At 44.3% G+C, this 144,179-nt stretch overlaps 1 protein-coding gene across 1 annotated transcript; it reads left to right on the forward strand.

Annotated features, from left to right (window-relative positions):
• Positions 1–19,781: 19,781 nt before the first annotated feature.
• Positions 19,782–81,874, forward strand: TAB1 (TGF-beta activated kinase 1 (MAP3K7) binding protein 1). Its single transcript, XM_066596392.1, has 11 exons — positions 19,782–19,845; positions 23,495–23,628; positions 26,147–26,300; positions 27,062–27,148; positions 37,315–37,453; positions 55,944–56,057; positions 70,374–70,485; positions 72,854–72,998; positions 75,802–76,024; positions 76,103–76,253; positions 77,618–81,874. The coding sequence occupies exons 1-11, from the start codon at positions 19,813–19,815 to the stop codon at positions 77,826–77,828; spliced, it is 1,503 nt and encodes a 500-aa protein (XP_066452489.1). The 5' UTR covers positions 19,782–19,812; the 3' UTR covers positions 77,829–81,874.
• The last annotated feature ends 62,305 nt before the right edge of the window (positions 81,875–144,179 follow it).

Consider the following 144,179-nt stretch of genomic DNA (forward strand, 5'->3'; position numbering starts at 1 on the left):
GTGCAGTGACCGGCACAGGGCAAAGGCATTCGAGTAGGGGTTGAACAGGAAGATGAGCCTGGCTTCTGCATTCAGGATGGATTCGAGAGGGTAGAGTCTGGTGCAGAGGAGGCTGATCAGCAACGAGTTGCAATAATCGAGCCGGGAGTGGATGAGGGCAACAATAAGCGTTTTAGCGTGTCTACAGTGAGAAAAGAGCGGATTCTTGCGATGTTCTTGAGGTGCAGCTGACCTGTTCAGGCAAGAGATTGGATGTAGGGGGTAAATGAGAGATCAGAGTCGAATATGACCCCAAGGCAGCGGGCATGTTGTCTAGGAGTTATGGTGGCGCCACACACTGAGATAAAGATGTCAGGATGAGGTCGGTTAGTGGAGGGTGGAAATACCAGTAAGTCAGTTTTAGAGAGGTTTTAGGTAGAGAGAGGACATAGTGTTAGAGACAGCGGACAGACAGTTGGTGATGTTTTGGAGGAAAGGTGCAGAGATGTCACGGGAAAAGGTGTATAGCTGGGTGTCGTCAGCATACAGGTGGTATTGGAGGCCAAATCTCCTGATGGTTTGTCCAATAGGGGCTGTGTAGATAGACAGAGAAAAGGGGGGAGCCGAGGACCGAGCATTGGGGGACCCCAACAGCAAGGGGAAGAGAAGGAGAGGTAGAGCCAGCAAAGGAAACTCTGAAAGAGCGGTCAGATAGTTAGGAGGAGAACCAGGAGAGAGCAATGGCCTTTAGGCCGATGGAGCGAAGCATACTGAGGAGGAGTTTGTAGTCGACAGTGTCAAATGCTGCGGAGAGGTCGAGGAGGATCAGTAGGGAGTAATCGCCCCTCGATTTGGCTGTCAGTAGGTCGTTGGATACCCTTGTAAGGGCAGTTTCTGTCGAGTGTTGGGGTCGGAAGCCAGACTGTAGGGGATCGAGGAGAGAGTTCTCTGATAGATAGCTTACAAGGCGGGAGTAAACCAGACCTTCTAGTAGTTTGGAGATGAAGGGGAGGTTTGAGATGGGTCGGTAGTTAGCAGCATCAGTCGCGTCAAGAGTCGGCTTCTTTAGCAGTTGGGATATGATGGCATGTTTGAAAGAAGAGGGAAAGATGCCAGAGGTCAGGGAGAGGTTGAATATAGTGGTGAGATGGGAGAGGACCACTGGGAAGAGGTGTGAGGGGAGAGGGTCGCTAGCGCAGGTGGTGGGGCGAGCAGAGAAGAGAAATTTGGAGACTTCTTCCTCTCTCATTGCTCTGTACAGACAGTGAGCAGAAGCTAGATGCAGTGCTGACAAGACTAGGATCAGGGCTAGTCTGGGATTGGGAAGTTATATTAGTTAGGGCATATTTACACAAGCGTATATTGACCGGTGTTTTCACGTCCGGCCAATATATGCTTCAATCTAAGTAGTTCCCCCTTTCCCTCCCACTCACCGGTTCTCTGTCTCTCTCCTCCCCTCCTAGCAGTTTACAATGGCAGTGGGCATGACAGGGGCGGAGCTCAGCTTTCACCCCTTGTCAATAGCTAGCAATGGGAGTGGGTGGGCTAGAGCGGAAATTAGCTCCGCCCCCTTCCTGCCCCCTCCCATTGCAAATGCCGGACTGCATGAGAGAGGCAGAGAGCTGGAGATGGAAGGAGGGAACTGCTTAGATGGAAGCGTATATCGGCCGGGCGTGAAAAGCCGACTGATATACGCTCGTGTAAATAAGCCCTTATCCTGCATGTCAAAGGTTCTAAAAAAGGAACTGTGGAAGAATTACTGGTTTTTTTATTTTTTTATTTTGCATTTCTTCCCCCTAAAAAAAAAAAAAAAAGTATACAGTGCGTTTTATGTTCAATCCGTTTAAAAAAAGGTAAAATACAATATCAAGAAGGTCTCACAAGACCTATAGAACAGCTGGAATAGGAAAGCATAACTTTTAGTAGAACATTTTGAACTAAAATATACAGGCGTCTCATTTTGATAATTCAAATTTTATAAAACTATTAAAAGTATATAAAGAATAGTGCCTAGTATAACTAGTGGTTCTCAACAATGAGGCAGCTAACCGAGGCTATATACACCAGCAGCTACGAAAGAGAAAGGGGGAGGAGGAAGAAAAAAAAGTGAGTAGAGGGGTGGTGGGGGGAGGTAAAGGTGATGTGTGAGAGAAGAGGAAGGGGTAGACTAATATGGCCAATAGTGGCATGGAAGGGTCATCATTTTGTGCCCATGTGGGAGTAACTAGGAAAATAGGGTTCTGGACTCTGAAGAAGATTCAAATTCAATCCATAATTGCCACACTGATAGGAATTTGTCAGATTCTCCAGTGTTCTGCGCTTAATTCCTCCATGCGGCACAATTAAGACATCTATTGCCACTCAGTCATGGAAGGGACATGTGTGGCACACCAGTGGTGTGGGATTACAGCATTCACTTCTACTAGGCAAAATTGAAGTAAGTGAACCAATCGAGCCTGGCACTATGAAGGGTGATATTGGGATTGTCTATTTTTCCTGACTGATTAGGTTATATGTGGGAAAATACCTTGTCCCAGAAAGGTCTCAACAATGTGCAACTCCACCAAACGTTAATCATGGTGCCCCTATCAGTTCCACAGTGCCAACACACCTCAGGCATGGATGGGAATATACAGGAAGGTGAACAGGATTTTTGTAGCATCTTGTAAAAATGTTACCTTTTTTTTTCCCTGTGCAGAAAAGGCTATAGAGATAGTTTATATGTACAGATAAATCCATTGTCTGTGGGCAGAGTGGTAATGCTAATCTAATACGAGGGGCTGCTGATAAGTCTTTGGCTTTATCCAGAAAGAAACGAGATCGGAAGATAAAACATTTATTCCACATACTCTCCACTGATGTCAACACACTTTACCTCGGTATTCCAAGTTCTGTAAGCCTTGCAAAAAGAAGGATTTCGGTTGTGCCTCAAACCAGTCATCTGTAGCAGGCATGGCATCAGAAATGGTGTGAAATTTGGTACCCTTGAGGTGTTTCTTCAGGTTTGGAAACAGATGATAGTTGGAGGGAGCTAGATCTGGTGAATAAGGTGGGTGGCCAACCAGCTGGAAACCTAGCTCCACCAGTTTTGCCGTGGTCGCTTGTGCAGTGTGAGCGGAGGCGTTGTCTTGCAGGAACAAGATTCCTTTGGACAGCTTGCTGCGCTTTTTGGCCTTCAGAGCTGCCTTCAATTGGTCCAAAAGTTCAATGTAATACCTTGCATTGATGGTGGAACCATTTTGAAGGTAGTCCACTAGCAGCATGCCCTCCTTATTCCAGAACACAGACGCCATCACCTTAGTGGCTCATTTTTGCACCCTGAACATTTTTGGGGAGGAGAACCACTGGGCCTCCACTCTTTTGAATGCTCCTTGGTTTCAGGGTCATACAAATAAATCCAGGTCTCATTCATAGTGACCAGTCGATCCAGGAAGTTCTTATCAGTCCGTAAACGCTGACAAAGGGATCGGGAAGTTTTCACTTGCATGCTTTTCTGATCTGTTGTCAAACATTTGGGGACCCACTTTGCAGATCGCTTCTTCATGTTCAAATGTTCATGGATAGTGACACAAACACGTTCACGAGAAATCCCCATGATGTCTGCTATTCCTTTAGCTGAAATTGGCCGATTCTCCAAGTATGAAGTTGTGCACAGCATCGACGATCTCCGGAACAACAACCTCTCTCGGTCGTCCAGGACGTTCCTCATCATTGGTGCTGAAGTGGCCCAATTTAAATTTGGCAACCCAGTTCTTAACTGTAGTATATGAAGGGCATTGATCCCCCAATGTCTGCGACATATCACCATGAATATCCTTCGCGGATTTTCCTTGCAGAAACAAGAATTTTATCACTCCTCTGCTCTCATTTGCTGTGAATATCGCCTTAGACTCCGCCATTTTGTTTTCCTATGTGCCTAGATCACTGTTGCCATAAGCTACAAACACAAAATTTTGAAAACATATATTAGACACATAAAGCTTTCATGTGATGTAACATTCGTTACCATAGAAACAAAAAAAGAACACAAAGCCAAAGACTTATCAGCACCCACTCGTATGTGCGTTAAAACCGCTACTGCTTGGTGTAGTCTGAGATTTGACAGTCCAACTTCTCCATCACTTGTCTTAGGGCGACCTCTAGTCCCCGTAAGCCAAAGAGAGGGAGACCTGAAGTATCCACAATCTGGGAGAATGTCTGGGGGAGTCCGAAACCCAAAGAAAAGGTTTGGTACAATAAAGAAATAAATATAACATTTAAAAAAAAACTCCTGCGCTCAGCTCTGTGCTGTATATACAATAAAGATGGAAACTACACTTACTGGACGGAGGTGTCTGATGTAACTACAGTGCCCCTCCCCACTACCCCCTGCTGGTCATTCTGCTGACTACACTGTTACAACACACTTATTACACATGTCAGACTCATGTTACACATGTTCATCGAATCTAAACAAGATTTTCAATTTTCTGTTGTTCCATCATAGGAGCAGAAAGATAAAAATAACAGAGTGCCGGATCCGTCAAATAACGAACCCCACTGACTTATAATGGGTTCCTTTGAGATTCTGTCATGATGTCTGACATTTTAGTGGAAGACTAGCTTACCCGTCGCGCGTTGCTGCGAAGATAGACAGACATACATACATTCGTTTTTATATATCTATATAACAACCAATCACAGCACATCTTTCATGTTACCTCAGTGGTATAATATATAACAACCAATCGCAGCGCAGCTTACATGTTACCTCAGCTTTATAATATATAACACCCAATCACAGCGGAGCTTTCATGTTACCTCAGCAGTATAATATATAACAACCAATCACAGCGCAGCTTTCATGTTACCTCAGCAGTAAGTGAAATAACAACCAATCACAGCGCAACTTTTATTCTGCCTTAGCGATATAAAAAATAGCAACCAATCACAGCGCAGCATTCATTTTACCTCAGTGGTATAATATATAGCAACCAATCACAGCACAGCTTTCATGTAGCCTCAGTAGTGTAAGAAGTAACAACCAATCACAGCACAGCTTTCATGTTGCCTCAGCAGTATAATATATAGTAACCAATCACAGAGCAGCTTTCATGTTACCTCAGCAGTATAAGAAATAGCAACCAATCACAGCACTGCTTTCATTTTACCTCAGCATTCTCAATATCCAGCAATTGTCTTGCGAAACATTCGGAGGATGCATCATTTTGTAGTTGAACACGCTTGCTCGTAATGCCTTTTGCTTTTGTGCTTGAGATGGAAATCAAATGATCTTTGTCTGGGGGCATAACTGTCGACGATGCTCGCACGCGCGCCACCTATCGTAGGATAGTTGTACTATGCCAGTAATATTCCCAGGGACGTACCTATCAACTTCCCAAAGTTTCATGGCGATTATATGAAAGGTGTAGTAATGCATAAAGGACTGACAGACAGACATACATTCATTTTTATATATATAGAGGACATCAGGAAGTGAGAGAATTAGATTCCGTATGTAAAGTTTGGGTGCCAAATTTCAAGTTTTTATGACATCGGGAAGTAAGAGAATTAGATTCTGTACGTAAAATTTGCACGCTAATTCTTTTGCACTTAGAATTGAATAATCGAGTTGCGACCCATTAACTTTTCCTATTTATGACATAATCAATACTCGTGCCAAATTTCAAGTTTCTATGACATTGGGAAGTGAGAGAATTAGATTCCGTACGTAGAATTTGCACACTAATTCTTTTGCGCTTAGAATTGAATAATCAAGTTGGAACCCATTAACGTTTCCTATTTATGACATAATCAATGCTCGTGCCAAATTACATCGGGAAGTGAGAGAATTAGATTCCGTACGTAAAATTTGGACGCTAATTCTTTTGCGCTTAGAATTGAATAATCGAGTTGGGACCCATTAGCTTTTCCTATTTTTGACATAATCAATGCTTGTGCCAAATTTCAAGTTTCTATGACATTGGGAAGTGAGAGAATTAGATTCCGTACGTAAAATTTGGATGCTAATTCTTTGGCGCTTAGAATTGAATAATCGAGTTGGGACCCATTAACGTTTCCTATTTATGACATAATCAATGCTTGTGCCAAATTTCAAGTTTTTATGACATTGGGAAGTGAGAGAATTAGATTCCGTACGTAAAATTTGGACGCTAATTCTTTTGCGCTTAGAATTGAATAATCGAGTTGGGATCCATTAACTTTTCCTATTTATGACATAATCAATGCTCGTGCCAAATTTCAAGTATCTATGACATTGGGAAGTGAGAGAATTAGATTCCGTACGTAAAATTTGGACTGTATTTTTTTGCGCTTAGAATTAAATAATCGAGTTGGGATCCATTGGCTTTTCCCATTTATGACATAATCAATGCTCGTGCAAAATTTCAATTTTCTATTACATTCGGAAGTGAGAGAATTAGATTCCGTACGTAAAATTTGGACGCTAATTCTTTTGCGCTTATAATACAATAATCGAGTTGGGACCCATTAGCTTTTCCTATTTATGACATAATCAATGCTCGTGCCAAATTTCATGTTTCTACAACATCGGGAAGTGAGAGAATTAGTGGCAATGATGGAAATCGAATGATCTACGTGGGGGGGGGCGTAACTGTCGATGACGCTCGCACGCGTGCCATTTATCATAGGATAGTTGTGCTATGCCAGTAATCTTCCCAGGAGTGTACTCAACAACTTCCCAAAGTTTCATGACGATCGGATGAATGGTGTAGTAGCGCATAAAGGACAAACAGACACACAGACATACATTCAATTTTATATATATAGATTCAGAGCAGCATGTTGGACTTTTTTTTCCCAGCAAAATTAGTGGACTCTCCTGACAGAAGAGGTGTGAACAAAGCCGTAGGAGCCATTCACACTGGAGTATGCAAGTTGCGCCTGAGATTCTCAGGCACAATTCACATTTGACAGCACATGGACGCCCTCATGCTGACCGATATCTGCAGACAGTGGACACTGCATGTCCGATTCTAGTCCGTGATATGAACCAAAGTAGAACACACTGCAATTTTTTTTCAAACAAACATTGGTCCGTGGAAAAAAAACGCCCACTTGAATAGCCTAACTGGCTGTAATGCGTCCATGTGCTGACCATGAAATACACGGACAGCACTCGGATGGGAAATATACCTGTGTGAATGTATGTAAACATAGATATATACACTAATTTTACTCAGACACACATATATACTCCCCTGTTGTGCAGACGCAAATGATGATACAATGCAGAAAGGCTTTAGAGGAGTCCAGTAGGAGGAGATGACTACACAAGAGGCCACATGGCAGGACTTCTCCTCGGTCTGGCAGTACTGTGTAGGAGCGGTTTCTCATCCCTCCTGAATGCTCCGAGTAGGGAAGGGGGCTAAATGCCGAGGCGAAAGGGGTGGTGGTAAGGAATTGTTAAGATGGTACAGCAAAGATCACTTAAAGTGGTTTTACCACAATTTATTCCCTTTCCACAGAATCGGTGACAACTTGCTGATCGGTGTGAGTCTCACTGCTGAGATCCCTGCGGTGATATCACTGTGAATGGAGCGATGGCCATGAATGTGCAGTAAGTACTCTATTTATTTCAATGGGGCTGATGAAAATAGCCAAACAGCACACACTTGGGTAACTCCGCAGTCCCATTGAAAGTGAATGGTGCACTAGTGCTCTTGGGGTACCAGCGCTCCATACAGTCTCCTCCTCACTGCAGGGGTCCAACAACCCTGCAGTGAGGAGAGCGAGTTACACATTCTCAGGGTCAGTGGGGATCTTGGCAGTGAGACCTCCACAGCAAGTTATCCTCTATCCAATGAATAGGGAATACCTTGCAATTTTGGTAAAACCCCTTTAAGGAAGCAGCATGCTACAAATGCTCATAAGATAGGAGACCAGCAGCACTCTATTGTTGGCCTGCGACTAAAAGCGCAGTTCTCAAGTAGACTCATAGTAGTGAGTAAAGAGCTCCGGATTGCCACAGCTCAGCAGTTCATGATAAGGAAGTAGCCACAGGACCCAGACACAAGAGTCTGTTTTTCACAAAGCAGCTTTGTCGTCAGCAGCAATCACCTAATTACTTCAGACTTCAGTCAATGACAAAGGAGAGGCGCTCCCATCTCCCTGTCCCACTAGCATGGCTCCTGCTTTGTCAGAAATGCTAAGTCATGATAATCAGCTGGTCTGATATGGTCTGGAAGTTCAGAGACAAAGAGCTGCTCTCTTTGTGTGGGGCTGCTGCCACCAGCTGCTTGCTGGGGGTTAAGGTGCATTTAGACACAAAGATGATCTCTCAAAAGATGGCTTTTGAGTGATTGTTTTGCATACTCTACTAATTAGTACTAATGCCTATTAGTACCAATGAGCATGTGAGCCACTTGGAGCTGAATTTATTCAGAGGACCACCCACTATTTTCTGAATAAATTCTCTTTGTTCTGCCAGGCTGATTACAGCTGAGGCAATGTAATCAGATCTCCATGGGCAGAGCACAGCGTGCGGTCTGTTTTATCAGCTGTTCTGCTGAACGACAGATTTCAAGCCAAACTGAAATCCATCGTTTGGCAGAAAACTGAAAAATGGGCAAATTTACATGCAACGATTATTGCTCAAAAGATGTTTTTGAACGATAATCGTTGTGCCTAAATGGGCCTTTAGCTTTCAGAGTCTTGACAATCAGATCTGCTCTTCAGTCGAAGATAGTGGTGGCACAGCAACTGTCTGGCATTGCGCCAGCTCTTTTTAGATTTTAGTATTGCTATGGAGACAGTGTGCAGCCAAACGTCCTCTGCCTCCCCTACTAGTTGCACCCAGGGCACATGCCCCACCTTATCTCCACTTTATCAGTGCCATAGCATGTAACCATGGGCGACATTACAAAGCTGGGACCCCTGTTCACCATGTCCACATTCAACAGTAATGGAGTTTGGGAAATGAGAAGCTTACTTTTACTCCATTCTGCCCATGTGCTTTATAATTATTTTCCTTGTCCTCCCAAAGCTGTGTTTGTGTTAGGTTTTGTGGCTGGCACCTGTAGTTCTACAGGTTTCTATGATCACAGCTTCACAGGTGTGGGATAATTGAGCTGGCTGGGTGTGGTGTTCGCCAGCCAATCCCCTTGGTCTGCTGCACATAAATACCAGCTTGTCTTGTCAGAGAATGCTGGTCATTTTATCATGTTTATGCATTCTGTGGTAATCCCACTCTGTGCTTGGTTTTATGCATGTCTAGTCTGTAGTGTGTCTCTCACCTTCCCTGCGAATGGTCTGGACACCTGTAGTCCTTGTCTGCATCATATGCAGACCTCCTCTACTCTTCTCCTTGACAGGTGCAGCCTCCAGACATCTGATGTCTTATGTGTATGTTTGGTGTGATGCCTGACACTGTTCCCTGTATGTCAGTACAGTGTCTGACTCTTTTCCCTTGGTATGAGGACAATTGTGGGTTATCTGTATGCATGTGAGCTCCGAGTGGGGTTTCTTTGTCACTCTAGGCTTTTGCATTTATGCATGATGTGTGGTGCGTGTCTGTGCAGGTTTCTGGACATGTGTGAGAACAGTGTTATGTTCATTGGGCCTGTGAAGGTACTAGACAAGGTGTATGAACAGTCCTGTTCTATCCTGCGTGCAAGTCCCTGGGGTGTTTGTGTGAACAGTGACATGTTCAGTGTCTGTGTATGTTTCCAGATGCCAGGTGTAAACAGTCCTGTTCTGTGAACTGGTGTGAGCTGTCCTGCTGTGGATTGTTTGCCATCCAGGGATAGGTAGGTCCCTAGGTCCCAGTGCAGGGTCATCCTTATCAGGACAATCACCCTGCTTGCAGGCAGGTTTTCATGTGGTGGATGTCCTGTTAGACTAGGGATATGTTATATCTGCCCATGAGACCAGTTCACAGTCCTACCTGAGTGTGCAGTATGCATTTTGTGTGTGCTTATGTTGTTTGTGTGAACACTGTCTTGCGTCTGTGCTGAGGCTTGGTGCCCTGGTGTTGCGTGGACATAGGTGATACTTCAGTTGAGCCTCACTCACACTGAGCTGAGCTGCAGTACTAGACACAGCCCATGGACAAGAGCACTGCTGCTTCTAAAAAAAACAGCTATGGTTTTTCTAACCACAGAATAGTGTAATTGTTCTCAGTGAGAGAAACCAAGTAATCTTGTAGATATGATACATCTAACCACAGACAATCCCTTTGAATATTGCTCTAGAGGTTAGGACCCCATACCACCATAAACAGCAATGTTTTCTTACTGAAATTGACAGATATTGTAGCTTTAATCAATCTGTAACATTATTTAGAAATAATGATCCAGAGTGAGGCCATAAAAACTTGTACCCCACAGCAACACAGATTAGAGCCAAATGAACATGCATCAATTTGCAGACATATAGGCCGTTATATAATGCCCAGCAACTCTGTTTCCTTAAATGAAATCGGATGCCACCACCTCCAGCCCAGTTCCAAGCATTCGGCAGTACTCTACTTTTGAGTGCATACAGGACTAGAAAGTCTGGTATTTTTAGAACTTCTGAGCGAACGTTCTGACGCGGATGTGAAACCAACCTAATCTTGTTACACATAAAGTTTACAGATGTTTGTTTACTCCAGGCTGATATAAATATATTGTTGTGGTAACTGCAATAGGTCGTCAAGAAAAATCAAACGTTGGTTTATTGCACCATGGTGGCATCTAGTGAATATGTCGAATGTCAACAGACCAATGAGAACCCAACCAATTCCCTCCCTTTCTATAGGACAAATCAAAATGATGAGGGCAAATTGGGAATGTTTTTTATCTCTCCTGTAAAGTTTGATAGATTTAACATACAACCTATTGCAGTTACTACAATGCTATAATAACAATCTATCACTGTGTCGTCATACCCTTAACCTGATAGTGACTTTCAATTTTTCCTTTTAAGGCAGACATTAATGGATTTGTTACTATGCATGCGCACAAATTAGCACAATGCATTCAGAGTTTTACCTTCTCGCTTCCGAGAAAATCATAACTTCTTTATTTTCCCGGTGACATAGACATCTGAAGGCTTGTTTTCTGTGGGACGAGTTGACTTTTAAGAATTTCTAAGTTTTTAAAAAATCTCACACGTTTCCCTTTTTATCGCATCGCAAAGCACGAACTTGCGATTTTCATGCGATACGATTTCAACGGTTCTATTGACTTTCGTGCTAAAAAAAATCACGCAAGAAAATAGTTAGTGACATAGTATGTTAGACTGAATGAAGGCAATGTCCATCTAGTTCAGCCTGTTTCAACCTCCCTCCTTGTTGGTCCAGAGGAAGGTAATTCTTTCCTGAATCCATAATGGCAGCCAGAGTAATCGCCGGATCAACATTTGAGATCAACAACCCCGCTGGTCACCTAATGTATATATCCTGTAATATCATAGTGCTCTAGGAAGACATCTAGTCCCCTCTTAAACTCCTCTATGGATTTTGCCATCACCATGTCCTCAGGCAGAGAGTTCCATAGTCTCACCTCTCTTACAGTAAAGAACCCCCTTCTGTGTTGATGATGGGTATTCCAGTCCCCTCATTCCATTTATTAATTTAGTTGCCCATCTTTGAACACCCTCAAGCACTGCTACATCTTTCCTGAGCACCGGAAAAATGTAGCACCACCAGAACTGTACACAGTATTCCATGTGAGGCCTGACAAGTGCCTTATATAGGGGAAGAATAATGTTCTTGTCCCTCGCCCCCATGCCTCTTTTAATGCACCCCAAGACTTTATTTGCTTTTGCAGCAGCTGACTGGCATTGATTGCTCCAGTTAAGTCTACAATCCACTAGTACCCCCCAGGTCTTTTTCCATATCACTTTTCCCTAGCAGTACCCCATTTAGTGTATATTGGTGACATTCGTTTCTCCTTCCCATGTGCATAACCTTCCATTTATCAAAATTAAATTTCATTTGACGTTTTTCTACCCAAGCCCCCAGCTTATCTAGATCCTTTTGTAGCCGTACCTTATCCTCCGTTGTATTAATTGTCTTATATAATTTTGTGTCATCTGCAAATATTGATATTTTACTGTGCAGTCCCTCTATCAGTTCGTTGATAAGTATATTGAACAGAATGGGGCCTAATACTGAACCCTGTAGCACCCCACTAGCAACGGGGCCCATTCAGAATACGTGGCAGCAAGTTGCGATTTCCTTGCGGCGATATCGCGATCGCCAGTGTGAAGGTCCCTAAGTCTGGTAAAGTGGTAGCAGGGGTAGTGGTAGAAGTAGCTGCATTGTTGATCTGTGCTTGTGTATGTCTGGTAGTAAAGGATGGCTGCAGATGAGGTGCTACCAGTAGTAGTAGTAACTGTACAGCAGCAATAGTAGTTCTAACCAGTGACATCAGGCACACAGGTTTTAAAATCCTCAGCGATCCACAACTGGCAGAGGTGGTGGAGCGTTGACTAAGCAGGAAGCGGAGTGTCCCCCCCCCCCCCCCCCTCCACCCAGACTTGAAAGCTGTGGTAAGCTAGCTACATATTTTGCCTCCCTTCATACTGAGGGTCTAAAAGTGTGGCTGTCCAGTAGTCATCTCTTTGCTTCAAGCTAACAATAGGGTTCTCAGCGTGCAAGCAACAAAGCATACAGCTCGCTCTCCCCGCCAGTGTTTCTAAGAGCCCAGATGGTTTCAACTCCTCCTCATATTTCCATAGTTGTTCATTATCATGGTCGTCGTTGTCATCATCACTCTCATGTGAGGTCATGTGATCCTTCTTTCTGCCAAATGGCCGACACAGTTTTAGTGGGTTCAGCCTAGATGAACCACCCAAGGTTTGGGTTCAAGCTGAACTTTTAGCAGTTTGACCCAAAACAGGTTTCCACTGTTTCTGTTCACGCAACACTAGTAATCAATAGTTGATCAGTGGAAGAACGCCATTTGGGACAGCCACCAAGCTGCTGTATGCTAGACCGTTGATCACTGTATACAGAATTGGAAGCAGGTAGTTCTGTACACTTTGCAGTGTCTGGGATTGGTATAAATTCAATGGAAACACCTCCTACAAAGCGTCTCCTTCTGGCTCAGTACATTGGCCTGCTGCACAGTTGATTGGCAGGGTTCCCAAATGGTGGACCTCTGCCACTCAGCCATCGATGACCTATCCTGATGATAGGCCATCAATAGGTCAGCCCTTTTAATAAATGCAACACTTGTTTTTATTTCCAAGTTAATCTCCCTCATAGACCTTGCACAAGCTTTTTACATATCCTTGTTCTATTGCTTAAAAATTGTGCCATTTTTGCAAGCAGAACACTAAACCCTGATGCAAGGATGGAAATAGGAGTTTAAAAGGTAGTGAACATATCTGATCGGGGAATATAAAAGCCAACTCTGCCTTCTAGTGTCCAGTGATGAGAATTACATGTACAGGGTTTCCTAAACTCTGTAATGTAACATACAATTAATATCTACACTGTTTGTCAAAAAAAAAATCAATCACTGAGAAGGTGTTGTTGGTTTGCTGCAAAACTTGGCATGCAGTTACATCTCAGGGTGCATTCATACAGGTCACTGCTATAACGGTCCAAGAAACCTGGACCGATATTGCGCTTCTAAACATGCGATGTTCACTCTGAGTGTGTTGCATTTTGTGAGAAAATCGCATTACATTACTGAACATACAATTTTCATGAAAATCCCATGTATTTTAATAGGAAAAGTCAAAAGTCGCACCCCACTCACATGAAACATGGGAAACAATTGGCGAGATTTCTGTGGACTCGCAGAAAAATAGAACATGCTGCGATTTTTCTATTTAGAAGCATCAATGGGGTCTATTTCAGTGCAAATTCTATGCATCTCGTAGCAGGAGATACTCTTCCATGTGAATGCCCCCATAAGTCAGATATGTAAATGATTAGAGTTGTATCATTATTACATGGCCTATAAAAGGCTCTCAGTGGCTCCTTGTGTGTAGTGTAGAGATGAGCGAATCTACTCGGTTCGGGTGTTTTTGAACTCGAGCACCGCTTTTTCCAAGTAACTCACTACGCAGACGAAAAGATTCGGAGGGCGCTGAGGGTGAGCGGGGAGTTGCAGAGGGGAGGTGGGGAGAGCTTCCCCCTGTTCCCCACTGCTACCCCCGCTCCACCACGCCACCCGGCGCCCCCCGAATCTTTTTGTCCGAGTAGTGAGTTACTCGGAAAACGCGGTGCTCGACTTCAAAAACACTCGAACCGAGTAGATTCGCTCATCTCTAGTGTAGTGACCTCTTCTTCCGCTTGTGTGGAGCTTGTTGACCACTAGATGCCTCTACGACGCAGAGAAAAGATTACACCCCGTTACCAGAGTCTGAGAGGGGCGCATTATTGGGATGTGAGAAGCTGGATGGTCATATTGACAAATTGTCCCCCACCGGGCCGTTCTGTCCAAACTGTTAGGGGGGACATTTGGAGTCCTGGTGCCCATTACGTGTACGGCCTTTGACACCCACCCATTGTCTCCTCTGTTTGCAGTGATGTTGTAAATGACAAAACTAGACTGCTACGGAGTGGAACCAGGTTGTCTTCAGTGAGGAATCCAGGTTTAGTTTGGGTACTGACAACGGCCGTGTTCGTGTCTGGAGACCTTGAGGTGAGCGCCTCAATCCGACCTTTTCTGTGAAGTGGCACACTGCCTTCACTGCTGGTGTGATGGTCTGGGGGTCACTGCATACGACAGTCGGTCACCCCTAGTAGTGATACGAGGGACAATGACAGCTCAGCGATATGTTCAGGATATCCTGCAGCCACAGGTGTGCCTCCCATGGCGGCTTCCAAGAGGCATTTTCCAGCAGGATAATGCCCGGCCGCAAACACAAGGGGGTCACAGGAATGTCCCCACAACAGTTCCACACTTCTGTGGCTGCCCGGTCACCAGATTTATCATCAATAGAACATGTATGGGACCATCTGAGATGCCAACTTCCACAGCATACGAGTTTGCATGATCTAGAGGCTCAGTTACAGCAAATGTGGACCAATATGCCAAAGGATACTATACAAAACACATGAAATCTGTATCCACTTTGGCATGATGGGAAGCTTGTCACATATTAGAATTAAGTTCCTCTAGTTCTGTCTTTATCCCACATGATCACATCCCCTCCAAATCTAAATGTCTCAAATTTCTGTGAAAAATGGTAAATTTCATAACAAATTTCACTCCGAAATATTCCCTGTAACTTACTTTGTATTCTGGACAGTGTTTGATGTGGCAGTTTTTCTCCACACATTATGGTAGTTTTCTGAAAGAAGTATGGAATAAAAGCAAGCAATGCATGGGTGTAAGATTAATAGATAGGGTACTGGTCCATCTTGTCTCCACCAGAAGTAAGAGTGGAGACATGGGTTGGCTGGGTACAATAGTAGGGAAGGGCCAGGCTGACAGCTATACATGCTCCTCTGGCATATACGCTTTTGGCCAGACTGCAATCTGCGATACTAGCGCCTGTTTCATGGCTGCGGCATGCCATGTTAGCTCCTGCCGACCCTGTGAATCTCCTTCCGCCGGGGTGCCATCTCCATTCACCATCTCCCTTTCCCATTTCCAGAGGTCTCCTATGCCGTCCTCTTCTCACATACACCCATGCTGTCCTCCATCTCCCATGCCACCCTCTATCCCCACTGAAGCCAGCCCCCCTCTCCCATGCTCCCATGTAATTCTCCATCTCCCATGCCGTCCTCTATCACCACTGAAGCCGGTCCCCCCTCTCCCATGCTCTCATGCCATCCTCCGTCTCGCCTGCTGTCCCCTGTCCCAATTGAAGCTGGCCCCCCTCTCACATGCTCCCATGCCGTCCTCCATCTCCCAGTGCAACATTTTCCATTCCAAAGTCCTGTTGGCTTTTTAATGACAGCTCAGACTTGATGTACATCACAATCCCCCATGTCAAACTCATAGATTTCAAGGAAGCTGATATATTTGGAACTGTCTGGTGAACCCTCAGGGCTTATTCACACGAGCGTATATCAGCCAGTGTTTTCATGGCCGGCCGATATACGCTACCATCTGATACATTGGATTCCAATGTACCAGATCACACAGGCGTATTTCCGCGACTTAAAAACACCCAGCGAGGCGCTTTTACGCCTGGCAGGAAGGATAGTCCTGGAACTATTTTTCTTGCCTGATTATGGCCGCTGCCATAGACTCCTATGGAAGTCAATGACAGCGGCCAAAGAAGGGAAGTGGGAGGGAGTTTAGCAGCGTGACTGCTAAACTCCTTCCCCATTCTCCCCTCCGCCCCCTCCCATTGCTGGTTGCGGACAATGGGCGAGGAGGGGGCAGGAGCTTAGCTACCCCCCCCCCCCCCATTGCAAACAGCCGGAGGGGAGGAGAGAGGAGGTGAGCCAGTGAGGGAGAGGAAAGGTGGAGACAGCTGATAGAGTATATCGGCCGGCTATAAAAATACCGTCCGATATACGCTTGTGTAAATAAGCCCTCACACTATAAAGTTCCTTTTGCTGACCCTGTGCTGACTATGGCATTGAAGATACCAGCACAGTGACATTCATTGCCATGTCCTAATTCCTGTCCGTGATATGGACAGGAATATGACATGCCATGAGTTTTTCATATGGACCGTTGGTTGGTGTGAAAAACCACCAATATGCATAGTCTCATAGGCCTGAAATGAGGCTGCGTGGGCCATGGATTAACACAGATGGCACATGGCCCCAAATGCACCAGTGTGTGGGGGCCTAAGGTAGGTTTACATGGGACAACTATCGTTGGGATAGTCATTGGAAACAGTTGCAATGGCAAGTAGTTAGCATACGAACGACTGTAGTTTGTGTGCTTTTACACAGAGCGAATGTTTTTGATGTTTGCAGTCACTGTCCTGCAAAGCTTATTGGCCAGTTGTTAAAAGATAGGCCGAATGCACACGACCGGGTCAGATTGTGCATGTGGGATCCCACAGCGGAATCCGACGCAGTGCCCGGCTGGTGAACCCTGCGTACCTGTCCGCATGCTTTTTCTTCTGTACTGCGGATGTGCCTAGCCTTCGTTAGGTCAATGATGCGGATCCCACGGCCTTTCGACCATGATGATTGCTGAAGGGACGCGGGATGGATGGCTTCCATTGACCTCAAAATAGAGCATCCTGCAATTTTCCCCCTGCGAGCGGAAAATCGCAATTGATTTCTGCTCGTGGGCATGAAAAATTCACTTTTACATTGCATGCTATGGCAGGTATTTGCTGCGGAATCTGGAGGCGGACACCGCTCTGGATTCCGCAATGCAAATCTGGCCATGTGCATTGGGCCATAAATGGTTGCATTTTTACACCAGGCAATAATGTATTAACCATTTACTAGTTTTACATAAACGGAAGCAAAGCGACTAGGAACTAGTCCGTGAATTACAGCTCCTCACCCATTGGTTGATGTGTTTTTCACAACTAGCCATTGGTAACATTTGCTCAATTGAGCAATTATTCGGACAATAGTTGTTCCACATAAACCCCTCTCAGCTTTCCTGACCCCACTGAATGTGACAGGGGTAGGGGGTGTTATATTAGGGCCCAATGCAGTAATCCATAACATGTCAGGTTGAAGTGCAGCTAAGCTTTAAGAACTCTTAAAGGCCATTTAGATTTAGGCTAGTCTGATGATCATTCTGGCAACCTCCATTCTTTACACTGCGAACTGCATTCGCAGAACTCAAAGGGTTGCAAATTAGAAGTTTGTAAGGAAACTAGATTTTTTAAATAGTGGCCATTTCTCTATCAAAAATAGGGAAGGAGTCCTTGGCTCAGGAAATGTAGCGTTACATGGTGGCCATGCCGTTAAATATCTGTATTTATTAGAGATGAGCAAGCACCCAAATGCTCGGGTCTTCGTTATTCGAGTCGAGCTTTTCGTGAAATTCGAGAGATCTACTCGAGTAACGAACCCCATTGGCTACAATGGGAGACTCGAGCATTTTTGTATGGGGCCCGCCGGGTGCCAAGCTTTTTTTTTTGATTTGTGTGTGTTCTCTCTCTCTCCAAAAAATTTGCCGTTGATGGGGAGGGGCCAAAACTGACACGTCACAGCGGGTAGGGGCAAAAAACTGGGACAGGGTCATACACAGCGTGATGCTCGATGGAGTAGCGAGCACCATCAAGTATGCTAATACTCGAACGAGCATCAAGCTCGGCAGAGTACGTTTGCTCAACTCTAGTATTTATCCCTAGTGGAGAGCAGTAGTCTATGATACCTATATGTCCTAATAAAGAGAGGGTTTGTCCACCCCTTCAAACTAAACATTCATTGCTGCCGACAGCCACCATAGGGAGGGTTCACTGCATATACGGTATATTTCTGCAGCGCTCACTAGTAGCAGTATTACTATATATGCAGCAAGTGTTCCCTAAAGGGGGCTGTGAAGAACATTTGCGGTAGACTTGCTCATTCTTTCTGGAGTCTTAGAGATGTTAGGAGACTACTCTATAATCCAGGAGAAGAAGCAAGTTTGAGTTCTATCATGTTTTATAGTCCGGTCACACCCAGTGCTGCGCTCAGAATTCTGCCAATTGCCCGTGGGAATTAATCAGCCCCTATAACAGTCTGATGACACTTGTTTGCAGGCTCAGACTTGCCCACCGTGGAGCCGGTGAATTCACCATTGGGCCCCTGTACAAAGAAGTGAAGCAACCTCTCCCTGTAGCCTTGAAGTGCTACCAGTAGGTCCACCGACAGCACACCAGGAGAGTGCAGCACGTGGGAAGACAATATGACACCTTGCCACTCGCAACTATCAGCACCGCAGCGGGGCCCCTGGACTCGCCTCATCACTGCAATGTCCTCATCCTATTAGCCCCCCTCCAGAAGATGCATCCCTATGGCCTGTTTCTTGCTGCAGCCGGAGCACGGTGGCGGGACTTCACAGTCAGTGACAGTGATATTGAGCTCATCTGTGTGAAGGTAGCCTAAGGCCTTGTTCACACTGTGGAAATCTGATGTGCATCAGCCTCATGCTCTGCAGCAGGATTGGCGCGTGCGATGGCTGTAGATCTACATCCTGATTAGCCCTTTTTATTGGGGGCTACACCATGTGCAGATGTTCCAAGGTGAAATCCACTTCAAGAAATGGCGTGTCAATTATTTTTTTCCCGCACGTGAATTTTGTTCTGTGCTGTAGAGGCTTTGGCGCGGTTTCCCATTAAAGTGAATTTTTTTCACAGATCTGATGAAAAATCTATGTGAATTCCACAACAAATCAACTGCAAAATCATTGGATGAACAAGGCCTGAGGCCGCTTTCACATGTGAACGCCATTCTTTTGATGGGGTCATATACATGAGCGATTTTTTTTTCCACATCACAGTGTGGGGAAAAATGCGGTATGTTCTATTTTTGGGCGCTCCCTCGGAACCTCGCCCATTGTTTTCAATGGGACCTGCAAAGCATGGCACGGCGTGTAAGGTGCACGCGAATGCGATGCAAGGTTTCCCATTGAAAACAATCAGATCGCTACAATCAGCGGCGGATACGCAGTTTTTGCCTGTCAAATTCCGCACTGATGATGTAGATTTTGGCGCGGTTCTTTATGTGTAAATTCTGCAGCGTTGCTGTAACGTGTAGACCGACCCCAGCGGCTGCCATTGTGTACTGGCGGTTTCCTGAGCCCCCCTGTTTGATGTGAGGGTGCCCGGCATGTTGTGGGACTGTGGACCTATAGCTAGTTCTGCAGACACTGCCGTCAGCATTAGCATACAGACCAGGCAAGCTCTGCACGCTGCATTATCCCTTTCATCCCATAGAGGTCGCACTAGCACCACGTACAGAGGCCTTGGTCACATGAGCGCTGTCAGCTGGTTCGTCACTTCTGGTCCAAGATGGCCGCCCTGAGAAGGAACCTGATGCAGAATGTAAGAAGGGTTATGAGGGGCGGCAGAGAAATGCCGGGGGGTAGTGAGGCTGCAGTGCCGTGTGTGTCCTCACCTCCGTGGGGGCAGCAGACCTCGTACAAGGCTCAGCTCACACTTGTACAACTTCTGCTGCAGCAGGGACTGACACTGCGGACACTTACCGCCGGCGGGCAGTCCGGGGAATGGCTTAACCCCTCCTTGACTGGACTGTTTTTTCCCCCCTCCTCCCATTCCAAGCCGTAAGGTTCTTGTATCCCCAGTGAGCTGCCCGGGGGGTTTGGTGTCTGCAGGACTAGTTGGATTTTCTTTGGCACAACTTCTTGGGAGTGGGGGATGGGAAACACCGAAAATGTAGCCTTTTTGAATGTAATTATTTTGAATGCGATAACAGCGATCCTAAACTACAGTTTATATGTTGCTCCTCTGCCACATGGAGACCGCATCATAATGCTATTCCCAGGAGCCCAGCGTTTCTATGGCAACAGAGCTGTGGAGGTCTTGCGTGCTGCAGGTCCGCTGGAGCCATTCGGTGGCACTTGTCACTTTTGGATCCCACTTTGGGCGTCCTCACGGGCGGCCTTGAATGGCGGATTCTGTGATTGTTGTCTTCGCGGACTTTCCACGGCATTGGAAGGCATGTAGTCTCGACTTGTTTCTCCTCGCTCACAGACATTAATCGCGGATTCTGCGAGTGGAAGAAAAATCGCAGCGTACTCTATTTTACCGCAGAATCCACGCGGACGGCCTCCATTGATGTCATTGGAGGCGTCCGACCCGCAGCCTGTACACAACTAACATTACGTATGTGCCGCAGTAAGGTTGGCACATCGACACACAAATATCGATACTATCGCTGAACAAACTATCGATTATTGTGAAATATCAGTGGAAAACTATCGATATTTCGATAAATCGACTTTTTTAAATGCTTTATAAAAATAAAACAGGTCTGGGGTTAATAAAGCAACAATCAGCAAAAAAATTATAGCTGTCTTTTAAAACGTTAAACTGTTGAATTTATTATTAACTTCTAACTATTAACATCATGATAATATATTAAAGTACAAATGAAGAAAAAATTACAGATGAAACATATAATATAAATTGGGTATATGAAAAGAAGGTTTTTATCATTGGCACCAATAATCGTTATCTAATGAGCCAAGAAACACACTGAAACAAGATCCTGCCAGCTACAAGGAAGCAAGAAGCTGGCCGCTGGACCTGACGGGATGTGAGCATGATCTCTGTGTGTGTGTGTGGGCCTGCGTATCCTGCATTTTTTCAAGTTGCCCCTGAGGGACCAACGGTCTCCATGGCAACTTGTAAACAACACAGGGCCTGGTAACGCGAACGCACTGCCTCGAATACAATTGTAATTGCGTTAGATGGGTCTCCTATCTTTTCTATGGGCACTGCTTTTCCGGACGCGACCTTCGTGCGTTCAGCTCAGCCCTCCATCTGTCATTTTGCCTGGGGCAAACCGTATTGGTGACAAAGAGTCGCCTCACACTTTCTAAAAGTTTCTAGAACTTGTTTATAAGTTCATTAGTGCCTAAAGCAAAACTACATCCTGTACAACACAAAGGAAAGAAATCTGGTCACTAGACCACAAGACACGTTTCTTTACAAAAATTGATATTATATCTCCTTAAAGTATCGATGTTACCGATATATCGGACATAACAATATCGATGAACAGTATCGCCAAAGCATAAGCGATATATTTTTCGATGTCCCAACCTTAGCTGCAGGTACCTGTGTCATTGCTAAGCAATGGTGCCAAAATACAAACAAAAACCTGGGCATGACTGCCTGCGAGCCTCCGTGCGCGGTCATCCGCAATACAGGTAAGTGCCGTACGCAGGGTCACCGGCTGGGCTCATTGACGGCTCATCTGCTGCAGACCTCCCACGTGCAGAATCCGACCCGCCTGTGTGAGCCCCACCTCTTTTTTGTTTTGTTTTTTTTGGGAGGCTGATGAACACAAAACTGCTATTCTAGCATTTTCCTTTTTTTATGTTCACTCTGCGTTACAAATAATAACTTTATTTTTTGGGCCGACACGATCACATCAATAAATTCACGTCGTTTTTATTTTCTACCACTTTTGCACAATATAAACCCTTCGTTTTAAAAATAAAGCTGTATGCACATCTGCGCTGGAACTTACATTCGCAGGTTCCGTCGCAGATCCAGTACAAAATACCGCAAGAAGTAAAATGCCGGGCAGCTGAGCGGACACCGAAGGACCGCGTTACAGTCACTAGGTTCTGTCTTTGGTTTTATCAAAAGTCGGATCCGTTCGGCCGGGGATTCCCTGAACAGAGCAGGAAAACGGAACCGCCGTCGCAGGTGTAAAAGCTGTATAATAATTGTATTTCCACATGGGTTTTATGCGGTTTTTCAAAATCTCTTCCATTTTGCTGCTACTGTTTAACCAAGGCATCTAAGAAGTGAAACGATCGGGATCTGAGTTATCGCTGATAGTTTCTACCTGATCCTCGCCCATTCCTGTGGGATCCCTGCTGTCCGTTGGTGCCAGGCGCCTGGGCTGATCACATGATCACTGTGATGATGGTATTTATCATGGAGGCTTACACCGTTGTGCACTGATGTATCATGCTGGTGGGATGGGCAGTCACTGCAATGACGTGTCAAGCACATTGATGTCACTACGAACCGCCATGACCTCAGGCCCTGCTTACGTGTCGCACGCAAGAGTCTATGCCGAGAAGCATTGGGTGCCCTAAACAGCTGCAATGTGGGATAGTTGCCTTTAGATCATAATATGGTAGGTGAAGATTAGTGTTGAGCTCTCCTGCCCCTTCATTCCCACAATCCGTGTGGTGACAGATCACCTAGCTTCTGAGATACCTAACAAGCCACTGCTGTTTGTGGCGTCTTGGAGTAAGTCGTACAATGCCGAGCCAGTCCTGGGTTCATGCTTCCTGTAGTTCACACGGCATAAACATGTGACAGGTTCCCATTAATTGCAACCACAGACAGTAAGAATACATGTCATCTATATAAAAGGAGAAGATGAGTGTTACCGTAGCCAATTACGGGTACGGAGAGAGTTTATGTGATGCCCCTTCCAGCTACATAGACATCTGGGCATATAGCTATATTATCACTCTACAGGATGACATCCTATTGGAAGAGCCAAGCAGGCCGGGTTAAGCAGCCATCTCCGGATTCTCCAAGCTGGTACGTTAGGACGTTAGAGGGGTTGTTCCAAAATGTAAACTTGGCTCAGTGGGAGTCCGACCGCTTTGACCCGGCCGCCTCCCCATTCATAACTGTGGGACTGCCGAAGAGAAACTTTATTCCTAGGCAGACACAAGAGACCCCCCGCTCTTGGGGTCCCAGCAGTGGGTCCTCCACCGATTAGACACTTATTCCCCATCCTATGGATAGTTTAAATCTTGGGACAACACCTTGTGAATCTTCCTTGTCACAATCCTGTTGGCACCCTTTGTGGCATAGCTGGGGTCTCTACTAACCTACAGTGAAGGAGATCACACATTGTAGCCTCACAAAATTAGGTTTCTTGTCACTTCAAAAAGTAAATTGTATTATTTTGGTACATTGTTTTATATTGTGCTTTTTTCGTTGCTTGAGATGATCAGTGGTGGAATTTTTACAGGAGCAGTTGAGTTGGACGGATGACCTTCCCCTCTGCCATCTATCCGGCATAGGATCAGCGACAAACCGGGCCTATAACTCTGAAGGTGTCCCAAAGGAAGAGCATCCTTGTGAAGACAACTGGCTCAAGTTCAGGTGGGTTTTGTGGATATTACTAATGAGCTACATGCATGACCCCAAATGTAAGGCTTTGAACAAACTGCCAAAGCAGTGATTGCATCGCGGACCTGTAGATCTTCAGTCCGGCGCGCTCCCAACTCAGCTGTTACCTTTTATTTCTTAAAGCACCACTTATTGGAAGGCAGCACTCCTGCAAGTCAATGTCAGACACTTTAGACAAATCTTATAACAATGATTGGGAATTGGAAGCCAAGCCAGAATACCATACACAGACAGCTGGGAGTTTTCCCATTGATAATCTCTCCCCGATGATCAGAATAATACAGATGTGTCCACCCTAACCTGTTAAAGGACTGGAACGAGTTTTATTTTTTCAGTTAAACCCTGTTCCTCATGCTATAACATAACTAACCAGCATATGCTCACCTCTCCCCGCTGTGTCCCACGTCACCGCCCCAGATCTCCCCTCTGATGTCACACAGGCTGCCCCAGCATGTTTACGGGACGTTACAAGCGCTGCAGCGAGTGACAGAGTTAAGCACTCGATCACTGAGCTCTGTCATTGGCTGCACTGCCTGTGACAACTCATAAACTGGGCGGGACTGCAGTCTGTAAACAAACAGGAGCGGAGGACCAAGCAGGGAGAGATGAGTATATGCTGGTTAGTTACATTATAGCATGGGGAACAGGCTATAACTGGAAAAGTACAACTCGGACATCTCCTGTAACATCGATGTTCGCACTGCTTTTGTCATTAGTCATCAGTAGTCTGAGGCATTATACTCTGACTTGCTTGAGCAGTACTGGCCACTCGGATCAGCGAGTAGAGTCTTAGATCACTGATGCATACAGATGCACAGCGTACACCAGGTAGTGAGATTAGCGGTGCCAACATCTTTGTTTGTCCAGGCCTAGAGGGTCACTTTAAGGCCTCCATTTACCCATAATACAAAAATGATACATTTGCTCATCGTTCAGTACAATAAAGTAACCCTTTTTTTCTAACATGGGTGATGGATGGATTGCCGATTCATGGCATCTGTCAGAACCATTTGCTAAAAAAAAAATGGCATGCTGTGGTGATGGAAAGCCAAATGATGGCATCCTTTGAAGAAATACTTTTTTAAAAATGTTGTACCATATCTTGGGCTATTTCAAGTTAAAGGGGTTATTCGGTTACTGGCAACCCCTTTTCAATAGGACCCCTTGTGTGAAAATAAACAAAAGTGCACCACAACCCGTTGCAATCCTAGTGATTCCTGTGATAGATGTCACAAGAAATCAGGTGACTACTGCGTCACGCTAGCTCTCCTGGCATCGGCGCTCACATCCTGAGCACCATGTTTCAGGAGTTTAGAAATGTGACTGTAGCCTCTCATTAGTTACAGCAGTCACGTGATTTCCTGTGACATCTGTCACAGGAATCACCAGGGCTGCACCGCTGGATCCCGGTGGCCGTGGAGCAGTATGTGTGTTTCTGTTTACTATTTTTACATAAGGGACCCTATTGAAAAGGGGTTGACCAGTTATCGGACAACCCCTTTAAGGCCCAAAATAATGGGTGACACATCTGTATATTATCACTTTTCTACTTACAGACTTTAAAGTAAATCTGCTATGCTGTACTTGGTTAAAGTTATAGAGCAGGAGGAGCTGAGCGCATTAATAGTTAGTTTTGTGTGGAAATGTTCAGTTTTATTTGAAATTTCTTGCAATAAAGCCTTGCTCTGTCTGAGTCTCAGCCCTGCGGATGGTCTTGCTCAGCGGCTACGTCTTCTCTGAGTGATTCCAGCCTTGAAATCATAAACTCTGTTATAATCCATCAAACTACTAACGGCCACTTGTCTGTGAGTATGTATGTGTGTGTGTGTGTGTGTGTGTGTGTATATATATATATATATATATATATATATATATATATATATATATATAAATATGTGTGTGTGTGTGCGCGCTTCTTATGCTCCACCCCTGGTGATGTCATCGCTCTGTTCCCTGGTGATGTCATTGAAGGTCCTACAGCATATATAAAACACAGAGGCTGACTTACAGAAGAACAACACAGTTTTGGCTCTTGAAAAGGGGAGGACAAAAATAACAATATGAGAATATAACTAAACCGCTATTATGTCAGACACAACTCAGCAGTCCTGACAGAGCACACTGACCTACTACCACCACAGAGATCCAGTGGGCTTAAGGAGCTGTGGTGATGTCACTGCTGTGGGAGGAGCCAAGCTGTGTTTATCTTGTGTGGTAATCAAGCTACTGTGAGTGTGATGTGCCACCAGAAACTGTGGTACTATAATGTCCTAATAATTACTAGTATTATACTAAATCTCTTCCCACAAACCTGCACATCAATCTGCTGAATTCCTTATGCTGTCTTACAAGCGCTCTGCCATCTCACAGTTTCTTCAACATGACTGGTTCACAATAATTGGTCTCTCTTTTAGTAGAAGGGGACTCAAATTCAAGATCACTACTACTACTACCATAATGCACATCATAACCATTCGCTGTCTTTCTGCAGAGGGGAGAACAATATTTATCTTTATGGAGTCTTCAATGGCTACGATGGCACCAGAGCCACAAACTTTGTCGGCCAGAGGTTGGCTGCGGAGCTTCTCTTGGGGCAGCTGCATTCGGATGTCACCGACGGAGAAGTTCAGAGAGTGTTGTTGCAGGTTAGTTGAATTAAGGGGGTTTTTCTGGCTTTTAGTTTCTTGAGCTAAGCGAGGAATATGCTGCAGTTTGTAACAAATGTCTCATGGATAGAGCTTTTCTTTGAATTCATGACGAGGAATGTGTAAAGACAGAATTATCATATGGGAACGGCATAACTCAGTGCGCTGCGCCCATAACTCCTGTGTGAAATGAAACATTTTTAAAAAAGAGAAAAATTTTTTTTTTTCACCCCCTTTTCTCTTATTTATAATGCATAAAAATTAAGCATCATTGGTATCACCACTTCACTGCAAAATTCCTATAAAACGTAACAGTTATTGATGAACTAAATAGTAAAGCTAAAAGACGAGTACACACATACAAAGATTTCCCATCTCTATCGAGACTCCTGGAGGATTAATGCAGCTATTTTGTTCCACCACTAATAGTAATAAGAGCTCTAGTTCACACTGCAGGGGGTTAGAGCACCATGAACATACTTGCAAGTTCCCTTTAAGAAAAAATAAAATGGGAGGTACACCTGTAACATAATGCAGCAGTGGGATGTAATCCGTTTTTTTCTTTCTCTTAGTTTCTGCAGTAAACCTTCTGAAGTTAATATAGGGTGTAATATCCAACTTAAACATCCAGAAGGCGAAGTTTATCTGAATTACCCTTTTATGTGCTAGTTGTATAATCTGTTTACCATTATCACAACTTTCTTGAGAGATGCTATCTCACCAATCTTATGTGTTCTCTTCATTAATTCCATGTCATTTAGGCATTTGATGTGGTTGAAAGAAGTTTCCTCGAGTCTATAGATGATTCCTTGGCAGAAAAAGCAAGTCTCCTATCTCAGCTACCAGAGGTAAGTCTCTCATTGTGAATATAGTCAGTGTTGAAATTTAGGATTTAGAATTAGGCTGTTCACATCTATGATAACATCAGCTTTTATGTTTGTCTTTTGCCATGTACAATCACTGGCAGTTAGAGATGAGCGAATATACTCGTTTCGAGTAATTACTCGATCGAGCACCGCGATTTTCGAGTACTTCCGTACTCGGGTGAAAAGATTCGGGGGGCGCCAAGGGGCGGGGGGAGGCGTGGCGGAGCGGGGGTAGCAGCGGGGAACAGGGGGGAGCCCTCTCTCTCTCCCTCTTCCCCCTCACTCCCGCTGCAACCCCCCACTCACCCACGGCGCCCCCCGAATCTTTTCACCCGAGTACGGAAGTACTCGAAAATCGCGGCTCTCGGGTGAAAAAGGGGCGTGGCCGTGCCGGTTCGCTCATCTCTACTGGCAGTGTTTTGGTTTTTTTTTCAGCAGTTTTGCCGATACAGAACTGCTGACAGCACAGCGGAATGTAATGATACCCTTTGTAAAGTTTCTTACAGTCTACAGCACCAATAAAATCAACTTTTATTCCTTGACACACACCTCCACAAGTGCTCTTGAGGTCAGCTTCTCACTGAAGTGCGCTCTCCCTCTCTTTTAATTGAGCTTCTCCATAACTCTTGACAGTTGTGGCAGCTTTCTGGTTGGATTGACAACTGTCAATCAGAGTTGTGGAGCAGTTCAATATATAGAGCGCTTCAGGGTATTCGCAGTGATGCATGCCAAGGAATAAAAGTTGATTTTATCCGTAACATAACTATCACAAATAGTATACAATGTAATATCTATACAGACACCATACACAAAGTTTACCCTGTAAGCCGCACACTAACGCACGTTTCGCCCAAATGTTTTGTCCGGGGCTAATGACAAGTTATCATGGGCAAGTATATGTAGAAACATAACACCAATCAAAGTAAACAAACACACCTGTAAATAATCAAATATAAGATTCCTAATCCCCCAAATACCTCTGGCCTCATCGTTTCAGCGTCTCCATAAACTGGGAACGCCCATCAGTAAATCACCAGCAGCCAGACAATGCTTGCTAGTTTTCATATCTCGCGAAGATTCTATAGTCACAATTCTCGTGCAACTGTGAATGGAACATACGCATATACTAGTACCTAGAAAGTTGATAGTTACATTAACCAATGCAGCCATCATTGCCACAAGTAACTAGACGGAATAGTAAAAAGTGCTTCCTACTGAAGTGACACACGTGAACATAGGACATTTTAAAACTTGGTTGATGATTAAATAAAGTGCATACTAGTATGATGTACCAAAGCAAAAGGTACAATGAAGTGCTTATATAGAGGAGCTAAGCAAATTGATACAGTGCATTATTCGCGCAAGACCTTGCTGCCGGAGGTGCTACACAGGACTATTGAGTTCCAAGGGCTACATGGCGAACAGTCTATACAAATGGTACAGAACTAATTGCCTCATTAAGGCCGTTATTAGAGACCGTATCTAACATTTACTCTTTTATTTGCAAGAAACTCTTTCCATGTGCCACCTCGAAAATTAACCAAAACCCTAACCCTTTAATTCAAAAGCCAGAACCATCGTTATTATGAAAAAGCTTAAAATGTCTAGATATGGTTTTGAGTTTATCTACATCAGTCTCCTCCATAGCTACATTGATATCCAAAATATGTTCCCTCCTCTAACCTCCTGGATGGTCAAACCCACATAAATCATGCCATAGGGGCAAGTAACGCAATAGATGACCCCAATTGTGCTGCAGGATATTGAGCTGGTGATTTTATATTTGTAAATACCTGAAGAGTTGTCGATTTGTATTTCCATCATCAATATTGCAACACGCAGCACATCTCCTACAGCTCTATGTCGGGTCCTTGCTCCCACAGAGTCTGTGAGGTGTAGCCCCCACATTACAACTCCTCACCAGTTTAACCTGCAGATTTTCAGATCCAGGATCCATTTTCAAAATTTTTCAATACTTCTCCAAAAATTCCTCTAATTTCCTTGCATCTTGAATTATATATGGTTACTAGAGATGAGCGAGCGTACTCGGAAAAGCACTACTCGCTCGAGTAATGTGCTTTATCCGAGTATCGCTGTGCTCGTCCCTGAAGATTCGGGTGCCGCTGCGGCTGACAGGTGAGTCGCAGCGGGGAGCAGGGGAGAGCGGGCGGGAGAGAGGGAGAGAAAGATCTTACCTCCGTTCCTCCCCGCTCTCCCCTGCAGCTCCCCGCTCCGTGCCGGCACCCGAATCTTCAGGGACGAGCACAGCGATACTCGGATAAAGCAAATTACTCGAGCGAGTAGTGCTTTTCCGAGTACGCTCGCTCATCTCTAATGGTTACATATCTCACAATATCAGACTTATACAAGATCAACTTTGTGTACGGTGTCTGTATAGGTATTTCATTTTATACTACTTATGATATATATTAAACTAATTGAGGTTTTGGATACCTATGTATAGTAGACTCCCTTTAATAGCAAAGCTGACACATAATCCCAACCACAAATATTGCCTTCCCAATTTGGTGAAGGTTATCTTCATATAAAACCATGTCCTAGCCCATCTTCATTCTCGGGCATTCTCATGGCATCATGTCTAATTGCATTGAGTATTTGTGTCACAACATGTCAAGCAAACTGCTGTACAAGCATTTACAGGGGCGATTTTCCTGTATAATTTCTATTTGTTGCGAGATGCACCAAAATTGCACAGCAAAATACCCCATTCCTTTTAATAGGTGCGCTTACATGTGTAATTTTTCTCTCGCAGCGCTGTGAGAAGGAGCAATGCAAGAGAAAATTGCAGTATGTACTATTTGTAGGCAATTCTGTGAGTTTCCTATTCTACCCTATGGGAGCCAAGCAAAGCCCTTCATGCATGTGCGGTGCCGTTTTGCTCCCATAAGCAATAATGGGCGATTTTACACATGCATGAAAATTGCAAGTGTGATGCAATAAATTCTTATATTCCACATCATCCAGTCATGAGAGCACACATGGAGCAGTACCAATATTAGCCTCTCTAGTAGGGGGGGACTACAGCTTGAAGGACTTTTTGCCCAAAACTTGAACTCTACTGGAATAGAAGTCCAGTCGGTAATGTTTTGTGAAGGTGCGAATGTTAGACCAGGCAGCTGCCCTGCAGATTTGTTCCACTGAATCCTCTGCTCATTCGGCCCAAGAAGACAAGAGAGCCCTCCTAGAATGATCCCTGGAGGGGGTATTCAGCCTCTTGGATTGTCACTCTAATCCATCTAGTGAAGGAGTCCTTTGAGGACGCTTTTCCTTTATTTGGACACTGAAACTGAACCTTCCTAGTAGATTCTACAGCCTGTAAGTAGGTAAGCACTGCTTGTCCTACATCTAATTTATGGAAGTAATCTTCTCTGGCATTTTTAGAGTTCTGGCAAAATGAAGGTAGAATTATTTCTTGTTCCACGTGGAATGTGGAAACCACCTCGGAAGGAAGGATCGAGTCTGAGAATTATTCTATCATCTTATATTGAGAGGTTAACCCTTTGGCAGAAAAGAGCTTAGCTCTCACTAACCCTTCTAGCAGTTGTAATTGCTACCAAGAATATAACTTTCGGGGCTCAGTCACACGGGGACCGATGCGCCCGTGTTTCTGCAGGATAAGACCGCTGCACTGCCGGTGTGGACAACTCTCTGCACCGGCCGGCAGATAGAACACATGGCCGGCAATGGAGCCGGCCATGCAGAGAGACGTCCGCACCCGGTGCGGCCGCCTTATCGTGCGGTAACATGGGTGCATCGCCGCCTGTGTGAATGAGCCCTCGGGGTGAATAATTTTATGGACAGCGTCTCTATAGGCTCAAAGAGAGGCGTGCGCAGAGACTATTTAGAACAAGGTTGAGATCCAGGAGGGAACTGATTCTCTAATAATAGGGCCGTAACCTTTTTGTTCTTTTATGAATCTCCGGATCCATCTATGTTCTGCTAGACTGACATCAAAAAGGGCGCTAAGAGCCGAAATCTGTACTTTGAGGGTTCTAGGACCCAGCCCTTTATCTAGACCGGCTTGCAGTAAGTCTAGTATCCTAGGCAGGTTAGGGTCATGCAGATCGGACTGATCTGAGCCACTCCGGGACAAACATTTCTTCCATACTTTAGTGTATATAGTGGAAGTAATGAACTTGCGACTCTCGAAGAGGGTGGTTATATTATCTTGCTATCAAAATCCTGATCTAGGAATCTTTATTTCTCAGCATCCAGGCTGTTAGTTTTAAGATCTCAGATTGGTACTAGGGATCCGAGATATAGCTCTATGTACCCCTAAGGACATCTGGCATGTTGGGGGAGCTTTAGCGCTATGTTTTAGCTTTAGATCCATGCTGTACGCATTTATCTCCTCACTACTGATTGTGGTGCTTTCAGTATATTAGTACTACTGATACCAGTCAGTGACTAGTGTTATATATGTACTAGTCCAGATGGTTATATTGGTTTCTATGACTCGGTGTGCATAAGCCATTGTGCTGGAGTTGGAGTGAGCGCAGCTCCACAGATCCTGATACAGTTTATATACACTTAATGTATTTAGTAAGGCAGGTAATATATATGTTCAGACTCTTTGAGTCGGTATATTTATTTTCTTCTGCTGCTACAGCATATCATTTTTTTTTACTTTTTTTGGGGTGAAATTTTGTGTGATTAATAAAAGTTTAAGGGGATCTACTCAGGGTTGTTGCTCTTGGCAAATATATTGGTTTTGGTATTGATTATACTGGGACACTGCTGGACCCTGAGCCTTTTCTTTTTCTCTGTCTGGGAGGTTTGGGCATAGGATTAGAGATGAGCGAGCGTACTCGGTAAGGACAAATACTCAAGTGAGTATCGTCCTTACTGAGTACCTGCCTGCTTGCCCGCAAAGATTCAGGTGCCGGCGGGGGTGAGCGCTGTGTTGCGGGAGGGAGCGAAGGGGATAGAGAGGGAGATCTCCCCCTTCCCCACGGCATCCGAATCTTTGCGGGTGAGCAGGCAGGTACTCGGTAGGGACGATACTCCCTCGAGTATCTGTCCCTACCGAGTATTCTCGCTCATCTCTACATAGGGTCTCTGATAGAGCGTGATTCCAGTAGAGGGAACTGTTTGTCCTTAATGCTGTAATCAATATTATGGTTGCGTTGTCCTCCTGTATTTTCCACAAGACTCTGACAAGATGAGGCAACTGGGTGAAGGCATATGCTAAGTCCATGACCCACTCTTGTGAGAGGGCATCCAGACCTGCCGGATTGTCTCTGGGATTTAACGAAAAAAATCTTTGGCGATTTTGTATTGTTTGTTGCAAACAGATCTATCTGCAGTTTTCCCCATTGGTCTATGATGGAGTTGAAGACCTTGTGGTTTAGTCTCCTCTGCTGGGTCCAACTTCTGTTGGCTCAAGTAGTCCACTATTATGTTCTGGGATCCTTTCAGATGGACAGCTGAGAGGGATAACAGTTTTGTTTATAGTGCTGCGGAATAAGTTGGTGCTATACAAATAAAGATTATTATTTCTGCCCAGGAGCTTTGTAGCTGTAGATGTCTGGTGCCCCCCTAGTGGTGAGTAAGGACATTGCAGTTATATTGTCCAAGAAGAGTTTGACATGTCTTCCTTTAACTCAAATAAGGGAGATGGAATAAATCCTCCCTTATTTGCATATTACCCAGAGGAGCGTGCGTGGCCATTTGAGTCTCCTCACTTAGTTTATAGTTTATAGTTGCTCTCCTTAAGGAGAAAAGAGCGTTTCTGATTCCTTTAACTCCTCATCCGAGAATGCTTCCTGTAGTGCCATTAATTTTCTGAAATTTGAGAATTGGGAACTAACATTAGATCCCCAGAAGCCCTGAAAAATCTGACCTGCTGCTTGCACACCCCAGCCTGACCGGCTTGCATCTGTTGTTACTGATACAAAGCGGAAAGGGACCGCTGTAACTCCTTATTAAGATTAGAAGAGGACACCCACTAGATTAGGAATCTCTTTATGTAATGAGGATGGATTTCTAATTTATGGAGGATGGATTTCTATTCCATATTGACAAAATACATTTCTGTAACAGTCTGAAATGGAACTGGGCCCAGGGAACGATTGAGATACATGATGTCATCTCCCCCAAGATCCTCATTTCAGCTCTCAGTGACACCTTTTATCTATGTCTGAAGTTGGATATAGACTGGATAATACCCTCCTCCCTAGACTGAGGGAAGAAAGAAAAACCTGACTCTGAATCATGGAGGACACCCTAGAACACTTCCTGGGTGCCTGCAATGAGGCTGGACTTCTGAGAGCTAATCCATCTCAAATTAGAGAGAAGGCTTATTGTCTGATTCTGTCCGTGATCCCCAGAGTGTTAGCTATGACCAGGAAATCATCAAGATATGGGATTACGATAAACACCCTGGAAGCCGTGGAAATGCCAAAGGGTAAACAAACAAATTAAAATCTGAGTTATTTCTGATATTTTTGGTCTATGGGGATGTGCTAGTATGCATCCTTAAGATCAGTGGTACACAGGGCATAATTTTTATTGATTAATGGAAATGTCTCTGTCTGTAAATGTACGGTAGGTGATATATTTCTTGAGCACTTTCATATTGATGATAGTTCTTAACTAGAGTTGAGCGAACGTACTCTGCCGAGCTTGATGCTCGTTCGAGTATTAGCGTAATCGATGGTGCTCGTTACTCGAACGAGCATCAAGGTGTGTTCGACCCCGCCCCAGTTTTTGGCTCCTCCCTGCTGTGACATGCCTGTTTTGACCCCTCCCCTCAGCGACACAGCGTGCGTCATTGGCAAATTTTTGGTCGCGCAAGAAGGGGAGAGAGAGAGAAAGAAAAAAAGCTCGGGACCCGGCGTCCCACATACAAAAATACTTGAGTCTCCCATTGTACTCAATGGGGTTCGTTACTCGAGTAGAGCCCTCGAATTTTACGAAAAGCTGGACTCGAATAACACGGATCCGAGCATTTGAGTGTTCGCTAATCTCTATTCTTAACCCCTTAAGGACATGGCCTATTTTGGGCTTAAGAACGCAACGATTTTTGGCGGATTTTCATCTCCATTTTTCAAAAGTCATAACTTTTTTACTTTTCTGTCGACGCGGCCATATAAGGGTTTGTTTTTTGCATGGTGAACTGTAGTTTTTGATGGTGTCATTATTGGGTACATAGACTATATTGTAAACTTTTATTATTTTTTTTTTTATGATAACGGAGAGAAAACGCATCAATTCTGCCATAGATTTTTTTTTTTTTTTTTACAGCGTTAGTCATGCAGCATAAATTATACAATACATTTTTTCTGCTGGCCGGTACAGTTACAATGATACCAAAACTCTTCTTTTTTTTTTTTTCACTTTTCTGCAATAAAAACCCTTTTTTTGGAAATCTTTTTTTTTTTTCTAAATCACTGCATTCAAAGTCCTGTAACCTTTTTATTTTTCTATGTACGGAGCTCTGTGAGGGCTTATTTTTTGCGAGACGAGCTGTAGTTTTTATTGGTACCGTTTTAGGGAATATATGGCTTTTTTGATCACTTTTATTGCAATTTTTGGGAGGCAAAATGCTAAAAATTAGCATTTTTCCTCTGTTTTTTAGTGTTTTGTTTTTTTAAGCTTCTTGCTGTGCAGAATAAAAAGCTTATTCAACTTATTGTACACGTCACTCCGGACGCGTCGATACCAAATATGTGCCATTTTAAATTTTTTTACCTTTTTTTATGCTAATATGAGAAAAAGCATAAAGTGTTTTCTTTTACATTTTCTTTTTAAATTTTTTTTTTTGTACATTTTTATTATCTTTTTCTTTACACCATCTATGCCCCTCTGGGGGACTTAAAGCACAGCACTGATGATCGCTGTGATAAGGCATGGCAGGACTTCTGTCCTGCCATGCCTTATCGCTTATACAGCGATCACAGGCTCTGGCAACACAGGACGCCGGTATATGGCATCCTGTTGCCATGGCAACCAGCCAGGCTCTCTGCGATTATATCGCAAGAGCCCGGCAACTTCACAGAGGGAGCGTGCTTGCACTTCCTTCTCAACCAAACTCCTACTATCATTTATGAAGGCAGCCTTTTCTTCTTTTACTATTTTAGCTGTGCACTCTGTCTTTGTAATTGTCCCCCAACATTTTTTTTTACACATAAAGCACATTTTCTTGCCTTCCTCTTGACCTTAGGCTTAGTCCTCTGAGATTCATTATCACCCTGTAAATGACAATAAACTCTTATATTACCATATGACATGTTTGTCCAGAAGTATCACTCACGGTTTGCTGGGTTTCCACCTCTCCTTTACGACCTACTGTGGCACTGCTGAAGTAAGTTAAGCCCTTACTGGTAATCCTTTTCAGGCTAAGAGGAGTTCACCACCAACTCCCCAGCACTAGGGGTTTTTAAAACTGGCACTGTAGCTGAAAATGCTACTTCTGAGGAAGCGTAATGACATCAGTACCTGGTGAATCTCCTTGCTCTGAAGCGCACACTACGCCATAGTGTATGCCCACGCTGGAGCGTACACTCACTTTGGCCTTCGTGCGTGGTAATATCTGCTTATATGAGTGCCCATAGCCATTCTTCTCCGGTCGCCTACCACTTGGACATCTACAGGAGCGGGCAAAGGCTAAGGGACCGCAGAGGGTTTTAGCCTACATAGTCTGGGGAGGAAGGAGAGCCATAAGCCTGATCAAGCCCGGTGTACCTTGTCCACACCGATAGAAGTTTCCTGTCTCTATTCGGTGTAGGGAGAGGAAGAACACTGGTGGTAGGTCGGGGTGCTTTTAAACTCCCTTTTCCTGTCCCTAGAAAGGTTAGAGGGCAACCTCCATTCTTGCTGTCATAACTGAACAATGTGGAAATAAAAGATTATGACCTTCATAAGTTCTTTTCTGCTTGTTCTGAGGAACATGATGGATATTAGATTTCCATTACATTATTTTAGATCTTTTTCGTTACAAGTTTTTAAAAATGTGGTTTAGCACCAATCCATCATATCCAGCTCTATTTAGAAATCTAGGTGCAAGGAAAGAAGAAGCTATTGTATTTATTCTGATTTTGAGCTCAGTCTCACGAAGATAGTCCCTGTCTATATGACCTTCAGGTCTGTCTTGTGATCCTCTTGCAAGACTTAAGCCCCACACAAGACTTTTGCCCGACACTCGTCCCCACATACTAGCTCCTATCCGTTGCACAGGAGCGAGTATCGTTGGCTTCAAGCGGGGCATCTGGAGGAGATTTCTCCCCCCGCTCCTCTCTATGCACTTAACACAGCGGCTTTTCAGTACTGAATGGCTGCTAATTACACTGAACGATGATCGTTCAGGATTTTATGCAGCCTATACGTTGAGCGACGATCCTGAACGATGATCGTTCAGTGTAAACAGCAGCCATTCAGTACTGAACGGCCGCTATGTTAAGTGAATAGAGGGGGGGGGGGGGAGTTAGGAGAGAAATCTCCAGCCGTTCCGGCCCCCTGCTGGCCACTCTGTCAGAGAGTCAATGATACTCGCTCCTGTGCAACAGCACGGGAGCAAGTATGTGCGGGGACAAGTGTTGCGCATCGTTTGCCCAACATTCGTCCCGTGTAAATGGGACTTTAATGTCCATTTTACCAGATTTCTCCTCTGACTTCCTGCCTTTTAGATTGTAGCTACATTCTGAGCTGCTTTTGACATTTCTCCACTCTTAAAGAGTGTTACTGACAATAAAATGAGATTAGGGACTTGGTATTTATACAGTTTTATTTTAGATTCTATACAGTGGCTCCAACACTTCGCTACAGTCATGACTTTATGAAATATTAGAGCCGAGTCTCTGAAATGGTGAATCCCCCATAAAGTGTAAGTCACTACATTATACGGTAATCGCTGACTACACTCAAACTATGTGGTGCCAACGAGCAGCATTATCCAGAATCTTGCTTCTGTGCTGAGATAGGACTACTTAAAGTTACAGATCTGAAGAGACAATCTGATGACGTTTGCCGTTCTCATTTTTGCCAGATGTAAGTCATGATATCTCATCGTAGGTATGTAGAGTATTAATATTTATAATATAAAGGAAACTGCTTTATCCGATAAGAAAGCTCCTGCACCGCATCCGTTTCATCATCTCATCCTGCTTTTCCTTTTGTGTTTGCTGTAGGGTGCAGTGCTTCAGCAGCTCCCCAGCCAATACCAGAAGATCGTAGAGCGACTCAACACCCTCGAGAAGGAGATTTATGGAGGCGCGATGGTTATTGTAGTTCTAATAGTCAACAACAAACTTTACGTTGCTAATGTTGGTATGTACAGAAACTCCATTATTAAAGTATTGCAGTTTTTTAGAAAAGGGCAGGCACACTTCTGTAAATGTTGTTTAGGCTGCCTGTCCACGGCTGAGGCGGAATATCGCTTGTGATATTCTGCCGAGGGGGAGCAGGCGGAGAATTGATAGGTCTCTGCGGTGAGCCTATCTAATAGATAGGCTCACCGTGGAAAATTGCGGCATGCTGCGATTTGAATCCCACGACCAGAGAATCACTATGATTCTCCGCTCGTGGATGTCGGGCTGCGCTTTCCATAGTTCTCCTATGGAAAGCATTCACTGTGTTACCTGCAGCCAGATTATCGCCATGGATAACGCAATGACAGCTCACCCGTGGACAGGAGGCCTTAGGCACTCAGAATGGAAACTAAAGTTTGTACGGCACTGTGATTGCTGTATCGTGTTTGCTTGCTTGTTTGTTAGTTTTTTTTGAAGTTCTTAAAACTTCAATTTCTTCACTTTTTGGTTATGGATTTTTTTCCATTACCACCTTAATTTACATTGGAAACGAGGACTACATAGTATTTTAACACCTTTACCCCTTAACGACCAGCCCATAGTGTTTTTACGTCCTGCCCAAGTGGGCTTTATTCTCTGAGGACGTAAAAACGTGTCCTGCAGAGAATAAAGCCCCTCAGGCTCTGGACGTGACAGCTCCATGCTGTCGGTGCCCGCAGGTAGCCGACAGCGTGGAGCTGTCATCCCGGGCTGCAGGGACACCCCCCCCCCCCCCCCCCCGATCGGCTATCCAATAGCGCCGATCGCATAAAAGTTTTTAAAAAGTTGAAAAGAAAGTTAAAGATTCAGCTGCCCTGATGGATTGGATCCATCAGGGCATCTGAAATTACTCACCCCTGTCCGCCGCACTGCTCCCTGCTCTCCTGATGCTCCGGGACCCGAAGCCAGCCTTCTGCGCATGCGCACCAGTGGCATTACGTCAGCCACATGCACAGAAGGCCCGGAGCCGCGGGAGATTTAAAATCTCCTGGCTCCCGGCTCCTGTAGGTAGCCGGGAGGCAGGAGATGTCAGCGAGGACCGCGGTGAGCGGTCCCCGGTACCGTGATCGCCGTTATCCAATGGAAAACGGTGATCGCGGAAAAGTGAAAAAAAGTTTTCAAAAAGCAAAGTTTCACCTCCCCTCATGGATCAGATCCATGAGGGGAGGTGAAAATACTCACCTCGGTCCTCCCCGATGTCCCGCTGTCTCGGGACCCGAAGTCCCCTTCTGCGCATGCGCGCCCGATAATTGACGTCGGGCGCGTGCACAGAGGGGCTCGAGCCCCGGGAAATTCAAAATCCCTCTGCTCCTGGCTGCCATGTGTAGCCAGAAGCAGAGGGATGTCACCCAGCATGTGATCATTGTTATCCAATGGATAACAGTGATCATGTAAAGTAAAAAAGTAAAAAAAAAAAAAAAAAAAGTTAAAAAAGCTTACGTTTCATCTCCCCTCATGGATCATATCCGTGAGGGAGGATGAAAGTACGTACATAAGGCCCCCGGATTTATCCGCGGACCTTACCCCAGCTTCTGCGCACACGCCTGTTGCCAAAATGGCGGACGCATGCGCAAAAGCTGTGGATTGCCAGGATAATTTAAATTCTCCCTGCTCCTGGCTACAAAATGTAGCCAAGAGCCTGGAGATTTCACGAAGGGCTGCGGTGAGCGGTTCCTGATCACGTGTTCGGCGTTATCCAATAATGGCGATCACGTAAAAGTTTTTAAAAAAAATTGAAGTTTCATCTCCCCTCACTGATGCGATCGGTGAGAGGAGACGAAACTTTTTACCGGAGGCCTCCGTATTTGAACCCCGACGCGATCCTCCTTCGTGAACCTTCTCGAATTCTGCACATGCGATTGCCGGCAAAAAGCCGGACAAATGCTCAGGAATCGGGGATCCCAGGAAACTTAAAATCTCCTTGCTCTCAGCGACCAACGGTCGCCGAGAGCCTGGAGCAGTGACGGGTGGCCTCGTTGAGCGGTCCCCGGTCATGTAATAAAAAGGTAGCGCTCTAACATAGGTCGGTCTCACATGACTGGATAGGAATTACGGATTCTGCATGCGTCTGATCCGCGCTAATACGCAGATCAATCGCATTGGATTACACAATTCCGCTCACATTAGTGGGTTGGAATTGCGTAATCCACTCGCAGAAAAGAGAACGAAGCAGGTTCTGTTTTACTGCGGATATCCGCAGCATAGAGCCTATTGTGCTCCGTGGTCGCGGATATACCCGCTGGCCATACACAACTACGTTGTGTACGGGCTGCGGGTACCCGCGTCATCGGTAAGTGACGGTGCGGGAAATACAAACAAAAAAAGGTGTACTGCGAATGACCGCAGTTATGCGCAGTACATTACGCGGCCGTACGCAGGGTCACAGCCGGGCTCACAGATGGGATCCGCTGCAGGCCTCCACAAGCGGATTCCACCTACGGGTGTGTGAGCCCGGCGTTATTCAGACCGCTACCTGTAATACGTATTTTACAAGGAGCCACGGGAACGCTCGCCTTCCTGCAGTTCCAGGAGCAGCTTGTTGAGCGCCTTCTGTGTAAGACCGCCGCACCTCCGCAAGCTTACAAAGACTCATGGAACGCCACTTTTTACACCCCATACCCGCCACTGAGGTCAAGAAATGACCCCCAAAAAGCATGATGGGGGGATACCCGGTTTTATGGCCTCATGGGCCCATTCCAACCAGCCTCCGTAATTACCCCTGTCTTCGGAAATACCACACACTTCACATTATTACTTTTATCTAAGATTTGCGAACGCCGAAAAGGGCGCGGAGTGTGTGTGCGGGGGGGGGGGGGGGGGGGTTTAGGGAGTCAATTTTTATTCCGTACAAATAAGCAATGGGGCCTGGAATTTATTCAGTTGTGCCCTGAAATCCAACGGGTGTTCCCTCCTTTATAGGCCTTGCCATGGGTCCTGTAAGTAAATAAGGGCCACAATGGGTATGTTTCTGAACACGGGACAAACGGGGGTATCCATTTTGGGGTGAACGTCTTCATTCCTATGTACACTGTCCAAAAAAACGTTTTTTAAATTTAAAAAATTGCCCAAAAAATTAAAAATCTTAACTTTCTCGTCCGTATCATTGGGGGACCCAGCCAGACCATGGGATATAGCCACTGCCACTAGGAGGCGACACTAAGCAAAAGTGTTAGCTCCTCCCACCAGGCTATATCACCCCTGCAGGCACTCAGCTAATTAGTTTTTAGCTTAGTGTATAGCAAGTAGGCAGGCATGTCAGGTCCAGGAGGACTTTATGGCGGGCATACGGGGAGTCGGGGCTTTTCCCTGGCTTTCCTGTACTCCCGGGGAGGGCGCAGGCAGATGGTGTCTCCACCACTCTGCGGCGCCCTACCCAGCGAAGAAAAGGTGGCACGACCCTGCCTATGTGCATTGGCGTCGTTGGCCCGCCAGCAATAGGGTTCCCCCCTCTGGAGCAGCGCCCCTCTTTGACGGCGAGCGCAGGGGGGAACACTGCTGGAGCGCAGATGGAGAGAAGGGAGCGTATCCGGGAGAAGGGAACGGAACTTCAAGCCTCCCTCCAAGTCTGCGGTCGGCTGCCAGGAACCCCTTCAGAGGACCCCAACCACCTTGGAAGGTCCTGGGGAAAGGAGTTCAGGTGCATTTACTCCTTCTCTTTACCTATCTCCCCCTCTCTCCTCTGCCTAATTCAGTGCATATGGGATTATGTCCTTCCCCCCTCCCCCCTCCCCCCTCCCCCCTCCCCCCTCCCCCTCCCCCCCTCCCCCTCAGCAGCACCCATCGGTCAGCAGCACCCATCGGTCAGCAGCACCCATCGGTCAGCAGCACCAGTCTCCAGCGGCGGCAGCTTCCAGCGCCTTTACCACAGAGAAGGCCGCCAGGTCCCAGAAGCTCCAGCTGGGCCAGGACAACCGCAGGACGGAGTAAGCCCTGCCAAGGCAGCTCTCCCCTGTGTTTGCTAACCCCTGCGGGTACTCGCTCTCGGCAGTACACGGAGACACCCTACCCCTATTCCCACCACTCCCTTGCGGTTATCTGTAGGTGTGGATTGCTTCATGTCTGACCCTAGACCAGAGGGTTCCAGTCAGGCTATGGGGAGGGCGAAATACTATGTGTGCACGTTATGCAACGCTAAGTTCCCAAGCGGTCAGGCGGAGCTCCGCTGTGTAGCCTGTAACCCAGTGCGATCTGCTCCAGGGACCCCGGTGCCCCCCGCCGCCCCTGTAGAGCAGGTAACCGAGCCTGAATGGGCTAGATCACTGGCCGCTGCAGTGTCAGGACTAGCCAGATCGTCGGCCGCAATATTGCGCCGATTAGAATCCGATTCAGAGGTGTCTTCCCCGGAGCGTTTTCAGGGAGGGTCGCGCAAAAGGCGGAGATCCCGCAGCTCTGAAGGGGTTTCTCACAGGTCTTGTCGGTACAGAAGGTCATCCAGATCTTCTAGGTCTCAACAATCTAGAGAGTCTTTTCATGCTCCTCTTGGTTCCAGGGAAGCATCCCGGACGTATCATAGGTCCAGGGAAGCTTCTAAGCGGTCTCTGCATACAGGGAGGGCGGCTAGATCAGATCCCTCACTGGCCTCATGCTCCTCAACTCTTCAAGCTGCAGACCAAGATCAGCCTCCGCACGGTTTTTCGGGGGGTAGTAGCGGTCTGGAGGAGGAGGAAGCGTCTGCAGTGTCATCACTGTCAGACAAGAGATTGTTTTGCCCAAGACTCGCTCCAAGGCACCTACTCCCGTCCTTGCGCCCGTATCAGTTTGAGGGTCTTTCCCCACCCGCTATTTACAGGGTGGGGGGCAGGCTCTTGGGGTTCCAGAATGTATGGTTAGCCCGCGTGACCGACGCCTGGGTACAGGAGGTCGTCTCACGAGGGTATGCCATCGAATTTGCAACATTGCCACGGGAGCATTTTATCAGATCCAGGATACCGAAGGACCCAGGAAAGGCAACACAGCTGCTCCAGGCAATAAAACAACTGTTGGCGCAGGGAGTAGTGGTGCCGGTGCCGGGGTGTCAGCACGGAAGGGGTTTTTATTCGAATCTCTTCATAGTTCCCAAGAAGGATGGCAGAGTCAGACCGGTCCTCGACTTACGAAGGCTAAATCATTACATCAAAGCAAGACATTTCAGGATGGAGTCCCTCAAGTCGGTAATAGCGTCTATGGAACCGGGGGAGTTCCTGGCGTCAGTGGATATCAGGGACGCGTACCTGCATATTCCAATTCGCGACTCTCACCAGCAGTTTTTACGCTTCGAGGTCCAGGGGAGCCATTACCAATTTGTAGCGCTGCCATTCGGGCTCTCGACAGCCCCTAGAGTCTTTACAAAGGTGCTGGCAGCGGTAATGGCACTACTCCATACAAGGGGGGTGATAGCCATCCCTTACCTGGACGACATACTGGTGAAGGCTCCAGACCAGGAAGGCAATCTAGAGAGCCTGAGAATCACACTTCAGACTTTTTGGAGGAATTCGGTTGGGTCATAAACCACGAGAAATCATGTCTACTACCAACCCAACAGTTGGAATTTCTGGGGATGGTGTTCAACACCAAGAAGCACCAGATTCGCCTGCCGCAAGCGAAAGCAGTAACACTGGTCAACAAGGTGCGCCCGCTACTTCAGGGGAGGCAAACGACCATCAGGTATTGCATGAGCGTACTGGGCATGATGGTAGCCTCCTTCGAGGCCATACCATTCGCACAGTTTCATTCCAGGGAGTTCCAGCATTTCATTCTGGCACACTGGAACAGGTCGCAGTGGACGTTAGACCAGCGAATCTCCATAACACCAAAGGTTCGCCTTGCCCTGAGATGGTGGACGAGTCTCCGGAGAATCCAAGGTGGTCGGTCACTGTTTCCAGGACAGTGGAGGATACTGACCACAGACGCCAGTTGTTACGGCTGGGGCGGAACTTTGGAGGGACACTCCACCCAGGGGAGGTGGTCACAGGACGAGGCAAGGCTACCGATAAACGTCCTGGAGCTGCGAGCCATACGGCGAGCACTGCAGTTTTTCCATCCACAGCTTAACAGAAAGGATGTGAAAGTCCAGACAGATAATGCCACGGCAGTGGCATACATCAACCACCAGGGAGGCACAAGTAGTGCGAGAACAATGACAGAGGTATCCGGCATACTCAGCTGGGCGAAGAAACATCTACAGTCCATATCGGCAGTTCATATCCCGGGGGTAGAAAACTGGGTAGCGGATTTTCTCAGTCGAAAGACAGTGGACCCCGGCGAATGGCAGCTGCATCCGGAGGTCTTTCAAGCGATATGTCAGCGCTGGGGCACCCCGGACGTGGATATGATGGCTTCCAGACTAAATTACAGGGTTCTCCCTTTCGTGGCACGCTCAAGAGATCCTCAGGCGGTAGCAGTGGACACCCTACTGGTCTTGTGGACAGGGTTCAGACTACCATACGTGTTTCCTCCTCTTCCACTCATTCCGAGGATATTAAAGAAGATCAAGAGGGAAGGAGGACCAGCAATCCTGGTCGCTCCGGATTGGCCGAGGCGAGCATGGTATCCAGACATAATTGAAATGTTGGCCGACGCTCCGTGGCCACTCCCAGAACGGGAGGACCTACTATCACAAGGACCAATCTTCCACCCGAATCCAAAGTCATTTTGTTTGACGGCCTGGCCGTTGAGACCATGATATTGAAAAAAAAAAAAAAGACGGGTATTTTCGGAAGCAATTATCCGAATTATGGTCCAAGCCAGGAAGCCGACATCCTCGAGAATTTATTATCGCATATGGAGACGCTTTTTTTTTAGCTGGTGTGAAGACCGCCATATACATCTCATGCGTTTTCTCACTAGCAAACATTCCGGATAGCGGCCCACTCTACAAGGGGCAGTGGAGGCTTCCTTGGCGGTTCAGCATGGAGCCTCAGCATTACAGGTATGTAAGGCAGCCACTTTGGCGTCCCTGCATACATTTGCAAAATTCTATACGGTCCATACATATGCGTCAGCGGATGCTGCCCTGGGTAGAAGGGTTCTACAGGCTGCAGCCCCCTGACTACTGGGACCTTTTTTTCTGGGAATTCCCACCCTTTTATTTCCAGGACTGCTTTTGTATGTCCCATGGTCTGGCTGGGTCCCCCAATGATACGGACGAGAAACGAATATTTTTGGTATAACTTACCGTAAAATCTCTTTCTCGTCACGTTCATTGGGGGACACAGCACCCTCCCAAGGATTAATTTCTTTGTAGCAGGGCGGAGCCCTTTGGTCTCAGGTCACAGATGACGAGATATATATCCAGAAGACTGGTATGTCTTTCCTTGGTTTACGTTAAAGTGTAAATAATTTTTTGTGTACTCCCACTGGCTGTTCCTACTGCTTGCATACAAACTAATTAGCTGAGTGCCTGCAGGGGTGATATAGCCTGGTGGGAGGAGCTAACACTTTTGCTTAGTGTCGCCTCCTAGTGGCAGTGGCTATATCCCATGGTCTGGCTGTGTCCCCCAATGAACGTGACGAGAAAGAGATTTTACGGTAAGTTATACCAAAAATATTCGTTTTTCCTTCTGCTTTGCTTAGATTCATTCAAATACTGTGGGGTCAAAATACGCAGTACACCCCTAGATGAATTTGTTAAGGGGTTCTAGTTTTCAAAATGGGGTCATTTGAGGGGGTTCCTTATAGTTTTGGCCGCTCAATGGCTCTATAAGTGGGCAATGGGGCCTGGAATTTATTCAGTTGTACCCTGAAATCCAACGGGTATTCCTTTCATTGTAGGCCTAGCCATGTGTCCTGTAAGTCTATTAGGGCCACAATGGGTATGTTTCTGAACACGGGACAAACAGGGGTATCCGTTTGAGGGTGAAAGTTGTCATTTATACATGTGCTGTACAAAAAAAAACTGTTTTTAAATTGATGCAATAGCCCAAAAAATAAAAATCGTAATTTTTTCTTACTGCTTTGCTTAGATCTATTCAAAAATTGTAGGGTTAAAATACACAGTACACCCCTAGATAAATTCGTTAAGGGGTCTAGTTTTCAAAATGGGATCATTTGCGGGGGTTCTCTATGGTTTTGGCCGCTCAAGAACTCTACAAGTGGGCAATGGGGCCTAAAAGGACTTCAAGCAAAATCTATGTTCTGAAAGCCACTGACTACTCCTTTCATTTTGGGCTCCGTTCTGTATCCAGACACAAGATTAGGGCCACAATGGGTATGTCTCTGAACACGGGACAAACAGGGGTATCCATTTTTGGGTGCAAGTCTTCATTCATATGTGTGCTATACAAAAAAAGCTGTTTTTAAAATGATAGAGTTGCCAAAAAAACGAAAATCACAATTTTTTCCTTTTGCTTGGCTTGAATTCATTCAAAAACTGTGGGGTCAAAATATGCAGTACACCCCTAGATAAATTCGTTAAGGAGTCTAGTTTTCAAAATGGGGTCATTTGGGGAAGGGGGGGGGGGGGGTTCTATGGTTTTGGGCGCTCAAGAACTCTACATGTGTGCTATGGGGCCTAAAAGGACTTCAAGCAAAATTTCTGTTTTGAAAGACACTGACTACTCCTTTCATTTTGGGCCCCGTTGTGGACTCAGGTATAACATTAGGGCCACAATGGATATATTTCTGAACACGGGAGAAACAGGGGTACCCATTTTGGGGTGTAAATCCTCATTTTCATGTAAACTATAGGAAAAAAATGTCTTTAAAATGACAGATTTGCAAAAATATGAAATTTTACTTTTTCTCCTCTAAATTGAATTAATTCCTGAAAAAAAACTGTGGGGTCAAAATACTCATGACACCCCTCAGTGGATACATTAAGGGGTGTAGCTTTTAAAATGGGGTCATTTGTGGGGGTATCTATTATTCTGACACTCATGAGCCTTTCCAATCTTGGCTTGGTGTAGGAAAATAAAGTGTTCCTCAAAATGCTAAAAAGTAATGTTAAATTTGTACGTCTCCTAAATGGTTAAAAAAAACTAAAGTTTTTCCAATGTGCACCCAAAATAAGGTAAACGAGTGGAAATATATATCTTAGCAAAAATTTCTATATTATGTTTGCACATATTCAAGATATTGCAGTTGGAAATGTGAAAAAAATGAGTGTTTTTTTCAAAATTTTCCCAATTTTGGCGCTTTTAATAAATAAACACAAATTCTATCGGTCTATTTTTTGCGCCTAAATGAAGGACAACATGTGGCGAAAAAACAATGTCAGAATCGCTTGGATATGCAAAACCTTTCTGGTGTTTTTCAATGTTAGAGTGACACATGTCAGATTTGCAAAATTTGGCCTGGTCATTAAGGCGCAAACAGGCTTGGTCACTAAGGGGTTAAGGCCGCTCTCACACATTCGATCAGAAAACGCCGCACTAAACCGCAGCATTTTACCACAGTTTCGTGCAGTGTTTTCAAACGCATGTTACAGCATTTTTTAATGTACTCCATTACTGTGGTGGGTGATGAGAGCGCTAAAACACGCGAAAATAGAGCCGACCGCTTGAAAATCACAGCGTTTGAAACGCCAGATTCAAGCAAGGGTCTGCGAGGCCCCATTGAAATAAATGACGACAGTCTACTACGGTTAGTGCAGCATTTTGGTCGACACGCTAATTGTGGTAAAAAGCAGTGAGAGTGAGAGCGGCCTAGACGCTGCCTTTTTATTTATTTTTTTAATATAAATTTCATTTAAATTTTTTCCTCCCCACTTTCAAAGAATCGTAACTCTTAGGTCGGGCTCACACATGCATTTATTAAAATGCTGCTTTTTTAACACAGCATTTTATTGCGTTTAGTGCAGTGTTTTACTGCATTTTTGTGAGTGTTTGTGTTTTTACTGCGTATTTTGTGCAGAAACGACACTGGCAAAGTAAGCTGATGGTGTCACCGCTTTTTTTTGTAACCCTTCGGGGCCATAGTAAGCAGCATTAAAAACTCTCTAACGCACCCCATTCATTTCAATGGGCTTTGTAGGGTGTCAAAAATGGCCCGCAACATTGAAAAATATAACATACAGCGTTCGATCTAGTTCATGCTAAAAATGCTGCGCTAAAACACTCATCTAAGAGGCCCCATTAAAATGAATGGAGGCTTAGTGCAGCATTTTAGCAGGCATTGAAAACATGCACTAAATGCAGTAAAAAAAACCTCCTATGTGAGAGAGGCCTTATTTATCCATCAACGTAGCTGTTTGAGGGCCTTTTTTTGCGAAGCGAGATGTATTTTTCAATGGTACTATTTAATGTACTTTAAAAAAATGTACAAGATTTCTAAGTGGAATTAGAAACGGGGGGTGTCTTGTTTTTGTGGTGTACACACTGGGGGAAAAAGGACATGTCTTTATTTTATGGGTCAGTATGAATACAACGCTTCCAAATCTATATAGCTTTTTCTTTTCTTTTTTTTTTTTTTGCTGTACTACGTTTAAAGAATAAAATCTCTTTGGAACAACAGAATTATTTTCTGCCGCCATCTTTTGACAGCGATAGCTTTTTAGCTTTTCCGTCAACACAGTTGTGTGAGGGTGTGTTTTTCGTTGGACGGCCTGTAGTTTCCGTTGGTACTATGTTGGAGTACATACAACTTATAAATCCCTTTTTATTAAATTTTCCTTAGAGACAGGGTGACCAAAAAAAGTGCAATTTTGGCGTTTTGTATATTTTCCTGACTATGTTCAGCATGCGGAATAACTAAGGCGTTACTATGATAAATCAGACTTTAGACTTTAAATTATAAATATGGGGAAAGAGTTTTTCAGGTTTTTTCTCACTATGGCCCCCCTGCACACGGGCGGAAATTCCGTGGCGGGATTTCTTGCAAAATTTCCGCCCGTGCCCGCCTGCATAGGATTGCATTAGATAACGCAATCCTAGGCAGACAGCCATGATTTGTCTGTGTGAAAACACACGCGGAAGACAAATCGCAGCATGTCCTATTTTTGTGCGGGTTTCGGAGAGGCCCACACAGAAATGTCAGTGGTAACGGTCCGGCTGCTCTCTGTGCATGCGCCAGCAGCCGGTGCATAGCAGAGAATGAAGATGCCAGGAGCGGGTAAGCCGCAGGCCTCTGCAGGGGCACAGGACCACATCCCGCTGCAAGAATTCTCGCAACGGGATCCGACCCGGCCGTCTGCAGGCGGCCTTTGAATACCTTTTTAGTTTTTCTAATAATAAATAAAGCTCTTTTTAAGTCCCCACAGGTTTCATCACTGCTGTAATATAATGTAATATCTTAGTATTACATTATGCCACGATCTGACAGGCATTCTATTAAGCCAAGCCACAGTCATGGCTTGATAAGCAGTCAGCCATGGCAGCACTGGAAGCCTTCAGAAGGCCCCAGGCTGCCATGACAGCCAAATGGCTCCCCACAATCTCATCATGGTGGGGCCAATTGGTACCCCTCAAAATCGATCTGGGGTTTTAAATGCCGCTTTCAGAACTGACACAGCATTTACAAGGTCAACGGCCACAATTAGCTAAGCAGTCTAAGACGGTGTTTCTTAGCTCCAGTCCTCAGGGACCCCCCTCAACAGGTCATGTTTTCAGGATATCCTATAGTAGGAACACCTGTAGCAATGTCTGAGGCACCGACAATAATTACATCACCTGAAGTTCTGAAAACATAACCTATTGGGTTCCTGAGGACTGGAGTTGAGAAACACTGGTCTAAGACACTAGCCTCTGCTGTGATTGACTCCTCACGTGAGCAGTGCTGGCCAATCGGAGCAGTGTGTCTGTAGCTGGTAGACTAATTAAAGGCATCAGCACAGTCTCGGAGTGCTGTTCCCTGTCTCGGAGTGCTGTTCCCTGTCTCGGAGTGCTGTTCCCTGTCTCGGAGTGCTGTTCCCTGTCTCGGAGTGCTGTTCCCTGTCTCGGAGTGCTGTTCCCTGTCTCGGAGTGCTGTTCCCTGTCTCGGAGTGCTGTTCCCTGTCTCGGAGTGCTGTTCCCTGTCTCGGAGTGCTGTTCCCTGTCTCGGAGTGCTGTTCCCTGTCTCGGAGTGCTGTTCCCTGTCTCGGAGTGCTGTTCCCTGTCGGTTGCCAGTAGAGTAAAGTTATGGTCTGAAGGTCAAGGTAATGTCTGTTGCTTTTAGCCACCAGCACTTTCCTACAGGAAAAGAATATTGGGTCTGAATATTAATTTTGACCTGCTATCCAAAGTGCTTGGACAGCGTCAAGTATCTAAATACACCTTTGTGTTATGTTCACCTTACAAATAATTTAGCTTCTTATGTGTAGATAAAATCTCCAGTAAGTTGAGTAACTTTGTAAGTGTATTACATTACTTATCTTACGCTGATCCTGAGTTAATCCTCTCTTATAGCCCAGAGCTGCATTTTTGTTGGTTGTTACTGGAAACGGATGACAAATTGATGGCAGGAGCAATTGTACCCGCTTGGCTGAGCTCCTATAATGCGGTGTGACAGCTATAATAGATAGTACAGTACCGCATAGTGGCGGGCATGATTAAGCCTGAAACACACAGTCCTTGGTTCCTGTCATCCTGGCGGTCTTCTTGTTCTTAACTGTATGGTCATCGTATACCGTGAAGCTTTTATGCTGAAGTGAATAAAGAATGGGCGTTTTATGTTTTGTGCTGGGTTTGCTTTGGTGTTCAGTACTGCAGAGTGCCTGTTCAAAGGGGTGACCCCTCTAAAAATACAGGTCCGCAGATCAAGCCCTGTGCATGTGCTGTTAAAGGGCTATTCTGGAGACTTAAAATTGCTTCTCATCCCCTCTGCCCTTCCTGGTTGCTACTGACCAGGACCTGTGACTGCTGCAGCCAATCACTGGCTAGAGAAGGTCACTGCTGTGGTCACTGATTGGCTGCAGCAGTCACGGGTCCTGATCAGTAGCAAGCAGGAAGGACAGAGTAGTTGTGAAGACCTTTTAAGTCTCTAGAATACCCCTTTAAACACTTTTACGGGGGCATCTTGGTCTCGCATTGGTGCATTCTGTTGCAGTCAGGTTATCTATACCCTGGCGCACATCGTTGCAGTGCGGGCATCTAACCGCTGCACACCGTTGTGAGGGCCAGTGCGGTTGGCGCACACTGCCGCATTGGGAGCACCATCCATTGGCAGCTGCCCAGAATGGTACTGCAGGCTCTTTCTCGCAGTCATTTGAAATGTACAAAGCTGTGCTGATTCCAATGTGAATAGAGGGTAATGTTATAACGTGGTACAACTTCTTTAAAGGGATGTTTGTGCTGCCTTCCCGCCGCTGATAGTTTTCTTCCTAAGCACAATAAATATTAAACCTGCCCCTCATGAGTACATTGGACTCCCAGGTCACCAATAAATGATATGTTATCAGCCTGACTGACGATACTGTATATTGTCCTCAGCTAGGGCAGTACTAGCATATTACATACCTTACAGCAGGGGGTCTGTATAGTAATAGTGGCCCCAGTAGTAATGCCCCCCATTGGCCTCCGGTCGGGGAATGCCTACAGCTCTGGTCCGACTGCTGGTCTGTGACTCCTGACTTCTCCCCTCGATGTCTGCGCTGCATAAATAAGTCAGCAGTAAGACTGCATTGCCAACGCTGTAGCAGAGTTACTGGCTGGGTTTAGAAAAATGCTAGTCCGGATGCTGCACCGCCGGTGGGTTGCATAAAATAAGATGGCGGCCAGATTCGGTCCGTGGGTCTTATGTTTGACGTATGCATTATATAATATTGTTTCTAGTTAAAGGGGTGTTCTGGAGCATTTTTAATTTTTGCTATTCATGACTGACAGGTCATCAATAAATTATTGGCGGGGCCCTGACCAGCTGATTCCTGGTGCTGCTGTCGCTGAGGTCAGTGGAGGAAGCAGAAAGTGCTGACCATAGTGCAACGGCCCAGGTTGGTACTGCAGTGCAGTTGCCATTGAATTTAATGAGAGCTGCACCGCAGTACCATCTCAGCCACACTGTGGTAAGGCACGTTCCACTTTTTGCGCTGAACGCTGTGATAGGATCCCCAGCAATCAGCAATGTAAAAAGTCCCAGAATACCCTTTGAAAGAACTTTTAAGATACACAAGGACTGTTAAGAAGAATGCAGAAGTGGTAAAAAAAATCGTTGCAGATGTTGCTGCAAATCTGCCTGCTAGATGTCTCATCACAGGCAATGCAACGTAGGGTGGTCGCCACTTGTCCAGCTCCCGGCAACCCCTTCAATCTACCCGTATTTCCATGGGAGCCATGACCAGAAGAAGAAGCCAGACTTACTAATACAATCTGAAAACAACTTTACCTACCTAATTCCACTTTTTAAGATATTTGAATACTAGCTGGGCTCACATGCATTTTTTTTAAACCCCCCCCCCCTTCCCTCCCCATTCAGCGTGCAGAGTAACCGTGTCCATAGCCAATCAGAAGCCAAAAGAGTGCCCCTTTGGCCTCTGTCAGGCCATTCAATGAAAATCATATATATTTTAACAGATTCCATTATATGACACAGGTTACAGGCGTCTGTTAGACGTATAAGTCGTGAGCTTTTCGTATCCTATACGTTAAACTCATGCCATTATAGTCTGTGTGACAGATGCCATTGTTGCGCGTCCATTACAGCCTCTGGTTAACATGTAAATCAATATGTGAACATAAATTCTATGCAGCTTAAAATCCTGAATGCTGATCGTTCAGGGTAAGTAGCAGCCGTTCAGTACTGAACTGCCGCTATGTTAAGTGAATGGAGAGGGGTGGGGGAGAGCGAAGAGAGAAATCTTCTCCAGCCGCCCTGCTGAGCGCCAACGATACTCGCTTCTGTGCAACAGCATGAGAGCTAGTATGTGCGGGGACAAGTATCTGGCATCGTTTGCCCGACAGTTGTCCAGTGTAAATGGGGCTTAAGTTTATAGGCTCTAAGTAGCTGACGCGCTAAATCCGGAGGTTGCACGTTTTATACTTGCCTTCCCCGCCGTTTCCTCTGTGTCAATGCTAAAAACCAACCGCTGAATGCACTGAGTGGGTTGGTTGTCACATGCATAGAGTGGTAGGACTATTTAGTGCGCGCCTATGTAGTCCATAGTCCAGAGTTTGAGCATTGACGCCAAGGGAACAATCAGGAAGTAAGTATAAAGGCCCATTTACACCAGCAAATGATCGCTCAAAGGACAGTCTAATTGACAGCTTTGAGTGATCATTTTGCATAAACAGTTAAGTAGCTGCTCAGCTACTTAAGTACCAATTAGGTGTGCAAATGAAGTCTATTATCTGTGCTCAGATCCTTTCCAGGGGGAAACAATGCTATCAGCACTCACCGTGGAGAACTGCTAATAAGGCTGAAGGACGAATTTTAGTTTGGACTGAATTTAACGATCATCTAGCAGTGCCCGAAAAGCGCACGATGGGCGCACATTTACTCGCACCGATTATCGCTAAGACGATGCGCAATGTGACTGTCTCTTTTTTTTTTTCAATTTCCCTCTCTATTTCATAGCAGGGTTGCATATGAATCGCCACCCCTACGCAATGTATTGCATATGGACTGCGTTGATACGCTGCCCATATGGAAGTACAGTGCTAACGCTGAGTGGTACGTGGAGAAATAGAGCATGCTGCCATCTTGCACGTACCTACACGCAGTGTTTACACTCTCCGTTAGCACATCCTGCTCTCTGCTGACAGCCGGGCAATCAGGTGATTGCCACGCATCCTGTGTGTCGGGTCCCCAGCGATTAACTATTAATGAGCTATACTGAGGATAGGGCGTCAATAGTTTTTGCCTGGAACACCCCTTTAAGCTGTTAATAGTAATTGTGTTTATGGTTCATTGTCTTTTATTTTCATTTGCACCTTTATGACCTTCATTCAGTTGTGAATGTTAATCATTTCATATAAAAGATCTTCAGTTTCCTTTGAGGATCGTGCATAGTTTCCAAGACAACTTTGTACGAAGTCTTCTGTCTACCCGGGTTCTAGAATATGCCTTTTATCATGACGATGCGCTATGTCAGGCTGTGTTATGGCGGCGTTCAGAAAAAGGATGACAAGTGACCCTCACCGTCCTCAGATCTTCACTAAATGTCATATGCTTCATACTCGAACAACCATTTTCTGGTTTGACCATACATTGAGCTAACTTAAAGGGGTTGTCTCGCGAAAGCAAGTGGGGTTAAGTACTTCTGTATGGCCATATTAATGCACTTTGTAATATACATCGTGCATTAAATATGAGCCATACAGAAGTTATTCACTTACCTGCTCCGTTGCTAGCGCGTCTTAAAAAGCAAGAAGACACCGAAATTAGACGGGGACGCCAGCGACGGAGCCATGGCGACGGGGACGCCAGCAACGGAGCAGGTAAGTGAATAACTTCTGTATGGCTCATATTTAATGCACGATGTATATTACAAAGTGCATTAATATGGCCATACGGAAGTGTATACCCCACTTGGTTTCGCAAGACAACCCCTTTAAGAGCAAAATAAAATTGCAATATAAACCCCTAAATATCGTATCAAACCTGCATTCTGCTACGTTACCGCACAGTCTTGTGTGTAAAGCTCCATAGAAAATAATGCTGCCGGGCTGCTGTTTAAGATGAGTGCCTCTGTTGTTCCTGGGAATATTACATTTTGTAGTCTAGTATTAAGTACGTATTTTTAGAGCATACGGAGTTGTGAATAGTATTTCCTGGATGGAAAACAGTACATTCATCTGTCATTTAATTTTAAACGTATTTTGAATATCTTAGTATATTTATTAATTTTGCTTTTTGTTATCTCTTTAATGAGTTGTCCCATGGTACGGCGTTGCATTTTCCAATTAGGTCGCCCATCCTTTTAACTTGGACTCCACTGCCTGTTATGTGAAGTCCATTTCTAGTAACGGAGACCTTGAGATGGATTACTTTGAGGTGTGTGCGTGTGTGCGTGCGTGCATGTGTGTACTCTCGTGCTTTTTCACTCTTGAGAAAGGATGTATTCCCCGTAATGATGCGTGGACGCTGGTCTCTGTAAGAATGGAAAGCTCCGGCTGTCTGGCGATCTCTGTATAACCTCTCAGATACTTGAATAGGTCCATGTGGATGGTCAGTAAAGAAGGATCCCTTCCAGTTTGAAAACTACTGTGAATGATGAGTTGACTTGAAGGTATGACCCGCTACGTGCCTCATTTACAAACTTGATTCGGATGTTGTTTGCCCAGGGAAGAAGCTGGGATTGCGAGTCTGTTAGAGTTTGGTCAGGTGCACCATGCTACATACAATATACTTCACACCTCCATGTAGGAATCACTTAGATGTGTCCTTCCAAAATCAGCTCCTCTTCTCCACACGTAGAAAATGCTTCTGTTTGGAGAACAGGAGGCGAGCCAGAAGGTCACACATCCATTTAATTCCTAAGTGGAGTGGTGAAGTATATTGTATGTAGACTTATCTTGAAATTAACTGCACTCCTATTTCCTCCTCCACAGCTCTGTGGGAGTGTGTATGCTTGAATACTTGTATTTTATAGGTGTACTATCCTATTTCAGTTGCCTCATGCTGCCTGTAGAAGTCTATAGAGAGGTGAGAGTGGTATAAGGGGTGTGCGGGCTACAGAGGAAGGGAAATAGAGAAACTTGCATAGCTGTGCTGCAACTTATAGCAAGTATCTACTATATCACAACTACCGAAATCACCTCTACACTGCTCAGGTCCAACAAGAAGCTTCAGCGGTCATGTGCTCTTTATTGTACACATGATCATTCAGCCAATCGCTGGATTCAGTGGTCACATGGCTTTTATGCAGTATCGCTGCTGAAGCCAATGATTGGCTGAGCTGTTACGTCTATAGTGAACCAAGTGTGACAGCTACAGGTTTATCCAGGATTGGTAAATAGGGATTGAGGCTCCTACACTGGGTTGGGAGGGACATCTGCCCGGTGAGTATGCCTTCTCTTATTTTTGTGGACTCCCTGACCAGAAATTTTTTTTTTAATTACAGAAAACCACTTTTAGCTCTGTTATGATTGTCCGATTATAAACTACTGATGACCTAACCTTAGCACAGGCCATCAATAATAGAATACTGGGCGTCTGCCGCCTGAGAACCCCTACTAGTCATCTGTTTCTTGGGCTGCTGCACTCATGCATTGAGCTGATTTCTGCAGGAAGTACAGAACATCTGATTGGCAGGGGGGGTGGGGGGTACAAGGTGACACACCCCTTCTGATCTATTCTTGATGCCATCAAAAGCATGGACAAACCCTTTAAGCAAAAGGAGATCATTGGATATTTTAAGCTGGAAATCAAATCTACACTAGACAATGCTTCAGAATAGCTTGTGGTCAGTGGAGCCACCAGTATGGGCCTCTAATTACACCCAGTATAATATGTCAGCCTTTAACTTTTGAAGTAGAATTAAGAGTATTTACTCTTTGATCTTTTATGATATCACCGTTCCATGCTTTTTATATGTTCATTTTGTATTTCATGGCAAGCTTCACTGCTACTTTTATTTTATAGAGTGGTTATAAACTAAATAGGTTTATTGAAAGTGAGCCAATCTGCATTCATGTATCCCGCAGGTACCAACAGAGCTCTGCTATGCAAATCCACGGTGGACGGACTGCAGGTCACACAGCTTAATGCTGATCACACAACTGAAAATGAAGATGAGATCTTCCGATTATCCCAGCTTGGTACGTTGGTATAAGAGCAAGTAGTTTAAGAATTTTTTTATACCTCAGTTAATAGAAATAATTATTGGTGAGGATGCAACATTTCTGATTGTTAATCACACAATCTTCTGCCCTGGTTTGAAAACTTAGAGGAAAATCCTTGTACAAGAATTAACCCCTTGAGTGGCAGGTTTATTATTACCATGTCGTGCCTCAGAGGGCAGGTTTTGTAAATGAGTCAACAATGCAATTTTAGTATTTATTAACCCCTTGAGTGGCACGCCCAGAAAATCTCCAGGGCTTGCTGCACTGACCATTCAGTTAACCCCTTCCCTCCATATGACGTAAGGGTACGTCATGGGAGTAGGGTACTTCCTGCAAAATTACGTACCCTTATGTCATAGGGATAGCGCAAGATCATGACAGATCTCGCGCTATCCGGCACCGGGAGTCGGCTGCAACTGATAGCCGGCCTCCTGCTGCAACAGCAGGTGTGCATTGGAGATGCGCCCCCTGCTGTTAACCCCTTCCCTGCACGCTCCCCCTGTGGCTTCAGCCGACTCTCGTGATGTTATCGCAGATACCGGCATCATGTATTGCCAGCGCTTGTGATCGCTGTAATAAGCGATAAGGCATTGCAGGAGAGAAGTCCTGCAATGCCTTATCACAGCGATCATCAGTGCTATGCTGTAAGTCCCCCAGAGGGACACAGATGGTGTAAAAAAAAAAAGATCAAAATAATGCACAAAAAATAAAAATGTAAAAAAACCCTTTTTTATGCTTTTTCTCATATTAGCATAAAAAAAATTAAATAAAAAAAAAATTTCCACATATTTGGTATCGTCGTGTCCGTAAGGACACGTACAATAAATTAAACACGCTTTTTATCCTGCACAGCAAAAAGCGTAAAAAAAAACACAAAATAACTAATGCTAATTTTTAGCATTTTGCCTCCCAGAAAACGCAATAAAAGTGATCAAAAAAAGGGGACTTCCCACAAAAAGCGTAAAAAAAACTCGCTAAAAAACTGACAGCTGTGGAAGGGGATTCTTTACTCCCCATGCAGTAAAAACCCCAGAAAGTTCCGCTGACAGCACATTTCAGCACTAGAACTGTCCACAGAAACCTTCTGGGGTTTAACTGCATGGTCAGTGCAGCAAGCCCTGGAGATTTTACGGGCGTGCCACTCAAGGGGTTAAACAGAAAAACAGTGCAAATACTTTCCATTACTTATGTTAATTTGAAGCTTTATGTATAGTTTTGTTTTTCTTGTACAAGAATCAAAGTACAATTGCTGCTGCTTCCTCCTTTAAACCTTGTGTGGTACCATGGTGTCTATTTGACCCCTTCCTTGTCCATTGCAGTCTCGCACTTTGAAACTGGTTAAACCTCTGTGTTGTATCTGCACAGCATTCATATGACCTAATGACTTAGGGCCCATTTAGACCAGACAATTCTCGCTCAAAATTTGCTCAAAGCCGTCTTTTGAGCGATAAATGTTGCTTCTAAAGGCATGGACAACGTGCAGTTTTCGCGCACGAGTCATTTCTCGCTCAATTCTAGTTTTCTTGAATTGAGCGATGAACTCTTATCAGCGGTGCAGGCTGTTATCATAGTCTGCAGCACTGATAAGATTCGTTCAGCTCACGTCCCGCTGGTATTTCACAGCGGACCGCTAGCTGTAATCGCAGAGAACAATACAGCTGTTTGCTTATGCAAACAGCTGTATTGGTTGCCGAGCGATAGCAGCGGTGTCCCGCTCTGCCTGCATAGCTCTCAAGTAGCTACTCAGCTACTATAGACTATGCAAAGATGGTCGCTCAAAACTGTCACTCAAACAGTTGTTTGAGCGACTTTCGAGCGATTATCTGTCAGTGTAAGTGCGGTCTTAGTCATAAGGCCGGGTTGACACGAGCGGGTTGGATTCCACGTGCGAGAAGCCCTGTGAACCTGGTCAGCCTTTTAGGGTTTTTTTGTAGGTTTGTATTTCCCACACCGTCGCTTAGTACAATGAATGGGCTCTGTCGCAGATATCTACGGTAAAATAGAACATGCTGCATTCTATTTTCCACGAGCAGATTGCGCAATTCTGACTAGCTAATGGGAGCGGAATTGTATACACCATGTATATGATTGAACAGCATATTACCGCAGATCACACTATCGCGGAATCCGCAATTCAAATCTGGTCGTATGAGACCGGCCTTACTGTGTAATGGTCTAAGCTGCCACCAATCATTGCTCCCTGGTAAAAGGAGATCAGCAGAGCTCTACTGAAATAGAGAATAACACATATAATTAACCAGTACAACATGGATAAAGCAAGATTTTATAGAGTTGTTTATTTTTGTATGTAAATTGCAACTCTAGTACTGTAAAGGTCCTAATGCACATTAGACGTTGGTGGTCTGAACCCACCAATTACAGCTGGGCTGGATGATTCTCTGATGTGTATAGGGGTGGCTCAACTTCACTGAACAGATGATGTCAAGGAAAGAAAGGTCGGGGACGTGCAATTTCAACGATACTTCTGTTTCCCAGGAGATAAGCTGCTGTCTTGCTGTGTTTTAACTCCTTAAACATACGAGTGTTTGACCGAGCCAAATGTTAATGGGAGCTGGGAAAAACGTCTTTCAGATGAGTGATCGTTCATCCGACACTTGTTAACCTCTTAGTGACCAAGCCTGTTTGCACCTTTAGGCTGGTTTAGACGCAACGATAATCACTCAAAAGATGTCGCTCAAGCGACTTTTGAGCGATCATCTTTGTGTTATTTACAGCGCAAGATGATCGCTCAAGATGAGCAATCACCTTGCGCTGCCAGCGGAAGATGCAGAAGACAAGTGGGGTGTCCCCGCTTGTCTTCTGCATCCAGCTGTTCCCCTGCTCCGAGCGCCCGACTGTTATACAGCCTGGCGCTCGGAGCGGAGGATGCAGAAGACAAGCGGGGTGTCCAGGTATGAAGAACAGAGCTGGACCGCTCTGTTCTTCATACTCAACCCGTTATCAGGGAGCGAGATACAGCTGAAACAATAGTATCAGCTGTATCCCGCTGTGAATCCCTGAATAGGCTCATCGTCGTCTCTCAGCATGCTGAAAGACAACGATTAGCGATGGAATAACGAAAACTGCACGATGTGTGTGCAGTTACACACAACGATTATAACTCAAAAGATGGCTTTTGAGCGAATTTTGAGCGATAATCGTTGTCTAAATGGGCCTTTAGTGACGGAGCCAAATTTTTGAAATCTGCTGTGTCACTTTAACATAGAATAACTGCGTAAAGGTTTTGCATATCCAAGTGATTCTGACATTGTTTTTCGCCACATACTGTTCTTCATTTAGGTGGTAAAAATAGACCCGTAGAATTTGTGTATATTTATTCAAAGCGCCAAAAGCAACGGACCCCAGCCAATTAACTATTGAGGTCCTATCCAGAGGATAGGTGATCAATACCGTAGTTGTCTCCCTGGAAAACCCCTTTAAATATCCTTAAAATTTGTATGTTTTAGATCAAGAAATGCATAAACTCTATAAGCTCTAGACGTGATTTTTTTTTTCTTTCCTTTTGATCCGCACTGGCAAATCTGTGTGGTAAACGTTGGCACACGCTGCAGTCAGGAACCATATGGCAGTAGGCTGTAATTCAGACAAAGTTCAAAGTGTTCCTCATCTCACCGTTATTTTCAGATACACCACAGCTATTTTAGACTTCCAGGAAATGCCAAGCAAAATACTTTAATTTTACGTGTGTACTTGTATTTGACCACCTTCACAAAATGGGATTATATTGTGGACAAAAATCCATCTGAGGTCTTTTATAGGTGGGCACTTGGAGAGGTAATTTTACTCTCTAACAGTCAGGGCACCAGAATAAAACTTTCCACCGTGTCTTTCTGAATTACCTTCACTTTGTTTTGCTGGCTTTTTTTTTATTACCCATTGCTTTGTTTCACAAACACAGAGTGCTTTCTCTGCTTCTTTTCTCCAATTTCAGGTGAAAGGGGTGGACTGAGTTAAGAAAAAGCCTTGTCACCCGGTCCACCATGCATTAAAATAAAAAATAAAAGTCTGTCAGGCCGGTCTTTCTTTTTTTTTTTACCCGCCTTATTACAGGCCGGTATTTTCATAGCCTGCACTGCCCCCTAGCGCCGGTTAACTCTCCTCCGGCAGGGGAAACCCTCCTGACATAAGGGGAAACCCAGACCTGCAGAGCGGACAGCTTCCAGGGCCTCCGATGATGTCATGTGATACCCTGTGTGGAAGGAGTCACGGATCACATGACCATGGGGGCTAGGTAAATGTAGGACTCTGCAGGTGTGTGTCGGGATGGATGTAGTGGAGCTGTGTGTGTGTGTGTTGGAGCTGTGGGGTTTTGGATGGATGGATTGAGTGAGTGGAGCTGTGTGTGTGTGATGTGTGTGGGGTCAGAATAGATGTAGCAGAGCTGTGTGTGGGGGTCGGAATGGATATAGGGGAGCTGTGTGTGCGATGTGTGTGGGGGTCAGAATGGATGTAGGGGAGCTGTGTGTATGATGTCTGGGGATGGATCAGGATGGATGTAGTGGAGTTGTGTGTGTGCACGCGCGATGTGTGGGGGTCTGAATGGATGTCCGGTCAGCGCTGCAGTGTCAGTGTCGGGACCCGAGGAGGAGAGCGGAGGAGCAGTACATGCGATACGAGGTATGCATTATGTCATGTACTGCATGTAATCTTGTATGTTTAGTGGGTATATGTTATACCAGCTTTACATATAATTACATACAGGACATATCTACCTTACATCAGCATCACTATATACAGGGGAGGTATATCTTCTGTATATAATTATATATGTGTAGATGTGATGCGAGTGTCTGCAGCATGTACTCGCGAGTAGATGGCATGTGAATCACACTAAACGTCATCTAATCGCGAAAACACGCTGGACGGGATCCAGGAGATAAAGGAGGGAAAAAATTCTGTGATAAGCCATGCCCCCGTCACGCCCACTTTTTTTTTTACCATGGCCGGTATTTTTTCATGACAAAGGTGGCAACCCTATTTGAACCAATCCTTTTAAGAGTGTGTCTGCATTGTCCCATTGGCATTGTAGATTCTGTACAAAAAAATGTATTTTTTAAATTCAGATTGTGATCCACACTCACACCTATTTGAGATCTCTGTGGATGTGTTGGCTGATAAAAGAAAATAAGAATGATTCTGTAAGGTTGCAAAGATTGCCAGGGCCTCTTGTAGATTTTATTGAACCTTGCTGCAAGCACTACTAAAAAACGTGTAGGTACCAAACTAAATACTAGCAGTGCAGTGTAATAAAGGTGAAGTTTTTATGCATGTTTTGTTAAGTGTCCCATCTTATACTGCCTCTCATGATCCCGCCAATATTAAACTGGTTAGGCTGATATCCAGGATCTTAAAACTCTTTGCTTATTTTTTTTATATGGTTATGCGTCAACACTAAGAATAGGGAACTACTCTTTCAGGCTCAGTGCTATTGTAGTAACGGGGGGTCCAAGGCGCAGCTCCACTGTATGGTTGCTAAATATTAGATCATTGTGTGGATTATTGCTGGGATCCATACGATCCCTAGAATAGGGTATGCCAGTACTGGTGCATCTTGTCTCCACCAGAAATATGGGTAGAGACATGGGTTGGTCGGGTTAATGTATCAGGGTGGGTCCGGTGACGAGCTAGCAGTGGACTGGCTGAGCCACACACACCCACTCTCACCCTAACCCGCTATGCTACGATCTACGCTGCCAATCAGGGGTGTTAACAGGACAGATACTTCCATATGTCCATGAGTAAGTCTCCACCTATACTTTCAGAGGAGAAAAAAATGCACTAGTACTGGGTGTGCTGCTCCCTCCACCCCCCTCCCTCTTCCCAGCCACACCAAAGGAGAGAGTTTAAATGGAGTGGCAATTGAACATTTGTACTGGCCCATTCAAACTCCATGGCAATATAAGAAATGGCTTGTATGTACATTTGACTCTCTGCCTGGCTAGTGTTCATTAGTATACTGTAAGAAAAGATGATGGAATAGCATAGTAGCCTATTCTGTTTCATCCACTGAAATCCCCCAAAGATAAAAAATATATATACTGTGCAGTATACCTTTTTTATATGTCATGAGATTTTTTTTATTTTATTTGTTTTTATTAAACAATCAAGGCATACATCCAAAATCCAAGCAATAAGTTAGACAGTTATAGCTTCTATAAGGTCAGCCTCTAAAGAGACACCCACTAGCAGTCTTTGGTTGTCTAACAGCAGGTAAACTGATAGATGCAGTCTCGATTAACCATTTTCTTAATTTTTAACCCACCAGAAAAAAAATAGAATATAGAAAGAGAAAAGGAAAAAAAGCTGTAAAATGAAAAACAAACTATAACCACATAGTTATGGATTGCGTCCTCTCTTGCTCAATGAGCATAGGACATCTAGCGTCTGCTCTACAGCCAGTGGCGCCTGCAAATCTGTGTGCATGTAGCAGACCTCTGATATGTCTTCTGGAGGCAAAATAGAGGACGTATGGGCCACCCACAGTGCTGGCATAGCACAAGAAACACCTCAGAGGGGTGGATCGATCCCCAAGCACTAGTTGCTCCTGGATCCAGCACGTGTGGAAGAAACAATTTTTAAGTTTTTCCCTAATTCTTTGTGGCAGCAGCTAGATGAAGCTCTCCCAGGTCATAAAGAATGACTGCACCATTTTCTGCTTAAAAAGCGATGTTTCCGCCCAACCCATTTGGAATAAGAAGGCTAATTTGTCCAAAAAACAATTTGAGGGGAGGAGCTGTCAGCTGTATCCACACCTGTAGAATAGCATTTAGCCCCGCTGCCATCACAAAGTGCAAGAGCTTCCAAGCCCCCTCTTGAACAACAGTACCCATCAGGGTCTAGATAGCCAAATATTGCCCATAGGGGCTTTAGCGGGCAGAAAGTCGTCAGATGTGTGATTGTGTAATTATGGACATGGGACCAGAAGGCCTGTATCAGAGGGCAGGGCCATAGACTGTGGAACAGATTGGCATTAGGCTTCCTTACATTTGAAGCAGTTTGAGATTGGGTATATTCCCATATGGTAACCTCTCCCAGGAGTTAGGTATGACCTGTGGGCAATTTGTAGCCTAATTTCCAGAAATCTAGCTGAAGGCAAGTACTTGTAACCAGTGTGGGGGATAGATCTGGGTCGTCAAGAGACCATTTTCTGATCACGGGGTTGACATCGCCCATCTCTCGCATGTTACGAATTAGTCTCTATAACCTGGATATTAGTCTACGCGTATTTGCTTGTCTAGAAATCCAAGTACTGCCCGTAGTCATCCAGTCAAACTCCCAAAACTGCAGCAGAAGCTGTTGGACATAATGCCTAGCCTATAGATAAGAGAATATCGGCATTGACACCTCAGGGAATTTCTGTTTTAGTTCTTCGAGGGACAGGATGCGTTTTTCTTTATTATGCAGCAATTTATCTATGGAGTCAATCACTCTAGCATGCCACTCAAAGAAAATCCTGTGGGGGTTACCATCCTGGAAATTGAGGTTTCATATAAAGGGCAGGTATGGAGATATCTGGGGAGACGCAAACTACCCCATACCCTCCACGCAGTAGCTAGTAGGGGGTTACTTTAACCATCTCCGGTAATCCTGCGCATGGAAGGTGAAGAACACTCTGCAACTGTATTGGGGCAGACATGTTCTGCTCCAGCATCAAATTTGTGAAACTGGATTGGGAGTGTATCCAGTCATGAATAACATGGGCCTGTGCTACTAAATTGTAATCTCCTATGTAGGGGAAATTAATTCCACCATTGGTTTTATGTTTTTGTAGTGTATTAAAAGCTATTTGTGGCCTCTTTCCACGCCAAATAAACTTTCTATATAGATACTCAATGTTTTTTATGTCCTTTAGTCTCAGAAAAATGGGCAATGTATCCCAGCCAAGGAAATAATATAAGACTAGCCCTCCCCAAAAAGAACTGCGAAAAATTGTTCCATACATTGAGTGAGTTCTAGTTTTTTAATGTATGGTTCAATATTTGTTTTGTATAGTTTGGAAGGGTATGTTGTGACCTGTATGCCAAAATAGTGGATGGATTGTTTTTCGCAATGAAAGGGGTATTGGGTTGTCCACGAGGGTCTAGCTGGGCCTCTGAAGTAATAAGGCTTCGGTTTTATCGAAGTTTAAAGTGTAGCCAGAGAGCCCACCTATTCTCCCAATCTCTTGTATTAGGGATAGCAATGTCTCTTTGGAATTATAAACCATTAGTAGTATGTCATCCGCAAAGGCCTCCACCCTCATTTCTAAGTCAGCATAACGGATACCCGTAAAAAGTGTTGTGGATGTTAAGTACCGAAGCAGGGGGTCTATTGATAGATTAAAGAGTAGTGGTGAGAGAGGACAGCCCTGACGGGCCCCTCTAAACAAATCTGTTATTGGGGTATTGAGTCCATTGTCGGTGAGTGTGGTAGTAGCATTCATGTGCATCGTGTTTACATAGTAACGGTCTGTCCAAAGCTAAGTTGCCTAAGTACTGCGTTTAAGAATGACCAAGCCATTTTATCAAAAGCTTTCTCAACGTCTAGACTCAAAAGCATTGCAACCGGGCCTGCAGAGTTTTGTGCAGCTACTGTCGCCGCTATTGCAGCTCTAATATTTTTTAAAGCACTTGGCCCATGTGTGAAGCCCTTCTGCAACGAGTCGAGTATAGAGGGGAGAATAGACTGAAGCCTGTCTGCTAAGATTTTGGACAGAATTGTATAGTCAAAATTGAGTAAGGCAGAACAAACATGTAGTGATTTGGACAGCACCTCTGGAAGGCCAAAAGGGCCTATAGTGCTTTATGGTGAGTGATGGTAAAGCTATGTAAAGCAGTGGAGTTGGTGTAAATGGAGGAGACCCTGTCCCGCCAAGGGGACATCAAGTGAGAGCATGCATGGAATAAAGAACTGGGTGGCTGGGGCCCCCCAGAAGAAAAAGAAATGGAAAAAACAAAAAAGATCCTGCACTCAGGGTGATCTCTAATGGAAACACTTATGCTGGGACCATGCAAATTATCTAATGTGGTTTGATGTCTCCTAGAATGAGGTGAACCAATCATCAATGGTAACATAAAGAGGTGTTTAATATATAAAACAAGACTGTTTAGCGTTTCGGAGCTCACAGGGCTCCATTTTCAAGCACAATAATCCTGGTGGATGCTGCTCTTGTGTCAATTCCCTTTTTTCCCCCTACACATTTAACCCTTAAGGCCCATTTAGACAGGACGAATGTTGCGCAAACGATGCCCGACACTCGTCCCCGCACATACTAGCTCCCGTGCTGCTGTACTTAACGGCCACAATGGTAAGTCAATGGAGAAGGGCGGGGGAACGCGAGGCCAGAAATCTCCTCCAGCCTCTCCTCCCCCTGCTGCCCGCTCTGTGAGTGAGCTAGCGCTTCTAGCTCCCGTACAACAGCACTGGAGTGAGGACATACAGAGACAAGTGTCAAGGCATTGTTTGCCGAAATTCAACCCGCCTAAATGGACTCATTCAACATAGACAATGGGAGTTTTTTCCAGGTGCTTCTTCAGTCTTCTCTAGCTCAGGTTAGAATGGGACAAGAACCGCAATTGTGTTCTTGTTTTAAATTCCTGATGTCTTGGATTTCTAGTCGCTGATTTATTTTCCTACTCCTTGCTTAGTGTCACCTGCACTAGAGTAAAGGATCATTTACACGCAAAGACAATCATTCAAACGATTAAAAGATTGTCAGTTTTAGCAATCATTTTGCATAAAGTGTTAATGGACACTAATGTCCATTAACACTTTATTTGCTTGCTTTGCATGTAAAAAGGCCTCTGGGAGCTGTTTGTAGAAGACAGCATGTGGTCTGAGCCTTGCAGGCAGCTCCATTGTTCTGGCATAAGCTGTCGGCTGAATACAATGTAATCTCCGACTCCCATGCAGAACACAGTGTGCAGTCCCTGTTATCTTCTCTCCAGCTGAACTATGCTCACTCTAAAATCTTTCAGCCGAAGAGTGAATGATGGCAGCGTTTACATGCAATGATTATAGCAAATATGCGATTGTTTGAACAAATTTTGAGTAATAATCATTGCGTGTAAAAGGGCCTTAATATGCAACATATTTATTAAGTGACGCATGCTTCTACATAAATTTGGTGTACTTTACAGCAGTCCATGAAACAAAAATCATCTCTATGCTTCATAATTTGATTCTAGTTTCTGGTGTAAATATGTTAATCTGTGGGAGTATGCACTGAAATTAGAAACTTTTTATGCCAGAAAACTGGTGGCAGTGCATTGATAAATTCTCCTCTCAAATTCACGGCTTTAAAAGAAGACCAAAATTGAGACTGTAGCTGTCTTCTAACCGAAGCCACTCAAGCTGCAGTCATACTGTTTGCTGTGCTCGGTTTAAACTTTTAGGGCGTTAAATTGGATCACTCTCTGAGTGTACATAATGTTCGATAACCTTAGTACCCCTAAATACAGAATGTGACCACTCAACATTGGGGAATTTCCACCATAATGTTTGAGAGGTTCCATACCAGTAGAATAGACACAGTTTATTATATCCAATGTGAATTTCTTAACTCCTATACAGTAATTATAATCATTTTCTGAGGCTCATTTTAATAACCGAGCTTGGCTCATTGCTGCCATTTTACTGTTACTGAACAGCTTAAAGAAACTGTCACCATCTTTTTGCACACCTCTATGAGAGCGGCCCAAGGTAGTGACAATCAGACAGATTACAGAAACTGGATATTACCAGCAGCACAAATAGAACCCCAAACAGGGTGGGACTTGTCAGGATGCAGTAGCCACGGGAATCCCAGCCATGTCCCAATGTCAATCAAAATAGACTGATTACAGTGATGTGTCTGCTGGCTGGATCTGTGAAGTAGTTTTGGACAAGGTAAATTTTATCAGTAGCAACACATATATGGAGAACTACTTAGAGTAGTCCTGGATATTCATGAGCTGCAGGCTATTTACACCCACCCTGCCCTCCAGCCACTGATTGACAGCTGTCAGTGTATTGCTCTGCATAGAGAGCAGCTGTCAGTCAGTGGCTGGAGGGTGTGGGGGGTGTGGCTAAGCTGCAGCTCATGAATAGGAAGGACTTGTTCTGTGTATGGCTGCTACTAATAAAATACAAATTTCTCCCAAACTACTGTGCAGATCCATACAGCAGACATATCACTGGAGTCAGTGTGCCTGGCACTACCTAATGGTGCTCTCAGTGAGGACTGCAAACACATGGCAGCAGATTCCCTTTAAATAGTCAAACTTTGCATAAATCAGCAGCACAAGCAAATCTAAGAAACAGTGTAATATATCCTATCGGAGAAAAATGCTGCTTTCTCCACTTCCCCTTTCCTAAAATTGTTTACTTTAAAAAAAAACAAAAACTGACCTGTCCGTGAAATACTAATCTGATTACATGCTGCCTGTAAAAGTCTATGGGGAGGAGGAGCTGAGTTAGAGAAGCAGAGAGGCACACCCAAATATACAGCGGCAACTAACTGTGTTTTACTGTCAGCTACTTAATTCACATCTACACTGTTTAGGGAAAACTTAGAATTAGAGATGGAGCCGCCAGAGAGTAAAATATCATATACAAGTCATATAGTGCTATTCCTCGTGTACAGGAAATGATAGCTTATTTTGAAAAGTTACCTGGTACGTTTAGGTACGTTTTAATGTATATACAGTGGAGGTTGAGTGCATTTAATGTTCACTGTTCAAATTAACACACAGGTTACCCCAGATGTGGGTGCTTTCCACTGGCCTTAACAGCTTTTAGTGTGTGTATTGTACCTGCTATAAAGTTTCTGCAATATTTTATTATGCATCACTCTATAGCTTTTTTTGCAGTAAGGGTGCGTTCACATCTGTGCTGGGGATTTCACTTTCCTGTTCCATTTTGCGGAACAGGAATGGGGAATCCCCGCACCGAACGGCTTCGTCTCTGGACGGAACTCAACAGCATGAGGCAGTCCCCATTGACTATAATGGGGTCTGCCCAGCTGGTCCGCTTTTGGACAGAAGTAAAAGCTCTGCATGCAGCGGATCTGTGATGGAGCCTCCGATACAGATGTGAAACCGCCCTGAGTGAAAGGTAAAGAATCGCAGCACAAAAAGTAAGGCCCAGCTACAGAATGTGTGATCACTACAGGCTGCTTCTGTAACCTTGTTTCTATATCTTATGTTCATGGCTATTTCTATCCTATAAATCTATAGCATTGACTCCGACCTACAGTCCTGGAGCCAGTGTGGTAAGTGGTGCCACTGTTGACCCACTTGTTTTGCAGTATCTGATTGTGTAACACTGTTGAGATGCTCATGGAGAGGGCAGGTTATTATAGACACGTGATCTCTTAGCTCTGAATAACATTGTTAGGTCATGGGATATGTCGGCGTTCATGGTCAACAGTGACTTAACAGTGGAACAGTATCAAGTAAGACATGTCACATTGTCTGTCAATGATCATTTTGGTGACTGCTACAAAACAAACTATCTCACCCACAACATGAAAGCACATAAAGAATGAATTACACTTCATTTTTTCAAAACAGAATTGGAAAATATTTTGGACTGCTCACCCATGTAATAATGCAAGTTGGCAACATACTTGTATAAGATTTTTTTTCCCCATCACCTCCTCTCCTTACAGATTATTAAAAAATGTTATTGCTTTCCTACTAAGAGCAGTAACCAGTTTTCCAAGTAATTATCTGTAAGACAGAGACTGTAATAACCTGCAATTTGCCTTCCACATGGGGAGTTTTTTGTGCCCGTTCTCTTCCCCTGTGGCCACACATTTCTAGTCCAGTCACAAACTCTGCCTTCAAATTCCCAGCCTTCCGTATATGTGAAACAGCCAGACATTTATTTTAAAAAAGGCATTTTATAGGTAATTTGGCAAACGTGGGGGGCTTTTATGATGTCCACCCTAACATCAAATAATGCTGACAACAGGGATAATGCTGCTGCATAAGTAGTAATTAGTGTGGCTTTAAGTATCTTTACACGTCAACCTGCTGTCTTCAAAAATATGCCCATTTCTTTGGTGATCAGAACCTTCTAATACCCAGCTGGTATAGTAGCTCATAATGCACACCGCAGCTATTGCGCAACCTCATTATACATACCTCAGCTGCTGCACAACCTCAATGCACACCTCAGTTGTCGCAGAACCTCATAATGCGCACCTCGGTTGTCAGTTAATACATTACATGGTGCTTTGGTGTGGAAATGAAAGAAATGTGAGCAGGGTTATCCAACCAAAAAGATTAATCAGCTATCTGCAGGATTGGTGATACATTTATGATAGATGCTGGGATCCCCAGCAATCACAAGAATAGCGCTCGGGGGCCACCATATGAATGCAACCGTGATGCACATGTGTGACTACCACTCCATGATTCCCTGCCTGTGGTATTGGGACTAAGGGAGATGGCTGTCTCCATAGACAGTGAATGAAGCAATGGCCATGCATGTGCACCGCCACTTCATTCACATGGGACTCAGGGTGTACTGTTCTCAGGATCCCTAGGGCTCCGAGAGTTGAACTCTATGGATCGGTAATAAATGGTTTTGGTGGGAAAACCCCTTTAATCCTTCCATAGCTCGCTTTACTTTTATGCAGCAGTAAACTTGAAGGGGTCGCTGATTTGCTGTGGATTTTGGTGCAGATCTACAGCACACTGTTACTGTAAGCGATGGACTGTTCTAGTCATTTGCTTTGCTGCTGGGCAGCCTTACTCGGGGATGGAAATGGCCATGATACCGCACATGCTGCTCGCATATTAGATGCAAAACCACACACTGGAGACATAGTGCACACGTGGCACTCTCCCTTATGCAATATTGCACGTGCTATTCACACACCAGACTCATTCTGCACACGCCACCCATACACCAGATGCATTCGGCACACGCAGTCATAGCAGTGGAACTCACTGCACCCAGGGGAAAAAATGGATACTGGCATATTTACTGTAGTGTATCCGGTTACATATGGGGCCTTAATAAGACATATGGGTTCAGGATAAGCGAATGTCCCTTCATTGTTTGTTCTACAATTATAAGGAGATGAGTAATGACTAGCCCATCTGGATGATCTGATGCAATCCCACCTTTCCCTATGCTGGAGACCATTACTTACATTTATACCTTTGTTGTCGATCGCTACCTTACTGTGGATGTTACTGTATGAAAAGGGGGTTTTAAATATTGAATACAAGAGTGTGTGAATGAAAGATGAATTGATTTGGGTAAGTTACAGGTTAATTTGCATGGTATTCCTCTTTTTAGGGTTGGATTCAGCCAAGATAAAGCAAGCCGGTGTTATTGGAGGCCAAACAAGTATCCGCAGAGTTGGGGATTACAAAGTGAAGTATAACTACAGCGACATGGAGCTGCTGAGGTCAGAGAAGCCGCAGTAATTGCTGTGTTTATGATACTACTCAGTGATTCATACATTTGTATCTATTCTTTATTGCATAGTAGTTGCTGAAATTTGGTCCCCAAGTGGTCATTTTATGGACCGGAGCCACTAGGACATAAGGGCTTGTTTGCAAATATGTCATCCATACACGCAGGATATGTATTGTAGGTTCCTGCGCACGAGCAAGACATACATGAGGGATTCCCTATTAACAAGTAGACAACCTCCTTAAATACCAGCTGATGGATTAACCCCTTGAGTGGCGGTTTTCTTACCACCCGGTAGGACCCACCAGGGCAGGTTTTTAAAATAGGCCAATCATGTAATTTCAACTAATTTTGCATTCGCGTTCCAAGAGCCATAACTTTTTCATTTTTCCATTGACACAGCCATATGAGGGCTTGTTTTTTGCAGGATTCTTGTATTTCATTTTTACAGAGTTCAGCGTGCAGAATAAATAACGTTATTCTCTGAGTCGGCACGATTCCGGCGATACCGAGTTTATACAGTTTTTTTTATGTTTTGCTATTTTTGTACATTTAAAACATTTTTTTTCTTAAAGTTTTGCTTTTGTGTTGCCACATTGCAAGAGCCGTATTAATTTTATTTTTCCATTGCCAGAGCTCTAGAAGGGCCTGTTTTTTGCAGGATGAACTCCAGTCTTCATTTATCTAATTTTTAGAAACATGTAAAATTTTGATCGCTTCTTATTCCATTTTTTCTAGTGGCAAGATTAACTAAATCTGTAATTCTGGCATGTTTATTTTTATTTTTCCCAGCATTCTCTGAGCAGTATAAATAATGTATTAAAGTCATTCTACAGGCCGGTACGATTATGCCAATACCAAATTGTAATCGTTTTTTCTTTTTCGCTACTTTTTCACAGTTTGAAAAAAAAATAATAAACATTTAAACCACCCCTCCTTTTGCCATATTTATAATTAAAAAAATCTAAATCATAAAAGAAAAATACATATTTTGTAGGCAGTACCATCAAGTTCAACCTGTGAAAGGTAAAGAATGTGGATGAATGGAAGGTTTAAAATATAAAAATTATTTTCTCCCATTTGTACAGAGGAAAGCTGATTTGCCACAGATTTTGTCACGGATTCTGGTGCAGATATGTAGCAGATTTCTCCCCTTCAGTTTGAATTCAGTTGCAGTAAATCTGCCATGTGTCAACATATCGAACACCTCTAAGCCTGTCGCACAGAAAATTTTCGTCTACCATGTCAATTGAGCGACACCCGGTGATCTCGGATAGTTCAGGATTCTGAACTTCGATCAAGGCATTTAAATGCTGCTGTCAAAATTGGCGGCATTTAAATGGTTAACAGCAATGATCAGAATGAGTGCTGATGTACAGCTGTTGTGGGCGGGTGTCAACTGCAAGAAACAGCCAACACCTGCATCGTATTGACCCCTCTCCATGCAAACCCCGAACCCTCATGACGTAACTGTATGTGATAGAGCGTTAAGGAGTTAAAAGAAAATCTCTATACCTTTATTCTGCCCTAATGTAGATTAGGGGTTAATCCATCCTGGAGCTGAGGGTGCTCTATGGTCAATCAATTAAGGTGTAATATGTCTACTTGCTATTAATGGAGCATAATAAATATATCCAAATCTTAATCTTTGAGCCAGCAAATATCAATTTAATAACCAGCACCCACAATAGTGGATCCAATTAGATTATAATTTCAAATGTATTATTTAAGGGTGAAGGGGTTTGGACTTTGATTTTGCTAACCTATCCTTTGGATAGACCATCAGTATCTCATCGGTAGATGTCCACAGCTTAGGACCAATCTACTATTTAAAGAGGCCACGGTGCTCAGGTGAGTGCCATGGCTTGTTCAATGCATATCGGGCACAGCTCCATACATTTCATAGTGATGGTGCGTGGTATAGCAGCTTAATCCCATTCACTTGATAGGACTGAGTTGCTTTCAGGCCATGTGACGAATGAACATGAACAATTCCTTGTTTTTTTTAATGGCTGAACCCACAAAGGAGGCAAAACAATGGGACTCCCCTTCCAGTACCATTCAGTGCTGCTGCAGAGTGTACAGAGCTGTGTCTTTCCGGCACACAGTGGGTCCAGGAGTGCCAGGCTAACCCTGGAGGGGGATACATACATAGTTTTTCACTGCACTCATGGAATCTATATCCATTATGATGGCACAACTGTGCATTAAAATTACTTTTCTATTGGACACTGCTGCATTGTCACTGGGCAGCTTAGTAGGTGGGACTGAAGTGCTGCGCACAGGGACTGTTGCTCCTACTATACAGTCCTGTGTTGCTTTATTTACTTTTCATTCACTTCATTTCTTCTTGTTCTCAGTGCAGCAAAATCTAAGCCAATCACAGCAGAGCCAGAAATTCATGGGTGCCAGCTGCTGGACGGTGTAACAGGCTTCCTCGTACTGATGTCAGAAGGGCTGTACAAAGCTTTGGATGCTGCGCATGGACCTGGACAAGCAAACCAGGTGTCGTGGATACTTCTCCTTGCTACATTTATTGTTACTTTTTATTTCTGCAAAAAAATGTTATTTTCTTTAGCTTATAAAAAAGATGTCTGAGGAGGACCTAATAACTATGTATAGATATATCAGGGGTCAACACAAATATCTCTCCCATCATCTACTATACCCAGGACTCTGTAACAAGGGGTGCTCTAATAACTATGTATAGATATAGCAGGGGACAATGCAGAGATCTCTTCCATCATCTATTATACCCAGGACTGTGACAAGGGGGCACTCTAATAACTATGTATAAATATATCAGGGGTCAACACAAATATCTCTCACATCATCTACTATACCCAGGACTCTGTAACAAGGGGTGCTCTAATAACTATGTATAGATACATCACGGGTCAACACAAATATCTCTCCCATCATCTACTATACCCAGGACTCTGTAACAAGGGGTGCTCTAATAACTATGTATAGATACATCACGGGTCAACACAAATATCTCTCCCATCATCTACTATACCCAGGACTCTAACAATAGGTGCTCTAATAACTATATATAGATATATCAGGGGTCAACACAGAGATCTCTCCCCATCATCAAACTACTAGCGACCACTTGTCTGTATGTTTGTGTGTGAGTGCTTCTTATGCTCCACCCCTGGTAACATCATCGCTCCGCCCCCTGGTGACGCCATCGAAGGTCCTAGAACATATATAAAACACAGAGTCTGACCGACAGAAGAACAACACAGTTAGGGCTCTTGGAAGGGGAGGGCAAAAATAATACACTGAGAATATAACTAAGCTGTTATTATCTCAGAATACACAACTCAGAAGTCCTGACAGAAGACAACAACCTACCTCCACCACAGAGAGCCAGTGGGCTAAAGGACCTGTGGTAATGTCACTGTTGTGGGAGGAGCCAAGCTGTGTGTGTGATGTGTGGGGTGTAGTAGAGCTGTGTGTGATTTCTGGGGATCATAGTTCATATACCATGTAGCAGAGCTGTGTAGTGCATTGCGTCACCAGAAACACCGGTACTATAATTTCCTACACAACTCAGCAGTCCTGACAGAACACACTGACCTACCATCACCACAGAGATCCAGTGGGCTGAAGGACCTGTTGGATGTCACTGCTGTGCTAGGAGCCAAGCTGTGTTTATCTTGTGTGGTAATCAAGCTGCTGTGAGTGTGATGGGCCACCAGAAACACTAGGACTATAATGTCCTAATAATTACTAGTCTTTTTATATCCAGGACCGTGACAAGGAGCTCTATAATAACTATGTATAGATATATCAGGGGTCAACACGGAGATCTCTCCCAACATCTATTTGTACCTAAGACTGTAACAAAGGCCGCTCTAATAACTGTGTATAGATATATCTTGAAAAGTGAAGGAGATCCGCAGCAGACAAGGAGATGATGTAAAAAGATGTTCTTTTATTCCAAATCCATAAAAGCAAATGGTACAGGTACTTTTCAAGTTTGCAATATATAAAGGTTGGTTCACCTTTACTGATCGGCTGTGCAGAGAATTCTTCCCCATGTTTGGGTATTGAAAGCGGTGCTGCAGGATTCTTCTATTTATATTGTGTATAGATACATCAGGGGTCAATACAGAGATCTTTGCCATGATATCTTTATACCCAAGACTGTGATAAGGGGGCGCTCTAATAATTATCTATAGATATATCAGGGGTCAATACAGAGATTTCTACTATGATTTCTACTGTGGCTGTAACAAGGTGGCGCTTTCTACTTCTAGAATAAAGAAGGTTTCTACACAACACAGGAGGGGTTCTTTACTGTAAGAGCAGTGAAACTATAGAACTTTCTGCCTGAGAACGTGGTGATGGGGAACTCACTAAAAAAACTATGAGGGGCTGGATGCCTTTCTTGAGTGTAACAATGTTACATGTTATATCACTGATTACTAGAGAAGGGTTTGTGATCCAGGGATTTATTCTGATTGCCAAATTTGTAATTTGGAAATAAGGATAAAATGAGGATAATTGGCTTTTACTTCATGAGGTTTTGCCTTCCTCTTGATCAGTCGTGCAGGATAACAGGCTGAACTGGATGGACGGGTGTCTTTTTGCAGCTCTACATACTACCATGTGTCCCCGAAAATAAGACACGGTCTTATATTATTGTTTGCTCCAACAGAGGCACAATGTCTTATTTACAGGGGGTGTTTTATAATCCCCTAGTAGCCGGTGTTCGGGTCCCTCGCGCTGGTCTCTGGCGCTGCTGCAGGCTTCCGTGCGGTCCTCAGCGATGACAGAGCATTTCTTCCTGGTAGCGGGGCTTAAATACCCCACCTCCAGCAAGCGATTGCTCTGATTGGCTGACGCGGTGTTCGATGAACCATTCATTGAATGGCTGTGATTGGTTAATCGAGCTCCAGCTCGATTCAGTTAATTACATCATTGAATGGCTGTGATTGGTTAATTGACCGCTGATGTGGTGCTCAATGAACAAATTAGAGCAATCGCTTGCTGGAGGCAGGGTATTCAAGCTCCGCTACCAGGAAGAAATGCCCTGTCACTGCCAAGAACTACACGAAAGCTTGCCGCAGCCCAGCGCGTGGGACCTGAACGAGGGTATGTGAGTATTATTTATTTAATTTTTTTCCTGTAGTGTAGCTAGAGTTTATTTTTTGGGTGGAGGGCTTATATTTCGTTTCCACCCCCCCCCCCCTCCTGAAAATCAGAGTGGGGCTTATTATCAGTGTAGGTCTTATTTTCGGGAAACACTGTATGTTACTATGTTTACCAACATTAATTCTCTAATTTCAATCTGAAGGAAATAGCAGCAATGATTGCCACAGAATTTGCCAAGCAAGTGTCCCTGGATGATGTTGCTCAGGCAGTGGTGGAAAGAGTCAAGCGGATCCATCATGGCACCTTTGTCAGTGGTGCAGAGCGTGCCAAATTCTGTACCAAACATGAGGACATGACCCTACTTGTCCGTAACCTTGGCTACCCTTTGGAAGAGATTAGCCAGACTACTCTTACTCCCACCCAGGGTTTGTGACTTTTATTTCTTACATTATGTACATTTTTTTATCTGTCAAGTTTATAAAAATCCCTGTCCTGTATTTCAGGTGGTCGAGTATACCCGGTGTCTGTGCCGTATTCCAATGCCCAGAACACTAGTAAAACTAGCGTCACACTGTCGCTTGTTATGCCATCACAGGGAACAATGGTGAATGGTACTCACAGCAGTTCAACGCTGGATGGAACAACCCCAACATTGTAAATATCACTTCCTTTCTTTTAAAAGGGATGTCTGACCTTTTACCAAAATGTTCCTGAGTACTAGATGACTAGAAATAAAGTCATATACTGATCATTATCCTGTAGTGACAGGACTGTGCAGACAGTCTCTGACTGCAGGATGTTGTATGTACTGGCCATGTTATACAGCTGACACCCACCTGCAAGGGTATGGGATTGAAAATAACTCAGATCTGGTGATATTGGCTTTTTAACCCCTTAGCTTCCACAGTCAATAGCCATTGCATTGTCTAAATGGTGTTACAGAGGAACACAGCTCCTCTGCCACCTGTTCAGCACACCCACATTGCAATCACAAGGTGCCAAGCAACTGTCATGGCATTCGTGGCTTGCCGTGTTTAGAAACCTTTTACTACATGCCACAGACAGGACTTAATATTCTATCATTAAAAACATAATACATTGCAATACAGTAGTATTGCAATGTATTACATGAGAGATTCTACGTTCATGTTCCCGGTGGGACTAAAAGAAAGTTTAAAAAAGTGAAGTAATTTAAATATATAATAAAAAATGGTATCGCTACATACGTAAAAGTCCAAACTATTAAAAACATAACATTATTTAGCGCACGCAGTGAATGCTGCAGAAAAGATATATACACTATGACAAAATAAAAAAATTGGCACCTCGATTCCCAAAAGAATGGTATAAAAATGATCAAAAGGTTGTATGTACTCCAAAATAACATGTAAAAAACGCTACAACGTGCCCTGCAAAGAGCTTCTTGCATAAACCCGTTGATTAGAAAAAAATTGTTAATAAGCTTAACATGTACTGATACAAATTTTTCTTTTTTTAAGTTTATTTTGTAAAAGTAGTGAACAATAAATAAAAACAAATTCAGTATCGCTGTAATTGTACCGATCCACAAAATTCAGCTAAATCAGTTTTCCAGGCAGCGCCCACTATCACAGCCGAGATACATCGGAGTCAGGGCACCACTCACTGCTCCTGTTCCTGTGTAGTGCCCGGCACTTGTAACTGCAGGCTTGGTTCTCATTACAATCAATAGGAGCCAAGCTTGCAATTATAAGCAACGGCTACTACACATGGGTCAGGGAAAATCCCTGAAAAAACATTATTTTTACTGCTCAGTAGACCACTTTAAAAAATGAAACCCAAAAAAACACTTTTTGGGGGGGGGGTTCCGCATTTCAATTCACAAAAAAATTGAAAAATTTTTTTTTGTTACGTTATATGTACATTAAAAGGTGACATTAAAAAATGCAAAAAACAAGCCATCACACGGCTATGTCAAACTCCTGGAAGTCGCAGCATCTTCCTCCACACAACCAATTTGTTTTTCTGTTTTTATCCAGACAGTCGCCAAGTGCTACTCTCCAGTCCACCAACACTCACACACAGAGCAGCAGCTCCAGCTCGGATGGTGGTCTCTTTCGCACTCGCCCGTCCCCATCTCTTCAGCCAGACGAGGATGGTCGCGTAGAACCCTATGTGGATTTTACAGAATTCTATCGACTCTGGAACATGGAGCATGGTGATCCCACAGCTCTAGTCACTGCTCAGTGAGCCACGTATTAAACTCTGGTCAACTGCTCTCATGATCATCCACGACTGTTGCAAATTTACATCATATAAACTGCAAGAAAGTGATCTTTTACAGAAAAAAGTCTACTTGCCGTGAGACCAACGGACATTGGAGAAGGTGGTTTTGGTTGTTTTAATGTGCTCTAGGAAGACTGGAGGGTCTTAATGAAATTGGTCTATCAAAGTTTGTCCTTGTGGAATTAGGTGTAGCCCCAAAGGGTGTTTTGTGTGTGTTTGTGTTGTTTTTGGTTTGTTTCTGCTGTCCTCTCTGAAACCAGTGCATTGTAGCAATGCCTCCTCACTATGAATGAACCTGGTTCATCTCCGGAGTTCATCAGCATCATCAGGCCGATCATGTGGTGGTCTTACTTCTAAGAGCAATAAGTATGTAGTTCTATTAACCGGGGCTTTTACTCAGGAAGCCAGATTTTTGCTTTCTGATAATGATACATTCCAGTGAAATCAGATTAGCTCATTTCTTGTTTTCTTTTCTTAGAATATTGAAAGGCTTTAGGCCAATATAAGCAAAATAAATGGATTCTGCAGTAAGGGGTTTTCTTCCAACATCACAAATTTAACTACTAAGTATGAAATATTTAACTGTGAAAATGTATAGTTTTCCTCCACACTGGGACGGTGCTACTTAGATGTCAAATCACAGTCCCAACGGGGCTTCTCTGCAGCCAGGACAGACTACCTCCACTCCTCTAGCCCTACATGTAAGTACACTAGCCAAGGCCGTAGCTTATCACCCATCACCTTGGGAACATGCCTCACAAATCCTCCTTCACCAATGTCTCACAAATATTTCTCCTCAGCTGATGGCAAACAAGAAGCTGCCATTTTTGTTTGCTTTTAGAGCCCAGGTTCTTCTTATTTTACGGAAGTAGCTTTTCAGGCCCCATATTTTAGGTGGAAGTGAATAAGCTCATTCTCGCATATTGCGTATGTTGGTTTGTCTTTTTCTGTTAATCATGCTGAATGCCATGTATTTTTGCAGTGGTTTTCTCCCTAAGGCCATGTTCACATAGCCAAATCCACATCTGTAAAATCCAATTCAGATTTGCATCACAGCTGCTGTGGATTACCTGATTCAATAGGGCGGATATGCATGTGTGGATTACCCTCAATGAGTAGGGCTAGTCCACGTTCGAGACAACCCAACATGGAATCCTCCTGAAGGAAGTGACTTGTATATTTATTTTTTTTTGTTTGCTTTTCCGTGATGCAGATTTATCCTCTCCACGACATCCACCATCCATGTACAGCAGATGTTTGAGGGGTCTTTATGGAGCAGGCTTGGGAGCTGTAAAATATTGACACGTGTTCGGGATTGGAGAGAACACCAATCTAAGTTGTTGACCCTTTATATGCCATGGTCAGCATTGCCCCCAGCATTTAACTTTGCTTGACAGAAAGATGGGGAGGCTCCCTTTCTCCCCACAATGAGTTGTGGTTTAGTTGCCATGGCAGCCTGGGGCCTAGTGAAGACTCACAGGTGTGTTTTGCATTTCATCCTATTAAGCCCTGCCTACAATATAATACAATACTAAAATACTATTGCAGTGTATTGTGAAAATAATTTGGTATTGCTGTGTCCGTTAAAGTCTGATCTATTAAAACCTTGCATTATTTATTTATCCTGCATGGTAAGCCCAGTCAGAGAAAAATATACAATGAGCAGAATTGTACTTTTTTCGTTACCAAGTCACCAAGAAAACATTGAATACAAAGTGATGAAAAAGTCACGTGCTCCACAATGGTACCAATAGAAACAACAGCTCTCCTGCAGAAAAGCATCCTCACACAGCCCCATGGACAGACAGACAGACAGCTAGATAAAAAAGGGGTACTTATAAACTATAGAAATTTGGCATTGCTGTAATTGTACTGACCATAGGGTAAAGTTATTATGTAACTTTTACCGCACTGACTTTGCGGTAATAACAAAATAACCCCAGACATGGTGTAATTGTGTTTTTTCTCAATTTTTCCACTCTTAAAAAAGGTTCTTCAGTGCAGTATATGGTATAAGCCCATTAAACTGGGTCAACTTCACGTGTGAATTCTCTGCTCAGCCGCGGATTTCTGCGATGGATTGAGACAAATTTGGATTTTCCCATCAAAGCTTGTGCCTGTGCGCACATACACTTATGATTTCAGTTTGAGAAAATAGCATGAGGAGAAAACATCTGGTGATTGCAGCTTCTAATGAGGTATTGAGAATCTGTCTCCCTAGAAGTCATTCTGGTAACCTACTCCATTCCAGCACAGGGAATCCTATGAGACACGGAGGAGGATGCAACTGGGAACTAATGTGAGGTGAGGGAGCACAATATGGTATGCACAAGAAGGGGGGACTTGCTCTTCAGCATCCAGGAGAATACAAGGGGGAAAGAACAACCTGTCCGCAATGCAGGATGGGAACTGTAGTCTGCCACCCACATGGGATGCTGTTGAAGCCAAGCCAACTCTTACAGCATCGGGGAGGAGCACATGGGGGGGCAACAGTGTGACAAGTCATTACAAGTGTTCAGCATGTAGTGTTAGTGTTGTACTGTTGCTTTGGGTTTTAATGACCCTGCAGTCTTCCTTCAAGTTTCTTCTCCATATGTTAGAATACACCTTTAAACTTGGAAAACATAATGCTGAATTAAAGCTGGCCATACATATGAGTGTCATCTAAGTGGCATTTGTCTTTTAGAGGATATGTCAGAAATAACTTGTTAGCTGTGGATCCTTGCCGCAGTGTTCTTCATACAGTATTTACTTAAACAAGAGTCAGCAGACCCCATTCTCCCAGTAGCCGAGGGTCCCAGAGGTAGAACCAGCACATTTTTGACTATTGATATGCCATGATGAGAATACTCTTTTTTACTTCTCTTATTACTTCTGAACAAACATACTTTTACTTAAAGTGTACCTCTAGTGATCCACTTAAAAACATCTTAGGATCTAACTCTGTGTATAAAGTTTCTTATCTTAAATTAAAAGATTGAGTTCTCTATGGAGTTGTACAGTCCGTTGACTTCAATATGAGTAGGAAGAGGCTTACTGCAGACCACTTCACCCCGCTGAGAGTTATAGCTAAAGTAACTTGGAACCTTTTACCTGAACGGGATGTTACAAGCTGTCTGTGGAGGGAACAGTAGAGGTAGCTAATGAAGTCCTGTGATTACAGGAGCCTCTGCACTCTTTCAAGCAATACAACATGAGATGGAAGAAGTAACAAGTATAATGTTATGTAGCAGGCTTGTAGAAACCGTTAACATGACCGGACTGCTGCTCCACTGTAATGTAACGACAATGGTAAAGTTCTAATGGCAAATAAGGGCCATTTTACACTGAACTATTATCGTTCAAAAAATCATTGGATCTTGTAAATTTGAACGATAATCGTTCAGTTTAAACACGGCCAACGATTGAACGACGAACAAGACGCCATTCGCTTCTTGTTCGTCGTTTATTTTGTGCAGGCATAAAAACCTTTCGCTTGTTTCTCATTGTGTTAACGGCGATCGTTTAGTCGTTCAATTCACAGTGAGGGAATGACTGCACTATTTGTGAGCGAAGGATTTGTCTGCAAGCATAAACAGAGCCTGCACAAAAAAACGGTCGTTCACTCGTTGGAACGATAAATCGCTTCGTGTAACGAGAGCCTGAGGATGGAGGGGGCTGCAGCACAAAAGGGTGATCTTTGTAGGGAACGGCATTGCATGGATATTGCACATAAGGGCACTGTGAATGTTTTAAGTATGACTTAAGGTACACTTTAATTCTATTTGCTTAGAAACTGGACAACCAAACAGACAAACTCTTGGAGTACAAATAAAATATTGTATCTCAATAAATCCTTAAATCTACTTTCACATGATTGGCAGTAAGTGCGAGATCACAATTAGTGGAAAGCTCCGTGAATTTATTATATATGTATATATGTGCATACTATGAAACATGTCTCTTTTTTGTGTTTCCTCGTCATGTTTGTATTGTAAACAGAATAAATATAACCGCTATTTTTAATATAACTCTATGCGGCTTCGCTTGTTTGTTTGATCTGCAGTGTAGATTTACTGTAAGGCCGGCCATACACAGGGCGATTTGTTTTTTTTACTTTTTAGTCGCCTTGTTTCGGAGTTGCTTATCCTTGCTGTCTGAAATTTCTTGGAAGCGACTCTTGGAACATACTGATTCTGCGAAGATCCAGCAAAAGAGAATATGGACCATTTTCTTTACCACTGAGGTGCACAAAGGGCTGCACAGAATGCACTACAGGGTTTTATTGCAGATCTGTATTGCAGTCCATCTGCCTCCATGTATGTCAATGAGCAATGTGCACAATGCCAGCAAGGCAGCAATAATATGTACCACGGGATATAAGATACAGCTGCTGTGTTTATAGTAAACTTATTTTTTTACCTGAGGGAAGTTCCACATAGACCCATAATCCATCCTTTTATGGAGACGCTGTATAAGGCTAGAGGCAAACGGCCATAACACAAGTTGTAGCTGAGATAATCTTCTACAACTCGCATCAGACAGAGCATGGACACAGCGTTTCACGGACATTGTATGCCCTATTCTTGTCTGTGAAATCGGATGGCAATAGGACATGTTTTCTCATGTGCACCATTGTCCATGTGAAAATATGGCCTTGTGTATAGTCTCATAGGTTATAATGGGGCTGTATATTCTATATAGAATTACACAGAACACGGGCTGTGCCTTTAGCCTAAGGACAAGCTTTGTTACTGCACTTACAGGACCTTTCACCCATTATCACATTATAACTGTTCATAGGCAATGTAGTGTTAAAATGAGAAGCTGCTCACACCCTAATTGGCAGAATGGATGGGGTGGGGTAGTGAGGTCCAGCCTATGAGACTGTGGGGCCAAGCGGCCATAACATCAAGACCGTAACACACGTCTGATTCTGAACTTGGAGAGTAGAACTAACTGAGCCATGAACATCAGACTTTAGAAGCGCTGACGAGTTTTCTGATTTGATCTTTTGTATAATTTTAAAGGGGTAAGGCCCCCTTAACCCATTGAGTGGCACGCCCGGAAATTTTCCGAGACGAGCTCCACTGCCCATAGCGACATAGCCCGGAAGATTTCCGCGCTATGTATCACTATGGGAGCTGCAGAGCACAATGCCACAAGCTGTGGCAGTGTGCTCTGCCTGCACAGACCCACAGAGAACAAAGCAAGGGCTTTGAAAAACCAGCAGAAGATATTGCCGATATGCCGGCAATCTCCTGCTTTGTTTACAGGTTTACATTTCTTTTTTTTCTCCCCCCTGTTTAAAAAATCACAACTTGTCCTGCAAAAAACAAGCCCTTATATGGCCATGTCAATAGAAAAATGAAAAAGTTATGGCTCTTGAGACACAACTGCAAAATTAGTTGAAATTCAATGATTAGACCATTTTAAAAAACCTGCCCTGGTGGGCACGACAGGGTGGTAGGAAACCTGCCACTCAAGGGGTTAAAAGGAAGCTAATGATCAGATGATATCACTAAGAGAAGTTGCAGCCAGCCACATCCTTCTATTCTGCTGCGGCCAAATGCAAGGGCATATGAGGTATTACATAAACGGGCAGCCATGTAACTCATGGCCTGGCTAAGGCCTTGTTCACATCTACGTTGGGCTGATTTGTACACAAATTCTGGATGAAATAGTGACATATGTAGCACTATTTCATTTGGGGAAAAAATGGACTGCCCAACGACAACTACATGAAGCACATTATAGTCAATGGGTTTTGTCCAGCAGTTACAGTTTTGCCATTATTTGGTCCCTGGATTAAAGCCAAACAGAAAAAGTCCGCATTTGTCAGCACTAGTGTGAATGAACCCTTAGCTCAATATTTTGGATAATAGATGGTGGTCTTAAAGGGGTTGTCCCGCGGCAGCAAGTGGGTCTATACACTTCTGTATGGCCATATTAATGCACTTTGTAATGTACATTGTGCATTAATTATGAGCCATACAGAAGTTATAAGAAGTTTTTCACTTACCTGCTCCGTTGCTAGCGTCCTCGTTCCCATGGAGCCGACTAATTTTCGGCGGCTAATGGCCAAATTAGCCGCGCTTGCGCAGTCCGGGTCCTCTTCTTTTCTGAATGGGGCCGCTCGTGCAGGATGCCAGCTCCGTGTAGCTCCGCCCCGTCACGTGCCGATTCCAGCCAATCAGGAGGCTGGAATCGGCAATGGACCGCACAGAAGCCCTGCGGTCCACGGAGGGAGAAGATCCCGGCGGCCATCTTCCGCAGGTAAGTAAGAAGTCACCGGAGCGCGGGGATTCAGGTAAGCGCTCTCCGGTGTTCTTTTTTTAACCCCTGCATCGGGGTTGTCTCGCGCCGAACGGGGGGGGGGGGGGTGTTGAAAAAAAACAAACCCGTTTTGGCGCGGGACAACCCCTTTAATATCCTTATGATATAGTGTGAATAATAACTGGCGAAGATCATTTTTAAACATGTCTGATTGATTTGGTGGCCAGATATAGCAGAATTTCATCAGTTTTCTTTACCGGTACTGAAAAAATCTGCCATAGTCACGTGATGATACATTGGTCTGCATTGCAGTACAGCGTATCATTGCTGTTTTGTCCTCGGCCGTTCACCTGACTATCACATGACCAGGACAGATTTGTATTCCTTGGAAATAAACAATGAAGATGACTGGAAAACCTGAAGAGTTGATACAGGAACAATAGTATTACTTTCCAATATACAAGGATTAAAGTTTGCTCAAAACAGAATACTCCTTCAAATTAGCAGTAAGAGAGTAGTCTTTACTCTGTGTCTGCCTCTACTATCTGGTTTTATAGGAAATTTAAGTAAGGAATCATTTTTGTTCCTTTTTTTACAAAGTTCCCTAAATGAGCTCAGAAAAAAATTGCATTAAAAAAAAGTTTAATCTATCTTTGCTACACCACACATTTTATTCTAGTGATTAACACTAATTATAGATACAAAGTTCTAATGCTGATCTAAAGAAAATCAACAACCTGAGGGTGAAGTCACACGAACGTATATCGGCTCGGTTTTTACGCCGAGCCGATATACGTTGTCCTCGTGTACAGGGGGGGAGGAAGGAAGAGCCAGGAGCAGGAACTGAGCTCCCGCCCCCCTCTCCGCCTACTCTCCACCCCTCTGCACTATTTGCAATGGGAAGAGGTGGGGCGGGGCTAAGTTCTAAGAATTAGCCCCACCCCCGTCCCACCTCTCCCCATTGCAAATAGTGGAGAGGAGGCAGAGAGGGGGGCGGGAGCTCAGTTCCTGCTCCTGGCTCTTCCATACTCCCCCCCCCCCCCCCTCCCCTGCACACGAGGACAACGTATATCGCTTCGGCGTGAAAACCGAGCCGATATACGTTCGTGTGACTTCACCCTGAAACCATGGACAGCATGCTACATACTGCTGTTCTGGCCTGGGACATAAATATGCAAATTATATCTCTCCCAGGAAACTGTAGTGCTACGTTGTAAGTTGATATCCAACCCATAAGAGTCTTGGAACATGATTAGGGATATTATCCAAATTAGACACCCATCTGTAGACTGATAACTTTCTGCAACACTGTCTCCTTCTCCTATCAAACAGACTTGATGAAGATCTGGGAATCTGGTTTGGGAGGGAAGAAGCAACACTAAGGCATTAGCAAGGTTGATTGTCGAAAATGAACTAGACTATTGGACTGTGGAGCCTCAAGACAGCTCACCAGTGGAGGAAGGAACTTTGCTGCATTATGAGATCCTGTCTGTGCATCAATACACAGCGTAACTCCATGTCCCTGTTTGCTAGGCAATTACTAGGACTATCACTTTGGTTGAGGCTCCAAACTGAACACAGTGAAACGGATCACTACGTCCAAAGAGGTCCAATTGGTGGTAACGGAGTTCCTGACATCCCAACTCTGCTGTGGGCTTCTTTTTAACTGTGTCCTCAAGACTATGAGAACCTCAGTGGAGTAGTCCATGTCCCACTCCTATCTCCTGCCACTCTAGAGAAGGCTGGGCTGGTCAATAACGGGAAGAGGATGTCCATCCTAGACTACCATAGGCAGGTTCGCAGCCCAGATGTCGATGAAGAAGGGGATTGATGCTCTTCTCTTTCTGACTCCCCTTGGTGTGTCTGTCCTTCAAGAAAGCTTTGGACCTCCCTTGCCCCTTTTTATTTCCCTCCAATTCCCCATCCCATATCAGTTTTCTTTTATTTATTGTATGACTTGTAACTTTATTAGAATGTTAGTATAGTTCAATGTGTAATATTTATGGTTCTTGCCACTACTGTGTTTTCTGCTTATACTACAATGTGTGCATGTGATAGTTGTTATCCAGTCAGCACAAAATCGCAGTTTATTATATGTCTGTATATGACATCTGTTTGAAAAAAAGCTATTCTCAATAAACCCCCAAAGAGCGATCTATGCATGGCTGCCTGGTTTGACTAATATCCCCAGTCTTGTTTCAAGCCTCTTTTGGAGGTTGGATATTGACTTACAGGCTAGTTATCTATAGGTGGCACCAGAGACTGCTGTCTTCCTTCTGGAGAAAAGCAACTTTGCATACTTTTTTCTTATGGAGCATTATTTGTAAGTCTCCATACATCAGTTGAATCTCCTCAATGAGGACAAGTATCCTCCAGATGTGGATTATGATAGTTTTACTATGGCTTAAAGTATTATTTAGCCTTTAAAAATTGATGGCTTGGGATCCCTACCGATTAGCTGAAGGCTATGCAATGTTTACAACTGAGCCAACCCTGCCAATGCTCCGAACGCCATATTATTTATAACAACTGTTCTACGTACTACAGGCTCATCCCATTCAATGGGACAAGTCAGTAGTACTTGGAATGACCACTATGAATTTATAGGAGTATGAACGGGATCATGCTCAGAAGGAAATGGTGGTGTTTGTATGAGCACTACGGTCCCTTCAATCAGCTGATCGGTGGTGGTCCTGGACAGCGGACCTCCACCTATCAGATACTGATGGCTGATCCTGAGGATAGACAACAAGAAAAGGATCCAGCATCCATAAAATCACGGCTTTGTTGAGACATTAAAATGCCAACAGGAAGAACATACAAGGATGCAACAATATAGATTAGGTTTGGTTATTATACAAGGCAGTCAATATGATCTGATAACACATGAAAGAGGTTGTCCAGCCTTTAAAACAGGAGCATTGCTAGGGTCCTAAAAGATCAGGGCTCAAGCCCCAAGACTACCTTGCACACCCCCTAAAAAAAAATCATATACATATATTTATCTTACAACGTGGCTTTAATCCCCAGGGCGAGCGTAAGCCAGGACGTAAAAAGACTATGGGCCAGTCACTAAGGGGCTAATCGTTCTATGGTGGTTGTTATTCAGTAGCAGTATGGTAATATTAGTTATTCACTATGGAGTAGTAGTGGTCAGGGTGTGGCGGTATTATGTGGGCCTTGTATAGTGGTAACATTGGTGTTTATATAGTGCATTTGGCTCAGTAATACTATGTAGATAATATATAATGACTGCATGTTCCTTCTGATATACCAGCAATAATGTTGTAAGTTAAATATATGTATATGATTATTTTTTTTCCAGGGGCAGTCCAAGGTATTCTTGGGGCTTGTGTCCCAGATCTTTTAAGACCCTAGCAATGCCCCTGTTTTAAAGCCTGGACAACCTCTTTCATGTGTTATCAGATCATATTGACTGTCTTGTATAATATCCAAACCTAATTTACTTCTCAAGGCTGATCAGAAGGCTCATGTCTTTGGTACTGTTGTCGTACTGAACATATTAAGTATTGTTCTCTAAGGGCACACTGGAGCACAAAATCCAAAAAGACCAAGTAATAGGATCACTTTGTGCAACATAAATAGATAATGAGCTATAATTCGTATTCTGTTTGGTGCAGGTGCCATCAAGAACTGAACATCAGAACAGCAAAAATGAACAAGTTATTACTGAAGAAACTGCCAAGATTTCAGCAGCTTATTGCCAGCAGAATGGCCTTACCACTTCAGAAGAGGCTTTTGTCTGCAGTAGGTGTGTGACATGTAATATAGTGTAGGATATGGGTTACCTGCTCACATGTCTGTTGTTGTATTTGCATTATACTATACTATACAATATTAGGTAAAACATTTTTTAACTAAAGATTTGAATGTGAGCCGCAGAAATTCTTAGCTTGCTGTGCAATTAAAGATTTAGTCTCTTCTTGCAGAGTAGCACCAGCGGAGCTCCTGTTTCAGTACATGATGCATGTTTTAGCGTGCCAACTTATTTCCTATTGGTGAACACTGGAAGAAAGACAATTTTACCCCATTTGTATCACAACATCGCTTGTTTGCAGGCAAAAAAATGCTCATTCATCAGCAGCACATCTCTCTGTAAACAAGGTTGTGTGCTGCTGATTAATGCATTCTATATGGGGACAAATGATCGTATTAACTAACGATTGATCGTCCCCATACTAGCATGTAAATGGTAGTGACAAGTAATGATCAACATATTCACATTATATACATTAATAACATATTCAACATATTATATGGTCATTTAGCTGTCATTAACATCTAGGCTGTATTCGCAACAAGACACTGGAGGTCCAGTGCCTACGGTGGTTACTTCCAGAGGGCAGCACTAGTGGAAAAAACAATGTTTTTTTTCTATCAATCCCCTTCCCCTGTCTCCTGTCGGACATCATGACAAATCCACGTTATTTCCAGTAGAGGGTGGGAGCATGGCTGGCAGGAGCAGCAGCAAACTTAATGATAAAGTGAGAATAAAGGGGACAATGAATGCACAGCCCTCACCTTTGCTACTCCAGTATGAAATGGTGGAGCAGCCGTCCTCTCTGCTCCACTAATCAAGCCTCATAGCCTATACATAGACCAGCAATGAAGAGAAAGAGCTGATTGCCTCTACAAGATGTAGCCAGCCAGGACTGGAGTATAAGTTTTACACAAGCGCCCCATGGCTATCCAGGTGTGTGTAGTGGTGAATGGAGAGCTACATGGTGGCACCTGCAAGACACTTTCACTCGCTACTTCAAGGGGTGCTGCGACATGTCTGTCCATCGCTATGAAAAGTACTCTAGTAGATGGTATCGCGCTGGTACCAAGGATGATAGACTGTATAATTGGAGCCTGTAAGGACTCGTTCACATCAGCCCTAGGGGATTCCATTTTCCTGCTCCGTTCGGGGAGTAGGAAAACGGCATCTAGTAGCTGAACTGCTGTGTCTTATGATGGAACTGAATGCCACCCCATTGACTAGAATGGTGGTTCATTCAATTTATGGTAAACAGTTCTGCATCTTGCCAGAATCTATGGGACAAAAATGCGCAGGTTTCACAAGTGTTCAGTCTTCTTGCTTTTGTATCCATAGGGAGTCATGGAGTGTGAAGAGCTCCTCAAGGATTTCATTGAAGTCTACTGCTGTTTACCCTACTTGTGGAAGGTAACCAGCCAAGAATATAGCAATTGGTTGACGAAAGAAAAAGTTTGCACAGAATGCCTAGATATGACTTCCAGCCCACAATGATGGCCCCTCCTAACCTTCCAGCCACCTCTTCCATTTCCCTTTATAACTCTGATGAGTATGGACAGGGACACTGGATACAGCTACCATATGTTGTAGTGAACGTAATCAGTTCACATTTGCACAAAGGTCATGACAGGCTCCCTTTAAATAAACTGCTAATACATCATTTTTTTTATAGCAATGTACGTTCATTGTGTTGAGTTCCTTCTGTCGGTATTGATTTTCTTGATGGCTGCTGCGTTGGCTATTTAGCCTTCTTCACATCTGCCACCCAGCACAGATATGCATACACAAAATGGCCACCACTGCCATGGCCATATTACCATATCACTCTCCCTCCAGCCCTTAAAAGTGGATAAAGTGATAGGCAGTTGAGCGATTATTGCAATAATCGGGTTGGGAGTGCAGATTTACGTGTCTTAAAAAACCTCGCTTATAAAGAGAAATAAGCAGGGAATCAATGTATTCCAGTCTTTGCATGCTCTGTGAATAAGAGTCAATGAGCTGTTAATTGTACTTCACCACACTTATTTACTGTGAGCTGTTAATAGATTCAACATTCTTTTGCTGTGCAAATAAATGACCAGTCTTATTGTGCCGGAGGGATCCCTGTTGCAGCGGAGTAGAGTTTTGGGCCTTGTCACGGGGCTCTACCGCCTTCTTACTACTGTCTGTTTGATTTCTGTCTCTCCCGGCAAAAACTCTCTCTCCACTGTTGTGCACTCACTTGTCTCTCGCTAGTAGTGGTTTTCATTCTTCCGGTAACATGTGTGAATTGCGCTGTACACGCATTTCCACCACACCAGGCTTTCATACGCTCCTGATGAAGTTGGTAACAGGAGGGTTCCTAGCATGGCTGGGCTCTGGAAGGAGCGGCAGACCATCTCTCACTTTCTTTCTTTTTCTCACTCTCATTCTTACATTCGGAATCTCTTCAACTCCACTCCCTGGATTTCTTATACATCCCCTTTTATTAAACATTCATCACATGACCAACAACCAGTCCATGAATAGACAAAATGATACAATTTCCAGACATCAACCCTGTCATGCCTGCAAACTTCCATACACATGAAACTGATGCATTCCACGAGTACAACAGGAACACAAGACAGACATAAAACATGCATACAGAAGTGCAGTAGTGGACCCCAGCTTTGGGCCACTGCACTGTGCCTGCACTCTTCTTTGTCTGCGAAGAGATATTTCGCTCACCAAAGCGAAAACTTCTTCACTCAACTAAAACTGTGCAACAGATATTGGAGTATGCAACGTTGCATCTAACGTCATGTTTGCAATGCAAGTCTTTGGATACACGTTGCACACTCTCGCTTATGGGATATATTCCGCTCGCATGTTCACAAGCTTTCACATCCACATAAGACAGACAGCCATGAGCCACATGGCATTGCCATTAGGACACTGGGAACACTGCTAGTCCAGCTGATAGATCAGTATGACTATGATCTGCAGAGTGGGCACTAACAGCACCCAAATCTGAGGAAGGAACAAATCATAAAAAGCGTTATGTGGACTCTGGAGAGGAAGTATAGCACAGTCCGCAGCAAGGAGCAGTTTCAGAAGAAGTGGAGCGACTTGAAGCTGAAGGAGCCGAACCATTTGCAGGAGATCGCCCAGGAAATCCGGGACAGACATGGAGGTATGCAGTGGTAGAGTGTCATGTACAGAACAATGGACACTGTGCACGTGTTGTAGTGAACTGTTTTTCATTTGTGCAAGTTCATATTCAGCGAATGGGGTGCCTTCCTGCAACCATGCATACAGCGAAGGGATTTTTGTTTCTGCGTACCTAAATTCGGCAAACATTCGTAGTAGGTAACAGAGGGGTTGTATTGTGGGGGTGCATAGTGTCCCAATTAATATTGGAGAATGTGTTTGAGACGTATTGACCAGTGAGCACGGCGCATGTATTCTGTTTTTATTTATTCTGTTTTTTTATTGTAGGTTGTTATTGTTTACGCCAGTCTGATTTTGGCAAATGTTTGTTTACTCTGGGTGCCGGGGTTCATGTGGGGTTGCAGTTTTGCCATAGATCTTGGCAAATATTAGTTCATTGGTATAAAGTGGGTGCAGGTGTGGAGAGTAATACGTGGGTGCCATCCATGGTCTATTTGCAGCAGTTTATGCACCCATATTTGTGTGATGCCATTGCTAATGTTCTTTTCCCTTGTGCTTTTTGGCTGCAGATGAACACTGAAGGCACAGGACAGAAGCTCGTCACAGACCTTCTCATGCAGAGGGAAGGCCACCATGACATCATGCCACCTTTCCTTATCCCCCCCCCCCCCCCAAGAAAAATAAAAAAAATTGTAGAGGAACCCCTAGGTAGGTAAAAGCGTACCACAAGTTATTACCGAGCTCTTAACTACTGTACTTATCTTGCTGACCAACTTTTTTCTTGTCGCAGAGGAAGAGCTCAGTTTTCTACAAAACCAGAGGCTTCCTATTCCCCACAGCCCCTGGTGGAGGAACCCAATGTGATGGTGGTGGAGCCCCTCTGGTGATGGTGGCGTCTGTGAACAACTAGATGATAGCTGTTTAGACGTAACGAAATTCAAACAATGATAACTTTTATGCCTGCGGAAAAGGAATGACAAATAGAGTTGAGCGAACATACTCTGCCGAGCTTGATGCTTGTTCGAGTATTAGCGTACTCGATGGTGCTCGTTACTCGAACGAGCATCAAACCGAGTTCGACCCCGCCCCAGTTTATGGCTCCTCCCCACTGTGATGTGCCTGTTTTGGCCCCTCCCAGCCGCGACGCAGCACGCGTCAATGGCAAATTTTTTGTCGAGAAGGAGAGGGAGAACCAAGAACAAAAAAAAAAGATCGTCACTCGCCGTCCCACATACAAAAATGCTCGAGTCTCCCATTGTAGTCAATGGGGTTCGTTACTTGAGTGGAGCTCTCGAATTTTACGAAAAGCTCGACTCGAATAACGCGGACCCGAGCATTTGGGTGCTCGCTCATCTCTACCGACAAACAATGAGCAAATAAATTATTGTTTAACATTCGATCGTTAGCCATGTTTACACGGAACGATTATTGTTCATTATCACTCTTTCTGATGATTTTTCGAATGATAATTAGTCTGTGTAAAAGGGCTTTTAGTCTGGCCCAGGAATAGGAGAGCAAGTACAGGGTGGAGCGCGGTAATTTGCTAATTTGGGAGTGAAATAAAAAAATAATGAACTTGTAAAAACTTTATTTTATATTTTATTTACATTGAACAGTAGTGGAATTTACAAATTATTTGGTTTTAAATATTGTATCTGGCAAATGTTGACCTTCGCTATCCACACACTGCTGCATACGTTTTTTGAAGTTCTCATGCACTCTTTCAAGCATGTCGACTGGTATTCTGGCAATCTCAGCGTCAATATTGTTCCTTAGGTCTTCCAGGGTGTTGGGACAGTTGCAATACACCTTAGACTTCAGGTAACCCCAAAGGAAAAAATCGCATGGGGCTAAGTCTGGTGAGCGTGCCGGCCAGTTAAGATCACCCCTCAGAGAGATAAGCCGTTCAGGAAACGTTTGCCTCAAAAAATTCATGGTAACTTTCGCTGTGTGTGCAGTGGCACCATCTTGTTGAAACCATGTATCCTCTAATTGCATTGCCTCGAGTGCTGGCTGGAAAAAATCCTGCAGCATAGTTAAGTAACGTTCGTAATTCACAGCTCCCGGAAAAAAGTAAGGGCCAATGATGCCTACTCGTGATAAGGCGCACCACACAGTGACGCGGTCCGAATGCAGAGGTCTCTGGTGAACTTCTCTGGGGTTTGTATCGCTCCAGTACCGCATGTTTGGTTTGTTTACACACCCACTGAGGTGAAAATGTGCCTCATCAGAAAAGAACACAATTGCGTCACGAGGTATGGTTGCAAGCATGTCTTCACAAGATGTTCGTCGTGTAACATAATCCCTTGCTGACAATTGTTGGACCACGCACATTGTATACGGGTGAAAATTCAGTTCACTATGAAGAATCCGGTGGAGAGAACGTCTTGAAATTCCACTACTGTTCAATGTACATAAAATATAAAATAACGTTTTTACAAGTTCATTATTTTTTTATTTCACTCCCAAATTAGCAAATTACCGCGCTCCACCCTGTACTAAATGTGCCTAGGGCGACATAGACTCTAAATATGGCCCGTGTGTCTGTCCGTGTAAAAAGACCCTTTACTTGATATGAGTGGCCTCCATCATGCCAGTGGTGTTCTTGCTTCTGTAGGTAGCTAGCCCGTTTAACACTGATGACCAAAGCAGTCCAGACTATAAAGAGCTTACACTGAGCAGCCAAGTAGCAGTTCGGATTAGGAAAGCTGTTTTCTGTAACAATTCTAGCTCTTTTTAGTATGAAGATGTGCCGATTACTGGCAAGATCCCACTGCGGACCTCCCAAAGTAGTAGTGGGTAACAAATTCTCATTACGTGATGCGCATTGAAAATCTTCATGCAATGCTCGGATTAGCAGGTTTCTGTAGAGCTAGGGATGACTTTTGCACTGACTCTGCTCTTCCTAACAGAGAGTGCAACGTGGGGTGCCATTTCTGGTACGTTGATGTCTTCTGCTAAAGGAATATGAAAAGCAAGGCTGTGGAGTCGGACTGCTGACGGCTTATAAAAACAATATACATATTATAAATAGTAACATAGTTACACAATATGTAAAGCTTAATAAACACATGTCCTTCCAGTTTAGCCTATTACCCCAATGTTGATCCAGGGGATGCAAAACCCCCCACTGAGGTAGAAGCCATTTTTCCACATTTAAGGGGAAAAGATTCCTTCCTCACTCCAATCTGGTAATTGGAATAATCCCCAAATCACCGTCCCTTCAGAAGTTATTAATGATTATAACATATATAATATATTGTATGTTACCATACAGCGCGGCGCGGGGTCCCGCGGTCGGCGCGCGCCGCTCCGGCTTCGGCTCCAGCGTCCCGGAGCTGTGACGTCTGGGCTCTCCCGGCGACGTGGGGCGGTCGGTGTGTGGTGGCGTAGGCGGGTCCGCGCGCCGCCCGCACCCCTTCCTCTCTCTTGTATTGTGAGTGGGGGAGTTGGCTCCTCCCACTCTCCACCTATGGGCGGAGTTTTGCAGTTATAAGGCTGGCAGTGACCTGAGCTCACTGCCAGTTATTGGTTCAGTCTGCTGCTAGTCTGTCCTGTCTGTTGGTTCCCCTCAGTCAGCTCGCTAGGTTGCTAGTCAGTTCCTTTCTCTAAGCTTTGTCTTTGCTCAGCAATTTCTGTTGGTAACTCCATCTGCCTCCTGTTAGGTAGTTCCATCTGTGTAGTCGCCAGGTCCCTAGCCAAGGGTAGGGACCGCCGTCCAGTTGTCCGCCTGGGGTTAGCCAGGGTCGAGGCAAGTAGGCAGGGACAGTGGGGTGCGGGAAGTTCAGGGCACCCCACCTGGCGCTCAGGGGGTCAGAGTGCCGTAACATTGTATTGCCCAAGAAAGGCATCCATTCCCCTCATAATCTTTTATCGAAGTTTGCCATGACCACGTCCTCAGGCAGAGAGTTCCATAGTCTCACTGCTCTTACAGTAAAGAATTTCCTTCTATACTGGTGTTGAAGTATTACATATTTTATGCATTTAGTCCTTGCGTCACCCTTCTACATAACTAGATTTCCTCTATGCATTCTCTTGAGTGAGCAAAGTGCCCTGTTTCTCCAATGATCCATAACCTGCAGCTCGTACCTCCACTACCTGGAAATGCCATATGATATACAGGGGAATAAAATGAACCCCTCACAAAATATCTCATACCTAACCCAGGAGGAAGTGCGGAACAGGTTAAAGAAGATTAAAATCAATAAATCGCCAGGCCCAGATGGAATACACCCAAGGGTACTAAGGGAACTAAGTGATGTGACAGCTAGGCCACTATATCTAATATTTGTGGGTACTATCAAGACCGGGGCTGTACCATTGGATTGACGCATTGCCAATTCACAAAAAGGGGTCCAAAAGTGAGCCTGGTAACTACAGGCCGGTAAGTCTCACTTCAGTAACTGGAAAAATATTCGAGGGGTTTCTGAGAGACGCCATCCAGGAATACCTCAAGGAGAACAACGGAATAACTCCACACCAGCACGGGTTCATGAAGGGTCGATCATGTCAGACCAATCTGATCAGCTTCTACGATGAAGTAAGCTCTAGGCTGGACCTGGGAGAGTCTATTGATCTCGTATACCTAGACTTCTCTAAAGCCTTTGACACCGTGCCACATAATAGGCAAATATTTAAAATGATACAGCTCGGATTGAGTGAAAACGTGTGTATCTGGGTAAAGAATTGGCTCAGAGATAGAAAGCAGAGGGTGGTAATAAATGGTTCATACTCAGATTGGGCCACCGTCGCTAGTGGGGTGCCACAGGACTCAGTATTAGGCTCCATTCTGTTCAATATATTTATCAATGACCTGATAGAGGGACTGCACAGTGAAATATCAATATTTGCAGATGACACAAAATTATACAATATAATGAATGTAACAGAGAACAATGTGCTGCTACAAATGGACCTGGATAAGCTGGGGGATTGGGCAGAAAAATGACAAATGAAGTTCAATGTTGATAAATGTAAGGTTATGCACATGGGCAGGAGAACTGGATGCCACGAATATACACTAAATGGAGTACTGATAGGGAAAAGGGATATGGAAAAAGACCTGGGGGCACTAGTGGATTGTAGATTTAACTGGAGCAATCAATGCCAGTCAGCTGCTGCAAAAACTAATAGAGTCTTAGGGTGCATTAAAAGAGGCATAGGGGCGAGGGGCGAGAACATTATCCTCCCACTATATAAGGCACTTGTCAGGCCTCATATGGAATACTGTGAACAGTTCTGGTCACCGATGCTCAGGAAAGATGTTACAGTGCTTGAGGGGGTTCAAAGAAGGGCAACTAAACTAATACATGGAATGAAGGGACTGGAATACCCAGAGAGGCTATCCAAATTGGGATTATTTACCCTGGAAAAAAGACAGCTAAGGGGTGATCAAATAACTATGTATAAATACATGAGGGGACGATACAAGGATCTCTCCCATAATCTGTTTATACCCAGGACTGCATCTAGAAGAAAGCAGGTTTCATCACCAACACAGAAAAGGGTTCTTTACTGCAAGAGCATTGAGACTGTGGAACTCTCTGCCTCAGGATGTGGTGATGGCAAAATCCATAGAGCAGTTTAAAAGGACACTTGATGTCTTTCTGGAGCACAAGGATAGTACAGGATATAAGTCTTAGGTCAATTGTTAATCCGGGTATAACGGCAGGTAGGAACTATTAGAGGTTGATCCAGGGATTAGTCTGATTGCCATTAGGGAGTCGGGAAGGAATTTTTCCCCCCAAAAGGGCTAATTGGCTTCTGCGCTTGGGGTTTTTTGCCTTCCTCTGGATCAACAACACAGGAGGATAAACAGGCTGAACTAGATGGACATTGTCTTCATTCGGCCTTACTTACTATGTTACTATGTTACCTGGTATCACAACAGCAGGAGGACATAGTTTATCAGTATCACTCTTCACTGTGGATTTGAAAGAGCTGTGCAAATGCTGAACTGTATAAAGTTACCCACTTTGAAAGAAACTTTTGTCAGGGGGACGACATGATTGTAAAGCTGTTGATAGGGAAGTCCATATAGTATTGCATCCCACTCAATGAGAGGTTGGCTCAAACTTGTTTAAATAATTGACTGTCCCTATCTGTAAGCTGCAAAGAGGGTCAAGTAAATGGAAGTAGTTGGCCAAATCGTTAGGTCTGACTGTAAAGAAAATGAAAGCACACATTGCAATGGGACTCCTGGTGTTAACAATATTGTTTGTATGTAAAGAATTGGCTAGGGATACTGGAGATTAATTGTTTCCTATACTTAGCCCCTGACTTAGTTTGCAGATCACCAGTATCTATAGCAGTGTTTCCCAACTCCAGCCCTCATGCGTACCTGACATAACTGTACTGCGAATGGTCCGCACGGTAAGCCCACAGACATGCACAGTACAGTTCTTGATTTTTTAAAATCCCTTCTCTTCCCGGTTCGTCGCTAAGTGACGACGCAGGTACCTGCAACCTTTCTGCAATGTCATTGTGGAAGGGCCAAGGGTCAGACAGCTTTTATTGACTTCAGTGGAGGCCATCGAGTGGAAAATCGCAATTGGTCCATGCTTTTTCATTGCACGCTTATGGCAGGAATTTGCTGCAGAATCTGGCTGCTCCGGATTCTGGAATGCGAATTCGGCCGTATGCAGGCTGCCTAACTAAAGTTTTACATGCTTGTACTTGTAATGTTCATGCTCATTTGGGCAGCATTCAAAATTTAGCTTTAGGGCCCAGCCTTTTCAACTTATGCCACTTGGGACCACTGTATGAATATGTTCATGTATAATTTGTATATTTCAAGTCCTGCACCCTGTCCGTTCGTGTGTTTTTTTTCACTAGATGACTGGGTAAGATGTTTTTTTCAGATCTATTCAATATAGTGTAAGCAGGATCCACAACAGGTATGTTTCCACATAAGGAAGGCAGGCGGCAGCAGAGGCAGGTGATGGTAAAGCAGGGTGGTTTATTGCCAAACTCTCCGTCATAAACAAACACAGGCTTTCTCTAGCCATATAATGTCCATAAGGCACCCAAAATAACAGTCTTTGTAATCTTATGCAGGGATTCTAACCCAACCCTTCTCCTCAGGGTTTTGCTTCCCTCAGTTCTCCAGGTTCTCTTAACCCGGCTTTCCAGGGACTCTGCACACAGTCTCTCCTCTCTCTGGTCTGGCTGAACACACTCTGCCACAATTTCTCTTACTGAGCTTTTCCTGCTTGTTTTCAATTATGTTTCAGCTGTGTTCCAGCTTCAGGTACTTCCTGGACTGGAATATACGTGTGACCCGGACAGCTCCTGTTTAATGCAAACTCCGGAGTTATATCCTGGAGTTTAGTAATCTCCGTGGTATATACACACCATCCAGGACTTTACCCCTTACTTCACTACAATAGGCTCTGATGAAAACAGGGTAAAGATAAGAAACGCTATTTGTTGGCTTTGCAACTTGTGTCTTCAACCTTTGTCTAGTTAGCTAGAAGCAGAAACCCGTGAAGTTTTTATCTGGTTAAAAAGTGCTATGACTTTATTTGAGAATGTCGGATCAAATTTGTCCAACCATGCCAATCCTGTTGTTGGTGATGAAGATCACTCTAGTATGGAAAAGGAGGTTCGCAGAGCTGGTAGTGCTGATCTGAGCCGTCACTGGATGGGTCTTTAGAGATGTCACCCGTATTTGATGAAAGTGATGAAGCTTCAGAGAATATCTGATTGCTTCAGAAGGCTGAAACCAAAAAGCGTGCTGCCGAAAAGATTAAAGATAGTTTTACTTCTCTAGGAAAGAACTCAAGACCTTTCCATCTCATCCTGTTTTAAAGGAAATTATGCAGTCCTAGTGGTCTCTTCCAGATAAGAAAGTTGATGTTGGTTCTCATTATGAAGGGAATCTGTCAGCAGTTTTGCCAATGTAAAACTGCTGACAGCGCTATGTAGAGTCAGGGGAGCAGGGTGTAATCGTACCTTTGTGATGCTTGCTATTATCTGCATGAGTGAGAAAATCAACTTTAATTTCTTAGCACACGTTGCCACAAGTGCTCTGAAGGTGAGCCTTCACTCTGCAGGGCTCTCCTCTCCCTCTAAGGGAAATGAGGGCCATTTTTCTAGCTGGACACATTCTATGTCTCCCTGAGAAAAGACTGGCAAGAATCGCTATCACATGGAATCCAAAAAATGGAAAGGGGCGAGGAAGGCAAAAAATCACCCATAGAGGACTTGTGCACTGTTGACCTTTCATGGGATGATGTCAAAACTGCTACCTTTTGATCACCAACAATGGCATTCTTTTGTCACCCAACGTGTCAAAAGGCATGGGAGAATCTAAGTGCAAGTAATTTTTTAGCTGTGATGACATTAAATTTCTTATCCAGAACAAGAACATTCTTATTCAATCTGACAACATGACTAGAGTTTCATATCTGAATCATCAGGGTGGAACAAGATCCCTGGCCCTACTTCTACAGAGTCGGAAATTATAAGCTGGATCTAAGTTCAATTTGAAATCAACATCTGCGGTCCTTATCCACAGGAAAGACCATCTTCTAGCCAAGAAGTTGAGTCATTATTTTCACCTTGACAGTGAATAGAAGCTGAATGAGTAGGTCTTCTTAGAGGTAATAAGGATCCTAGGGGAGCCCATTATGGATCACATGGACGCTTACAAGTGCAAAGATTTTGCTCTTTTAACAGGATGGGTCATTTGCTGCTGGTGGATGCAGTTGGTCTTCAGTGGAACCAGCATCTTTTTTTTTCCCCCAGCCGTCTCCACGACAGCACCAATTGAGATTGCCTCCTCCTGATAGGACAGGAACACACTGAGAGGTTAAAAGCCCCCCCCCCCCCCTTCCCCACTTTCCTCAGTGTCTTCCTGTCCTGCCAGGAGGCAGGCTCTCTGAGAGGGGCTGGTGGAGAAGCCAGCCAGGATTTACTTACAGGCGGATCGGAGGGCAGTGGGTCAGCCTGTCCTCCCTTCCCAGCCACACGAATCCCGGGATGCCACATGGGGTGGTAACCCCCGGGCCAGGTTCCTCCCACGGCGGCCCATGGGGGGTACAAAGCAGGAGCCTCAGTCCCCCTCCTCCTCCTTGTATAGTCACAGCGCGGCGCTCCAGGAAGCCCTTTGACGGCGGGGGGGCGGGGCGTCGCGTCACGTGTCCAGCGTGGTGACGTCATCACGCTTGCATCAGGAGACGCATGGAGGGGGCGGGGGGCTTAGCGCAGGAGCACGAAAATTCAAAATAAGGAACCTGAGAGAAGCCAGAAGGTGGACCAGCACTACAGGTCGCAGGGTGTCTGCAGCACCGGTACAGTAATGAGTGCTCCAGCCCCAGAGATAGCTGAAACCTCAGCCTCAGCGGCCGTAAGTAGCCAGTAAGCCGGCAAAAAATACAAAATGCAAAATCCAATGTATTGTATATGGAAAAATTGCATATTTACCCGCAAAAAAAATACATTCCCTTTTTTTGTCAGGGGGATAAAAAAGACATCCCCCCCGGAACAAAACCCAAAAAATGCGTGGAGTGCGGGACGAGACTGCCAGCTACGTACCAGAGGCCTCTATGCAAGGCATGCGTAGCTAGGCTAGTCAAAGAGGAATCGGGGGGATTCATGGATGACGTTAGGAAGCTGGTGAAGGAGGAGGTTCGATCAGCCCTAACGTCACAGCTGGCGCCGTCAGAGAAACGCCAGAAAAAGGCGTATGTTCCCGACGACCCTTCCGACTCCGAGAGTTCTATCGAATCGGAGCAAGAGAAACAGGCGGCTGAGGAGTCCTCAGAGGATGAGGACTACAAAAGATACCTTTTCCATCAGGACGACTTAAAGGGATTGTCTCGCGATAGCAAGTGGGGTTATGCACTTCTGTATGGCCATATTAATGCACTTTGTAATATACATCGTGCATTAAATATGAGCCATACAGAAGTTATTCACTTACCTTCCCTGCGCTGGCGTCCCCGTCGCCATGGTGCCGTCTAACTTCAGCGTCTAATCGCCCGATTAGACGCGCTTGCGCAGATGGGTCTTTTCCCTTCGGCTCGGTCCGGCAGCAGCGGCGTTCTGGCTCCGCCCCCTTGTACGCATCATCGCGTAGCTCCGCCCCATCACGTGTGCCGCTTCCAGCCTCCTGATTGGAGGACGAGCCTGCCCTTTAAGGACGCCGCACAATTAAAAGATGCCATGGATCCCAAAGCCGAAGGCCTTCTAAAAAAATCATGGGAGGCAGCGGCAAACATACTTAGGCCAGGGATCGCAGCCACTTGCGTGGCACGCACTCTGGGGGTATGGCTCGAACAGCTGGAGCTACACTTAACCAATAAAACGCCAAGGGAACAGATACTAAATTCCCTATCTATCCTGCGTATGGCAACAAATTTCCTAGCGGATGCCGCGGCCGAAACGGTTAAACTCTCGGCAAAAGCTACAGCCCAATCTAACTCAGCCAGAAGAGTACTATGGCTGAAATCATGGTCAGGCGACTTAGCCTCAAAAAATAAACTATGCGCCCTCCCGTTCTACGGTCAGTTTTTGTTCGGACCAGACCTAGACAAAATCCTGGAGAAGGCGGCCGACAAAAAGAAGGGATTCCCGGAAGAAAAGCCGCAGAGAGGGAAGACCTTCTTCCGAACCCCAGGGCAACAGCCCGAGGCCTACCGAGGCAAGGGCAAGACAGGCCGCTGGAGTTACCCCAAGGGGGGCAGAGGGAGAAATATCCTCTTTAATCCCCACCAGGGGGAGCCCAAGCAGAGACCCTGATGCCAGCTCCGTAGGGGCAAGGCTGGGGAACTTTGTGGACCAATGGGCCGCAATTTGCGAAGGCCCATGGATCCCAAAGATCCTACAGCAGGGATACCGGATAGAACTGGTGTCCCTCCCCAGAAGGAAATTCATTATCACAGGAGGCTCAGGGCAACAGTTAGGCCTTAGTCAGACGGGCGATTTTTCGCGCGATTTGCGGATCGCATGACGGATGCGCATCCGCAAATCGCGTGACCGGTGCGCGCAAGTCGCCCGCAAATCGCCCGAAAATCTGCTCCTAGCCGCGTTTCATTAGAAACGGGCCGGAGCTGTCCAGCGCATTGCATTCAATGGAGACGGCAATACAGCCGTCTCCATTGAAAGCAATGCGCTGCGGGCGAGCCCGGGATGAATTGTCAGTAAGGGCTTAAATATATAAGCCCTTACCTGCAATTCATCCTAAAATGTGTAAAAATAAAAAAAAATTGTATACTCACCTTCTGCCGGCAGCCGGAGCTCCGGGCGGCCGTCCTGCAGTGGGTGTGAAGGGGGTGTGAGTCAGACCTGCCCCCTGATTGGCTCAGCGCTGAGCCAATCAGAGGCATGCCTCACTCACACCCATTCATGAATTCATGAATGGATGTGAGTCAGACCTGCCCCTGATTGGCTCAGCGCTGAGAGGCAGCAGTCACTCACCCATTCATGAATTCATGAATGGGTGTGTGAGTGTTTTCAGCCTCTGATTGGTCAGGGCTGTGACCAATCGGAGGCAGATCATTCAGCAGGCGGGGATTTTAAAGCCCCGCCGGCTGAATAGTGCCAAGAAGCAGTTCAGGAGAACTGACAGCGGCCGCGGCTGGACTCCGGCTGCAGCAGAAAGGTGAGTATACAATTTTTTTTTTATTGTAACACATTTTAGGATGAATTGCAGGGAAGGGTTTATATATTTAACCCCTTCCCGACAATTCACCCCGCGCACGCCGGCAGCCCATTGCTTTCAATGGAGCGGCTGTATTGCCGCTCCATTGAATTCAATGGGCAAACATCGTTCTTCTCTGCCACAGCTGTTACAGCTGTGGCAGAGAAGAATGATTTGTCTTCTATATGTTCTCAATGGGGTCGGCGCTGCTGCCGCCGGCCCCATTGAGCGCATATACAGAAGAGAACAGGAATCGCAGATCACAGATAGGTGCGATCTGCGATTTTTTGTTCTATAATTTATCGGACGAGCGCATAAAAAGCGCTCATGTGTCCGATACCATTGCAAAGCAATGGTTTTAAAAAATCGCCGGACGCATGCGCATGCGCAAATCGCGGCTAAAAACGCCCGTCTGACTAAGGCCTTACACTTACTAAAACAGAGCGTTCGGGACCTGCAACATCTAAATGCAATATCCCCCGTACCGCAAAACGAGGAAACTCAGGGCCATTATTCCAGGAAACAGCGGATGATAGTGAATCTGAAGCCCTTGAACACCTGTGTCAAGTACTGAAAATTCAAAATGGAGTCCATCTCTTCAACGATAAAGTTGATTCCCAAAGGGGCCTACATGGCATCCATCGATCTGAAGGACGCTTATTTCCACGTACCGATCCACGAGGGGTCCCAAAGATACCTAAGGTTCGCAGTGGATATGGGCAAAGGAATAGAGCACCACCAATTCAGATGCCTGCCTTTCGGGATCTCCTCAGCACCCAGAATTTTTACCAAAATTATGGCAGAGGTAGCTGACTACCTGAGGAAAAAGTCGATCCTAATAATACCCTACCTGGACGATATTTTAATAATAGCAGAGTCCAGGGAACTAATAACGAAGCACCTAGAGATAGTGCTAGAACTCCTCCATTCTCTAGGCTGGATCATAAACTGGGGAAAATCCAGCTTAGACCCCGACAGGAAGAAGACGTTTTTGGGCATAACGCTCAACTCAGAATTACAATGCTCCTGCCTGCCCGAGGAAAAAATACAAAAAATCCAAAGGCTGGTCAGATCCTTCCTACAGAAACGATCATGCACAATTCAGGAAGCCATGTCTCTCCTGGGAAGCCTAACGTCATGCATTCCCGGAGTAGCATGGGCCCAGGCTCACACCAGAGCTCTACAGGCCTCCGTCCTATCCACATGGGACAAAAAGCAGTCCTCGCTAGGGACAAAAATGTATATCCCAAACACAGTGAAAACATCCCTGCGTTGGTGGACATCCCCAGCGAACCTGCAGGAAGGGGTTAATTGGCTACAAAACCCAGCCACGCACATCACAACGGACGCAAGCGCCTGGGGATGGGGAGCGCATGTGGGGAACCAATTCTTTCAGGGCCCGTGGTCCCAAAGGATAAAAGAACAATCCTCCAATTACAGAGAGCTACAGGCCGTATGGCGGGTCCTACAGCAGTTAGGAAACTCGCTACGGAACCAGCATATAAAGATACTGTCGGACAGTACCACCACGGTCGCCCATATTCGGCACCAGGGGGGCACAAGGTCTCCTGCCCTGCAAAACATTTAGCAGAAAATCTTCCACTGGGCAGAGGGCCGGATCCCTTCGATCACGGCAACACACTTAAAAGGGACGCTAAACCAAAAAGCGGACTTCCTCAGCAGGAGGCAGATAGACCCAGGAGAATGGTCTCTCTCCCTGGAGGCATTCAGAATCCTGACCAACCAGTGGGGGTCCCCACAATTGGACCTATTTGCAACCAGGGAGAACGCCAAAGTAGGCAATTTCTTCTCCCTCTGGCCAGGAGATCATCCTACAGCAATAGACGCCCTAGGCCAGGACTGGGGAAAGGGGCTACTGTACGCGTTTCCTCCGATACCGCTGATCCCCAGGGTCTTACAACATTTCAGAACCCAGGTATGCACACTAATCCTGGTGACCCCCTTCTGGCCCAAAAGAAGTTGGTTCGGTCTTCTGACAACATTGAGTGTCCAGGACCCAGTCACCTTTCCGACCTGGACAGATCTGCTATCACAGGGGCCACTGAACCACCCGGGCTTAGACAGACTCCACTTAACAGCATGGCTCTTGAGGAATCCTCACTAAGGGGGAAGGGATTCTCACAAAGAGTGGTAGAAACGTTAATGTCCAGCAGAAAAAAGACGACCCACCTTATCTACCAGAAGGTTTGGAGAAGGTTCTCCTCATGGAGACAGGGAAGGAATTCCGGGGATTCTATCCCGAGCATCCCTTTGATCTTAGAATTCTTGCAGGAGGGCCTAAAGATGGGCCTCTCTCCAAGTACCCTGAAGGTCCAGGTCGCAGCCCATAGCGCCATATGCGACACAAAGTTCGCGGACAATAGATGGGTCAACAGGTTCCTGACAGCAGCAGCTAGATTACGACCTAGACCCATAAAACTTGTTCCAGACTGGAACCTTAATTGGGTTCTAAGGGCCATGTCAGCGGAACCATTCGAGCTGATCGAAGCACTACCGATAAAAATGCTTACAATCAAGACCGTTTTTCTAGTAGCCATCACATCTGCAAGGAGGGTTAGCGAGCTTCAGGCTTTGTCCATTCGCCACCCATTTCTAAAAATCTCGGACTCCAAATTAGTATTTAAAATGGACCCTGCCTTCATGCCAAAGGTGGTATCACATTTTCATAGGTCCCAGGACGTAATAATTCCCTCATTTTTTAGCAAACCTAAAAACGAGCAAGAAAAAATCCTAAGCTGCGATGAACGTCAGGAGAGCAGTCCTAGGCTACATAGATGCGACAAGCCACTGGAGACGGGACGACAACCTGTTCATCCAGTTCAGTGGCCCAAATAAAGGGAACAAAGGGGCAAACAACTCCATAGCCAGGTGGATCCGCCTGGCCATTATAGAATCCTATAAAGCCCTCGGGAAGGTAATCCCCTTAGCTCTTAAAGCCTATTCTACAAGGGCAGTAGCATCCTCATGAGCCGAACATAGCTCAGCTTCGCTCGAGCAGATATGCAGGGCCGCAGTCTGGAAAAAAACCCACACGTTCATCAAACATTATAGGGTAAAAGTGTAGCAGGACGAGGACATGGCCTTCGGCCGTAAAGTCCTCTCGGCAGCAATCCCACCCTAATAAACTTTAGTTGGTACGTCTCAATTGGTGCTGTCGTGGAGACGACTGGGGGAAAAAATGGATTATACCTACCTGATAATCAGGTTTCCAGGAGTCTCCACGACAGCACCCGTACCTTCCCCCCCTAAATGGATAGAAAAGAAACTATAAAATCTAATATAAAAAATATATAATGTAATATAATTTTATAATCAACAAAAAAAACCCGGTTAAGGGAAGAAATTTAAGTTGAGCTCCTACCCCGGCAATTCGTTAGAATCCACTGAGGAAAGTGGGGAAGGGGGGGAGCTTTTAACCTCTCAGTGTGTTCCTGTCCTATCAGGAGGAGGCAATCTCAATTGGTGCTGTTGTGGAGACTCCTGGAAACCTGATTATCAGGTAGGTATAATCCTTTTTTTTTTTTTTTAAAGGAACGTTTATTGCGCATATCATCACAATACAGAACAAGGGAGAGTCATCAAGAATACTTCACAAAATTAAAACATTACAGTTTTCTCACTTCCTTCAGAGTTTATAATACCCCCCTTTTTTTAAGCAACTTTGGTCGTTATAACAAAGGAGACCAAGACTCCCAACCTGGGGAATCGTAACAGATAGAACAAACAACTATAAACTAAACCCACAGCTCCAGTACCAATATTGTGTATACATATTGTTTATGCAAGTCACAACAACCAATAGAGAAAAGACCTTCAGTTTTCCCAGAAAAGAGGAGTTAGTGAGATACACGTAGCGCAGTATTTGGACAGTCAACCCACCAACCCCATATCCTGGTGAACTTGGCAGGACATCCCCTAGCCATATATGTCAATTTTTATAGAGGGGCAACACTGTTTAACTCACGCAGCCAGGCTGCCGTAGTGTTTGTTTTTTTTTGGGATGTTTCCAATTAAGGGGGGGGGGGGCACACTGTGGATCTGTTCGCAGGCTCTCCTCTATGGTCCTATACTGTGACATTGGGTGCATGCAGACTGATTGCTGTGGCTGTTACTGCAGCCCCCCGGAGCCCTTGGTGTGCACCTGCCTGTCTGCTGTTCCCGCTGCTCCTATCCTGTAGTACAGCGCTGCTTGCCAGGACTCAGACTGAGGCGGCTTGTACACTATGGACGGTCCTTGCTATCATCCTGCAGAAGACAGTCTGTTTCTGCCTGCCTAGCTATATCCTCTCAGCGTACTGCATGTATCAGAGAGGGCATTATATTATACTGCTGCTTAACCCAGTGAGGAAGGACTCTACCCTAAGGAATTTTTTACCTTTCATCAGGTTCTGCTGAATCCCATATTTTTTCCTTTTCTCTGATTACTTGGCGGTTTACAGTTAAGTGTTTGTGTTGGCGAACTTGTGCCCCAATTTTTCTGGACCAGAACCTTGCTCTGGTCTGTATGTTCTCCCACCCTTTTAATATATCCTATAAAGTTCAGTCTTATAATTACAAATGGTCCTTTGAAGACAACAATAGTGCTGATGTGGCTGAGTTTGACTCCCCTACCCGAGAATGACATCCTCCAGCAGACCTGGCCATAACTAAAGCTTTTCATCCCCCCTAAAATAAAACACTGGGTCTGTGCCAGTGGTAAATCTGTCCCAATACAATACTGTATAATGCAGTGATAGCAAGACTGCAGACTGTGAACTACTTGTAGACCTCAGAATGTAGAGCAGTTGATTTTGATATTAGACCATCTTGGAGATTTGTGTTTCAGTGTGTCAGTCATCAGCCTTTTCTAATCAAATGCTCATTGGATAGTTATATAAAAGGTGCATTTACACCACAAAGATGATCGCTCAAAAGATGGCTAATAAGCGATCATTTTGCATAAACTACTACTTGGTACTAATGCCTATTAGTATCAATTAGTAACGTCTGAGCCGCTGGGAGCTGTATTTAGAGAACAGACCACCAGATCTCTGAATACATTCCCTTTGTTCTACCACGGTGCTGACAGCTGTGACAATGTAATCAGCACTCCCCGGGCAGAACACAGCATGCGGTCCTTCTTATCAGCTCTTCTGCCGAACAATGGTTTTCATGCTGAACTGAAATTCATCAGCAGAAAAGTGAAAGATGGGCATATTTACACAAAACGATTATCGCTCAATAGATGGCTTTTAAGTGATAATCGTTGTGTCTAAATGGGCCTTTAGGAATTGAGAGTCTGTTATTAGCTAGAGTCTGAAACACTCCCTTATCAGCTAATTTGCACTCTGGCATGTCTGAAAAAGATAAGGGAGTGCAGCAAGTGACTAATTGTGGTTGCTTTCATTATTTTAAGGGTACTCGCATATCTGGAATAGTTGAATCCAAACATATACAGCTGTTTTCTATGCACAACATAGGCCACATTTAAGACATTGTTGAAAAGAGAAAGTGCCTTTGTTGCCCATAGCAACCAATCATTCTTTTCATTGTATAAGTGCAATACGAGAAATGAAAGCTGCACTGTGATTGATTGGTATGGGCAACAGACAATTTCTCTTTTAGGCAGTTTCAGAAATCTGCCACCATGTGTCACCAGGTATATCACTCAGGAATGCTCCGCCTGCTCCCCTGTTCCCGCATTGTCCACTGTTGAAGTCAGCGTGCAGTCCAAAAGTCTAACTCTTCTCAGACCACTGTGCTGCGCTCTTCCATGGAAGTCTATGAGAGAGTGCATGCACAGTGATCTGAAAAGAGTTAGACCGTACACAGACTTCCCCAGCGGACACCATAGAAACGGAGGTGGTGTTCGGTGGTGACTGGGTCCCTTTAAATACACACTCAATGCTGTAGAGGCAACATATAATCTATACAGCCTTTATTCCAAAAGGGTGTTATCACAAATGGCGCCTCGCTTCATGCACAACATGTAGGAACAGAAAAGTCTGTCATTCTGATCGAGAAAATAAAAGGAAAATGTTGACAATAAAAATATTTAAATATTCAAAATCTTACAAGGAAAATGTTACAAAACAAACTGAAGGTCAAGAACATTGGCAACTTGTCTTTCAGGAAATATTCACTTTCTTACCTGATATTGTTTGAAAATAATAGAAACCTCTCCTATTGGCAGCTTCAAATGGAAATTATTTTTATTGCTAGGAAACCAATTCAGGTTTATGTACAATAGTTAGTAGATGAATAATACACATTCTCTATCAGTGGAGCTTGATCTGTCTACTGTAAGAATAAATTACTGTGCAATCCAGCCTGGAAAAAAGCTACACGGGATGACTGTTGGGTGCTTCAGTGCTTTCACACAGGAGCAAGGATCGCTCACTGGAGGCCAGAAAACAGCACGGCCAACTACCTCCATTCACAGTAAGCAAGGCAGTTGTTCATAGGTGAACGACGATCTGTTTGTACAGGCCAATGGTCATTAGATTTTTCTGCCTGCGTAAACTGAGCGACAAACAAATTATTTCACTGAATGATTATAATCATTGATTATAATTAAAATCAATGAATATAATTAGCGTTCAGATTCCCACGATCCAGCAAAAATCTGAACGATGATTGGACTATGTAAAAGGGCACAAACACATATTAAGTTGGCTTATAACAAATCATCATGTGACTGTCGCCTGTTTATGTCATGGACTTCCTTAGGAAATAGTTTCAGAGAAAAATATACAGTGACAAACAGAAGGACATGTTATAGCCAGATGGAATAACTATAGCATGTATGAGGTATTAGTTTATATTTTGGCCAAGATACTTAAGCCCGCAAGCCAACTTCAGGGGTCTTCATTGTCTCGTGGGTCCCTACTGTAACGAGACAACTAACCCTAGGAAACCTGCCTGCATGCGGAGCGATTGTCCCGACAGGGACGACCCCATGCTGGAACCTAGGGACCTACTTCATCCTAGATAAAGGATCTACAGCAAGACACAGATCACACTACACATACTGAAAGCTGCACAGACAGGCAGTAACATGACACAGATCACATCAAAACACACACAGAACATGCCCCCTCACACCTCATGTCAAGCCACATGCACAGAAACGCAGGAACATGACACTGTTCACACTGTACATTAACACTGATTACACTGAACATTCTGAACAAACAGGGAAAGGCCAGCAGCCAATAGCAGAGGAGCTGGTATATATGAGCAGCAGACCTGGGGGATTGGCTGACTAGAGCGATGCACACCCAGACAGCTCAATCAACCCCACTTGTGAAGCTGAGCTGCTGAAAAACCATGTAGAACAACAGATCCCAGCAGAACGCCCTAACAATACTGTGTACACCCTCAAAAGTCCCCCCCCCCCCCCCCCCATCACATTCTTCTTGTTTTTCTATTCTACCTTTTGTTTGGCAACCAACTGTGGAGATGGCAGCTGCCTTCCAGGACAAGATCAGGGAACCACTGCACCAGACAGGAAGGCTCCACCAGCAGCTTGCATGCAGTCATAGAGGAAATGACAACAGTACCAAGCATTGTGGGTGAGGTCTGGAAACTGATTACAAATCCCCACAGGCTGGCAAAGAAGCCATCCACAGTAATCCTGTGAGTGCTGCACAAAACAGAAGCAGACTCAGGAGACAGGACAACGCCTCGGTCTACAGGATCCTGCTGAAGAATACAGGATGTAATGGTCAGAGATAGATACATGTATACTCCTCATGTATAAGGCTGGCTGCACGGAGACGGATTTGCATTGTGGAATCCGGAGCAGGCGTCCACCTCTGGATTACGCAGCAAGTACTGCTCATAGCATGCAATGGAAAAGCATTTTTTCCTGTACACAGGCAAAAATCAATTGCGATTTTCACTCGCAGAGGAAAAATCGCAGCATGCTCTATTTCAGTGTGGATTCCGCACAGATGGCTTCCATTGAACTCAATAGAAGTCTTCCGAATCGCGGCCCTTCCGCAATAACATTGCGCAGAGGTCGCGGGTGCCCGTGTCATTGCCTAGCGACAGCACAAGAAAAGCAGGGATTTAAAAAAAAACAAAAAAACTGCACTGCACATTTCTGACAACCCGCTTGGCACAGGGTCGGATTCCACTGCGAGCTTCTGCATGCAGAATCCAACCTGGTTGTGTGCAGCCGGCCTAAACATGTCAGTCTACAGCATTCTAAAACGTCACCTGAAACAACAGCTTTAAAGACGTAATTTCAATCCAGCTGATCTATAATTTGAACCTAAACATTAAATTTACTTTGAAGTCATTGTGCATGAATAAATAGCGAATTATGTAATATACAAGCACATATATACTCTAACAGCACTATTAAGTGTCCAATCTGGCTGATACTGTTGATCTGCATGATTCCTGTCTCATTCTTCATGTGGAAGAAAAAAACATTGCCCCTAGAATGTGGTGGAATCTAAAGAAAATTGTGTAGGTTCCAATATTTTATACCCTTGAATTCATGGATTTGTAAAGCATAAAGTATATTGTAAACCCTGGACACAAAGGGGTTGACTATATGAAAAATGATTCACAGTCCCAGTGCCTGGGTTTATAGATACTCCTAGTTAAATACAAGTTAATAGACACTATAATAGCTGTTAAAGTGCATCGAGCTGGACTTAGGATCAGCTTGGGTTCACGGTGGCTATGTACTCTGACTCCCATCCAGCTATGTTACAAGTGAAAGTAATGGTGGTTGTAGTTCATGACGCCAATTTGCAGTATGGCAGATTGAAGGGCTGCAATTTACTCTGATTCCCACCTAGTCATGCCACAAATAATGGTGGTTGTGGTCCCTGTCCCTGGGGAGCGGTGTAGTTTAGCTCAGTACAGATTTCCAGGAGATGAGGGTAACGGTGAAATGGTAGAACTTACGTTTATTCAGAGATTTCAAGGCAAAACAAAGTAACATCCAAATACAGCCTAATTCTCCTTTACATCCAACATCCAGAGGTTTGGTGACTGGAGATACCGCCCTATTATCAATATTCCTGTGAAACACATATGCATCGTATCTGGCACATTTTTTCTCTTTCCTCAGATTTTCGGTAATTAACTGTATCTGCCTTTTTCTTAATCTCTGTTTCTTGTTTCTAGCTTTCTTCTTTCTCTTTCAGCTGCACCTCTCTTCTTAAATGGATAAATTATTTTACTTCAATGTATTACTTCTAACTGCACTGATAACTAATAACTGAACTCTCCAGAACTGGGCGGGTGTATATATGGACTCTGGGTGTTCCTATGAGCCAAGAGCTGGTGGGCTAGACAGCAACCTAAGAATGTAGAGTCATAGTGTACACTCTGGTTCTGGTGGTTTTGAGCTTGTTAGTCCACCAACTATAGTTTAGTAATATTATTAAAGTCAACATAACTATATTATATAATTTATTTAGCGACAACCTTAGGTCACGGCAATTCTCTCCTTTTTTAACATAAGCTATCCTCTGCGTTAGATGACTTTATGTCAGGTTAAACCACAGTAACTTTGTCCAAGGTAACTACATCCAAAAATACAAGTATACCTATAGGCACCCCAAATTATACAATAGCACAAAGACCCCAAAGTACAACAGGGTTACAAAATATAAACTTTTGGAAAAGAAAAGTTCAAATATAGAAAGGCAAGATGTCTTATCCTGCGGTAAACAGCTAATAATATTAAGTGCACTTCAGAGCACACAGACCATAATAAAGGTTCTGTACCAAGCTGTAATAAAGTATATTGAAGTGCAAATGTAGGATATCCTTAATAAAGTTCTTAAGAAGTGAGTCTTTGTTGTTCAATATAACATAGTCTGGTATAAAAAGAAGGCTCCTTTAAATATTGATGTGATCACATATTCTAGCAATTGTATTATTATTTTATTCTTATTAGTATAATGTTGCACAAGTCCTGGCTGTTTCATCTAGGAGGAACACAATGGGTGCAACAAAACAAGGTATTTCAGTAATTCACTAGTTCAGTAACTCAGTCCATAGGGGTCAAAGTAAGGTGAGTTATCTCAGTGGGCCAAGAATTATCTTACTTCCTCCTCTTAACATGTTTTTAGATAAAACGATCATCTTTTAAAAAAAAAAAATCATTCAAACAAGCAAAAGTGACTATAATCATTCGATCTAAAGGCCCATTTAGACCCAACAATTCTCGTACAAAATTCACTCAAAGCCGTTTCTTGAGTGAGAATCGTTGAGTCTGAATGAGCGGCCATCGTGCAGTTTCCGTTAACGATTCGCTCATCGTTGTCTTTCAGCAAGCTGAAAGGCAATGATGAGTCTATTAGTGCCGTGCGCTGAGTTCTCAGTGGGATACTGCTGATACTATTGTTTCAGCTGGTATCCCGCTTCGAGAACACAGCAGAAGTATAGGCAGATAGGCTCACAGCGGAGAATCGCGGCAAATCGCAACATGCTGTGATTTTAATCCCGGGAGCGGAGAATCGCTATGATTCTCTGCTCGTCGACAGCGGGGCTGTGCTTTCCATAGCAACGCTATGGAAAGTGTTCACTGCATTACCTGCGGCAGGATTATCGCCGCGGATAACGCAGTGAATGATTGCCCGTGGACAGGCAGCCTAAGGCACTTGCTTTTGTGCTTGTGAGTGTCTGTAGTTGACCACTGCAGAAACCAGCATTAGTTGCCCATGATGTTGGGGTTGAAGTGGTTTTGATATCTTTTTTCCATGGTAGCAATATCATGGTGAAATCTTTCCCTGTGTTCATCACTCAAGTCACACAAATTTGTTGGGAAAAAGTCAGATGAGAATTTAAGAAATTAATTTTGAGCAACATTCGATAACCAGGTTGCTTATATGCTGCTGACACATTGCTTACAAGTTCAGCATGATTGGTAGCCTGATTATTGCCAAAAAGTTTTGCACAACTAACCCAAATGAATCCGAAGTGGCGAGTTCAAGCATGCTTATTTTGATCTGAATGTATCATCCAGCATTAATTTGTGAATTTCAGGATTAACAAAAATTCCTGCTTCCAGTTTGGCTTCTGCTTTATTTTTTTCCAAACTTGTCCTTCAGATACTGGAAACCATTTGCATTATGATCCGTAGCCACGATGAAGTTTTTCATTAGTCCCAGCTTAATGTGAAGTGGTGGAAGGTACACTTTCATTGGATCAACCAGTGATGCATTTAGCACATTGTATCTGCCAACAGTGTGCTCAACTCTGGATGACCACTGCGTCACTTTGTAAGGATTGCTGTCATCATGACTGTTCCATAGGGACAGAATGTGATTGTTCTCAGTAAGAGAAACCAAGTAATCTTGTAGATATGATACCTTTTCATGGCTAACAAAAATACATGATGTTATAGTGAGCTTTCAGATCTTCTATGGACCCTTCTTCAGGCTTAACCCTTTGCAGTCCAATTTTGGATTCAGGGTTTCCTAGGGGGCTTTCACTTTCTGCCATTACACAATGGTGCCATCTGCTGGCTAGAGCCAGTAGTGCGGTATGTGGCATGCTGGAGAGGCCCCCGACAACAGAGCAGCCAGCAATCTGCAGTAAGAATACCCTGCCGGACGTCTTTGGACATCGGAGCTGTGTAGCCTTTAATCAGAATGTCTTTAGACGTCAGACAGTGGATTGGAAAGGGTTACGTTATGATTTGAATAGTTGATCAGCTTAAAAAGAAGTTCCATTAAATCATATGTCTCGTTCATTCCCACAGCATGAGCAATGGGAAAAGAAGGCTTTTTGTTGCCATTGTGCAGCAATACAGCTTTCAGGCCAGCTGTACCAGTCTATAAATCTCCACCGCTCAGGTACATAGTTGTTGCAATCTAGCTCCAGCATAAGGTCACTCACGTCAGCACAGAAAAAAAAGTCATTTCCCAGCTTGTAATATGATGCTAATTTTGGGACGATGATGGAAGTGTGAAGTTGTTGTACACTTTTGTAGTATATTCCATTGCTGTAATCTGGAGGCTAACAATTCAGACTTCTCTTTTGATAAGGACAGATCTCTCATGAGATCATCTAAATCAGATTGGCTCAGCAGTTTGGTTTACCCTGTTCAATTCTGGTTCATAACATGCATGAGCAGCAACCTCATGATCGCCATCAGAACTGTCACCTTCAGAAGCAAAAGAGGCAGGTGGAATTGGCCCTATATTCTCTGATCATGTGGCAACGGCTTCAGAGCAGACTCACAATCAGTTTTTGACTTGTTCTTATTTGAAAATCCGTAAAATCTAGTTATGCAGAAATAGCCATCTGAGTGCTGATCTTTCAGTTCATGCCAAATTATAGGCACAGCAAACGGCATTGCCTTCTTCTTGCCATTGAGCCACTGTGTGAGGCCGGAGTAGCACATTGTGCAGCAGATGTGAGGGGCCTATCTTTTGTTCTGTTCTCCAACTTTACACCCAAAATAATACTTGTAAGCAATCTTCAGTCTGAGGCCTCGGTCAGACGACTATTTTTTGCCACGATTTGCAGATCACATGTCGGATCCGCATCCGCAAATCGCGTGACCGGGGCCGACGATTCGCCAAAAAATCTGCAGCAAAGGAGCGCTGTCCAACCCATTGAAATTCAATGGAGCCGGCAATACAGCCGGCTCCATTGAAAGCAATGGGCTGCCGGCGAGCACGGGATGAATTTTCGGGAAGGGCTTAGAAATATAAGCCCTTCCCTGAAAATCATCCTAAAATGTGTAAAAATAAAAAAAATATATATATACTCACCTTTCCGCTGAAACCGGAGTTCAGCTGCGGCCGTCCGGCAGTTCTCCAGCTATTGAATGACAGCTGAGAGCTGCCGCTGATTGGTCCCTGCGCTCAGCCAATCAGAGGCAGCACTCACTCACCCATTCATGAATTCATGAATGGGTGAGGGAGAGCTGCCTCTGATTGGTGAGGGCTCTGACCAATCAGAGGCAGCGCATTCAGCCTGCATGTTCAGGAAAAACAAAAAAAACAACTAAAAAAAATAAACCCTTTCCTTATTTCTCTTTGTGAAAAGATAAGTGAAGGCATGAGCATATATATTGTTTCTATGTACTGAGCAAGCAGTGGATCATGAGATATATGAAGTGAGCAAGCTGACAGCACAGCACACTATTTTCAAGTATATTTTTAAGCCCTTCCCGAAAATTTATCCCGCGCTCACCGGCAGCCCATTGCTTTCAATGGAGCTGGCTGTATTGCCGGTTCCATTGAATTCAATGGGCGAACATCGTTCTTCTCTGTCACAGCTGTGGCAGAGGAGAATGATCTTTGTAGTATATGTTCTCAATCGGGGTTGGCGCTGCTGCCGCCGGCCCCATTGAGCGCATATATAGAACACAAGGAATCGCATAACGCAGATAGGCGCGATCTGCGATTCCTCGTGTCCTATAATTTATCAGACATCCACATAAAAAGCGGCCATGTGTCCGATCCTATTGCGAAGCAATGGTTCTATATATGCGCAGATCGCATGCGGAAATCGCATGAAAAAACGCCTGTCTGACTGAGGCCTTTGTCAGGTTTTTGCACTGAACGCATGTGGTGTATTTACCACAAATGTAGCAAAATTGTCTGGATAGTTAACAGCTCCGCCTGCTCATATTTAGGCTGAAACAGACATACTAGCTATATAAAAAAAACAATGTTGTTAACTAGAAGCTTACGCTTGGCCCATCTCACATCATATAGGCCTAGCAACTGCTGACATCAGCGTACTTACATGCTCAGATGTGCCCAGATGCTGCAGGAACCCGCTGCTGCCAGGATGTGTTGCACATGAGGCACTGGAAGGCATGATGCAGGTAATGGTGTAGCAGTTATAATGTTACCATGCATCAGTGCGGGCTAATCTACCAAGCTGTCACCAAACTGTAGTTGGCCTAGAACTTAAGATCTAGATGTCCTAGGCAAATTTTGTCTTCAGATTTGGATTCAGCGCACTTGATTTCATGTTTTTCTCCCAGTAGCAAAATCTTTGTTTATCAGTGTAATCGTTCACTTTTCATTCATCGCTCATTTTATGGAGGAATAAAAATCATTGTTGGCTTGTTCACAGCGCTTGTTCAGTCTCTCTCATGCGCTTGTACAGGGACTGAACAATTCTGAATGGCTGACGTTTGAACGAGCCAATGATGTATCTGCCTGTCTAAACAGGCTGCACAATAGTGAACGCGCTAGTGATAACGTCACTCACTCTTTCGCTCGCTAGATGGTGTCTCAATCTCCTCTCTTTCAAGTTCAGTGGTAATCCTGGTAGAGCTAGAGGATTCAGCAGAGCTAAAAGAGTTCTCCCAATCAGTACACCTTAAAGTCTGGGTACATTGGGGATTCCGTTTTTAAAGGGGAAATATTTTCCACAGCTTCAGACGCACAGTCCAGCTCTGGATTGGTCTCTGGTGAAGCAATAGGAAAAGGCATGGGATCTAAAATTGCAAACAGAGCATGGTCTAGGGAGTGGAGGTGGTTGGATTCCCCAGTTCAGGTAGAGCATAGGGATGCTCATAGGAATGTACTAATCCTGCAGGCCAGGGACCTCTTTCAGCCTCCATACTGGTGTAGCACTTGTGAATTGTGGAGGTATTCTGGCAAGTCAGGGCGTTTAATTGAGCTGCGATTTACAAGCTCTATTTCCCGTGTGTTGCTTTGTCTTATGAATCCATACTCCCCCCAGAATTTATCTACTGCTCCCAGTACCTTTTCAGAAGCACGGTCCTTTGTGTCAGCCGTTCATTGCAGCAATACCATCTTCTTTACTTGGGCAACCTTTTCTCTCCTCATCCGCCACCATTCTTTGGCAATCGTCTTGCCTCAGTATTGGCGCCACTAATGGCGCAAGCCTAGGCATTGGCTGGGACGCTGACTCCAAGACATCACCAAATGATGTGAATTCAGAAGAGGGAGGAGAACAGGCAGAAGATATGGCTGCTCCAGCCCCAGCAGCGGAAGCACCCTCCATGGCGGATGGATAAATCCATCTTGGAAGCGTTGGACATCCAGTCGGGTGCACTACCAGGCAAGGTCTCAGGTGGTCAAGCAGACCACAGACTACAGGGAGCCACTCCTCCAGTACTATGATCCAAGGTGGGGATGGAGACCTATGTAGCAGGCTCACGGCAGCAGCAAATTGCTGGGTCTCAGCAATACGCTCTTGCTCCTCCCGTACTTGGGCTGTAGCGATAACAGACACTGCAGTGGGTCCGTACTGCTCCAGGAGGTACTCCTGAAGCTCAGGTGGGTTTTCCTCCAGTCACTATAGTGTTAGTAGCAGTGCAGCATAATATAACAGCTGTGTTCTCAGCAAACTCTTCTTCCTGTCTACACCCTTCCTCTGAGGCTTTGGCGCCAAGTAGCAAAGTATCCAAAGTATCTTCTCTTCCTGCAGCAAGCTAACTTTTTAACTGCAGTGCACATGTCAGCACCATCTTGAGGAGCTATGCCAATGGAAAGGAGAATAAAATTCCGCAGTGCTCCTTGCATGAATAGATGGGACTCACCCGAACCAAGCATTCAAATTTTATTATAATATGCAACGCGTTTCGGCCAGGAAGCTTTTTTCAAGCATGGGTGAGTCCCATCTATTCACGCAAGGAGCACAGAGGACGTTTATTCTCCTTTCTATTGGCATTTGCTACACCCCACTGCTGCAAGGTGAGAGGGGTACACCTATCTAGCGTCTCTCCTGGGGGCACCAGGATGTAAAGAAGATGTGAACATCACTACAAACCTTTCTAAAAGCCATCTTGTACTGCAAGGTGCAGGTGGGGGATCCTCCCAGAGCCCCCACCTGGCACCCGGTAAATTCATTTCTATCCTAGTGATAGCTTAAAGTAGTATTATGGTCCAGATATAGAAGCGCTGTCCAATTTATTGCTGTTCTGTCTATCCTGAGGAGCTATGGCACAGTAAAAAGTAGAACACCAGTCTCTGAGCACCATTAAAGTAGCGTTGTACAAATGCAGCAAACAGTCCTTTACAATCTCAACAGCAGTAATACTGGACATTTTCATCAAATAAAGTTCTCTTTTAGTTTCAAAAGTTTTAATCTGATTTTCGTATAACTTTAAACAATAAAAAGCTGAAGAATACCCCTCACAGGGGTGACTTTAGTAAAAACAATCTTAAGACTGTAAATGTTAAACAAATAAACATGAAACATATCATATGGGTTTCCACTCATTATTGTATCTGTCAGAAAAATATTTTCATTTGTATATAGGATGCTATTGGTATTATCTTGTGTGTCTCACGAGATTTACTCCTATGAGGACAGTAGTCACAACATATTTGGGATATTTAGATAGTCAGACCATGGTTGCCAAGTCTTAAGGAAACCCTCCATAGAATCATCCCTCATACCAGACAGCTTTTCGCAGATCATCATTTTGGAGATTCTAGCTATGATGGGGTTCAGAATAAGGGATGGTTTCAACCATTGGGATGCTATGGAGATCCTTGCCGCCATACATATAAAACTGGGAGAGTTCGTGTTGTTGATTATTATACCCAGTCGGTTTGTCCGCCAGCAGGCAAACCTAGGGGATGAGGGGGGGATGTCTTGCCCACAACTCTCAAAATCAGACTGGTTACCTGCCTCCACAGGGATCTCACCGCTGGACATGTCCACCAGATATGCAAAACAGAACCGAGTGCCCCGCAATCTCTAAAGAAATTAGGAGAGGTAGTAGGGGCGAACTTGCATATCGTTGTGGGGACATAGTATGACCTGTTTAGTATCTTGTAGGAGGTTTTGGCCAGGGTCACTTGATCGCTGCCCTTGGCAATGAATGCGCAGCAGTGGTGCTATCTTGCCGTTGAGAGCGATATGTTCAGGTCCTCCTCCCAGCGTCTCATGAATGGGTGTTAAACAGGGGCATGTAATTCCATTTGTAAAGGAAGCTCAGGGTGGGGGTGATGTTAATAGGTGTATGGGTGATATAGTGTAGGGGACAATGAAAAAGAAAATGGAGTTTGATTAATTTTTGCATATTCCAGAGGGTATTAATAAACATGGCTTCCGTTTTGTCTATATTTACTGCAAGACCAGATACTGCCTCAAAATTATCTAATGTAGTCTTTAAGTTTGGAGAGTAGTGAGAGGTCTGGTTAGAGCAGGGGTCCCAAACCGCCGGGCCGTTGGGTGTTTAGCGCCGGTCCGCGGCACCGCCGGGAACTTTTGCTCTAAACACAAGGCCCGCGGCCCGAATCCGGCCCGCTGCCTTGTGCTATGTGGCCCGCGGCGTGCCGACACCGCTGACCACTGAAGCGATTACCAGCGGGGGCGCCGCAGCTCCCCGCTGGTAATCGCACTGTTCCCGGCTCACACACTTACGTCTGTGCAGCCAGATTCCCCTCCCCGAGTCCCCTGCTCATTAGTTCCGCAGGAGAGGACTCGGGGAGAAAGCGTTCCGGGCTGCACACTGACGTCCGGGCAAGCAGAGAGAGAGCGACAGCAGGGAGGAGGTAAGTATATGGGTTGGGGGGGGCTGCCTATTACTGGGGGGGCTGCATATTATGGGGGGGGCTGCCTATTACGGGGGGCTGCCTATTACTGGGGGGGGGGCTGGTTATTACTGGGGGGTGGGGGCTAGTTATTACAGGGGAAGGGGCTGCCTATTACTGGGGGGGCTGGTTATTACTGGGGGGTGGGGGCTACTTATTACAGGGGAAGGGGCTGCCTATTACTGGGGGGGCTGCCTATTACGGGGGGGGCTGCCTATTACTGGGGGGGGGCTGCCTATTACTGGGGGGGGGGCTGGTTACTACTGGGGGGGCTGCTTATTACTAGGGGAGGAGCTGCTTATTACTAGGGGGGGCTGCTTATTACTGGGGGGGACCTGCTTATTACTAAGGGGGCTGCTTATTACTGGGAGGGGGCTACTTATTACAGGGGAAGGGGCTGCTTATTACTGGGGGGGCTGGTTATCACTGGGGGGGGGCTACTTATTACAGGGGAAGGGGCTGCCTATTACTGGGGGGGCTGCCTATTACAGGGGGGGTCTGCTTATTACGAGGGAGGGGGGGCTGGTTATTACTGGGGGGGTGGGGGCTACTTACTACTGGGGGGGCTGCTTATTACTGGGGGGGGGGACCTGCAAATTACTAGGGGGCTGCCTATTATGGGGGGGCTGCCTATTACTTGGGGGGGCACTGCCTATTACTGGGGGTGGGGCGCTGCCTATTACTGGGGGGGGCCTGCTTATTACTGGGGGAGGGACCTGCTTATTACTGGGGGGGCTGCTTATTACTGGGGTGGGGGCTACTTATTACAGGGGGAGAGGCTGCTAATTACTGAGGGATGGGGGCTGTCTATTACTGGGGGGGAGATAAATTATATGCTGCCCTATGTGTGTGCTGGGGGGGGGGGATTAATTATATACTGCCCTATGTGTGTACTGCCAGGACATTCTAAATGTCATAATTAAATAAGACTGCACTAAACTCCAACCCCCTTCATAACCCCGTCCCCTATAACCAAAGCCCTGCCCATGTCCCACCCAACCCTGCCGGGCCTTATAAAAATGGTCTTGCTTGAAGCCGGTCCCTGGTGCCAAAAAGGTTGGGGACCACTGGGTTAGAGTAAGGAAAATATCATTGGCAAAAAGACTTATTTTATACTCTTTCCACCCTTGTGTAATTCCAGCTATGTTTGGATTATTCCTAGTTAATGCACACTTGGGGCTCCATGGCTTAGGCGAACAATGCTGGTGAGAGGGGACACCCCTGCGTTGTGCCTCTCTGAATATGAATTGGCCTCAGGTCTGAGCATCGTAGTTTCAATGTTGCAAATGGGAAAGAGTATAAGGAGTGGAGAGCCATGACATAGGATCCGTGTGTTACCACCTTTTCCAAGACTGCAAAAATATTGCTCCATGAAAGGCTGGCAAAGGCCTTTTCTATATCAAGTTCAACAGCTATCATAGGTGTTTGCTTTTGATGAATGGTATGGAAAAGGTTAAGATTAAGAACTTTCCTGACATTGTCTGGTGCCTGCCATGATGGTATGAAACCTACCTTATGTATAAGATGTGAGAGGAACAGATTTAATTGTTTAGCAAGTATGCTTGTCAGAATTTTGTAATCTAGATTTAATAGTAATACTGGGCAATAATTTTTAGGAGAAGTAGAGTCTTTATTCGGTTTCAATATCACCGTAATATGGGCGTCTAGGAATTCGCTGGGTGTTTCCCATCTTGGATCTCATTGTATAGAAACGTAAGAGGGGTGGCCAGAAGAGGGACAAATTTTTAGTAGTACAAGGCCGCAAAGTCATCAGGGCCAGAGGTGTTACCTAATTTTAGGTTCTTTAGCAATTCTTTTATCTCCTCTTCTGTGACTGGATCATTTAATTGTTGGTTGTAGGGAGAGATAAGTTTTGGGAAGGACAGGTGTTTTAAGAATTCTCTAGGGGGAGAGGGTTGGGATTATGGTTTATGTTTATATAAGGTGCTCTAAAGTTCATGGAAAATCTGAGCTATTCTATTTGGGTCTGAGGTACAGGCCCCGCTTCATGTTCTAAGGGAGTGAACTGAGTTAATTCTTCCCCTCGTTCTAAGCTAGGCTAGTTGCTGTGATATTTGTGTAAAAGTTGTTGGATCCTTCAGGAGGGTTTCGTTTAGCCTCCATCTCTTCGGGGGTTGCAGAGCTTTTTGGGTTAAAAAATGAGAGACAACTATATTATGATCAGACCAAGCACATGGAATGTGCCTAGCCTGGACTAGTGTGGGTAAATAAAGGTCTCTTTTAATCCTTATAGCGCTGTTCAGATCTGCCACACAAACTTCTTAAAACAATGTCAAAAAGTCACAAAAATGCCTAATTATTCCTTGAGGGGGCTGTAGCAAAATCCTTCTTTTAAGGAACAGAGGATTTGATTTTGTTGAAAGCCAAAACTTACATTGAGCTGGACTTGGGATCAGTTTGAGTTCACGGTGGCTATGTACTCTGACTCCCATCCGGCTATGTTACATGTAAAAGTAATGGTGGTTGTAGTTTGTGATGCCAATTTGTAGTGTAGTGGCCCAGAACACCATCCTGGTCCCCTCCATAAATATCATACATGTTTTGTCCTATGTAGATGCATTGTGCAAAGCTTGTGCTGTCATATGTAGTATGTATGTTGCACAGCTGCGGCGCTTGAGAAGTTAACAGTAATAAAATCACTGCCTGCATGAAATTGTATCAGTTTGTCTTGTCATGTGGTATGAGAGAAGGTATAAATGTTAGTGTTTGAGAGCAGGAAGAGGTCTTTCATCTTGCCTGCTACAGAGTGCTAACACAGAGCCACATGAAAGCACCTTCAGCTTCCATGTAGGTGAAGATGGAGGAAGAGGAGTGATATCCTGTAGCGTTTGGAGTGTGGATGTAAAGGAGTGAGTCCCACCATTAGAGAGAGAGAGCCCTACAAAAAAGTCTAAACAGGTACCATTTCACACTACAGGTTTTTCCTGTGCGGCTGTCCATAGTTAGGATCACCGCACAGAGGTACTTTACTGTGTCACACCCATGCGCCTGTCGGTGTTTACTGACTAAGCCTTCCTTTTAATAATTGCCAGAGAGTCTGCGGAGTGACCCCTACCCCCCTTCCTCCTCTGGAGTGCTCCCAATCCAGGACTGGTGACATACAAATAACGTGGACTGTAGGATTAATCTTGTGTATCCTCCCTACCTCTGAGCTATAGCCTGCTAATGTTCTAGAGTTAATTGTACCTGCATTACCTGTTGTAAAAGTTTATTATTCAAGTAAAAGTTATACTGGACCCTAACCATTCCTGGGGACCCGAGGTACTAAACACAAGTCTTTATGTTCATTTCTCTGCTACGTAGCATACCAGTGCGGAAACGGTGGCGTCACGAGTGATCAGTACTACTACTCCCCCATCCCGTTTATTGGCATTCCCTATCATAGGGGTGTCAAAGCTAACCCGCAATCCTACTCTGGCCTTGGCTACGTGTCATAACTCCAGGACCAGAGCCTGGTAAATGCCGACATTAGCTGGGTGCCCAGGAACCCCCCTCTGGGGTGTTGCAGTAGGATGCCAGAGTTAGGGGCAGAAATATATGCTGACTCCAACCCGATCATGCTACAAATAAAGATGATGGTGGTTATGGTCCTTGTCCCTGGAGGGAGGTGTATTGTAGGTCAGTGCAGATGTTCCTAGTGGAAAGGCGCTCCAAAAGATGAAGGTAATGGTGAAACGGTAGAATGTACTTGTTCAGAGATTTCAAGGCAAAGCAAAGTAACATCCAAATACAGTCCAATTCTCCTTTACATCCAACATCCAGAGATTTGGTGAAGATACCGCCTTATTATTAATATTCCTGTGAAGATCCAAACAGGCTTCATCATTTGGGCATAAATAGGTATTCACATCATAATATTACTTGACCAAATGAACATGACATCAGAAGGACCAAAAAGAGTATGGGTTTTCATGGGTATTTAACCTTTTGGTGACTTTTCAGAACAAGATGCCATTTGTGTACATAGAGAGTCGCAGTATTTCTATACAATATATAATAATCTTTATTTGTTTGACTCGTTTCCTGCATTTTTAACAGTTTTTCCTCTCCATCTCTAACTCTCAGTTTTCCCTAAGCTGGTTGGTGGAACCAGCACTGCACACAAAAAGTAGAATATGCTGCTCTCCTATCACTATCTATATGCCTGTTTACATCTTGTTATTGATTCTGTCAGTCATGGATTCCATTGACATTTATATTTGAAATCCTGAAGTTTCCATTCATTTCCAGCACTCTGTGTAGGAAAAAATAATGTATAAATCCACGGTTATGTTCGTCCTGTACTACTCACAAAACCAAGAGATGATTTAGTACCGAAGCAGTCAGGACAGACATGTTAGCTTGCTACATAGGTGGTTAGATGCAGGAGCTGACGGAACCAAGGGAAAAACAAGAGAGCTGGACACTCTGAACCCCTCCAACAGAGCTCACCTCAAAGCGGAGCACCGGTCCCGAAAGGGACGACCCGACCTACTTTTATGAGGACAGGTCCAAGGTCAGAAGGGGACCAGAGTACAGAAACCAGGGACAAACATGCTGACAATAAATAAAACACAAGAGCACAAAATGCAACACAAACGGAAATACAGGGAACAAACCAGAACACAGGAGCCAGACACACTGGAAAACTGAGCAAGCTGACTTGATCAGGAACATTAAAATATAACCTGCAATTCCAAGCCAGGAAGAACTGGGTTATATAGGGAGTGGGAGCTGTCAATCACCAGCCATTACCTCAGCTAATAGCTGCAGAACTAATAAACCTTAACTAGACAGGACCGAAAATATTAACCCTAGCCTAGTCAGGATAAAACCCACAGTAGCAAAGTTGTGCTGGCAGTGACGTGACATCCACCACATCATTCTATCTGGCACAAAATGGTGAAAACTAACAAAAAACTGTGAAAATGGAGACCTATGAATATCCATTTCAACAGATTTCATAAATGACAGAGATACTGTAGGTTCCACCCATGGGTTCAATTTTCAGGATTTTAAATGTAAAGCCTGATTATACCCCTAGACGGAATCAATACCAAGATGTCAGCAGGCCCTATTGTGTGTGTGTATACATATATATATATATATATATATATATATATATATATATATATATGCTACAACAACATGAAAGACATTGTAGAAAGTACTAAGCCGTGTACTTTGGTTCCAAGTAGATGTCAGACAGTAAAGCACTTACTCCTAGCTGCAGCAGCATGTCTGTGTCTCTCTTCTTCTCTCTTATATAGGTTCTCCTTACCCAGTTTTCAGAAAGAGTGAACAGTTTAGGGGAGGGAAGGGCCTGTTAAGTGTAAAAAGAAACTTTATTCTCTGAAAAGATATATTACTGAGTTTTAAAAATATATTTATTAATGTATGCAAAGTTTGTTACAAACTCAGTCACAATCTAAATAAATTTCAGCTAAAAAACCCAGTGTTGGTGAACTCAAGGAAAATACTTTTAGTGTAAATGATGTCTCGCCTTGTGTATGTTTGCTCAAAGCCAACTGATGTCTTTCAAAGAGAAAACAAACTGTGAAGATCACCGTAAACTGCAGTCATGAGGAGTCGGCTGCTAACACTCATGTGCATACATTAGAAATCCACAAGTGGCCTTATAATGAGGTGGAAGTAACTTACTCTGAGCTTGCACAACAACCTAATCAGCACTTTTGGGAATATATTTATAGCAGAGATAATTTGATGTTTTCTCATGTAAACTGGCTACAGTTACCTATGTTCTAATTCAGCTGTGTATGAAGCCACACAAAGTTCTATGTATTAACAGTTTGCATTTTAGCATCTCTTTGATCTTCATTGAACTAAATCACAATTAAGTAATTATATAACAAGTGATGAATGCTCCCTGTATGTTTCAGATGTCTTTTTCAAGGTTAAAATGTTTCTATTCCAACCTGTAACGTATTATATACAATGGCTGCCAGCACAGACCTTTAAGCTACAAATGTCTGGTCGGTATTACATATCATATGTACAGAGGTATAACTAAAAGCTCAGAAACCCGGGTGCAAAAGTTCAGCTCTGTCCCCACCACCCCACCTGTACCTGTACCTATACCTAAACCGCACTGCATACAGCTGCAAAATGAATTTACATACATGATCTAGCCCAGTGATGGCGAACTTTTTAGAGACCGAGTGCCCAAACTGCAACCCAAAACCCACTTATTTATCACAAAGTGCCAACATGTCAGGAAGCGGGGCTTATCACCACGTATGATTTTACCTCTGTCGTTCTAAAAAGGACAGGGTTGTTTCAAAATAGACTGGGTTCAGATTTTGACGGCTTTTTGGATGCGGAAATACTGCAGAATGTCCTCAGCGGAAATTTCTTTGGAAAATTCTGCAGCATTTCCGCATCCAAAAAGCAGTCAAAATCTGCATGCTGTCTATTTTGAAACAGAGCTGCCCATTTATGCCACATGTAAACATACATAGTAATAGTGCCCCCCCAAGCGGACCCGGTGGTAATAGTGACACCCCACAGCGCCAAAAGAATAGTGACACCCCACAGCTGCCCCAGTGTAATAGTGACACCCCACAGCGGCCCCCAGTATAATAGTGATACCCCACAGTGGCCCCAGTCTAATAGTGACACCCCACAGCGGCCCCAGTATAATAGTGACATCCCACAGCGGCCCCCAGTGTAATAGTGACATCCCACAGAGGCCCCCAGTATAATAGTGACATCCCACAGCAGACCCCAGTATAATAGTAACACCCCACAGTGGCCCGCCATCGCCCCTGAGACTCACATACTTACCCCCTCCTCCTCGTGGAAGCTCCGCTGCTCCTCCGCTTGGCGATGATCCCAGTGCACACTGTGATGTCAGTGTGCACTGCCGGATGCCTCCTCCCCTGAACATAAGAGGAGACATCAGGGGAAGGGGAGGAGGATCCCGGCTGCACACTGTAGTCACAGTGTGCACTGGGATCAGTGCCGCTAGCAGCGCAGCTGAGTGAATGCCAGCAGGGGAGCCAGTATTCACTAAAGTGGTGAGCAGCTGATGGCGGCGCGTGCCAGCAGGGAGGGCTCCGCGTGCCACCTCTGGCACACGTGCCATAGGTTCGCCATCACTGATCTAGCCCCTTGGCATAAGCTTTCCAAACATGAATCATTTCCTGGGGAAAATCAGGTCCTCTGCTGATATGTAACGCAGATTTCTGCTGCGGAAGCAGTGCGGATGAGCTTAAGTTCCCTTTTTTTTAATGTGGGAGATCAATTGAGCTATGAGCTCTATGAGCTCCCGCACGTGTGATCTGCACTTAAATGGAGCATGTCGCGTTTTTTTCCACGCGCATCAAATTTTTAAATCACTTTAAAATACCATCTGCGGCTATTTATCTACCCGCGGGTGGTCAATGCATTCCAATGGGAAATTTTAGGTGTGGATCAAATTTTTTCAACGGATTAAATTTTATTTTCCCCGTGGATATGAAGCCTTAGGCTGCCTTTACAAGGGGCGTTAGTAAAAACACAGCGTTTTACAGAGTTTTCAAACAGCATTTTTTAACACGTTACCTAAGCTAACGTCATGACTGCATGGTACTTAACACAACATGACATAACCGTACGTCATGCGGATAGTGTGAGATCTGTTACCGATAGCCGGCCTCCCACTGCAACAGCGGGGGTGCATGAGGACAGCGACCCCCGTTGTTAACCCCTTACATGCCACGATCTATGTAGATTGCGGCCTGTTAAGGGCTCACAGAGGGAACGTGCTCCCTTTGTGATGTCATCAGATCCCTGCGATGTAATTGTGGAGGGCTAACGGGTTGCCATGGTTGCTTTGCCACTGCCTATGATCACTATTACAAGCGATAAAGCATTGCAGGACAGAAGCTCTGCAATGCCTTTCCATAGTGTTCATAGCTGCTATAGTTCAGGTCCCCATCAGGGACATAAACTGTGTAAAAAAAAAAAAAAGGTGGCGGAGCTTGCAGATGTCCAAATAGGAAGCACACCGGCTGGGCTCCCACGGTCCCTACCAGAAAACCCCTGCAAAAAGCTTCAAAAGCAGCTTCAAAGGCTCACCTGAACAGAGATGGTGAAGCGGAGAGGAACGGGCAGAGTGCTGGAGATGGCAGAAGAAGAAGCAGCGAACATCCAGCGGTACTTTGGCAGCCACAGCCAGCTAACTCCTGCACCTAAGATGGCGCCGGACCATGTGCGCCGGGCTCCCACTACAACCAGCGGCAGCGGAGAGGAGCGTCAGGCAGCTGAAGACTCTGGAGCCCCTGTCAGCATGGACACAGATAAGTGCAACAGCACATACACCCACAATGAGCACACACAGCATTGTGGGGATGATGGCTTCTCTGAGTGGGCTGCCTCTGATCAAGCTGCAGACTTGCACACAGCTCATGCAGCACACCTAAGTGCAAAGTTCGACCAATCCTAGATGTTCTCTTGCTTTACTATCTATCTTGCTGGCGCCCATTAGTACTAACAAGAGCAATATTTTAAGATTCTTCCTCCAGGCCATGAGGATAGTGATCCCCCGACACCATTGAACTGGGTAACAGCAATGGATGAAACTGGCCGTATGAAGGAGATGAGGGCTAGAGACGACGATCAATATACATCTTATTATGCCACCTGGTAGGTATGGTCGACATTTCGCAAGTCATCTGGGTTTGACCAGTGGCTAGCAAATGGGATTTTGTCTACGTAATCAGTGATGGCTGGTGGTGGGCCGGTTTGGGGGCACGGGCAGGAGGCACGCTTCTTTTTTTCTCTCTTTCTCTCACTTTTCTGTCTTCTATCTTTTTCTGATTTCTCATTCCTACTTTCATACCTTTCTTTTCCTTTCCCCTACCCCAATTTCTGGGGTTACATTGATATTGAAAATGTCATTTGCTATGTTAAGGAATAGACATTCCCATTAATCAATCTATCGCAGTTTATTTGAATGTTTCATAATTTGAGGATATTGAATGAAGAAATCATAGAGACATCTTTAGGAAACATTTTATTGAACATAAGTTTATTCCATTCGCTAAAATGTTTTCCCTAATAATATTGTTGATTATAATGCAGGGATGAATAACATTGAGATTGATACGTTATTTCCAGTCTGTATTATACAAGTCTCTAATAAAATACATTTTTGAAAGAAAAAAAAAAGTGTTAAAATTTTTTTCAAATAATTTAAAAAAAAAAACAGCTTTTTTTGCTAATTTTCCCGTTTGTATGAAAAAAATTAAAAATGTATAAAACCGTCACATGTGGTATCATCGTCTCCGTAACGACCTGTAGTATAATTTGAGCACACTAAAAAAATGCTTATTTTATTCATTTTACCTTCCAAAAAGCACAATAAAAGCGATACAAAAAAACACCCCAAAATGGTACAAATAAAAACTACAGCTTGTGCCGCAATGAAAAAATAAAAAAGTTATGCGACTTTGAATGCAACAATACAAATATAATGAAAGGGTTTTTATTGTGCAAATAATAATCGTATCATACTGCAGAAAAAATATATTGTGTCATGTGTGCTGTATGATTGATGCTGTAAAAAAAAATTAAAAATATTTGATGTGTTTTCTCAGCAGCAGAATAGCGGAATCCCCAATGCAAGTGTGAAACCACCCTTAGTCCTGGGTATCTTCTGTACATAGTTATATGGAGTATGCTGGTATACCCTGGGCATCTCCATTGTATATATACAGCTCCTATATGATATACATCTCCTGTATATAGTTATATGGAGCATGCTAGTATAACCTGGGTATCTCCTGGATATAATTATACATGTGCAGCATCCCATAGGGTGACCCCAGACACAGGCGTACGTTGAGGAGCTGAGAGGGCAAGATGGCAGCTTGTCATGGCAGCACTTACCACACTCCCTCCCGGAGGGACGCATGTGGCCTATGCCAGGGTAGCGCTGGGCCTCTTCCGGACATCCCTCAGAGAGGCATGTCCAATAAACTTGCGAACACGTATAGGGGCTGTCAAAGGTGACGCCACCATTTTGTTACCCACCAGAAAGACCCTTGGCGGTAAATAAATTAAGCGCTGACTTGTATAACGTACCTCAGGTCCCTGGGAACGGTCAGGGCCTGGCAAAACTTTACTTCTCGACAAACTCTGGGTAAAAAAAAAAAGCACAAATTACACAGAACAGATGTACAGGACAACAAGAATCTTCTTTAGTACCTCCACACGGTGATCCCAGGGCACAGGACGGCCATGTAGGACAGCAGAATTTTAGTACCTGTACGTGGTGATCTCAAAGTATAGGATGTCTGCGTAGGAAAACAGCACAGAGTACCACTTCACAGGGGCTGGGCCTTCACTCACCAGCAACACGCTCACACTCTCTCTCTCTTTTGAAACTCTCACTCCTCCATGGTCACTGGCACACAGAAGATCAGGAACCGCTCTTCCTCTTCCATTCTTCACCCCATGGGAGTTGAAGGTACTCCCATGTGACTGACACTCTCTCTCAGGAATCCAGAAGAATCGAGCCAAGAACTCCCAACAACAACCAAAACACTGTTATTTATAATCTCAATCATACCACGTGACAGGACATGAATAATACATTGCAAGCTTTTCGCAGCGTTGGACACTGCAAAAATGCCTACCCCTCCCTTCTCTTTCCCTGCTCCCATAAGAGTCTATGGTACCTGCTGGCATATATTGGCCAAAAGATCCAGAACTATCTTTTTGGCCACCATATATACGCCAGACGTATTTCAGCCGCTTAATTTCAGCCGCTTATGTTCCATCTTTCACGGTGCTGACATATTTACACAACATATATTCACCCATGTGAGCGAATGCATTGCAAACCAATGCTTCACATTGGTAGCGTATATATATACGGGGGGTGAAAAACGCGCCATATATGCGCTCATGGGAATAAAGCCTTCTTTTATACTGAGCTAGCGATTGTAGAAAAGTTAAAATGAGCTAACGAGTCGTTTGCTTTTCTCTCTCTTTTCGGTTTTCTCTTTCTTCTGTTCTTTCATTTTTATTCTCTTTTTCATTCTCTCTCCTACTGTAGGTTGGCCATGCCCTAAGCTACACCCTCTAAAGGCCACTCCTCAGTTTTACTGTTACCTGCAGTTTGAGTATCACTCTGTGAAAGAGACTCCCAGTTTGACATGTCTGCAGAACATAGTAAGGCTTTCACCACATGTAACAATTACCTCAATTTATATTAAAATTTCTCACCAGAGCCTATAAGAATATTAAAATAAGCACAAATGAGTCAGGTATGTTACTAAACCAGGGATTGTAGGCACCAGAAAAAGGCTTTTGCAGCAAAAAAAAAAGTCACTTTTGTCAAAACGGCACCTACTTTTTGTCACTGCACCTCAACTAAAACTATGGGTTGGATTTACTGGTGAGATTTGCCTTACAGTTTGAGAACGCTGATCTACAGAACCTAATTTTGCTGCTAATATACACACATCAGCCATAACATTAAAATCACTGCAAGGGGGAGTAAATAACATAGATTATCTCATGTTGACGGCATCTGTCGTGGGGTAGAATACATTAGGCAGTAAGTGAGCAGTCAGTTCTTGAAGTTGTGTTGGAATTAGGAAAATGTGGCAAGTATAGGGTTTTTTTGCTATGGCTTGATGTGAGCCTGATAAAGAGCGTCAATCAATTAAATTGGTGTTCATTTAACTAGCCTTCACACAGACAAATTCAGCATGTATGAGGGAGGAATGATCATACATACAGTTATTTAAACCTCATACAGTTTCATTATTGACGGCAGCACACACCCCATTCACACAGGGAGATATGCTGCCAACAACTATGATTTTTCCACCTTCAAAAAAGATGTGATCAGCCGATGAATGAGTGTTTTCATGTTCGTTGGCTGATCAGGTACAGCTTCATATGGCCAAATGATCAAGCAACTGAAAGTTTCTGTCAATGTTCTAGCGCAATCATTGGGCCATGTTAAAGGTCCTTTACGATCCGAGTAACTTTGGCAAGCTATAAGCTGGTGATGGCTAGATGACCTGGTCAAAACATCTCCAAAATATCACTTTTTGACCAGATGAACATGACATCAGAAGGACCATAAAGAGTATGGGTTTTTATGGGTACCAAAACTTTGAAGTGACTTTTCAGAATAAGCTGCCAGCTGTGTACACAAGAAGTAGCAGTATTTCTAGCCAATATGACTCGTTTCCTACATTTTTAGCAGTTTTTCCTCTCTGCAGGCTCCATCTCTAAATCTCAGTTTTCCCTGAGTTGGTTGGTGAGACTAGCTGTTATGATGTCCCCCCTACACTGCACACAGAAAGTAGAAACGATTCTGCACTCCTGTCACTATCTAAGTGCCTGTTCATATCTTGTTATTGATTCCGTCATCCAGGGTATCAGGATTCAAAACTAGAACCTCCTCTTCCCAGACCGGCGGCTCTTCCTGTTGAGCCATCCAAGCCTTTGGACAAATTCCCCTGCTGAACCTAGCCTTGTTCCATGATCCAGTGTATTCAAATTCGTGCCTCTGGGCAGATGTCAAGCTGGCGGAGGCAGTGTTATGCTTTGGGCAATGTTCTGCTGGGAAACCTTGGGTCCCCTGCAATAATATGGATGTTACTTTGACACATAGCTTCTGTATGGCCCTCAAAATTGCAAGAATTATTCACAATTGGTTTGAGGAACCGAATAAAGCATGCAAGTTTTTAAAGGGGTTGTAGGGTTACTGGACAGTTTCCTTTAATAGCTCCAAAGTAATAAAATAAAAAACTCATCAATACTTAACCTTCCCCCACTGCTAGGATCCAGCGTTGCAGCCCTGCTGTGGTCTCGGTGTCTGTTATGACAGTTGATGTCAATGGAAGTCAGGTGACCACTGCAGGCAATCAGAGGCATCAGCTCTCACATCCTAAGAGCCATGATGCCAGTAGACCCAAACAGTGCTGCTGTAGGCTCTGATTTACTACAGCAGGCACCTGACTTGTGCTGTACGTATCTACCAGCAGAAAGAGCTGGAGCCTCCAGAGCCATTCTGCTGTGTGCCAGGGGGGCTGATGATGGGTGAATACAGTCTCTATTTTATTTTCTGCCATGCCTAGCTGTTAACATTTTTTTATAGTGGGAAAACTTTAATGTTATGGTTGAACGGTGTAAAAAGACAATTTAACTGTCATCTGTAAGTGCAGAATCAGGCAGCTTCTCGCTACCCTTGTAACATGTTATTTAGCATTATTTCTAAGGGAAGTTTTCAACCCACAGTTTCCGCTGCAGTATCAGCATCCTTCAATTACATACAACTTTGACCATCAGTACTGTTTTTGTTCTTCAGCTTGTTCCTGTCTGCAGAGTAAGAGCAAAACTAATAATAAATCATTATTGCAACATTCTAAAGGAATTAACCTCAAATTCTTGCATAACATGAAAATATTTGCCATACACAATTTTTTTTTTCACATTTAGGCTCTATTCACATCTGCACTGCAGGCTTTGTTCAGAGCCTCAGATGCAGATCTTGCATGAAATGCTGGATGAAAAAGTTTTGCATGTAGGGCATTTTCGCTAGACAGATGCAGGAACCAAACGGACCCATTAGAGTCAGTGGGGTCTGTTCAGCACAGTTTGGTTCCATTATGATATGAATCCGTTCATACAAGGGATTCCGTTTTCCTCCACCCATAATGGAGCAGGGAAACGCAATCCCTAGCTCGAATGTAGCCTTAGCACATATGGTTGTTTTCTCTTTTTTCTGTGATTCTCTTCCTTGTGAATCTGCTAGTCATTGTCTCAGTTTTATCATACAGGTTTTACATATTAAACGACACCAGACTGCACTTCCAAGATTTTTTCATTTTGACATTCCCATTGCAAGTTATTTTATTGCTGAAATGTCACAGCGCTCAGCCAATGAGAGGCAGTGCTTACTGGAGGCGGAGATTTTTCAAGCACAGCTGCTCCAGTAGCATGGAGCTTTGGTCACGCACATTTTGCACATTTGTGGAGCACATAGGTGTGCAAAAAAAAACCGCTTGTCTGACCGAGGCTTTAAAGTGGTCACTGGCCCTTGCTAGATGATACTATAAAGGTAAAGTCCCCTGGTGCAAGCACCGAATCGTGACGGACTCCTAGGATTCACATTCATTCTCTTGCATAAAAACTGAACGACGATTTGCACCCGACTGTTTATCCCATGCAAAAGCCATATTTCTAACATGCAATCAGCAGCACAGTCAACAAAACCCTAGTCAGTCCAGGTATTTGATGGGTTCTGTCTCAAGCACACCTATTTCAATTGTTCTTCTTTGATTGTTTTGGTTTTTTTGCAAACAGCTGAAAGTTTGTAAATGTGACAAACCTAATTTGCAATTGGGGTTTAATTATTTTGATTGCGACTGCATGTACACGGATACATATACAGTATCCAGCTAGACCTCCTGTTATACCTGTGCACATAATTAGTCTGTGGACTGTATGCAACAGTGGCTTTGCTAGTGGACAGTAGGAGAACGGCTAAGAAGCCTTTAAGCATAAGGCCTCTTGCATGCGGGCGACAGAGATACGGCCGTGAGAAAATCTCAGTGATATCACATCTGTGTTTTGTACAATATCGCTGCATTTTCTCATGGCAAGACCACGATTTTGTGGCGCTACAAAGTCGCACAACTTTGTAGCGCTCTTTTGCTTGAATTTTTTTTGGGGGGAGGGCTTGAAATATAAGCCCTACCTCAAAAATAAGCCCTGGCTGCCTTTTAAAAAAACAATACATCACCTAACATACGCTGACCGCTCCACAGCACGTCTCCTCTGCAGGTCCATGGCACTTGTTTGCAGTCTTCTGCCAGCACTTCCTGGTCAGGGGTTCAAAAACTCCACCATTGAATGGCTGTGATTGGTTCATTGAGCGAAGCAGTGATTGGCTGAGTCGCAGCTCTTGAGAACCAATCAGAGCCAGCACTTCCTGGAGGCGGGGATTTTTTTTGTTATTTTTTTTAAAGGTAGCTATGGGTTATTTTAGGGGAAACAGAAGGACTTTCTAGTGTAAAAATTGCATCGCACCACACGAAAACCGCGATTATGTGCCAGACAATCATACAGTGTAATGTTACATTCTGTTGTATCAGGTGTGCTTAAGACAACACCGGATTTGCAAATGTTTGCTCTTACAAGCAATACTATTCTGGGGGTTGATTAATTCCGAGATGGCACTAGTCATTAAAAATGTTGAATTTGGAGAGACCACTTGTTATATGAGCTGTTTAAATTGTTCTTGTTTGGGTTTTTTTTGCAAACAGATGAAAATTTCTAAATTTGGCAAATAAAACTAATTTGCAATGGGGGTTGAATAAGTTTGATTGCAACTATACTTAAATTACTAAATGGGATATCCTCACTGGAGAGGAGAACTAAAATTCATAAATACCTTGAAAAAAATATATGGACCAATAAAATGAACAGTTACTCAAATGACTATGACAATTCATTAACACCTTGAAATATGCACCAGCCAGTTACTATGGTAATGTAGGACACTACAACCTTGCATATGACGGGAGAGGACTCCAAGTGCTAACGGCCAAGAAATGGGAAATTAGCAACAGCAGTAGGAGGGAAACAAAAAGAGTTTATTTACAAATGCATGAGACAATAACATTTCTATGTCTATGTGGATGCAGGTTTTTAAATATACAACCCCAGTCCCCAAAAAGTTGGGGCACTGTGTTAATTGTGAATAAAAGTTAAGTAAAAAAGAATGCAATGATTTGAAAATCTAATAAACCATATTTTATTCACAATAGAACATTTATCAGAAGCTGAAAATGAAACATTTTTCCATTTCAGTTAAAAAAATTAAGTCACTTAAAAACTGATGGCAGCAACACATCTCGAAAAAATTGGGACAGGGGTAACAAAAGACTGGAAAAGTAAGCGGTACTATTGAAAAACAAATGGAGGGTCAATTTTCTACATATTGTGAGAGAAACCATAGTGTATGTTGAACACAATCTTGTTCCTCATTTTCATTTTGATTGATTAACTTGACATATATTGAGATATTTTTGTAAAGAAGATTACAAGTCCTGAAGAAGAAGAAGAAAAATCTGCAATTGACCTTTTGCTCACTCTATTGTGTAGCCAGACAGCTTGCTAAATATGGACATAGCAATGTATTAGTAAGTAGAACTTTTAATTATCTGTTTTACGTTATTTGATTTTCTATACATTTAGACCTTGACTAAATTGAGGAGTACTTATAGATTACTAATTAATGATCTAAGACCGCACGTGACCAAGTGACCAATGTCACTGCACGAGCCAAAAGGCATAATAAGTTATGCATATGTTAAATCAGGTGATTTTTTTTTTGGTCACCTGATTTCAATGTATTTGTCTTAAAGGACTATAAATTCTCTGACTGTTTGACAAATAAACAGAATCATTTGCGATTTACACAAGTGCTGTGTGGCGTGTCAATGCTTCTCCAAGCTGCTCATGCTAACCCTTAATATCGAACAGCAAGATTATACATATAGCGCTACATTTCGTTAACAATATGACTGTGTATATAGAAACAATCTGTGAAAAACTGCATCTAAAAAGTGTGGAATAATTTCGGAAAAATGTTCCACAACATAAAACAGTGAAGCCTTCGTTGAATCACAATTCTTTTTGGAAACCGCAGACCATTCAGCTTGTCATCAGCGCACAGTTCCAAAGCCTGCATCCAAAGCGGTATGGGGTTGCATTAGTGCCTATGACATGGGCATCTTACACATCTTGAAAGGCATTTTCAATACTGAGCCGTACATAGAGGTTATAGAACAACATATGCTCCATCCAGACAACATCTCTTTCAGGGAAGGCCTTGCATAATTCTGCAAGACAATCACAACAGCATGGCTTCTCAGAAGAAGAGTCCGGGTGCTGAACGGGCCTCCGGCAGTCCAGACCTTTCAGCAATAGAAAAGATTTGGTGCATTATGAAACAAAAAATGTGGCAGAGACGACCCAGGACTGTTGTGCAGCTATAATCCTCCATCAGACAAGAATAGGACAACATTCCTCTCCAAAAACTCCAGCAGTTGGTCTCCTCACTTCCCAGATGTTTACAGACTGTTGTAAGAAGAAGGGATGCTACACAATGGTAGACATGGCCCTGGCTGCCATCAATTTCTAAAGGAGTTCATTTTTTAAAATCAAATGCAAAAATGTCTCACTTTCCCATTCTGATATGTGTTCTATTGTGACTAAAATATGGTTATATTAGATTTCCATATCATTTCTCTTCTTTTTTTCTTAACATTTCTTTACATTATATACAGCATCCCAAGTTTATTATAGGCCATCTGGCAAGTAGCACCTTATAGTGATGGGTTTCTTTTGACTATCCCTAATCATGACTCTCTTTATATCTGGGTGTTGACAGATTTCGGCAGCTAAAGGTTCAATGTACAAAATGAATATTAGGGGTGCAATGGAAAAATGTTTAAATTGGGATGTGCAGAATTAGAATGATGAACTTTTTCTCATAGTGTGTATATTTTGCTCTTTTGATTTGTCTCTGGGATTGGAAGGTGTGCTTCCCTTATTAAACACTCTCCAGGATCTAGAGGCGTCTAGGTCACACCTCTGAGAAAGCCTATAGGTCTGGGAGATGTTTGTAGCACAGAGGGAATGCAAGTCACAGGATGCTTCCCTGAGCTTCACATAAAGAGGCAAGAATTGGTCTATCCCTTTAGGGCTCATGTCCACGGGCAAAATAAGAATTAAAATCCGCATGGAGCATGAAAAAATCTGGACCATGCTCCATTTTCATGCGGGTCTCCCGCGGGGACGTCTCCCGCGGGCTTCTATTGAAGCCTATGGAAGCCGTCCGGATCCGTGGGAGACAAAAATCGGGATTTACTCACACGCTCCGTTTCTTCTCTTCGCGCGGCGCCATCTTCTCTCCGTCGCGGCCGGATCTTTTTTCTTCGGGACGGCGCATGCGCGGGGCACGTCACCGACGTCATCATGCGCATCCGCCGAGCCGAAGAGAGAAGATCCGGCCGCGACGCACAGAAGATGACGCCGCAGCGAAGAGAAGAAACGGAGCGGATGGGAGGTGAGTTTATTCTTATTTATTCTTATTTTCAGCGCTCATGTCCGCGGGGCAGGAAGGACCCGCTGCAGATTCTCCATGGAGAATCTGCAGCGGATCTGATTTTCCCCGTGGACATGAGGCCTTAGGGCTTTCTGACGTTGCGTGGTGGGGGAAATCAGAATCTTTGAGCCCCTTTATCTAATGGAGACAGCAATATTGTGTGCAGGTTCACATACACATTCTGGGTGAATGTACTCACTAACTAGGATTCTTTGCAAAAAAAACCAAAACAGCATTATCCCATTTTGTTCACATTCTGAAAAGAATATATTTACAGATGCCGTATAGTTTGGAAAGCAACTTATGAGCTGCACTGAATTAGGTGTCTTGTCTGCAGGGTAAATTGTGGGCAGGAAGGTGAGAGAAAGGCAATACTCGAGTTTTCTTACAGGCATTAATGCTGTAGGTTCACTCGCAGTTAAAGCTGATCTTTGCACACTGTCAAGAAAGCCTGGCCTCCACCTGTAACCTCACATCCTTCCTGTTCTAGTCTATCTTATTGTTTTAAAATATCTATATAGTTCCTGTTTTAACCTCATTTTCTAACGCATCATCATCACTTTAGGACCTAAAGTCTCCTAAACTAGGACTGCAAGGCACCATCTGTTGTGTAATGAGATGCGATGACACACTACAACCCTGCTAACATTAAATGAGGTGCAATGGGTGTTAAATTTCGATGCCATCAATACTTCAGATCATGTTTTCTAATTGTAGAAAATGTTGTGTGTTTACGGATGCTGAACCATAACTTCCATGTCGATGGAAGGCCATCAATGTGGATCACACAAACTAAAGTCCAGGGCAACCTCTAAAACTGACAACCATGGATCTGAGCGTCACATGAGCTCACAATTGTCATGGAAAGTTCAAGTCAGCAAAGAAAAACTAATTTCAGAAGAATTTTCAGGATACGGTAGAGAGAGTTTGAACTTAGCACGTGCTGAAAATCATTGTCGTCCCACACTAAGAACAATTTTCATCTGCATTTTTACATCAAGCTTGAATTTTGCCTGGAAACGGTCTTTAAAGGTAAGAAGTTTTAAATTAATTAAAAAATGGTTATAGCTGACAGTCATATGCTTAACACGGTTATGTACAGGGGGTGGACAAAAATATAGAAACACCGTACGAAATGCCTTAAATTACATGGGATTATAAATCCTATTTCAATAAGATATGTAGAGACAGATGTTAAGTGGAGGTAATATGACACAGATGCTGCTGGGCAGAAGTGAACATCTGCCCAAGCAACAAGGTTCCATTGGTCAGAGGTTTGAGCCACTCAGATGCTGTTACCAGCTGGCTCACAAAACTAACCAGAGCGGGGCAAGAGGTGAAGCAAACACAAATTTGGTGGAAAAGCTCTCGGCCAAGCAGGGGTCAAAAGCGCATCTCAGTGCTAATGATTAAAATCCCATGCATTTCATATGGTGTTTCCATATTTTCTGCCTACCCCCTATAGGTACCCCGCTGTAGAGAAGCTGCTGAGAAGTCATATCCAAATTCAAATTGCATTGTATTATTTTAGTTATAGATGCATCAGTGCCACTAACTTGGAGGATATAATAGGTACAGTTGTGAAACTACGGTAGTATGAAACACATAGTTCTGGTGAATTATATCCTTAACAATATACAATGTATATACAATATAACAATATACCTGTTTTATTTTCCTACAATGTGTCAATTGCTTGAATGTTGCAGAAGGACGGGAGTAACCAGCTGTCACTTCTGGAAAAGAATGACTCCTTTTGGATTAGATTCCTGAAATCCTTAGGACCCTTAGGGTTAAATCTGGATTATGCAATCATTCAATGGAGTCAAGTTTCTCAGGGGAATTGACCTAGCTAAGTCATTACTGTGAACATATGTGATATTGTAACCAGGAAATTGGAAGACTTCTGCATCAAACTGATTGAAACTCCACATGAATATGTATATATATACACACACACACACATATATATATATATATATATATATATATATATATATATATATATTCATGTGTAGATTCAATCAGTTTGATGCAGAAGTCTTTCACTTATCTGGTTACAATATCATATATGTTTAGAAAGATAGATAAGATAGATAGATAGATAGATAGATAGATAGATAGATAGATAGATAGATAGATAGATAGATAGATAGATAGATAGATAGATACAGAGATAATGATTCTGAAGACACACCCTCAACCTATACAGAATGTATGCACAACCACATTTAATTGCACTGCAACATATGTTATCATTGCACATACAGGGTAATATCATTACTGCATTTTGGTAGGTTTTTTGTGATTACAATTTGTAAGAATAATCCCTAGCAAAATGGCTGACTGAATTTAAATCAACTTCATATCGACTTCTGCTAACAATCCACCTTGTCCTTTATTGTGCCAAAGCCTGGACCCTCCAGAGGATCCTTTGATGGACCAGTCTATCCTTGCATTTTGGGAGAGTTATAGACAAAAAAAATTTGGTGTGTGCTGCAGTTTTGTATGACACAGTTTGCAAGTTTGGAGCATAAACATATTTCAGATTATTTGTTGCTGTAAATAGCCAAAATTAGTATCAAAATAAATTCCTTTGGCATCAAAGGTAAATTTGTCACAGAGTGAACATTCTTCCCACCAAGTGTGTTAATCTTGTTTGTATCTAGAAGTCTGAAGCCTTACTGGCAGGCATCCAGTGGTTCAATAGCCCTTGGTATACAGTGGTTTAGTACCGCATTTTTAGGTTTTCAGGGGTTAAGGCTGGGTTCACACGGGACAAATTTGCCGCAGAAATTCAGTGCGGAATTTCTGTGCAGCAAATCCGCCCGCGGCTACTAATTCCGGGATTGGCCAGCCATGTGGAAGAGATTTTGCAAAAATCTCGTCCACACGGGGCGGCTGATCCGTCGTGGCAAAACTGTGCGGAACGGGTGATGTGGTGCGGAATTGACAGACGCAGCATGTCAATTCTTTTTTTTTAGTCTGTTGCGGCCTCACTCCTCTTTATGGGGAGAGAAAGCTGCAATGGAATGCCGACGGCCGAACAGCTCCAAAACCTGCAGCAAAATGCCGCAGGTTTTGAAGCTGCGGCTCTCCCGTGGAAATCTTGCGGCTTCTAGGGGTGGCCAAGCCGGGAGATTTCCGTGGGATTTCCATCCCATGGGAACCCAACCTAAGTGTTTCATTACCTGATGCTTCACTTCTTGCTTTCCAGCACTTAAATGCTATAATCCCTACTGTCCAGTGGTTAGCTATCTCAATCCGTAGGGATCATTTAGCAAACAACTCTTTGATTGTGCATTCACTGATCTGTTCTCTCTTCTACTCAGATGTCAGGGCAAGGTGAAAAGAACAGATGCCCTATTATACAAAAAGCAGCAGTTATTTCAGTGGGACTGTCATCGTGTTCCTACTAATTGTATTAAATAATTGACAAGTCTTTGTTTGGTTTGTATCATGATATTAAAATCATGACACAATTAGCAACAAACTGACATTTTCTTAGTTGCGGTACATGCTGACAAAGTAGCAGTGTATCACTAAAGAATTTTAAAATGTATTTAAAGAACGTCTGACACATCATTGTAGGACCTATTGATGTAGATCAATGTGGCTGCTGCCCCTATCAATTGGCTTCACTCAAGTGAAATAAAATCGGCAGTAGCCTATGATCAGGGAGCGGTGTATTCTGAAGGCCAATTCCCATACCTCTTGTATACTTTAATTTATTTAGCAGATAAAATACCCACCATGTATGTAATTTGGTATAGGAAGCATATCAAACTATAGCCATGCATGTTAATTAGAGATGAGCGAGCACCAAAGTGCTCGGGTGCTCGCTACTCGAGCCGAACTTTTTGTTATGCTCGAGAGCTCGTTTCAAGTAACGAACCCCATTGAAGTCAATGGGAGACTCAAGCATTTTTCAAGGTGAACCATGCTCTGAATACGGGAGGGTGTGTGATTCACCTGAAAACATCAGGAAGTGATGGGAACACCACAGAAATGGATAGGGAACAGCAGGGGCAGCATGCATGGATGTATCTGAGGCTCACAGGTCATACTATTAAGCCAAATTGTGGGCAAGAGCCTGGTGGTCACCCCTTAATAATTTAGTTGGGCCAGACCATAATTAGCAAGGCAAACATGCTGGCACATCTTAGCTAAGCACAACACTAGGTGGAACGAAGGCCAATCACTGCCTGCGGGTGACATTGCTGTCTAATCCCCCCTAGGACGCAGGCACGAGTCTGCGTCCACAGCGTACTGTAATTTTTCCCAGCGCAGCGTCCAGCTGTCCCCATCCCAGACCGGGTAAGGCGCACCCCTTCCCCTACTCAGTATTCCACAGCGTACTGAAATTTTTCCCAGCGCAGTGTTCAGCTGTCCTTACGCCACACAGTCGCTTGATAGCCACACCACCCTCATGTCTATTTATAAGTGCATATTAGATGAGGAGGAACAGGAGACACACACTGCAGAGGGTTGGCAGGGCCTGGCAGCAACCCTCTTAGGAATTGTGGGCGATAGCCCACAATGCTGATGAGAATTGCTGATAAATTAATGTATGATAATAATTCCAATCCCATGCCACCTCCGTCACAAAATTTCATGAGCCACAAACGTGGGCAAAAAGTGGACTCAGATGCCAATACTTCTACACATCTCCACAATTCAACAACCCATTGTAAAACAAAAGATTTTTTTACCCGGTGTGCAGGTGAACCCCTGAAAGATTTGTTTACCAAGAGTATAAGTGAACCCCTGAAAGATTTGTTTACCAAGAGTGCAGGTAAACCCTAAAAGATTTGTTTACCAAGAGTATAGGTGAACCACTGAAAGATTTGTTTACCCATAGTGCAGGTGAACCCTGAAATATTTATTAAACATAGAGCTTATACTTGCTTAATGGGATCCAGGTGGCGGTTCACCAACAGGCAAGCTACCACCTGTCCCCGCCCCTGCCTCTCCCCGAGGGGCTTTTCAACTAGTGCTCCAGGGAAAGACAGCATGTACTAAAAAGAAAAGGAGAACTTCTCCTTTTCTATATTGACGACCAACGGTGGACCCGGGGAGTTGGGACCCTAACTGGGCTATTGCATAGTACCTTGCTCCAGTGGTGTGACTTAACCCTTGGAGTGCTGCTGTGACTTTTTCTCTTTTTGTGTACTATGAAGAAATTAGAGTGGCCAAACCAGGACAATTCATTCTTTCTCAGTGTCAGATAGCTGGACACTGCGTTGGGATACATTTGTAGACTCTGTGGGCGTATGAAGCTGGAACCAGCACGTCTGCTGAACTCTAGTGGTGAACCTCTTCAAAATTGGGGGCAAGAACCTGGATGCAGCCCTCAAAAAAATTTGTTTTGACAAAGCCTGGAGGCAACCCTCCGAAAAAATTGTTTTTATAGAGCCTTTTGGCCCTCTAAAGAATTGGCTGTTCAGCGTGCTGACATGCTGGTTTAGGAGGGGAAGGAGGAGGAAGATCAGAGAAGGATAGACCAAGCTACTTCTACCCTTTTTTGGGGTTATAGAGGGTGCATGGTTCTCCAGTTCCAGCTTAAAGATACTTTATGTTAAGCTGCTTTCCACTGGTGGAGAAGAGAAGTCTGGAGAAATCCAGGCTTTGTTCATCTTAATAAGTGTAAGCCTGTCAGCGCTGTCAGTTGACAGGCGGGTACGCTTATCCCCCCAGCAGCACTAAACACCCTCTCTGATAACACGCTAGCGGCAGGGAAGGCCAGCACCTCCAAGGCGTACAGCGCAAGTATGTGCCACGTGTCCAGCTTTGACACTCAATAGTTGTATGGAGCAGAGGGATCACGGAGCACGTTGGTACGGTCAGATAT

This window comes from Eleutherodactylus coqui, chromosome 3 (genome assembly GCF_035609145.1).
Source record: "Eleutherodactylus coqui strain aEleCoq1 chromosome 3, aEleCoq1.hap1, whole genome shotgun sequence".
Classification (NCBI taxonomy): domain Eukaryota; kingdom Metazoa; phylum Chordata; class Amphibia; order Anura; family Eleutherodactylidae; genus Eleutherodactylus; species Eleutherodactylus coqui.

Bases quoted from the DNA above. Each gene is read 5' to 3' on its own strand.
- TAB1 (XM_066596392.1), top strand. From the start codon at position 19,813: ATGGCCGCCCTGAGAAGGAACCTGATGCAGAAT. The intron at 19,846-23,494 runs GTAAGAAGGGTT...GAATTTTTACAG, and splicing joins GAAGGAACCTGATGCAGAAT to GAGCAGTTGAGTTGGACGGA. The intron at 23,629-26,146 runs GTGGGTTTTGTG...GTCTTTCTGCAG, and splicing joins GACAACTGGCTCAAGTTCAG to AGGGGAGAACAATATTTATC.